Here is a 144179-nt window from a genome sequence, read left to right as displayed (position 1 = left end):
GCATTGTCTTGTTGGATAAATATTGGATGACCTCTATCCTCTATTGGCCATTTTTCCATCATGGCGGGTAAAACATTACCAAGCAAACATTTCTTTATAACTTGTCTATTAACTGAAGTTATTGGTTTGGTTTCTATTGTTCCTGCAACTCTATTAACACTAGACCTCTTAGCCGGCTCTTGTGTGACAAAGGGCCATATGCCGGTTTTTCCGGAGAAGAGTTCATTTTTTTGTGAATCAAACCTTGGATGAGCTATTGCAGCTAAGAACATGACTTTTCCAATGTAATTATTACTTCTACGACGGATCTTCTTCATCTGGTAGTAAGTAGTACTTCTCAGACTTCTTTGTCATATTAAACCACTTCTCATCGATATATACGATGTTATACATCACTGAAAAAATTTGGATCACGTGGTAAGCTAGCGCTATCAAGCATTGATATGCAAAAACGCAATCTAGCTCTTTTGTTATCTTCAGTTAGAGCAGGCTTTACAGGGTTTGAGTGCCTCCGTATAACTCCTAACTTTAGTAGCTGATGTATTGTGTTCTTACTCGTATTCAATGCAAAAAGAAAGATCTCTAACAGTTGTTCTTCGAGAAAAAGTAATGTCACGAATTCGATCAAGATCAAGTTGAATCCTTTTGCGGCCACAATTTTTTGTCATTTTATGGGATACATCGGTACATGCACCACTTTCTTTTTCTCGTTTCCAAATATGCTAAACAGTACACGTAGATACTAAAAATTGTGTTGCCACTGATTTAGTCACCCTTTTTTTAATCTTCCTTCAATACTTTTCTCTAATAGAGACTCATTAGACAAAAAAATTTAGGACGAATGCTTGTTGGTGCTTCCAGCAATTCCAAATTTGTCACTTCAATATCCATAAGACTGTCTTCTACAAGTTGGAAAAATAAACTCGTGTCACATTTCTAGATTGATGATATGTGAATGCAACCAAACTCAAATAAAATTGTCATCAACTATATGTTGGAAAATAAATTACGTGTCACATACCCGTGTCACTTGATAAAGTAATTTGGAGTGTTGAAGGAGCTTGATTTTGATTAGTGTTATCATTTCACTATAACTCTAATTGCCATGTCCCGTGAGCATAGCTCAGTTGGTAGGACAATGCATTATTCTATGCAGGGGCCGGGGTTCAAACCCCGGATACCCCATTTATTCACCTTATAAGGTGAATTCTAGCCACTAGGCTACCTGACCAAAAAAAAAAAACTCTAATTGCGATCAAAACATACCTGCGTCACTTGTAAAATAATTAAGGATATAACATAAACTAAAAATAAAAAACATAAAACGACAAAAAAAAAAAAAAAAATATACATACCTATATGTGTATCATCTTCCATGAACAACTTATCATTTAAGTCAAAAAGAAAGGAGCTTGATGAAGAAATTGGAGGTAATGAGGTAATGAAGCACTGGAACTTACAATGACATCACCATCTATATATGTATATAAATAAATAAACCAAGAATAAAAAATTAAAAATAGTCCACTGCTTCCCTAAAAAAAGAAAATAACGTAACATACCATACTTATTGTACCAAATTAAAAAAAAACACACACACACACACACACACATACCAGTATTTAAATTTGGTTCCGAAAAAATTTCTCCCATTTCTGTATCATTCTCCAATAATATATCATCATTTAAGTCAAAAGGAAAATTATTCGATGAAGAATTTTTAAGTAATGGAAGGGAAGAATTTTGATTGATGTCAATCTCAAATTCGGTAGGAATAGCATTTAGAACTATTTCTCTTAAATCCATTATCTGTTTTTTCCCTAGAGAAATTGTAGACACCATATTTTAATTTTTTATAAGCCTAAATTGGTGGGAAATTAAAAACAAATGGCGCTATAATTATGAAAAGTTGGCGGCTAATTTTTTGATTATGTAAACAAATTTGATAGATGAAAGAATTGACTCTTGGCAGATGAAAGAATTGGCTCGGGTGCATTTATACCAACTTTGTATTTAATGCCTTAATGTGACTTTTAATCTTTCCAATAATTTAACTTTAAGTGAATGTGACTTTAAATAATAATAAAAAAAATAGTGAGGTTAGTTTACTAAAATTAGTATGTATGTTGACTAATTTATTGCATTTCTTAATTTGTGTGTAAAAACCTTAAACGACAAATATTGTGAGACGGATGGAGTAACCTTTATTCAGTTAAAGTAGTATTTGATTATTTTAATAATCTTTATTTCAGTTTTTTATGTTTAGTTAAGTTTTAGGAACCTTTTATATTTTCTAGTGTTAGTTTGAATGACAGGTCGTGTGAAAATGTTCAAAGATATAGCGCTGGGAAGCATGCTAACAATGTAAGAAGTTGTAGTGCTGGAAAGGAGTCTGGATCTATAATGTTGAAGATCTCTTGGTACATGTTAGGTCGTGCAAGGGTATGGCCTTGGGTCCATTATTTGCAAGTATTAAGGACTAAGTTTACATGAGTTGACTCTAGGGAATGTAGTACAAGGAAGAAAAGATATGGTGATTCCTAAGAGATAAGGCTGACGGCTCATAAGAGAAAGTATTAAAGGACAGAGCATGGTGATGTAGAAAGCTATAACTTTGAGACGTATCATGAAGGTGAGAAAAACACAAGAAGGGGGGTTAAATAGTGTTGCCTTTTTCAAACTTTTTCTAGGTGTTTTAACCGGTTAGAGACTGATGGAGTTCAGAGTCTGACTCGAGTTCTGAATGCATCAGATTAAATCAACACACAAAGAGAGAAAGAGAGACATAAAACAATTATATTGGTTCCTCCCACAAACCGAGAGTAGTCCAGTCCTCTTGCACTTCCAAGGGATTTTCACTATAATCACTAACTAGTCGAGATATCTGTACTGAGCACGGGTAGCGCGGCTGCGCCACGCGGCGGAACGTGTTTTGTCGGATAAGTTGTGTATTGGCGAGAAATTAATCAATAGTATACAATGTTATAAAGTATTTATAATTATTATTAATTGAGTTCACTTGTAAAAAGCTACAATTAATTCGAAATAAAATTCACAGTATTAAAGTTTGCATTTCACAGTATTAATTCGAAAGAAACTGATATATGTACACCACCCATTAGAAATAGTAGTGTGTCATAAATAGTAAAAACATTTCACAGTATCAAAGTTTGCAGCAAAGAAGAAACCATATATTTTACATTGTTTTAACCATATTTCATAGTACTAATGAAATTATGATAAGGAGGTAATAACAATATTACAATATTAATTGATGAAGAGTCAAATTTAATAACGTCTAGAGACTTTGATAACAGAAACGATGTTTTTGGCCATGATAGAGTCACACTTAAACTCTAATAGACTTTCTGGATAAATTCGATTGGTCAAGCAGAATGCTTTCCATCCACGTCCAACGATCACAGTTGTTCCATGATTTTCAGTTTCCTTATTGAATATCAATTTGCAAATAGTTATTGTATTTGAGGTGCCACATAGTCGTAGGTAGTCATGGTTTATAACTTTAAGAAAATTACCAAGGTTAGTTGGTAGAATCTGAAATGAGAGAAAAGTAGTAAGTCATATTTAATTGATAAAAAGAAGTAACAAAAAATTATTTTAAAAGTAGAATGAAATAGAGAAGATTTATCAATTTTGAACTGATTGGATCTCTGTCTGGCATGTCTACTTCAAATGTAATATCTTTAATACTGGAAGTAGTCAACCTATGATAACGTGGATATTCATTTATTTGTGTAGAGACGTTGAAGATTTTGATTTGGAATGTACTATTTCCCAAATATGTGTAAGACATAAGTGGATTTAATGTTATATGATAAAAAAAAATTGAATTCGTGTAGATGTGTAAGCATTGGCATCAACATACTTTTGTTAAACTGAACTTGATGACTATTTCCATAACCATCTTGCAAGATCCACTGTTCTTGTAGTTCGTCGTAATGTTCAACAACAAAAAGGGGATCTATTTCACAAATTATTTGTGATATAAATAGAGCAATGTTAATAAAATGACAATAAATAATTAAAAAAAATTAAGAAATAGTAATATTACATCTGTGCAAACAGCTATGAAGAATGGTCTATTAGGCTCCGATGTCATCAACGGAGCTATGCTGCAATTGATCGATCTTTGATAGGTTGGTATTTCAGAAATTGATGAAGAACTGGATTCCATTGTGAATGAAAAATGTGATATGAATTATGAGTGATGATGTATTTATAGTATAAATGTTGTGTTATATTTTAGTATTTATTAAATTTTAATAATATTTTTTACTATTTGATGTCTAGTCTTGTTTGTATGCAGTTTAGCTTTTTTAGTTTTGATTGAAAAAGAACAAAATCATTTTGTTTTATGTAGAATTTTGGGAAGTGGAACTAGCAAGCATGTCTATTCAATTGAAGCTAGAAGCATGCATTTGAACAGTATTTTGTTTAACATGATTATATTTTGTTACTTACATATTTGTCGTTAGTCTTTGTTGCAATGAAAAATGATATAAAACCAATTAGTAGGTAGATAAAGCATATATAATAATATGATTTGGAAAATAAAATAATATACAGTAATTATTAGAAATACCATAGAAAAAATTGATAGAATACATATATATAGTGTTGAGTCAATGTATTGGTATATATTTATTATAGAGTAATTGTTCTGCAGGAAAATGCAGGAATCTATAGTGTTGAGTTGAAATTAGACTTGGTCAAAAAAAGTTATTGTAAAGGAAAAGCTACAGTATAACAGCGCTTATAGAGGTAGTCTATACCATTAAATGATTTTATTGATAAGTCATTTCAATTCATTTGTAGAGTTTATATGGTGAGTTGTTTGTCAGAAATGAAAAAGTGAATAAAAAAATGTAATAATTGAGTAATTGAAATATATGAAGTACCGTGAAAGCAAATTTAGGTTACAATAATAAAAAGTAGCTGCCTATTTAAAGGGATTTGAAAGGTAGAATTGGATACATTTTACCAAGCAAGTTGTACAAAATTAAATAGTTTTCTCAAACTAAAGTTGGTTCCTAAAGTTAAGATGAATCCAATGTTGTGGACTCAAGAGTTAACCAAGAAATGTGTCAATGGTGTAGGGGTTATGGTAAGATGAAATATCTTAAATAAATTGATTTATTGATATATCATTTCAATCTTTTAATGTAATTTTTATTTTATTTTGCAGCATTTTCCAAAACTCGTTTCGGAACAACTTAACAGCAATGATGAAAATAGCTTAACGCTCATAGATGAAGAAACGCAGAATGCTTATGAATGTAAAATTTACGTCGATCCGCGAAATGAAAGTTTAAAGTATCTTGGAAAATGATGGTTTGAATTTATGGTGTCGAAAAAATATTCAGTTGGATATGTTCTCCTGTTTAATTTTGAAATTCCAACACGAAGATTGTATGTCACTCCTCTGGAGTGATTTTAAAGATTATTGGAAAGTATGTTCCAATTAAAATTTCATGGAATAAGATGAATATGGTATGTGTTGAGTAGTTGATAATTGTTATAAATTATATCAGATGTATCACATTCAATTTTAATTTAATTAATAAGAAAAAGTAAGTTGTAATAACATGATTATTTTAAGAGTATTATTCTTTAACTGAATATAGTACACTATAAAATGAAAATTTTAAGAATACATTAGGAGTTTAAATTTGTAAATTTAATACACTATTAGGTATATCAAATACTATCTCTCTCAAAAAAAAGTATATAGAATATTTATAATGTAATATTATTTGTCATTGATATAAAATTATATAAATGACTATTATTTCCACTATCCTGTTTAAACCTAGTAAGACCAATATATAATAGTTAGTGTAAAACGTAGAAATGTGTTAACATAACATCAAATTTTAATTAATTAGTAAAACTTACTAATACAAACCTGACATAAAAGAGTAGGTAGTCTAACACAGAAATAAAAATATTACATATAATATAATAGAAACTTAACATGAAGAGTAGATTGACAATTGATAGTAGTCTAAGACAAGGTAGCAGCATTTATCACTGAAGTTGAAACACAAATAGAACTTATTAAACAGAGGCATTAGAAGAAGAAGCAGATGGACGAATTGTAACACCCCGTTTTCCCAACATAAAAATTTCATATAAATCAGAGTATTTATTTCATAAACGGAATGTCACATATTCTTAAAAATCATAAAATAGATAATAATAATTATCCTTCCAAGTTAATTCATCATAAAATCTGAAACTACGCAGCGGAAAATAGTTCAACGTGATAAAAGTCTTGGCACGCAGGCCTTATCAGAAAATCTCATAAATTAGTTCAATACTTAATCATAAAAAGGTTCATAAAAGACACGTAAGGAATAGATATGAAAGCAAGCCCCATCCCGTTACGTATCAGAGCACCTAGACACAAAGTGAGGAGTCCACTCACGAACGCCTCTAGTTTTTATTACCTGCAAGTTACCCATACGAAGGGCAACATTTTCAAGAGAAGGGGTGAGATTTCACAGTCAATAAATTAAGCATATAATTCATCAAAATGCATTTAACAACATAAACATCAGTAACATATTAAGCATTTATCATCTTAGCGTCGTATCAATCATAATCAATATCAGCATCAAATATTATCATTAAATCATATTCAACTCATCATCTTTTAAATCATCAACAAATATCATGTTCAACTTAACACTTAACTCGACAACACGACTCAACTTGACAATGCAACTCTTAACAACTTAACAACTTAAATCCTCGTGGAACTTCTTGATATGCAAATGCATGTGGTACCATTCAACAACATATATGAGCGTAATTAGACTCTTTAACAAGTGAGCATAAAGCTGCCGGGCCTAAAGCCCCCAACGTAATTTGAGCATAAAGCTGTCGGGCCTAAAGCCCCCATCTTTAATGAGTATGCAATGGACTCAATCTTCCTACAACTTAGACAAAACCGTGAACATCTTAAACAATTCCATAATCATGGACAACTTCTTAATTCTTGCAACTTAGACCGACTCATGCAACTTCAAAACTTTTAAATGATCAACAGCATTAAACAGTAGCAAAATACATCATGTAACCGTTTTTGAATATCTCAACATCATTTGAGGAATGAATTACATCAACATAAATATCATAAAACATCAAGATATCACTCATACAACATTACTAACAATCTCAGTCATATACCTTCTAACTAATTGATGACAGCCTGACAGCAAGGAAACTAGCAAAAAAAGGCTTGCTGAGCAAGCTTAAACCCATACAAAGGTGAAAACAAACATAATAATTATATTCTCATAGGGAAATAATGACTGTTGAACTCCTTCCAAGTATCAAAGATATTCTCATGTTATGAAACAACATTTTGGTGAAATTATAAAAGTTATTTCAGCAAAAATTAGGGAACGCTATAAAAGTATTATAAGACTCGACGTAAAAACCATTCTAGAATACGCCTAATCCATATGATAACTTGTTAAATGCTACCATGACAGATATAATAATTTGAAGTAACTAACTTGAATTCTAAACAAAATTCAAACAAAGAATCATATAATTGATTGAAAATAAAAAGCAAAAAGACGGCTACCCCTTATAAATACTAATAGCATATATAGACTAAGATTTTACACAATAGTATATAAGTATGTAAACAGCTTTTTCTTTTATTTTTGAAGTGCAACGTGCAAAGACCCCTTATCAGCTTCAACATCGAATAAATCAAACTTTACATACGTGGACTAATAACAAGACATGAGAAAGAAAGCTTATGCACCAATCTAACATCTTTTCATGGTTCAATTCTCAAATTGGTCATTAACCCTAATTCTCAATTCTCACCAAAACTCAACCTAATCATGCTAAATTCATTTTTCAGAATCATACCCTTAATAATATTGAGAGTTAGTCTCACCCTTACCTGGTTATTGCAGAAAATCGCAGCTCTCCTCTTGTTCTCCTCTCTTCTGACTTTTCTCCCTTTTTCTCCAAAAACGTACGTACTGTGTTTCTAACTTATGTCTGCCCTATTTATCTTTTCGTATTACTCTACTCACCTCTAAACTTACTCTTCTCACCAAACAGCCCCGCTTTTAATATTTTTATTTTACTTTTCATATCTTATTTTATTTAATAATAAAATAAGTCACACCAACGTAACAACTTCACAAAATCATATACTTCACATAATTTATTTATAAATCATATAAACCACTCAACTTCATGAATCATATAGTTCACACATATAAATCATGTAAATCACTTAAATCATAAATCATATAAGCATATATTTATAAATATATTCTAAACCTCATTGAATTAATTAAATAATTAAGACGGGCGTTACACGGACTTGATATACATGGCACTTTGTATTATCAGAAGGCATCAATTTGAAGCGAATTGTTTGGCCAATTTTGAAATGGTTAGCTTTGCAGAACCCATCCCAGTTAATTCCAAACAGAGTTGTTAAATTGTGATCATTAAGGAAGTAAACTTGAAATTTCTGATCCTCACCATAATCCCCACAAAGTGTTACACTCTGGAATGAGTACTGCTTCAGATACATTGCAAATTCATCATCTACTTGCTGCAAAATGAAGGAAATAGTTTAAATTTATAGTATAGAACTGAGTATATATGTATTGAATGAAAGCCACTAAATATTGATCTGAACCTTCATTGGACTCAAAAAGTCGGATTGAGAGAGAACAGTGTTAAAGTAGGCAGTATGGTTAGGGATTGTGCATCGACTGTGCCATATGGGAAGATCCTTATGATCATAGATTTCCTTGTACATATAAACACCAAACATATTCTTTCCATAATAACCAAATGCAATTTCAACGTTATTAGGAAATTCATGAAAATCCTTTACTGCAGTCCATCCATTAGTCAATAGAGGGATAACCATACTTTTTTTGAAAGATAAAAGGTTGCCCCTGTCAATGGTATTAAGAATCTGCCATGTAGGAATTAGCTCAGCGTAATACTTGTGCACAACTGATGGTTCTACCTCAACATACATCTAAAAAAGGTAAAATGTAAGATATGAGACTAACATAAATATAAGTAATTGCTAAATCATAGATATAGATTGAAATGAAAAAAAAAAGTAGATGAAAGAACCTTTTCTGAAACCTTAACAACTGAGAAATAATCTATTGGATCCCTTTCAAGTATTTCACTAAAATCCTCCATTGTATGATATTGTTTTTGTTAACAATGGAAATGTAAGCCAATGTAAGTGATATTCATTTGATAAGGTAGGAAGTATTTATAATGAAGTTATATTTTAAACTGAAAATAATAATAAAGAATTGTTTAAGTGGATTGGTAAGTATTTATGACAAATGATTAGCAATTGTAATGTTGTATAAGTATCACGGGTATACAGTAAATTTTTCCACATGTTATGGTTGAAGTATGTGCAGCTACTTTTGTTGAATAGGCAATTTATGCAGTGGTTATTGAATGGAAGTAGTTACATACTGCCACATGCTTTAGGAATCTCTTTACAACTATTGTAGTAGAATAATTGAATGGTAAAGAGTAAAGACAAAATATTGATATCATAAAATGATGCAAGAGTAAGCTGTGCTGAATTCAATTGATAAGATATAATTTTTCTTGTATTCAGCTACAATAATTCAATGTATAAGTTAAAAAGACTTAGAAAACGAAAACAATTTCCAACTTAGCAACTTTCACATTCAATGGCTTCAAGTAAAGTTGGTGTGTGTTCCCAAAAACAGTCAAACTTGAAGTTGAGGGTTGCCATAGGAATATCAGGAAAATCTTGAGACGTAATGAGGGTGACACCTGTTACAATGAGTCTGAAACGATGATCACAAGCCTCCACAACCAAGTCATTATTGGCTACCTTGAAGTTATCCATTTCATAAGTATTGTTCAAGTGCAGCACATCTTTAAATGGTGCAAGAAATTATTTTGAGATCGTAATATGAATGACGTCACCCTGTGAAAGGTATAAATGATGTGATTCAGGTTCATTTCAATATTGAAAACAACTCTTATTGGATCATTAAAAAATTATACCTGGGCATCCTTCACAATCATTTCAAGATGTTCACTATTGTATTTGTCAATGACTGGCCAAAGATCAACAATCCTCATAGCAAGAGTCCACACATCTTTAGTTTCATTAATTTCTTTGATCTCGTCAAATGGACGGGCGATCTCAACATGATATTCCATCTTCTGAAACAAACAACAGACACAACATAAGAACTTTATGAAAAATTCAAACCAAACAACATCATAACTTAAAATCAACAAATCAAACACATCATAACTTAAAACCAAGAAATTATTATCCATATCTATAACAATCAAGCATAACCTCAAGTACATAACTAAAGGACAATAAGAGATCCACAAAAGAATAAGATTATTTAAGTGATTGTGAGCACATTAGAATTACACGGCACACTTAAAATTATATATCAGTAAAAAAGGGTAGCATAACAATTCAATGATCTACAAACATCATAACAGATCCAAGATAAGCACTTCCTTTTAGTGAAGTTAAACAAATCAAAACTTAAAACAAACAAATGAAGAGGACGAGTTAATAAAGGTTCCATCTGATAACATGATCTGAACTAAAAATAAAAACACGATTTTGCTCCAGGCTGCGCAACATATGAATTAAAACACATGTTTTAAGGGAATCTAAACACATGAAAACTTCAAACCAACAAATATTGAAGACGAGGTTCCATATATAGCATAAACAAATGAAATCATCTAAAGCAAAATAACACATCCTTGTTCATGATTTGAAACACATCACAACCAAAAGTGATTTCAGCGCTTTCAGACTCCTCCAATATCTAGTTTACGTTCAAAGCAGTCTCTCTTGAGCCTTTCACCTTTCTATGCTTAAGGACAAATTCATATCTAACAAACATGTTCCTCTCCATACCGACTAAGGATCAGGAAGCTATAACATTAGAGTTAAAAGTGATTAATTCTCACTTCGAAAGAATACCGACTAAGGATCAGGAAGCTATAACGTTAGAGTTAAAAGTGATTAATTCTCACTTCGAAAGATTTTGAGTAAAATCAGTTTATTAGAGAAGCTCGACACTATAACTTTATATATCGCAAGTAAAGAATATCATAACCTCACCGTGTCTAAACCACTGGAAGGGGTTTAGCTCATGGTGATTTAAACCTAAACATAAACGAAAACATTCCAACTAAATTGATATATTAAATATAGTTAATACAAGATTACAATCCTTGAAGGAAAGTGGTGAGCTAAAAGCATCACCAAGTAATCTAACTCTAAACCTCTGGAATCTATAGCACTCATACTCACTTATGGTTAAGATGAGATGGAGTGAGAACTCTACAACAGCTAACCCTAGCTGAAACCTAACTTCTCCAATTCTTTTACAAATTTTCGGACGCTTGTCCTCAACACAAGGTTGTTATTTTATAGTACAAGACCAACCACTACAAGTTGTACCCTTTGGTCATTTTACAAACCTACTCCTGGCATATTCCTCTATTATTCATAGGATTCCAATCATTGGAACCAGCTCATATTCTTCCTCATTAAGCAATGGCCAGATGTGGTCCCCTAGGTTCGTACTAATTGTATGACTCGGTTAGCGATCCACGGAGTTGTATCTTTCCAAATCTTCAGCGGAACAATTCTGATCCAAGTCATAGCTTCATGTGTCTTTAGAGTGATTCCTTATCCAACATCATCAAACATCCACAATAAACATGACTAGTTCAAAATGAATAACTAAAACTAAAAATAACTTAAACTATAACATCCTAAATATGCATTGATTAGATGTCTTAGGCAATGCAATAACTCAATTTCTTGTTCAACATGGAAGCTAAGTGAAACGTGATAACCAACTATTTTGCTGGTTATTAACTATCAAATATTTAAGCACACAAACAAGAGAGGTGACGAGAACAAGATAGATTGTTGTGAACGAAAACTAGATCTTGGAAGAGCTAGAAAATGTTGAGATCAAACTAGGACTTTTGTCGTAGGCAAAGGCTCAGTAGCTACTACTAATGTGGAGCAGGTGATGACCTAATCTAAGAACGTTGCATGACCTAATCTACAGAAATATGTTCAAACCTCAACAATGAATAAACTACACATCTGCATTAATTCTAGACCACACAAAACAAACTTGGTCACCAAGTTTTTCAATAAAATAAATGTTTTGAATCCAAAAATCTTTTCGACAGAAAATTCATTTTATAACCTCGAAAAATATAATGATAACTTATTATAGTCAATATGTAAAACTTATTTTTAAAAATTTATGGCACTCGAGGTCCTTTGAAAATTTAAACAACGAGTATATGTTGTATGTTTTTCTCAAAAAAGTTAGTACAAAATCAGTTTTTAAATTTTTACATTGCCAGGACATTTCATAAAATTATCTACCATTAAAGAAAGTGGAAAAACATTTTTTTCTTAGACTTATTCACGATACAAGAACATTTATATTAAATTCTACAAGAAAAAAGTAGTCAAATGACAATCGTAAGTGCAGTTAAAAAACAAAGCCCTAGAATTAGCTATTGTCACTATAAGAAATTTGTTGCATACCATTGAACACCTTTAGTGTCTGCCAGTAAATATGTTGGTATATATAGCTTATAGCTATCAAAATTATTGGTTGTTGGTATAGGGTCGGTGGATAATATGAGACTGAAAGATAAAAATTTCCTAAGATCGAAAGAAGACGAGAATGAAATTGTTTGTTTAATATGAGTTACGTTTTTAATCTTGAAAAAAGATAAAAAACCTTGACAGATTGCTTGATTGTCCAGACTCAGAAATGAGTTTCAAATGTTTATCTAGGTTTTTTGTCAAAGGAATAAAACTCAACATTTCCAAGAAGGAAAGTGCTTCAGATCTGACCTTAATAGTGTTGCATTGTAAGCTTGTGAGTTATGATCTCAATAGAGTGTCGTGTCATGTTTACCATGATGGTTTGTACTATGTGTGGGTGGATATGTTTGTTAGAATGTTGCTAATCATAAAAAATATAAGTGAACATGTTTTATGGTTGGAGCTTTGTGAATAAATTTCATGTGTGGGAATATTCTAATTGATTTTTTGTTGTGACGACATATGAAAAATTAAGCATATAAAATATATTTATTGTTTGTGGTCTTAATTTAAGTTCGTCAAAATAGTAAGGATTATGGATCAAAATCTCAGTCGAAGAAAGTAAATTATCGCAGGATAGGGAAATTTATTTCACATAAAGTATATATTATTATTTTGACTTAAGAGAAAAATTATTTTTGTTTCGCGAGAGTTAGTTTAGAAGAGTTAGCGACACATAACAAGACACATTTGATTAGAGACTTGGGGACCAAGTTAGATCACAAACAAATATCTAGAATAATATGTATTAAGCTATTAACTTATACTTGGCCCAAGATCAGATACGTTATTACTACTAGAAATGGGTGGTTAAGAAACATTTGGCTTTGCTATAAGTAGATCATCTTACCTTAACTATCCTTTTTACGTTCTCTCACGCCGAAAAGCTTCTTTGTGTCTCGGATGTTTTGTTAGCAAAGAAGAGCAAGGATAGAATAGAAGTAACAATATTGTACCTTCTTTTATTATTTCCATAATAAAAGTTCCTACATTAGTTTAAGGTCAAGTTTTCTTCATTTTTTCTAGATCTAGTGTTGGATCTAAATGCATAAAAAAAATTTCCCCATTTTTTCCAAGTTGTTGGGCCGTATTAACCACACATAAGAAGAAAAGTTTTTTTAAAAAAAAACCTAACTAGTTGATACCCATGATATAGATGTTGTGATCCTTAATTTTTAAAAACAACAAATATGTTTTTTTTTGTTACTAGAGTTTATATTTTTAAATCGATGATTATTGCAGAGAGTGATAATTAATATTGATTTGTGGAAAACTTATATTTTGATCAAGTGGTTAAATAATGGAGGCTAAAATGTGGAATTCTATTTCGAAGGATAAAGTGTACTTCATGTTTTCATACATACCGAACCATTGCGGTGTGTTTAGATTTAAAAGGATTTGAACTTTCAATTTTTCTCCTTTAGGTGGCATGAGTTCGTGTGAGCACAGGATCCGTTGTTTTTTTTTTTTTAAAGGAAATGCATTTTCACTTTAGAGTCCAATGAGTTGTGAAATTTTATTCTGTTTGGGGAAAAAGGTCCTTAGTTAGGCACTATGAGTTATCTTATGAAATTAGTGGGTCTAGAGCTATTATTTATTTAAGCTCCTATGTTAAATAGGGCGCGTAGAATCAGGACGTAGAGAAGAATCAACTCTTGTGTTGGAAAACTGACAAGGTAAGGGCACTCTCTCAAAACACCATAGTTACTTAAATGCCTGAATGTTTTATGTGCTATTGTGTGAATTTGTGAATATGATATGTTGAGTAAACATTTTTACCCAATGAGAGATTGTATGTTGTCAATGTGATTACGATATGTTGATGTGCTTTGCTTTCATATGACTTGTGCATAAATATATGAAAAGCTTGTTGATTTGTGAAAAGTCGTAATTTACAATATTTTGCCTTTGTGGTGTGCATGCATGTGTGGCATTTGTCTCAGTATCATGACATGTTCAAAGCCTTTGTGGTGTGCATGCCTTTGTGGTGGCCTTTGTGGCGTTATTTAGCCTACGTGGCTTGATTATTCCAGAATCATCTGCATGTGACGACCCGTGATAGGTGTCACCCTCATATAGAGTATGCATTTGCTAGGCTAAGTGTGCATTATGTTATCCTGCATGTGGAATGTTTATCCTAATGCCATTTACCATGTCTGTATGTTTTACATATGCATTTTTGTAAATATTGTTGTTTTAGTTAGTGGCCCTCTACCTTTTTATGTGGAAAACCTTTCGGCTTCACCCTCAGACGATGGGAGATCACATGCTGAAGGTTGTGCACCAGGAGACGGTGACAGTTTGGGACTACCTTGATTGTTCAGTGCCTAGTGCTTGGAGCTTTGACCCCACTTCGAGCACGATTTTGTACGAGGGGCGTGAGGTGATTAATACTCACCGTTTTAGAGTTTTGATACATAATAGTACTTATTATAGGAGCATACCACATCTGATGTTAGGTGACCACATGCTGCAGACTGTGAACCGGGAGACGATGACAGTTTGAGATTATCCCGATCGTTCGATGTCTAGTGCTTGGAGTTTTTACCCTACCTCGAGCATAGCTTTGTATGAGGGACGTGAGGTGATTAATACGTATCTTTCTGGAGTGATAATTGTTTTATCTTGGTTTTCGGGTGTCAAACATTGTTTACGTTTGAACCTTTTTAACCGGTGATATCTTATTTTTTCTTGGGAAGGGAAAAAGTAAGCAAAACCCTTGAGAATCGAGGTCCGGGAGTTGTTTTCGCTACGGGAAGGTGTTAGGCACCCATAACGACTATAGTATCCTATAGGAACCGTCTTTAATTTCTACGCGCGCGCTTTATTTTTAAATGCTATTTTGAAAGTGTTTATTTAAACCTAAGAGTTTCTAAGTGAAGAATTGGAGGGAGAAGAATGTTTTTTGGATTTTTTATTTTAATTGAATTGAAGGAATTTTGTTCCTTGCCTACGTACCCGTTTAAGGGATCAAATCCACCGTAGTTCTCTTCCAAAAAGGTTTTTGTTTTTGTTGGTTGATTTTAAGTTTGAAAATGGGATTTTGAAGAATAGAAAGAGGCCTCAAGGGCATGAGAATATGAAATTGTGAGGTTGAATTAGTCATTTGCAAAATGTGGTCTAAACATGATTAGAGTTCATTGAAATTTGATTAAGAAAATGAAAAGGGAAAATTCAATGGGATTTTGATCCCAAGGTTTATTATGGAAAAGAGTTTGAATGAAGTTTATTCATATTTTTTTGGAAAATGATTTTTTCTAAGTATAAATCCTAGGCATACATCTAAACATGCATATTCTAACTATATAGTGATGTGTGTGCATGTGTCGGTGCTTGTGTCGGTGTACATCATTAGAGTCCATTGTCCTTATTACATCATGCCCTAGTTTACATTCTATGGTCTTGCAAGAATTTAAAATTGCAAAAAGAAAATATTACAAAACTCCTAAGGGTTACATTCTAAATCTTGGTAAAAATTTAAATGTACAAGAAATAAGAGATGAAAATAGGATGTGAAAAGCTATGGAAAGGAGACATGAAACAAGAACGGTTAGTAGCATGAGTGAAATTGAAACAACATACTAAAGGCATGACAAAGTAAATGTAACTTGAAAGTGAAGTAACAAGCCAAATTAACCAAAAGTGATAAAAGAAACTTTGACATTTTAACACAATTCTAAAGCAAGGTTAAAGGCCTAAATCCTCATGATATTAGAGAGGTTTTGAGTGGCTTAATTCAAAGAAAAAAAAGAATGAGGATTAAGGTCATTAACTATACCAAAGATCATGGAATTTTCAAGTTCTTCATGCACTTTATTTCACAAGACACTTCACATTATTTCACAAACACAAGATTCACAAAGACTAACTTGGAAACAACAAGTATACATCATATCTAGGAGTCATATTCACTCTAAAAATTTCAGATTCGAAGCCACATTTATGCACTAAAATCCAAGTTCACGATCACGTCACAAATTCACAAAAAACTTAACAAGATATGCACAAACTCGCAAAACACAAACACATACGCCTTGAAGTAAATTCTAACATGTAATTGTATTCAAGAACAACTAGAAATAACAAGAAAAGCTTTAACAATTTTTTTGGGAATTTTTTAGAGGGTTTTTGGTAAAGCAGTGGGTGTAAAAAGCACACATGGCGTAGGAAAATAGCAAAAAAACATAAGCAAAAATAAAAATCTGTACAAACAGAGGCCCAAGCCCATTGAGAAGCTTCAGGAGCCGCATGATTCATCACATAACCAGGACAGGGAGGGATCATGGGAGTATGGTGGTATGGCATGCATGGAATCACAAGAGAATGCAGTTCTTAAAAACGTGAACACGCAAACAAGCTCAAACACTCTTTCTTCTTCAATTTTCCGACGAGGATTCCGGTTAAGCTTTCAGTGCCATCGCCGGAATCTTTCAAGAAACACCTTCTCGGAAACCCTAACACATCCAACACTCTCCTCCCTTCCTAGTCCCGATTTTCACACTAATTTTTCAGCAAAGTTCCAAAAACTGAATTCTAATCCAAGATGCATAGATTCGAAATGGTGAAAGAGGGAAAGGGAGGAAAAAGCACCGACCTGAAGCTTCTTCTTCTGTGTGCGTGTTTGATTTGTCCTGTTGAGAATTGTTGTTGTGAGCCTGAGTCTTGAATCTCGCAGGAAGCACGGTGGTTATGGCGACGGCGAAACCTTCCTTCGACGTCTTCGATTTGAGATTTGCGAATCCCTGAGAGTTGGAAGTCGAAGTGGAATTAGGATTCAGGTTCGTTGAACTCGAATTCCCCTTGGTTGATTCTTTGCGTTCGTAGATGGAATTGCAATCCACACGTTTTCTTCATCTCTGGCTTGCGACTTCATTCTGGATTTGCTTGCGGTTCCGTTCACTTTTCTCCTTCGTTCTTGCTGTTCCTCCTTTGATCACGTTCTGAAAGTGTGTGCTTTGATGTTGTTGAACTCAGAAAATTAATCGATGATTTGGTTATGAGCAATTGAGGATGAATTGATGCGGCTTGTTGACGATTTCGAGAATGCGTCGATGAAAAATTGATGAAGTGTTCGTTGTGTTCGTGAGAAAAGATGGAGGAATATTGATGATGATAGTAGTGCTGGAATCTTGATTCATGGTGTCCTTGAGGAAATTGGTAGAAATCGGAGTGTTTGATCCGAGTCGATCTAGAAAATTGGTGGATTAGTGTTTGTATTCGAGGTTGATGGTGGAGGTTGTGAATTGGTTGGAGGCAATGAAAATGGAGTGGTGATGGTGGTTAAGGAGGTTGTTGTGGTGGTTTTGTGGTGGTTAGAGGTGGTTAGAGGTGGTTTTGGAAAGTTGTTAGAGTTGAGAGAGAAGGTTGTTAGGGATGAGAAAGTTAGTTAGAAGTGAGAAAATGGGAGGGAAAAATTGAGAGCAAAAGCTTTGTGATTTTTGTGGATGTGTAAAATAATTAATGGTTGAATGAGAAATTGTGAGGTGAGTTGAGTTTATAGGTGATGTGGTAAGCCTTGGACCAATAGGATAGAGACATGTGGCACTTGGACTCTAACAAACTCTTATGGACCAATAGCATTTGGACACATGGCACTTGGACTCTAACAAACTTAAAAGGGATTAAAATGTAAATAACAAAAGTGCGAGGACTAAAAATGAAAATTAAAACTAAAATTGAATTGGAAAAGTAAATTGAAAATTAGCGTAAAGCGAGATGATTAAAAACAACGAAGCAGACGAGAGTTTTTATGTGAAATGACCAAAACGCCCCTAGGGACTAAAACGACTAAAAACGACTCAAATGCAATTTTAAAATGATTTTTTAACAAGGGATTAAAACAAGGGATTAAAGCAAGAGTTTATACAAGGGAATTAAAAGACTCAGAGACAATTTTTAGAATTTTAAACAGGGTTTTCACACATGAAAAGACTAAAATGCCCCTAGGGGCAAAACTGACTCAAAATGACTTCAAATGCAAATTTTGAAATGGATTTTGACATAGAATGAAACAGAGACTCATTCAAATCAAATGAAAAGACTCAAACAATTTTTTAAAGGACTGAAAGAAATTTTAACATAGGAAATGACTAAAATGCCCCTAGGGGCTAAACTGACTAAAAAAAATGACTCAACTGATATTTTTTGAAATGAATTTTGACATGAGATTGAAACAGGGACTTATACAAACCAATTTAAAAAACTTAAACAATTTCCAAGGATTAAAATGAGTTGAATGCAGGAAATGACTAAAATACCCTTTTTCATGAATTTTGCAAACAATATTGAAATAAAATGCAGAGAAGGATGTAATTACTCAGAGGCATATCAAATGACTTGAAATGCAAGAAAAGAAGAATTGAACTAGTATTTTTAGGTCTAAAATTAGGGTATAACAGCTGCCCCTATTTAAGTTTCTTTGTCCGGAGAGTCAAGAGACGAAGTCTTTGATTTGACGGGACGAAGATACTTAAATATTAACATTTGCACTGCTTTTGGACATAAAAATACGTTTTCAAATTTTCAAAAATATGAATGTCGTGCAATAGTTTGATTATGAATGCAAGACAAGCAACTGGAGTCTATGGAGCCTGTCATGTCACTGGGGATTCAGGTGGACATTGACAGGGTAGACAAACCAGGGGATAGAAAATAAGGTACAAGCTGTTCTTTGGATCGAACCAGTCACTTGACCAAGGAATACAAAACAAGAGATAGGTGCAAGCTGTTCTTGGGATCGAACTTGGCACTTGACCGGAAACATAGACATATAGGCAGACACAAGCTGTTCTTTGGATCGAACTTGACACTTGGTTGGAGATACAAACAGATAGGCAGACACAAACTGTTCTTTGGATCGAACTGGCCGTTTGGCTGGAGATATAGACAAAAGGGTAGATACAAACTGTTCTTTGGATCGAACTTGCCGTTGGATTATCCCCCCATCATGTAGGAAGGTGCAAACTGTTCTTTTAAATCGAACTTGCCGTTTGACCGGTAACAGAGCATAATCTGGGTACAAACTGTTCTTTTAGATCGAACTTGCCGTTTGACCGATGACAAAGCATAAGCTGGGTACAAACTGTTCTTTTTAGATCGAACTTGCCGTTTGTCCGGAAGTATAAGTATATAAGCAGGTACAAGTGGTTCTTTTTGGATCGAACCTGGCACTTGACCAGTAACAAGGTTCATTGGAAGTCTGGTTTAACAAGATACCAATTGAGGGTAAATTGTCATTGACTTGATTTGAAGGTAGACATGACTATTTTTGTTGGCCCAAGAGTAAATTGAGAGTGGATTGACATTGATTTGAATTGAATTGAAAGTTGGCATGATTTGAGAGATTGGAAGTTGAGATCGAATAGAGACATAGACATAGACATTGGATTGGAGAGTTGCAATTGAAAGAGACATTGGAAATCGAAATTGGATTGAGACATAGACATTGACATTGGGTTGGGGAGTTGCAATTGACATTGACATTGACATTGACATTGACATTAGATATTGACATTGACATTGGATATTGACATTAGAGATTGTCATTGAAATTGGAATTGAAATTGGAGATTGGAAATTGCTTCGAATTGTCATTAAATTGAAATTGAAATTGAGATTGCTTCGAATTTGACAGTTGACATGATTTGGAATTGAGATTGGAGATTGCATCGAATTTGACAGTTGAATTGGAATTTGACAGTTGGAATTGAAATTGAAATTGAAATTGAGTTTGACAGTTGAAACTTGGATTGAATCTGACAGGATATGCAACATGTATGTATGCTATAACAAGATTATTGGATGTATGAGCACTTGAAATGCATGATTATGCATGTATGAATGCTTGAAATGCATGATTGGTTGGCAGTTTGACAGAGAAGTTTCACAAAGGCAGACAAAACATTGGAAGATTGGGCACGTAGTGGCTCGTGCTGCAACATATTCACAGGGGAAAACCTCTTTGGAGAGACCGTCGTTGAGAGACGTATCAAAACCATGGCTGAGGGAAAATATAAACTTGTAGAAGAGGGGAACCTTGGAAGATTCTTGGATACAGGTCGCCGTTGCTAGGCGTGTCAGTGCTGGGTAAACATCGGATGTTCGCATCTGTGGTCAATGCTTTTATATTCTTTTCATTTTTCATTTCCATACCCCATTTTTGCCTGAACCGCCCTTTCGGGTTTTCGATTCACCGGGGAGTAAAGATTCTTTTCATTGCCCCATTTTTGCCTGAATTGCCTTCATAGGTTGTCAATCAGCGGGGTGCTCATTTTTGCCTAAGCCGCCGGGTTTTCAACTTAGCGAGCTTTTCATTTTCATTTTTCAATTTTTCTTTTCATTTTCATTCTGTTTTTCATTCTTGCCATTGACCACAGATCATCCTGGGGGGTAACCTGCTTGTGACATGTATTGAAATAGACATTGACATTCATTTATTCATGCACGTTTCATTGAAATGTACCCTGTTGCTCAGGTTTGCTTTCAAAATAGACAGAAAAAGATTTTTAAGTTTTCAAAAGATGTTTGTTTCAGACATTAACATTATCAAATAGAAAGAAAATGTTTTATATACAGCATTGAAAGTAGAAAGAAAAATAGAGTTTCAAACACTAGCACAGGCTCAAATTGATGTAGAAGAGTGAGAGTCAGCCAAAGGCATGACTTCACGGATTTACAAAGCTTGGAAAATGGTAATTTTATTGGTTGGTGATACATTGAACACGATGACCGCTACATTTCATAGAAATTTTGAATTCACAAGTACAGAAGCTTCTGATGAAGACGATCATTGACAGTTGTAAATGCCCCAAGGGGTGATGGTGATTTGCCAGATATAGTTACTTGTCTTTTATTGACCTCATTTTTGCATGAACCGCCCTTTCGGGTTTTCGGCTCATCGAGGCGCTCATTCTTGCCTGAGTTGCGTACAATCTCAGCGAGCTCTTTCATATTCATTTTTTTGTCCCTAACTTTTGCCTGGATCGCCCTTTCGGGTTTTCGATCCACCGGGAAGCGCATTTTTGCCTAGGCCGCCCTTTCGGGTTTTCGACCTACCACGCTGTTCTTTTCTTTTTAGACAAAGTATTTCTTGACTATATCGGCATTAACAGGATTTGGGAGTTCAACACCATCCATGTATGTAAGAATCAAAGCACCACCAGAGAAAGCCTTCTTGACAACGTAAGGACCTTCATAGTTAGGTGTCCACTTGCCCCTTGGGTCGGGTTGCTGACTTATCCTTCTTTTCAATACAAGTTCGCCTTCCTTGAATTCTCGAGGTCGGACTTTCTTGTCAAAAGCATTCTTCATTCGCACTTGATACAACTGTCCATGAGCCATAGCATCCATACGTTTCTCTTCAATCAAATTCAATTGGTCATACCAACTTTGACACCATTCAGCCTCAGTTAATTTTGCTTCCATGATCACTCGAAGAGATGGAATCTCCACTTCCAGAGGGAGAACTGCTTCCATACCATATACCAAAGAGAAAGGAGTTGCCCCGGTTGAACTGCGCACTGTAGTACGGTAACCATGCAAGGCAAAAGGTAGCATTTCATGCCAGTCTTTGTAAGTAGTGACCATCTTCTGAACAATCTTCTTGATATTCTTGTTAGCGGCCTCAACTGCACCGTTCATCTGAGGTCTATAAGGAGAAGAGTTGTGATGTTCGATCTTGAATTCTTCACATAAAGCTTGCATCATGCTATTGTTCAGATTGGAACCATTGTCAGTAATGATCTTGTTGGGAACACCATATCGACAGATGATGTTATTCTTGATAAACTTGACAACCACTTGCTTGGTCACGTTTGCATAGGAAGCAGCTTCAACCCACTTGGTAAAATAGTCAATTGCCACTAGAATGAAACGGTGTCCGTTGGAAGCTTTTGGCTCAATTCTTCCGATCATGTCAATGCCCCACATAGAGAAAGGCCATGGGGAAGATATAACATTGAGGGCATGTGGAGGCACATGAATCTTGTCAGCATAAATTTGACACTTGTGGCATCTCTTGGCATGTTTGTGGCAGTCACGCTCCATAGTTATCCAGTAATAACCGGCTCTTAACAGTTTTCTTGACATGGTGTGACCCGAAGCATGGGTCCCAAAAGTACCGTCATGTACATCATGCATCAATTTCTCAGCTTCTTGCTTGTCAACACATCTCAACAAGACCATGTCATAGTTCCTCTTGTATAGGATTACTCCGTCCAGAAAGAATCGGCTAGCCCATCGTCTTAAAGTCTTTTTATCCCTGTTGGAAGCACCAGGTGGATATTCGCGATTCTGCAAGAATTGTTTGATGTTGTAATACCAAGGCTTTTTATCATTCACATCTTCATCAGCTTGATCTGGCATATTTTCAATAGTAAACACATGAGCAGGCCTATCAAGACGCTGCACTTTGATTACGGGCACATCATTCCAGTGATTGACACGATACATGGAAGACAGAGTAGCAAGAGCATTAGCCATCTGATTTTCATCCCGAGGGATGTGGTGCAGCTCAACCTTTGTAAAGTATGTCAACAGACGTCTTGCATAGTCACGATAAGGGATCAGCTTCTCATGGTGAGTCTCCCATTCACCCCTTATCTGATTAATAACAAGTGCAGAATCTCCATAGATATCAAGGTGCTTAATTCTCAGATCGAGGGCTTCTTCAATGCCCAAGATGCATGCTTCGTATTCGGCTATGTTGTTCGTGCATTCAAAGGTTATTCGTGCAGTGAAAGGAATGTGGTGCCCCTGCGGAGTTACAATGATGGCCCCAATTCCTTTACCATAAGCATTAACAGCACCATCAAACACTAATCCCCACTTGCTATTGGGATCCGGCCCTTCATTGATCAGTGGTTCTTCACAGTCTTTCGCTTTCAAATACATAACCTCTTCATCAGGGAAATCAAACTTAATCGGCTGGTAATCATCAAGAGGCTGACAAGCAAGATACTCAGCAAGGACACTTCCTTTGATTGCTTTCTGAGCTTTGTACACAATATCATATTCAGACAACAACATTTGCCAACGTGCAATCTTTCCAGTAACAGCAGGCTTCTCAAAGATGTACTTGATTGGATCCATTCGGGATATCAACCAAGTTGTATGATTTACCATATAATGACGCAGGCGTTTGGCAGCCCAAGCTAAAGCACAGCAAGTCTTTTCAAGCATCGTATACCGAGTCTCACAGTCGGTGAACTTCTTGCTCAGATAGTAGATAGCATGTTCTTTCTTTCCAGTCTCGTCTTGTTGACCGAGGACACAGCCCACGGAATCATCTAACACTGACAGATACATAATCAAAGGCCTTCCTTCCACTGGCGGGACAAGGATGGGTGGTTACAACAGGCTGATTCTTTCTGAGCAATTTGAAAATTGGTGCGCAGGTGGTAGTCATGTGAGATATAAATCTTGAAATGTAATTCAGACGTCCGAGGAAACCTCTGACTTGCTTCTCAGTTCGAGGGGCCGGCATCTCTCTGATGGCTCGGACTTTGTCAGGATCAACTTCAATGCCTCTTTGACTAACAATGAAGCCTAACAACTTTCCAGATCGTACACCTAATGTGCACTTGTTAGGATTCAACCGCAGCTTGTACTTTCTTAATCTTTCAAACATCTTTTTCAGATACACGACATGCTGCTCCTCATCACTTGATTTCACAATCATATCATCAACATATACTTCAATCTCCTTGTGAATCATATCATGAAACAGAGTTGTCATACCTCTTTGATAGGTAGCACCAGTATTTATCAAGCCGAACGGCATCACTTTATAACAGAACGTTCCCCACGGAGTGATGAAGGACGTCTTTTCTCTATCTTCAGGAGACATTCGTATCTGATTATAGCCAGAGAAACCATCCATAAAAGAGAACACTTTGGATTGAGCAGTACTGTCAACAAGAACATCGATATGAGGCAATGGGAAGTTATCTTTTGGACTGGCTTTGTTCAGATCTCTGTAATCAACACACATTCGAACTTTCCCATCTTTCTTTGGTACTGGTACGATGTTGGCAATCCACTCGGGATATTCAGCTGTCATGAGGAAACCCGCATCAATCTGCTTCTGCACCTCAGCCTTGATTTTAAGAGCCATGTCTGGACGAGACCTTCTCAATTTCTGTTTGACAGGAGGACATTCAGGTCTTGTCGGTATTCGGTGTTCCACAATCTTGGGATCTAAACCCGGCATATCTTCATAAGACCATGCAAAGACATCTGGATAATCATGGAGAAGCTGAGTAATCTTCTTTTTCACTTCTGGCTCAAGTGCAGCACCGATCTTGATCTCTCGCTTGTTCTCTTCAGTACCCAGGTTGATGAATTCAATCTCTTCCTGGTGAGGCTGAATGGCTCTTCTTTCTTGCTCAAGCAGTCGAGTGATCTCATACGGTATCTCTTCATCATCTCCCTTATCTTCAGCTTCATATACCGGGAATTCAAAATTTGGAGGAACCATAGGGTCACTGTGTTCAACGGGTTTATTATGGTTCAATCTGCATAATATGATTGGGATGATTTTAGAAAAAGTTTTTCATGCAGATTTTTGAAATTAATAAGAAAATACAGATGTTTTGGTTTTTTCTGGCATTACCATTATTTCCAAGAAAAAGGCACTAAAAAGTAAAAAACAAAGAGTCGCGGAAAAGACGACAACTTTTATTAATAACGACAATGCCGAAACAAACACGCCCTTACAATGATATCACTTTCGCCTTGGGCAGAGCGAAAGGATTGTTATTTTGAAAACAAAGAAAACATGAGCAACAAGACACATTACATGGAAGCATGCATGACTAAAGGAACATCAATGGCCTCCCAATTTCTCACAGTGCCTCCTGGTACAACAAATGTAGGCACATGACTACCTCCAGCAGCATCTTCAGTAATAGCGTTATTGAACCCAGCACTGTAGAAAATTCCAGTTGAAACTCTAGAGGTTGGGGAGAATCCCAGGCCCTCTTTACGCTTGTTTTCCAAGATCTGAATCACTTTGCCCCAGCCGGCAGCCTGCCCTTCTTGAACAGCCTTCTGAGCGTCTTTCAATGAAGCCATGCTAGTACCAGCCCTTCGGGGTTCTGCACCCTCAACAGTCAAACCTTGAAATGACGTCCCTTCAGCGGACCCTGCTTCAACACAAGAGAAAGATGATACTTGGCTAACCAAAAATGCCTCTTCACCATGTACAGTGACAATCTTACCGTTCCTCATGAACTTGAGCTTCTGATGCAAAGTAGAAGTGACTGCTCCAGCGTCGTGGATCCACGGTCTACCGAGAAGACAACTGTAGGAAGCATTGATGTCCATGACTTGGAAAGTAACCTGAAATGTCTCAGGACCAATGGTAATTGGCAAGTCTACCTCCCCGAGGACGTCCTTGCGGGATCCATCAAAAGCTTTAACCAGATAGCTGCTACCCCTCAGAGAAATTCCGTGATGGCTCAATTGCCTTAGTGTGGATTCAGGCATTACATTCAACGATGACCCAGTGTCTACCAACACGTTGGATATCATGTCAGATCTACAATGTACTGAGATATGCAGAGCCAAGTTGTGGTGTTTCCCCGCTTCGGGGAGTTCATCGTCACCAAATCCCAAGTTGTTGCAGGCAGTAATATTACTCACTATCCCATCGAACTGATCCACAGAGACTTCGTGATCAACATAAGCTTGCTCAAGTATCTTCAATAGCACTTTCCTGTGAGCCTCTGAGCTCAGGAGCAAAGATAAGATGGAGATTTTTGATGGAGTTTGCAGCAGCTGGTCAACAATCTTATAGTCACTCTTTTTAATAAGCCTCAGAATCTCGTCCAGATTAGACTCTTCAATGGGCTGGCCCGAGGGGCTGGCATTCTCTTCCTCAAGGTTAGCCATGTTTCTTCTCTTGTACAATCTTGTCTGATAAACTCTATCTGGTTGGTGAATCTTGCGAGCACGAGCCACCTTTCAGACTGCGGCAGAAGAACCAGGAGACAATGAGCACGGGAAGCCATTTGTGACCGATGAATGATGCATATGATGCATGATATGCAAATGCAAAAAGACTCTTTTTTGTCAGAGAACTTTGTCAAAGTGGTTGTGAACATCACGGAGAAACACGGTTTTATTTGAAAATCTTGAGCAAAACTAAAAGTTTTAGTTGAGATGGTATCACTTGGTGTTCACATCCGTGATGTTCAAAAGATGACTTGTCTAAGTCCTCCGATAAATGCATGGGAAAAAGTTTATGCATGTATGCATGTATGCATGATCACATTCAAGTACGGAGAAAACATGGTGGGTTGAAGTTCAAAGTCAAGGAGTCACGGGTGGACACGGTGTCCGGTGAATCTAGGGTTTTAGGAGATAGTAACCGGGTTCTAAAAAGGTTCCCAAGTTGCAACCTCTCCGACGTATATCACGGTGTCACGAGACAACACTCGCTCCAAGATTATCCGTAAGAAGGTCTAGCTTGAGTGTAGTATCGTGTGACGACTAAAACTCGAGACAACACTCGGTTTAGCCTCCGCACTACATCCTAGAAAAATGGCCATGGATGGGTTCGGTTATCTACGGTTCATAGCATCATAGAACAATTAGAAGTAAAGTGCCTAAACGCGACAACACGCGCCGACAACATCACCCCCAAAATGCCTCAGCTATGTGGGATTGATCGCATAATCCAAAACACGAGGCAACCCCCGGAATGAATTGTCGATTATATCCCTCCTAAATCCTAAGTTCACTCAGCCCGGGTGCAGGACTTTTGATACTCTCACCCCACACGTTTGCAAGAAATTAAACATTTATTCACATAGGAAAGCAAGTAAAAGAAACAAGTAAAAAGAGCGCAAGCATGGAAATAAAGACTAGGCGTAACTCTCGAATCTCCCCAGTGAAGTCGCCAGCTGTTTTATCTTGGTTTTCGGGTGTCAAACATTGATTACGTTTGAACCTTTTTAACCGGTGATATCTTATTTTTTCTTGGGAAGGGAAAAAGTAAGCAAAACCCTTGAGAATCGAGGTCCGGGAGTTGTTTTCGCTACGGGAAGGTGTTAGGCACCCATAACGACTATAGTATCCTATAGGAACCGTCTTTAATTTCTACGCGCGCGCTTTATTTTTAAATGCTATTTTGAAAGTGTTTATTTAAACCTAAGAGTTTCTAAGTGAAGAATTGGAGGGAGAAGAATGTTTTTGGATTTTTTATTTTAATTGAATTGAAGGAATTTTGTTCCTTGCCTACGTACCCGTTTAAGGGATCAAATCCACCGTAGTTCTCTTCCAAAAAGGTTTTTGTTTTTGTTGGTTGATTTTAAGTTTGAAAATGGGATTTTGAAGAATAGAAAGAGGCCTCAAGGGCATGAGAATATGAAATTGTGAGGTTGAATTAGTCATTTGCAAAATGTGGTCTAAACATGATTAGAGTTCATTGAAATTTGATTAAGAAAATGAAAAGGGAAAATTCAATGGGATTTTGATCCCAAGGTTTATTATGGAAAAGAGTTTGAATGAAGTTTATTCATATTTTTTTGGAAAATGATTTTTTCTAAGTATAAATCCTAGGCATACATCTAAACATGCATATTCTAACTATATAGTGATGTGTGTGCATGTGTCGGTGCTTGTGTCGGTGTACATCATTAGAGTCCATTGTCCTTATTACATCATGCCCTAGTTTACATTCTATGGTCTTGCAAGAATTTAAAATTGCATAAAGAAAATATTACAAAACTCCTAAGGGTTACATTCTAAATCTTGGTAAAAATTTAAATGTACAAGAAATAAGAGATGAAAATAGGATGTGAAAAGCTATGGAAAGGAGACATGAAACAAGAACGGTTAGTAGCATGAGTGAAATTGAAACAACATACTAAAGGCATAACAAAGTAAATGTAACTTGAAAGTGAAGTAACAAGCCAAATTAACCAAAAGTGATAAAAGAAACTTTGACATTTTAACACAATTCTAAAGCAAGGTTAAAGGCCTAAATCCTCATGATATTAGAGAGGTTTTGAGTGGCTTAATTCAAAGAAAAAAAAAGAATGAGGATTAAGGTCATTAACTATACCAAAGATCATGGAATTTTCAAGTTCTTCATGCACTTTATTTCACAAGACACTTCACATTATTTCACAAACACAAGATTCACATAGACTAACTTGGAAACAGCAAGTATACATCATATCTAGGAGTCATATTCACTCTAAAAATTTCAAATTCGAAGCCACATTTATGCACTAAAATCCAAGTTCACGATCACGTCACAAATTCACAAAAAACTTAACAAGATATGCACAAACTCGCAAAACACAAACACATACGCCTTGAAGTAAATTCTAACATGTAATTGTATTCAAGAACAACTAGAAATAACAAGAAAAGCTTTAACAATTTTTTTGGGAATTTTTTAGAGGGTTTTTGGTAAAGCAGTGGGTGTAAAAAGCACACATGGCGTAGGAAAATAGCAAAAAAACATAAGCAAAAATAAAAATCTGTACAAACAGAGGCCCAAGCCCATTGAGAAGCTTCAGGAGCCGCATGATTCATCACATAACCAGGACAGGGAGGGATCATGGGAGTATGGTGGTATGGCATGCATGGAATCACAAGAGAATGCAGTTCTTAAAAACGTGAACACGCAAACAAGCTCAAACACTCTTTCTTCTTCAATTTTCCGACGAGGATTCCGGTTAAGCTTTCAGTGCCATCGCCGGAATCTTTCAAGAAACACCTTCTCGGAAACCCTAACACATCCAACACTCTCCTCCCTTCCTAGTCCCGATTTTCACACTAATTTTTCAGCAAAGTTCCAAAAACTGAATTCTAATCCAAGATGCATAGATTCGAAATGGTGAAAGAGGGAAAGGGAGGAAAAAGCACCGACCTGAAGCTTCTTCTTCTGTGTTTGATTTGTCCTGTTGAGAATTGTTGTTGTGAGCCTGAGTCTTGAATCTCGCAGGAAGCACGGTGGTTATGGCGACGGTGAAACCTTCCTTCGACGTCTTCGATTTGAGATTTGCGAATCCCTGAGAGTTGGAAGTCGAAGTGGAATTAGGATTCAGGTTCGTTGAACTCGAATTCCCCTTGGTTGATTCTTTGCGTTCGTAGATGGAATTGCAATCCACACGTTTTCTTCATCTCTGGCTTGCGACTTCATTCTGGATTTGCTTGCGGTTCCGTTCACTTTTCTCCTTCGTTCTTGCTGTTCCTCCTTTGATCACGTTCTGAAAGTGTGTGCTTTGATGTTGTTGAACTCAGAAAATTAATCGATGATTTGGTTATGAGCAATTAAGGATGAATTGATGCGGCTTGTTGACGAATTCGAGAATGCTTCGATGAAAAATTGATGAAGTGTTCGTTGTGTTCGTGAGAAAAGATGGAGGAATATTGATGATGATAGTAGTGCTTGAATCTTGATTCATGGTGTCCTTGAGGAAATTGGTAGAAATCGGAGTGTTTGATCCGAGTCGATCTAGAAAATTGGTGGATTAGTGTTTGTATTCGAGGTTGATGGTGGAGGTTGTGAATTGGTTGGAGGCAATGAAAATGGAGTGGTGATGGTGGTTAAGGAGGTTGTTGTGGTGGTTTTGTGGTGGTTAGAGGTGGTTAGAGGTGGTTTTGGAAAGTTGTTAGAGTTGAGAGAGAAGGTTGTTAGGGATGAGAAAGTTAGTTAGAAGTGAGAAAATGGGAGGGAAAAATTGAGAGCAAAAGCTTTGTGATTTTTGTGGATGTGTAAAATAATTAATGGTTGAATGAGAAATTGTGAGGTGAGTTGAATTTATAGGTGATGTGGTAAGCCTTGGACCAATAGGATAGAGACATGTGGCACTTGGACTCTAACAAACTCTTATGGACCAATAGCATTTGGACACATGGCACTTGGACTCTAACAAACTTAAAAGGGATTAAAATGTAAATAACAAAAGTGCGAGGACTAAAAATGAAAATTAAAACTAAAATTGAATTGGAAAAGTAAATTGAAAATTAACGTAAAGCGAGATGATTAAAAACAACGAAGCAGACGAGAGTTTTTATGTGAAATGACCAAAACGCCCCTAGGGACTAAAACGACTAAAAACGACTCAAATGCAATTTTAAAATGATTTTTTAACAAGGGATTAAAACAAGGGATTAAAGCAAGAGTTTATACAAGGGAATTAAAAGACTCAGAGACAATTTTTAGAATTTTAAACAGGGTTTTCACACATGAAAAGACTAAAATGCCCCTAGGGGCAAAACTGACTCAAAATGACTTCAAATGCAAATTTTGAAATGGATTTTGACATAGAATGAAACAGAGACTCATTCAAATCAAATGAAAAGACTCAAACAATTTTTTAAAGGACTGAAAGAAATTTTAACATAGGAAATGACTAAAATGCCCCTAGGGGCTAAACTGACTAAAAAAAATGATTCAACTGATATTTTTTGAAATGAATTTTGACATGAGATTGAAACAGGGACTTATACAAACCAATTTAAAAAACTTAAACAATTTCCAAGGATTAAAATGAGTTGAATGCAGGAAATGACTAAAATACCCTTTTTCATGAATTTTGCAAACAATATTGAAATAAAATGCAGAGAAGGATGTAATTACTCAGAGGCATATCAAATGACTTGAAATGCAAGAAAAGAAGAATTGAACTAGTATTTTTAGGTCCAAAATTAGGGTATACCAATAATACATACTAACACATACCCTAGGGAGATGCCTCGTCTGATTCCATCACCAAATGTATTAGCTGCTTTGAGGGGTATGCTTGGAGGGAGTTCTGCTGGGGTCGATGTTGTTGCTGTTGAGGATCCAGATGCTGCTACTATAGGAGTATGACCCCTTGTGTTGTGGGAGATCACTTTCCCCGTGGTGAGCCGAAGTTAGGAGGACTGTTTGTGACAATATTGAATGATGTTATGGAGAAGGGCCCTAATGTACCTGTTGTGGCTTCCCCCACTAAAGAGTTTGGGGAGCGCTTTGCTGACATTGTTATGTCAGTCTCATATGATGTGAGTTTAGAGGAGATTCCACCTCCACCGAGGTCTCCTCCTTCGTTTGTAGACTTAGGGAGTTCACATTCTTAGTTGGAGATGTATGAGCCTGCAGCGTTAGAAGATCCTGAGGAGGACATTATGATGGTTATGTTGAGGAGTTTTCCCATATGGTTGAGGATTCTGCTAGAGGTAGCCAGGGAGTGGTTTGCTAGTAGGCGTCACAACTTCCCTTAGTACTTGATCATTCAGACACTAATGGGCTAGATTATATTTTGACTGGGTTACGACGTAGCTTTCTTTTGGGGCCTTGTATTTTTGGCCATCTTTTGGGTTATATTTCGTATACTCATAGGAAGTAGCTTGTTGATATGCTGACTGGGCAGGAAATCTCTTTTTGTATACTGCAGTAGGGCAGGTCTTTGAGCTAATGCTTGATGTCATGTTGGACGGACCATGCCTAACCTTCTTTTGAGATCACACTATCTTCGATATGGCTGTATAGCGGGCAGAACCCTTTAACATTGCTGCCACTGATGCACCTTTTATTATTATTATCAACCGGTATCAAGTCGTCAGAAATATTTTATCTCAGAAAATATTTACATCGATTTTTATTTGAAGAGATATGACGATATTGACATTTTCAATCCATTGGGTTGTGTTTTTTTAAAAATAAAATAAAATAAAATAATTACACACGCGTTGTTTATAAAAATTGGGGCATTACAAGATCTAAACCCAATCTTATTGTTTTGTTTATTATTACACTTTACTTTAATTGTTGAAAGCCTAAAATAATTTCTTTTATGTTTACTCAAACTAGTTTTCTGTTTGGAAAGATGTTGAAAGTACCAACACCATAATTCTTATAGGTAAGATACTTGCACTTATTTTTGTAATTAGAAAAACAAACCATTCTCACGTTTATCAGCCACATCAAAACCATGTCTCAGACAGACTTTCAAATCTACAAATATGCGAACTTGATTCCTAACCATAATTCTAGACCTTAACGACCATTACTAAGGTGAGGATCCACATTAAGTTTTAGGAAGTCCTTAGGAGGGTCTGGCCATTTACATTATACTACCTTGTTTTGATTCATTTAAGGTCAATTGGAATGACGAGGATGCAAATGATTATGAATCTAGGAAAATATTTGACAAAAGGAAAATATTGAGACTTAACAATACTCTTATCGTATGAAGTTAATTGAATTTCTCGATGAAAGAATCTTGAAATAGTCACATAGATACTTGAAAACATTTAAGTTCCTAATAAACCATATCCTATACATTAGAGCACAATCAACTTCTAAACCATCTTTGTTAGTTGTATTGAGAAAATTGGTAATACAATTTAAGAAATAAATATATATTTTTTTTACAAAGGAAATAATTATTCCTAATAAACCATATCCTTTACATTAGATAGAGCACAATCAACTTCTAAACCATCTTTGTTAGTTGTATTGGTAAAATTGGTAATACAATTTAAGAAATAGATATTGTTTTTTTTTTTTTTTTACAAAGGAAATAAATATTGTTATACTATTGAAATTATACTAAGGATAAAAACATACCATATTTAGTTTGCCCACAACACCAACAATATTTCTTTCTTAGATTGAATTACTTATTTGACTGGTCAAAATTCGTATGGTGAATCACATATAAAATTATAGATTTTGACCAATCTAAAATTCTCTAAAATAATGTTTAAAATGCATGTTAAAAAGTGTTTTATTATTTTTTTAGTGTTAACTTCTAACTTTTAGAATAAGCCTGTGTTTGGTGTACCGGTGGGATTGAAAAAAACTCGGTTTGCATAGAAGTTACAATTAGTAGAGTTTGGTTTTTGCTTTAAAATTTGCATTGGGAGATGTGTTTCACCGTGATTCTTGGATGCAAAAGCTATACCAAACACACAATAAGTAGATTTTTTTAATCCGGTGTTCAGTTGAAAATTAATTAAAACCTAAACAACATAATTGTTGTACTCATGATCAAACTCAAATTCTCTTTTAACAGTTTGTCGTTCGATAAAGTTCGTTAATCATTTACTCCCTCGGTTTTAAAATTGGTGTCGCTTTAGCCAATTACACACATATTAAGGAATGGAATAAAGTAGTCAAATGTCATAGCAATTTTACCAAATTATCCTAATCAACTATTGGTTTGCTTTTCATTAAAGGAAAAATAATACTTTGGAAGTAGTGTAACATAGTATTAATTGAAGAGTATAATTGAAAAGAAAAAGTTATTATTAAACTGGAAACTGAAAGTGACATTTATTTTGAAACAATTTTTTTTTGCTAAAACGACACTCATTTTAAAACGGAGGGGGTAATATTTAAATTGGTTAAATCACCACAAAAAAAATTTAAATTGGTTAAATGTATTATTATCTTTATCTTTATTCAATAATTACATGTGGAAGCGTGACATGCACAATGCCACTTGTACCCTCCAACAAACTAGACACCAAACCCAAATTTCTTCACCCACAAAATGACTAACATACCCCTCTCTCCCAATTTCACCAATGGCACACACCCGTAAATACCTCAAAACCCCAAGGACACGATCGTACATCCAAATCCCATCTCTATAACTTCACACATTCCTCACTCTCTCACTCACACTCTTTTCATTTCTCAAAATCACACCAATTTCATTTCTCCGAAACCCTTTCTTCAAGAGTTAGGGTTTTTCCATTTCGAGCAACAATGGCGAGAGTTCGAAAAAATCCTCAACCCGAAGATGATGAACAAGGTTCAAAAATCTTCACATTGCGTTTCTCTATCTTCACACATTTCAAAATTTTCAATTATTATCCATTTTTTTTGAGCTAATTTCATTTCTACGGTTTGATTTGTGTTTTTTTTTGGCTTTTCAGAGAGCATTCGAAGGAAAGGGAAGAGGAAATTAGCTTCTACTGTTGATGACGATGGTAACGCCATGAACTTTGACTCGATTAGCTTCGTTCACTGTTCTCACTGTGAAATTGTTTTCAATTTTTTCTTTTGATTTTGTTGTTTTTGTTGCATGTGTTGATGGTCGAGCTAAATTTTTGTGATTTTTTAAGCATAAGCGAAAAAATGTAGCTATATATTTTTTGATTTTTAAGTATAAGTGAAAAAATGTAACTATATTTTTTTGATTTTTAAGTATAAGTGAAAAATTTCGTCTAAAAAAGAAGTATGAGTGAAAAAATGTAACTATATTTTTTGATTTTTAGTATAAATGAAAAATGTAACGATGCTCTTAAAAAAATGTAATGATTTATTTCTATTTTAAATATGATCAAACAATTTTTGTTTATATTTTTGTGATTTTTTAAGTATACGTGAAAAATGTAATGATGCGATTTTTGACTCGAATAGCTTCATTCACTGTTCTCACTGTGAAGTAGCTGCACGTGTTAATGTTTGAGCTAATTTTTTTTTTTGTGATTAAGTGTAAGTGAAAAAAATGTAATTATATATTTTTGATTTTTAAGTGTAAGTAAAAAATGTAACGATGTTCTTATATGAAAGATGTGATGATGCGATTTCTATTTTAATTATGATCAAACAATTTTTCATTATATCTTTGTGATTTTGAAGTATAAGTGAAGAATTGAATGATGCAATTTTTATTTTGAATATGATTAAACAATTTTTATTTTAATGCCATGAACTTAGACTCGATTAGCTTTATTCACTGTTCTCACTGAAGTAGTTTTCATTTTTTATTTTATTTTGTAGTTATTGTTGCATGTGTTGATGTTTGAGCTTAGTTTTTGTGATTTTTTAAGTACAAATGAAAAATTTAGCGATGCTGTTATGAAAGAAATGCAATGATGCGATTTTTATTTCAAATATGATTAAACAATTTTTATTTAAATGCCATGAGCTTAGATTCAATCAGCTTTATTCACTGGTCACACTGTGAAGTAGCTCAATGAAGAGTTCATTCAGTAGAAGTTGTCATGTAATGATGCTATTTTTATTTTAAATATGATCAAACAATTTTTGGTGATATTTTTCTGATTTTTTAGTTTAAGTGAACAATGTAATGATGCAATTTTAATTAGAGAATATGATTAGACAATTTTTATTTAAACGCCATGAAATTATATTCGATCAGCTTTATTCACTGCTCTTACTGTGAAGTAGCTAGGCATGGCAATGGGGCGGGGTGGGGACGGGTTTTACATTCCCCATCCCCATACCCGATTCTCATATACTTACCCGTTACCCTACCCATACCCAACGGGGATGAAAAATTGAACCCCATCCCCGTCCCCAACGGGTTCGGGTATCCCCGCCCCATCCCCGTCCGCGCATTGAATAATATTTTTTAATAAAAAATATAAGTTTTTTTGCAACCCCTAGTGAAATATTGTATTGCATTATCCAACAATATGTTCACTTTAACATTTTTTAGACCGATTGATTTAGTTGCTCCTTTAAATATCAATGGTAGCTTTTATAACACGGCAATTATCAAACAAAATAACATGACATATCAACATAAAATAGTTTTCTGCATTTGGGACGGGTTTGGGTATGGGTTCGGGGTGGGTACCTATATACCCGTTACCCGTCCCATACCCGTGTTTTGAAATCGGGGAAAACCCAAACCCATACCCAAACCCAGTCAAAACGGGGAAAACCCGTCAAATTGGGTTTGGTTCGGGTGGGTAACCACAGGTATGGGTTTTGTTGCCATGCCTAGCTCAGTGAAGAGTTCAGTCTGTAGGATTTTTTCTTTTTTTTGTAGTTATTATTGCATGTGTCGATGTTTGAACTATGTTTTTGTGATTTTTTTAAATACAAGTTAAAAAAATGTAATGATGCTATTTTTGTTTTAAATATGATAAACAATTTTCGGCAATCTTTAGTATTAGTGAAAAATGTAATGATGCGATATATATATTTTTTATTGAAATGCGATTTTTATTTCGAATATGATAACAAACTTTGGTTTTATTTTTGTGATTTCTGAAGTACAAGTAAATAATTAAAAATGTAATAATGCTAATTTTTGTTTTAAATATGATAAAAAAACTTTTGTTAGTTGTTGTCAAGCACATGCATGGACATGAGAATAATTATCCAAATTAATTATCTGTATTATTAGAGTGATGGGTTTCATAAGTTTTTTAATTATACAGTATTCTTGTGTCTAGCTTGAGTAGTATGTATGATTTTTAGGTGGTGTAAGACTGTAGTATTGAGGATGTTGCTGGAACAATATTTGATGATTTATTTTTTGTTGACTTGGTGAAGCAGATGAAGACTTGGATGAGTTTGAGGTTGATGGGTTTTTAGTTGATAATGTTGAAGATGAAGAAGATGGCGGCGAAGAAGACAATCCTATGAAAGCACAAAAGAAGAAAAAGAGAACGTTGTTATATTTTCCTGCCCTTTAATGCATCAAGTTGACATTTCTGCATTGCTTAGCATTGACTCAAGATTGTGTTTTTATCACCCATTTTCAGGAGATCGTCAAAAAACATTGTTCTTGACGATGATGATCTTGAGTTAATCCGTGAGAACAAGCGCTTGAATCAAGGAAAAATGGTTAGCTTTTGCTTCTTTATAACTGGTACTTCGGTGATTTCTAATTAAGCACCAGAGTGATTGCTTTTTGTTATTATTTATCATGTTTCTTCATTCGGTTTTTGTAGAGTGATGGAAAGTTGAAAAGGCTTAAAAAGTCCGGCGTAGATGCTGAGCCGATGGAACATTCTTCTGACGAAGGTGACTAGTATCAGCTTGTGGTTTTATCATCCTTTATTTTGTTTCCCTTTTTTATGATTATTGAAGTATCATATGATGCCTGCTTGTTGGACAAGTTTGACATGATAATCATCAATTTGTTTGGAACAATTGTGCCTAACTTATCTTCAGTTTTCATCCAGTTATTTTCCTGTGCTATTGTTTGTAAATTGATTTAAATAATCCATGGTTTTCAGGATCTCTTTTTGATGATTTTTCTGAAGATGAAGATGATGATATGTCAGATTTTATCGTGGACGAAGAGCCTGTTGTCTATGGGAAGGGAGATTCTCTCAGGTATACTATTGTATCACGAGTAACAACATGAATGCTTGTGGATTACATACTGATATTTTTTATACTGGCTCTCTGTTCTAATGTCATAACTTTGACTGGTAAGTCAGTATCCTTTTAATATTGGATTTTGTTCTTGATTTATAGACAAAAAAAGTTTAAAGACATGAAGCATTCATCTTTGCTTTCAAAAGAAGCCAAACAAAGATCTGGCAAGTCAGGTCTGCCAAAAGAGCACACAGCGTCTGGTGATCCTAAAAATATGCACGTAGCTGGAGAGGGCAACTCTGTAGCTGATACAGACTTACCTGAGAGGATGCAGGTCATGCTTTCAAAGTTTTTGTTATTTACTAATATATCTGTTGTTAATCATAATTTTGATTCAAATAAATTTAATTCATCTTTAATTTCTACAGATAATTGAGGACACTGTAGGATCTTTTCCGGTTGACAGAATGAGTATCGAAGAAGAAAGTTCTTGGATACTACGTCAACTTGTGTCCAACATAAATCCACTGTTCAGCGAGGCCAAATCCTGTGGACTAGTTGATACAGTAAACAGGGAGGATATTGTTAGGTTCTTGGAATTGTATCATATAAAGAAATATGATGTAAGAATCACATTATTAAATTACTTTTTTGGTTTACATACACTAATCAAAATTCCTTTAGTTTTCTAATGTTTCTTTTCTACATTTTAGATTCCGTTTGTTGCAATGTACCGTAAGGAACAGTGCCCTACTCTTCTGAAAGATGGTAAACAGGATGATTCGGAAAATACATCAATGGATGATGGTGAGGGAAACCCTAAACTGAACTGGCACAAGGTAATTTTAAATTTTATGTTTTTATGGTTGGATGTTATGGATTAAACAAACAGTAGTCAACATTTCCTTTTTGAAGGATTTATGTATTGTATAAGAAGAAATATAAATAGTTAAAATTGCAAATTAAGTGAATGAAAGAACTTATAGGTATTCCAAAAATACGAACATGATGAAATGGGTTCGTTTTGGGTGTAGATACTCTGGATAATCAAGGAATTGGATATAAAATGGCTACATCTTCAGAAGCGGAAGAACATGCTCCAAAGATACTACAACAAGCATTTTGAGGATGAATGCCAAATGTCTTTCCTTGCTGAGGAATCCAGTTTCCATAAGCAGATTTTTGACTCGATCACCATTATGCTCGAGAAGGCTGAAACAGAGAGAGATATTGATGATGTTGATATGAAGTTTAATCTGTATTTTCCACCAGCTGATGAATTCTTAAGCAGTGGTTATAAAAGGCCTCTGATGAAGACATACTATTCGGATTGTAGAAAGGCAGGATTGTCTTCACTTGCTAGGAAAATTGGAAATCCCGAGAAATTTGGTTCTTTAGTTACTCTTAACGAAGCGGTAAATTTTGGCTTTTGTTCGCACATGCCTTAATATTTTCATAATTCCATTTGTTTTTTAATTGATAAATAACTGGAGAGTTTCTTGGACACTAGGGAATGGTTAGTGAAGAAGATCCAGAGGAATCTCCAGAGGAGATGGCTTCAATATATACGGGTGAAACTTTTCAAACTTTAGAAGCTGTACTTAAAGGCGCCAGACACATGGTATTCTGTTGATTTCATCAATTGGCCCTTCATAAGTTTATCAAATTAAATTGACTTAGCTTACGCTGTAGTTTTATTTTTCAGGCTTCCATGATGTTAAGCTGCGAGATACCTTTCAGGAAGTATGTCCGCAGCATATTTATGGATAAGGCTTTAGTATCAGCTAGCCCTACATTGAAAGGAAATACAGCAATAGATTCCTTTCATGAATTTGCTGGATTTAAGTGGCTGAAGGACAAACCTCTCTTGAAGTTCGAGGATTCTCAGTGGCTTCTCATTCAGAAGGCCGAAGAAGAGGAGCTTCTTAAAGTTGAAATAAAGTTGCCTGAAGATGCAGTAAAGGAGTTGATGACAGTCTGCAATGATGCTTATCTAAAAGACAGTGAAGGAACGTCTACTCAACTTTGGAATGAGCAGCGTAAATTAATCCTGCAGGATACCATTTCAAACCTTCTTTTGCCTTCTATGGAGAAGGAAGCACGTGCATTGTTAAATGCTAAGGCTAAAAACTGGTCACTAATGAAATATGGGATGCAATTTTGGAACAGAGTCTCTGTGGCACCGTATCAAAACAACGACAATGCTGCTGCAAAAGAGCGCGGAGTAGTGGCTTGTTGTTGGGGAAATGGTAAGCCAGGTACAACATTTGTGATGTTGGATTCGAAAGGCGAGTTGGTTGATGTGATGCATGCTGGGTCTCTGACATTGCGATCTCAGAATATCAATGACCAGCAGCGCAGAAAAAGGGATCAGAATTGTGTCCTCAAGTTCCTATCAATTCATCGACCAAAGGTTATTGTATTAGGAGCTGCCAATGCATCCTGTATAAGGTTGAAGGAGGACATCAATGAGGTAAGTTGCTCTTGCGTCTTACTGGATGGGCCTATTTATTTGTATTATTGATTTTATTCCCGCCTCTCCAATAAGTGATGACATTTTATGGCTAGAGTGAAACTGTTACTGTATCCTGAACTGATATGCGGGAACCTAAATGTACTCTTGTAGGTCCCAAATGAGACATTACAATGCGTAAATGTTCTTGTTGCTGTTTCTTTCTCTGTTTTTTCCCTTTCTATCTGCTTTGGTTAGGATGGCATATACTATTCATATTTTCTTCGGGTTTCATGCAGAAGGAAGCAAGGGCCTTGCTGAATGCTAAGGCTAAACTTCATTATTTGTATAATGTGATGCTAATGCTAAACCTTTGTGAAATTTAGTGGTACTAGGGTTATACATAGTAGTTTAGTGGTATTGGATTATAGGTTGTTCTTTATTATTAGAGTTAGAACTTTTTTTTTTGAAGACGCTAAATTAGCCCACCAAAATTGGAACTAGGGAGAACTTGAGACCTTGAGGAGAAGCACACTCCAAGCTCCCAAGCCAACACCGCAGGCCAACCCAAGCGGGTTATTAGAGTTGGAACTTATAAGTAGAGCCGTTGTTAGGGTTTAAAGTAGTAGTTTGGTGGCATGTGGGATAGAAGTAGTAATTTGGTGGTATCAGAGTTAGGAGTGTCCCGGGTGGCATGCCATATATTCTGATTTCTTTGGGTTTGCATGGGGAAGAAAGCAAGAGTCCTGCTGATGCTAAGGCTAATACTGGTTATTGATCTAGTGTGGGATGCATTGTGGAGTATAATCCCCGTTGCTCTGTGAGATACCCTTATTTTTTTTTTAACAATTTGTTTTATAACGTAATACATATTTTATATAGTCACACATGTCACATTTTTGAAAGCCATATTGTATTGAGATTTTACATTAGTATGAAAATGTGGCTTGGTTCGTTTACTTGAGTAAAACCTTAATGAATTGCAGTTCCTGTAATTTATACTATAATTTCTGCATTTTGCAATCATGCCTTCAGAGGTTATTAATGTTCTCCTTTATAATATCATTTTCAGGAACAACTATTTTGTTGATAAAAGTAATGCAATGCTGTATCTTAATTATCTTTGGTTCTTATTGTTACTTTGTTGATAAACGTAATGCAATGCTGTATCTTAATTATCTTTGGTTCTAAGTGTTACTTGTGCTATTTTAGTTGTATTATGCACACGAGTTGGTACCTTTATTTTGTTAGTTGACACGGCAATTTAGCAAGTTTTATTTGATTATTGTCAATCAGATTATTTCCGTGATGTCGGAGGACAATTTTCAAGACGCCAGTCAAGAGATGAATGGACTACCAACAGTTGTATTGGGGGATGAAGGTTTGCCTCGTCTCTATGAAGAGTCAGAGATTTCAACGAGCCAGTTTCCCAGACAATATGGTAATCAATTGATTTGTTTTTTTTCTTGCATCCATTTCCTTTTCCTAACATTTAAGAGTCTCTTTTTGGATAATTATATGGTGGTTCTGTTTTTTAAAATATTTAGGCATTGTCAAGAGAGCTGTGGCTCTTGGACGTTACCTTCTTAATCCACTGGCAATGGTTGCAACACTCTGTGGAGGCAATAAAGAGGTACTGTCTTGGAAATTGGACCCTCTGGAGAGATTCCTATCAAGTGATGAGAAGATGGAGATGATCGAATGGATCATGATAGATATTACAAACCAAGTAGGTATAGACATAAATTTGGGAAGTAGACATGATTGGCTGTTGGCACCTTTGCAGTTCATTTCTGGTCTTGGACCCACGAAAGCTGGTATGTTGCTCAGAGAATTACTTGGAGGTATAGATGTGAGAAATCGAAAGGACTTGGCTAAAGTTGGACTGAAAACAAAAAGGGTTTTCTGCAACGCTGTTGGTTTTTTACAGGTTTCTTGTGATGACCCAAATTTTGCTGATACTGCTGGCAATGTCCTTGACCGTACAAGAATTCATCCAGAGTCATATAGTCTTGCTGAGGAATTAGCTAGAGCTGTTGTTACCAGACATTATGCTGATGCCAATGATACGCAATTGAATGCAATTGAATGTATTCAAAATGATCCAAAACTGCTGGAGAGTTTTGATATAAATGAATATGCAGATGGGCTTGAAACAGAAACAGGTGAATGCAAAAAGGCCACTCTTTTGGACATAAGGATGGAACTACTCCATGGATTTAAAGATCCCAGGAGCCCTTTTCAGGAACCAACTCAAGATGATGAGTTCTATATGGTAACTGGAGAAAGGGGGGTTGCACTGGTTGAAGGAGAAAGAGTTCAGGCAACAGTTCGTCGTGTACTGGCTCGTCAGGCATTCTGTGAGCTTGAGTCTGGAATATCTGGAGTACTGTTTAAAGAGGATTTTTCAGATGATATTGGGGATATGCCGTTAACGGAAAAATTGCGCGAAGGTGTTGTGCTTAAATGCAAGGTCAAACTAATTGATAAGAGTAGATGCCAGGTTAATCTGACATCTAAAGTGAGTGAGTTTAAGAGTGTTGGCGATCAAAGTTTTCGTGACATGGATCCCTATTATTGTCAAGGAAATATCATCCTGCCAAGTCTACAAGAGTCAACAGATAAAAAGGATCTTGCTGAGAAAAATTTCTTGCCTAGAAAAATTTCTCATCCTCATTTTCAGAATATAACTGCAGATCAAGCAAAAGAGGTACTTATTTGTTGCTTGATATTTGTGTTCATTTAAGTTTCCATTTCCAGGAACATCATTGATATTTATTCCATCTTTTCTTTATTGAATAGTTCCTTGCAGATAAGGCTGTCGGGGAATATATTTTCCACCCAAGTTCAAGGGGTCTATGTTATTTGACCTTATCTCTTAAATTTTTTGATGCACTTTATGTACACAAAGACATTGTGGAAGGTGGGAAGAGTCATGATATGAATAGATTAGTTGAACTTGGGAGTACATTAAAAGTAGGAGACGAAATATTTGAGAACATAGATAAGGTCAGTGTCTTTAACTCATATATCAGATGGCTTTATCCTCTAGATGTTTCTGTTTTTTGTATGGTGCTTCACTGTTTGGGTTCATACAATCAGTTTATTACTCTTGAAATTTCTTTTCTCGGTATGTGTGTTTGTGCTCTGTCGTGCAATGAGTCATGATATGAAGGTCACTGTTTCTCAGGTTATGGTTTCCGATATCATGATTTGGTGCGTGCGCGTACAATCACACATCAAATACATATATTTTGCACTGTAAATATATAAGAGGAATGCTAGCAACACTCACTTTTCAACACTCTCTCTATCACTCACTATTTTATTGGATGAAACCAATGTATGTCCCACCACTTTGTGTGAGTTCTATTTCCAAAGTGTAGACCCACAATGATTTAAACTAATAAGAGAGTGAGTATTTGTGAGAGTGTTCAAAAGAGAGTGTTGCTTGCACTTCTCAAATAAATAAATAGCAATACATTCAGGACATGTTTGGTAATTAGTGTTTGATTATGATAGACTCTGGAACCATCAGTTAATTTTAAATTGGTCATTAGTGTTTGATTATGATAGACTCTGGAACCATCAGTTAATTTTAAATTGGTCATAAATAATTGATTACCTTGAGAAGATTTTTGATTTCTACTTGTTCATATAGAAATTCACTTCGTTTGTTCGGTCAATAATTTCTGCTGCTATGACAATAGGTTATTGAACTCTATCTCGATCCATTGGTAGTTCATCTGAAAGATTTAATTAATTTCCGAAAATTTAAGAAGGGCACAAAAGCTGAAGTTGACGAACTATTAAAACATGAGAAGGAGGAACATCCAAACAGGATACCATATGGCATTGGCATTTCATATGAGCATCCTGGCCTTTTCATATTGTCTTACATTAGAAGTACAAAACCACATCATGAGTTTATTGCTATCCATCCAAAAGGATTCAAGTTCAGGAAGCAAGTATTCAACAATATTGAGCAGGTGATGGGATATTTTCAAAATCATATCAATGATGTTCCACAAGCAAAGGACCAATCAAAAGGTAAAGCAAGATCTCTATCTATGTATCTACTTATTTGAACTAACATTCTATATTAACACTTTTTTTAACTAGTTAAATTTATGTCCAAGAGTGTTTTTTTTTTTTTTTTTTTTTTTTTTTTTTTTTTTAAATTTGGGGAGTTAGTCAAATTTATAGGTTTTCAAAGTTCATTTGATAGTAAAAGACTTTGCATTACTACAATCTCTTGCACTTGATATTTTTTGTTCGTACTAAAGCTTTCTTTCATTCCACAATATGTCTCACATGCATTATTCCTCTATTTTTCTTTTATAGCTTTATGAAATTAAAATTGTTTATGAACCTATAACTATCCGAATTCTTCTCTTTTCACTACTAAATAAACATAACGAGTCTTTCTTATTTTTCCAAGAAACCATGTCTTATATTCTATATTACTGGCTCTTATACGTGCATCATGAGATCATACTTCCATATAATGCGTATTTCCATATAATGCGTATTGAATGTAGTTTAGAAAATAAAATGAGTATGCTCCATTTAAGCTGTCTTCTTAACAGCAATCCTGTGCTAGTAATTGCTTATCTTTCGAAAATTGGATGGATGCCGAACATGAATATGGTGGTTGTCGATATATAAATAAATAGTAAATAATTATATTTACGTTGTAAATATATTTTAGCTTACTCTCTAAGTTACTTAGGATAGAATATTATGTTGAATATTCATTCTGTAAATATATCATAGCTTAGTCTCTAAGCTACTTTACTCCTATATAATAAATCTTTCGTTGAGCTATTCTGACACACGGTTTTCATCATACGTCTCTCTTTTCTCTCTTATTCAACAGTGGTCAATGGTGGATCAACTTCCCTACATGCTATAGTGGTTATTTTCATGACATGGCCTTTTCTTAAGAATGGCAGATTTAAACTACATACATGCACGAAACATTTGTGTCTATTTTGTTTTAGACATGTTAAACAAATTTCATCTTCATAAATATTGTTGCACGGTTATCAAATTTTAAGTTTTTATTTGTTTCTAACAGTTTTTCCACTGTCGTGCATTATTTGTTTTTTTTTTCTTTTTCAATACATTTATTTTTATCATATTGTCAAATGCGTTATCATTACTCATTCAAACATACCCGGTCGAAAGTGGCAAACCTTCATCTTTTATTTGGAGGATTTTAGATTCCATGAACATGTTATTTTCTAGGAGAATCCAATATTGTTAGTTTTACTCCATTTCTTGTTGTGTACTTTGGTTGGTCTGACTCATCTATTCTATGCCTTTCAGATTACAATGACAGTGGAGGTGGTCGCGGCCGCGGTCGTGGTGGTGGGGCATGCCACAAATGTGGTGAGTCGGGTCACATGGCTAGGGAGTGCACCCAAGAGGGTGGTGGAGGTGGAGGAAGGGGTGGTGGCGGATCATGCTACAAATGTGGTGAGTCTGGTCACATGGCTAGGGAATGCACCCAAGAGGGTGGTGGAGGTGGAGGGAGAGGCGGTGGCGGCACATGCTACAAATGTGGTGAGTCGGGTCACATGGCTAGGGAGTGCACCCAAGAGGGCGGTGGAGGTGGAGGTGGAGGAAGGGGTGGTGGTGGATCTTGCTACAAATGTGGTGAGTCTGGTCACATGGCTAGGGAATGCACCCAAGAGGGTGGTGGTGGAGGGAGGGGTGGTGGCGGTGGTGGCACATGCTACAAATGTGGTGAGTCGGGTCACATGGCTAGAGAGTGCACCCAAGAGGGCGGTGGAGGTGGAGGAAGGGGTGGTGGTGGATCTTGCTACAAATGTGGTGAGTCTGGTCACATGGCTAGGGAATGCACCCAAGAGGGTGGTGGTGGAGGGAGGGGAGGTGGCGGTGGTGGGACATGCTACAAATGTGGTGAGTCCGGTCATATGGCTAGGGAATGCACCCAAGAAGGTGGTGGAGGTGGAGGGAGGGGCAGCGGTGCGTGCTACAAATGTGGTGAGTCAGGTCACATGGCTAGGGAGTGCACCCAGGAGAGTGGTGGTGGAGGGTGGGGTGGCAGCGGTGGACGTGGAAGAGGTCGTGGCCGTGGACGTGGATCTAGTCATAGTTCTTTCTCTCATGATGATAACGTTGATGTCAACGATGGTGGTGGGGGTGGATGGGGAGTAACTGATGGTGGTAGTGGATGGGGAGGGACTGGTGGTAAAAGTTGGGGTGGAAATAATACAAATGAAGAAAGCAATACTGAAAAAAGTGGTTGGGGAGTCGCAGCTGCTGATAATAGTGGATCTGGAAATGAAAATTCTGGATGGGGTGCTGCTCCTGGGAAGAATGGAACTCCCTCTGGTGGCGGGAGTGGATGGGGAGCTACTGGTGGTAAAAGTTGGGGTGGAAACAGCTCAAACCAAGAAAGCAATACATCAAAAGGTGGTTGGGGGGCCACAGCTGCCAATAATGATGCACCTGAAAATGAAAAAGCTGGATGGAGTGCTTCTCATGGGAAGAATGAAACTCCCTCTGGCGGCGAGAGTGGATGGGGAGCGACTGGTGGTAAAAGTTGGGGTGGAAATAGCTCAAACAAAGAAAGCAATACAACTGAAGCTGGTTGGGGAGCCACAACTGCCAGCAATGGTGGGTCCGGAAATGAAAATTCTGGATGGGGTGCTGCTCCTGGGAAGAATGTAACTCCTCCTGGTGGCGAGAGTGGATGGGGAGGGACTGGTGGTAAAAGTTGGGGCGGCAACAGTACAAACCAAGAAAGCAATACGGAAAAAGGTGGTTGGGGAGTCACAGCTGCCAGCAACGGTGGAGCTGGAAATGAAAATTCTGGATGGGGTTCTACTCATGCGAAAAATGCAACTGCTTCTGGTGGTGAGAGTAAATGGGGAGAGACTGGTAGTGGGAGTGGATGGGGAGGGACTGGTGGTAAAAGTTGGGGTGGAAGTAGCACAAATGAAGAAAGCAATATAACAGAAAGTGGAGGCAGTGGCTACGGAGGTGGTGGTGGACGAGGAGGTGGTAGAGGTGGTGGTGGGGCGTGCTTCAAGTGTGGTGAGTCGGGTCACATGGCTAGGGAGTGCACCCAGGAGGGTGGTGGAGGAAGGGGAGGTGGTGGACGAGGAGGCGGAAGAGGTGGTGGGGCGTGCTACAAGTGTGGTGAGTCGGGTCACATGGCTAGGGAATGCACCCAAGAGGGTGGTGGAGGTGGTGGACGAGGAGGCGGAAGAGGTGGTGGGGCGTGCTACAAGTGTGGTGAATCTGGTCACATGGCTAGGGAATGCACTCAGGAGGGTGGTGGAGGCGGAGGGTGGGGAGGCAGTGGACGAGGAGGCGGAAGTGGTGGTGGGTCATGCTATAAATGTGGTGAATCAGGTCACATGGCTAGGGACTGCACTCAGGAGGGTGGTGGAGGCGGAGGGTGGGGAGGCGGCGGCGGTGGGGCGTGCTACAAGTGTGGTGAGTCGGGTCACATGGCTAGGGAGTGCACCCAGGAGGGTGGTGGAGGAAGGGGAGGTGGTGGACGAGGAGGCGGAAGTGGTGGTGGGGCTTGCTACAAGTGTGGTGAATCAGGTCACATGGCTAGGGAGTGCACCCAGGAGGGTGGTGGAGGCGGAGGGTGGGGAGGTGGTGGACGTGGAGGCGGCGGTGGTGGAAACTGTTACAAATGTGGGGAGTCCGGGCATTTTGCGAGAGAATGCCCAGCCAGCACTGCTTGAAGTTCGCTGCCTACTACCTATATGCTGGTTTATCTTTTGCAGGTGCATATTTTTTTATATTTTAATTTAAAGGTTCTGTTTTGCAATAGCTTTAAGGAGGTGTCTGTTGGACCTCATTATCTGTTCTTACTCTTTTTTTTTTGTTTTTTAATTAATAACAGGTTGGGTATTATTTTGTTAATGCGTCGTGATATGGTGGGATTGTGAAATTCTATTTTGGTTCCTCTCAAACAAAATCTGCTCTGACTTTCCCTGTTCTATGGTGAAACGTGTCATCTCACTTATCTTATGAAAATAAATATATCAGAAGGAAGTTTCGGGCTCAGTTGCCAGTAATCTTGGTTGGACATGGAAATTTAGAATTCAGGATGAACTGGTTCTCATGGTAAGATTGCTATTCCCTCTAGTCGTTAGAGTGGATGTGGAGAGACTATTGGTAAAAGTTGGTGATAATTTTTTGATGTTAATGCCTTTTAGTGGTTGGTATTTCCCTCTCTAGAAGTAAACTCTCTTGTTTAGTTTGCTGGTACTGTTATTTATGGCTTCGAATGTAGTTACAAAACATGGCTAATATTTGCAGTCTAGTTTGATTCCTCCATTATTGACATCCAGAGGGAACCTTTTCCGATTGCTCTTTACATAAATCTTTCTCCCTCTTGTCCACCCAAAGGAAAAAAGATTGTCCATAGCATTCTGTTTGATTGGAATTGTCTTTTATCTGAATTTATGTTACTTGAGTTATGTTGGGTCACTAGGGTAATGGGCAGTTAAAATAAGAATTGAGAAAAATAGTAATTCTTGGTCATTTGTGTAAAAGAGAAATTCTTAAAATGAGATAATTCTCTTTGAAAAATTGATCAGTCATATTGCTAGGCATGCGACCTTTAAATCTAGTAATTTGCATGAGAAGTATGCTGAGATTTATTTGTCTTTTTAATTTGATCTATTGGCATTACATTGGTTCGATTATTTTTCGTGTGAATCTTAAATGTAGTATTTGATTCTTAGGTCCTTGAATGAAAAATGCTCTCTGTTGCAGTATATCCAATATTCCTAAGTTTTGCTTTAAATCTAAATTGCTTCCATGCGTTTGAATTTAAAGAGCTTACTACTTTCAAGAAAAAAGAGCTTACTACCCCTCTTGCAATGAACATGGTTATCGTCTTGATCTTAAACTCAGCTGTGATTTGCATATAGACGAAGTTAACAAAAGGCACATCTATAGAGCTTTATTCGTTCCGGATTATTTTACTTATCTAAATAACTTTTATGTGAATTCACTTTGAGGAGCTGGATTGAGACACCAAATGACTGCATTGATGGTGTTAACTTTGGTGCTTAACAGGCCACGTGCTTGATGGTCACAATCAATTAAATTCAATGGTGGATTAGGTAGTCAAGTAATTCTACCTTGTTCATGAAAAAAGGAAATTGTTAGGCGATACGCTCTAAACAGGGTGCGAGTTTACAGTGAGTTTATAATGACAGGCATTTTTTTTTCCTTTTGACAAAATTTAATCACTCTATTTCATGTCTATTAACTTTAATAAATACAGTTTATTTTTTTCTTTTTATAAAATTTAATCACTATTTCATAAGATACTTGTGCATAATTTTTGTAATACATAAATTGTGTATAGTATCTAAACATCTAGTCTAAAAAAACGTATCTAATCATGACTTATCGTCTTGTAAGATAAATTTGTAATATTGTGTTTTAAAAAGTTAATGTATCTAATAATTTAAAATAAAATATATTTACTGAATTCATAATTTTTACAGAATTTTAATGAATAATTTAAAATAAAATTTGTACTCGGTGCATTCATATTTTTTAAAAGATAAAAATATAATTTGACAAACAATTTAGATGATTAGCGCAATCTTTTTTTTTTTGGTCAAGCTGATTATCGCAACTTTAATATGCAAACATTGAAAAAGTTGAAAGATCGGAGTTAACAATTGAATGAAAAATACTAATCAAACAATTACTTCATATTAAAAAAATTGATCACTACATTTGTATCTGAAAATAACAAACTAAGTTTTTAAGAGGTCCTTCAAAAAAAAAAAAAAAGTTTTTAAGAGGTATAACCCCTCAAAAAAAAGAAGAGTTATACCGTACATAGAATGTTTACGAGGTTACGCTCCATCAGCCATTACGTTAGCAATGAAGTTATCCTATTGATAAGTATCTGTCTTATTCATCATATTTGTGTTCAAACATCCAATGTTACTTTTCCATTTTTTAAGTTCATAAAAAAAAATCCAATCTTCACTGTCTTCGTTCATACAAAACACCACTTACTCACTTAATTTACCAGCAAGCATTGTCTTGTTACTCTTGTACTACCAGCTCCTCAATTATTCACTACTAGGAAATCTTCTCTTCCCATGTTGTTCAAATTGTTTATTTTTTCTTTAAGGAAACCCACGTGTATATCCTTGTTTTTTTGTTGAACCGAGGAATTAAGTTTAGGAGGACCAAATTGAAAATCTAATTTATGAAAGAAAAAATAAATTTTTAAATGCACAACATATGTAAAAATTAATATATTTTGAAGTAATTAAGATTGGTTTAAGGGGTATCTCAGTAAATGTTTTTCAATACACACATGTTAGATATTGAACATAGATCTTCACATGAAAGATTTATGTTTAATTGCTTTCTTTTAGTTTAGTTTTTAAAATGTCGAAATATTTTCTCATTGTGGTTGATATTTTATTATGTAATCAGTGAGATCCGGTAGTGTCTGACGTAAATAATATCATCATGTCATCACTGACCATGTGGAAGTTGTGACTATTCCTTGTCCAAATCATTTGTTATTTATATCTGTCAGTTAGCAACATTCTGAGATACTATGCCAGTGTATTTTCCACTATCCTTTTTGCTGCAGAAAAAATAGTAGTGGACTACTAGTGTTACTAGTGGATGGTCATAAAATAAAGGAAATAAAATAGTAATAGTGGAAGTAGAACAAAACAACCAAACAAGTCTTGTTTTCCTATGAAAATGGAAAAATCTAAGACTCATTCTTTTCCTACAAACTAAGACTTACCTTACTTTACAAGTAACTGAGTTCAGTGATTGTTTTCTTTTCTGAAGCAACAAGGTATGAATCACTCTCACATATTTCCACTGTGACATTTTACTTTCATGATGGTCTATGTAGCATTGGCACATGCAATTATTTAAAATTTTTCAAATTATCATCGGTGTCAATGTAACGTAGCCAGTGATATGTGTCAGCGCTTCATAGGCGGTGATGCCTCATTTATTTTATCCCTTTTTTCTTTCTCTCCATATTTTAACATGAGGAGTGTGTTTTTGGTTTAATGTTGCAGTTAGTTACTCTTCATTCTTGTGTTGGAGAAAGAGTTCCTAACATCATTGTGTTAACTGATTGAGCCAAAGATGAGTTTTGAACCATTGATTTGGTACTGCAAGCCAGAACCAGACAGTATTTGGGAAAGAGTACTAGATAGCGCTTTTGAGTCATATACACCATGTGCAATCAATACTCTTGTTATCTCAACCTCAAATTTGGTTCTTATGGGGTTGTGTTTATATAGACTATGGCTTATTATTTTCAATGCCAAAGCTCAAAGGTTTTGTTTGAAATCAAATTACTATAATTATATTCTTGCAATGTTGGCTAGTTATTGTGCTTTTCAGCCTTTGTTGAGATTGTGGACTGGAAATTCAGCCTTCAACCTGAACGAGGAGACTGATTTTGCTCCTTTTGAGGTGAGTTTGTCAACCATACTCCAATGAGATGCCTTTGCATGAATGCGCACTCAAAGTTGATATTTGACGTTGTTAGGTTTAGGCCCTGTTTGAATAAACGACTTAATTAAATGCTTATATCATAAATGTTTATTATATAAGTGCTTGTGAATAAGTTATTTCTATAACAAAAGATAAAATAAAATCAAGCTGTTTTCATATAAGCTAAAAGCTGTTTTCTTATGCTCACCTGCAGAGCTTATGAAAATAAGTTGAAAACAGCTTATGAGCATGTCATAAGTTGTTTTAGATACAGGATCTAGATTGTTCATCTAGTCATTGCTGTCAATTGCATACGGTTGGTTCAAATTCTGCTATGCAAGAGAGCTATAATGCCGCTATAACTGCTATTCGAAACATTTTATAATAAATAGCGTATTCCAGAACGATTACTGTTTGTTCAAATTTCGCTTCTATTAACTGTTTTCTGTTTCTTTGTTCTTGCAGGTAACAGGTCTGATCATTGAATCAGTTACTTGGTTCTCAATGATAATTCTCATCCTCTTGGAAACCAAGGTTTATATTAGGCAATTTAGGTGGTTGGTGAGGTTTGGAGTTATTTATGTTTTGGTGGGAGATATTGTAATGCTTGAACTTGTTCTGTCAGTGAAAGATTACTCTAGCAGGTTGGTTTTTAAATTTTCAATACATTTCATATTCTCGTATTACTTCCATTTTTAAAGCTGAAACAAATAGAGTAACCTATGATTGCTTTAGCAGAATAATGCACTCTATAAGTGTGTTTTTTTCTACAAGAATATATATCAGCATTGTGTGAATTGAATTTGAATGCATGAATTGAAATTATTAGTATTTTTCTTCATAATACAAGAAAATAAAAACTTATGACTTTTAACATGTTATGGCTAGGATAAACATTTAATTCCTGAGAAGAAGAATAGGAAAATTATGCTCCATTTTTGATGGTATGTAACTATGTATGTGCAGCACCACACTTATGCTTTCGTTTCAATCGTGCAGATCTGCCCTATATCTGTATATTAGCACTGTCACCTGTCAGGTACATTTCTGATTTTCCCCTCTTATAGTGAAGCATTGTATAATCTTCATTATACTTGTAATTTGTTTTCATTTATTACACCGCAATATTTAGTATAGTGTTGTTTTATCAAAGCTGGATACCGGTGTCCTATGTAGCACCGACATTTTAGATTGAAGATGCATCCGGTGTTCGATAATTGTCGGTGTCAGACACCAACATAACACTGACACATGTGGTTACATTCAATTACTTTCATTTTTTTAAATTTCTTTTACCGATGTCTACTTGTATTGTGTCTGGTGTCTGTGCTTCATAATGTCACATGCATTGTAAGGCACCAATGATTATTTCCCTTGGCCTTTAAACCCTTTAAAAATCTTGAATGAGTTCTTCCTTTATTTGACCTCATCATAATGAACTTATCGTGGCTACTTTATCTGATGTAGGTGTTGTTTGGCATCTTACTTCTAGTTTACATTCCAAATTTGGTTCCATATTCTGGCCTTACGACAATGCATGCTGAGGTACCTGACAATGGTGAATATGAACCACTTTGTGGAGATGATCAAGTTTGCCCTGAGATGCGCGCCAGTTTATTATCTAGTGAGTAATCCAATAAATGGATGAGTTAATGTTATGTTTTTGTAACAAGAAATGACATTTGGGGTCATTTCATGTCAATGAGACTTTACAATTACTATTATTTCTTCTCTTGTGTTTTTCCTGATTGTTGCAAGACAAAAAGGAACAACAACAAACCCTTTTTTGACTCATTGAAAAAGTAAGGGAAAAATAATAAAAAGTAACCATTTTGTTCTTTTGGTTGTTTTCCTTTAGCATGCAATTATGCAATCAATCTCAATCCTTGTAAATTAATTTACTATTAATGTTTTATTTATGCATTATGTGAAGGATTAAGTTTTGGATGGATAACTCCACTCATGAAACAAGGCTACAGAAAACCAATCACTGAAAAGGATGTTTGGAAGCTAGACAAATGGGACCAAACAGACACATTAAGTGAAAAGTATACCTTCTCTTTTCTTGTTGTATATGGTTCAGAATGAAATTCACATATAAAAATTTTGTGTTGGAAAATGGTATATTCAAACTTTTAGAAGTTTGAAAATTGTTGATTTCAATACAAAATTTATACTTTTGGCTTCCTTAACTAGTGCCCTTCGGACACTTGTTAGCATGACCCTATATTTTTTGAAGTGCTTTTTTTCTCTGCAGGTTCCAAAAGTGTTGGATGTCAGAATTTCAAAGCTCTAACCCTTGGCTTTTAAGAGCATTAAACAATAGCTTAGGGAAAAGGTGCATATTCATAATTTTTTCTTGATATTTTGGCTTCCCTTTATATTGTTAGATCATTAGTTGGTCTCTTCAAGATGACCTTAGTAATTCTTTTCTCTCAAATTTTATTTGATTTGGTTTATATTTTGTTAGGTTTTGGTTTGGAGGCATTTATAAGGTGAGGCCCCTATTTTTTATCTCTAAGTCCTTAAGAGAAATGATACTTGACACAAATTTGAAAACAAAAATTGACAACAATTTGGATGGTTAACACCGTTCACATATGTGGTTAATTACATTTAGTGGATGATTAATAAAATATAATAAGGTGTCACATACAACTCATTAACCATTCACTAAATGTAATTAGCCGCTATTTAAGCATCATCAACCACAATTTTGAAGTTCAAAGATACACGATATTCATCATAAGTTATAACCATCCAAATTCTATTCAAATATACATTATTTTGAGCTTTTCAAATGTACATGATATGTATTATGTAATAACCACAATTTGTGTTCAAATATACAAAACATAATTAACAATGGATTTGAACTGCAATTGTTGTCAAGTTTTGTTGTCCCATTTTGTGTGAAAATAACACATCTGTTAACTTAATTGCCTCAAATAAATTAGTAAACATTTTCATGTTGCAGGTTACTTATAATTTCATGTTGAGATCATTATTTTATCACTATAACGTACAAAGTTTACATTTTATAGTAACAAGTAATCTCATTAGAATATGCAAAAAATTGTATATTAAAAGGCATGCGATAACATTGTTGAACTAAGTGTGTGCTGACTCTTGTGGAACTTGGAATTTTTTGATGATCTTTGCAGATTGGTTATGATCTTTCTCAATTGGTTGCGCCGATTTTGCTGAACCGTCTCTTAGATGTATGTTCATTTCTCCCCAAAACCAAATTAGATTGATGCGAAGATACAAAAAAAAAAAAAAGAGTGCAAAGAAGCACAACGATACTATGATAGAAAAGATGAGAAAAAAATGGACACAGAAGGATGTTTATGGCTTGAACTAGATATATAATAGTTTGTGGCTGTTATTTTTAATGTGCAGTCAATGCAAAATGGAGATCCGTCTTGGATCGGTTACGTCTGTGCCTTCTCGATATTTGTTGGAGTGGTATGACTACTGTCTCTTATAACAAAATCTGCTTCTGGTGAAACTTGTACATTTGTTGGATCGGTTACATCTAGTCATATAGACAGAACATCATTATTGTGAAACAAAATGACAAGTTTTATTCTCTAGTTGAAGTGAATATAAAGTTAATGTCGTAAAGAGAAGCAGAGTGACCATGTGAAGGTTGAAATAGGGGTTTACATAGAAACTGTAAGGGCCTATTTGGTCTTACCTTATGCAATTCATCCAAAAATAAATTCTTCTGTACCCATAAATTTTCCCTGTTTAGGATTATCACCATCCCCGAATAGCTAACTTGCATGTATTCTTAACAAATGAAGAATTGTTGAGAATGATATTAACTGATAAGTAGGAAGACGTTCGAGTGTAGCAACTGGAGCTGAAATCACAACGAGTGCAGTGGAGCAAGAGTGCCTTCCCTTTGGGCTTGGCCTATTCGTATGTTGGGTTATGACTTATGACTTGGAGGTCAGGGGTGTAGAGGGTGAAGACCTCCATGATACAGTTCAGGGATAAAAACTTGTAGTTTGAAATGTAGTATTTAACTAAAGCTTGTAGTTTTTAATTTGAAACCCTAAGAATTGCATAGTAGAAATTACAATAATCACTCTGCTAGAGGAGACGTAGGTACAATTGGTTGAATTTCGTAATCAATCATTGCGTTCTTGTTTATTTATATATCTGTTTACTTTGAGCCATATTTTTTATTCTAACCTCAAAGATTTTCTATTCTGACCCTAAGGAAAGAACAATTAATAGATGTTTATACTCTTTTCAGTCATTTGGTATTCTATGTGAGACACAATATTTCCAGAATGTTATGCGTGTCGGTTTTCGACTTAGATCAACATTGGTAAGTCATCTCTTTTTCCTAAGACAAGCCAGTTTTTCCTAATGTATCTACACAGTTTATATGATGAAATTTGTCTAATTATAGGTGGCTGCTATATTTAGAAAATCTTTGAGGCTAACTCATGAAAGTAGAAAGAAGTTCTCATATGGGAAGCTAATGAATATGATAGCAACAGATGCCAATGCATTACAGGTTCATTTACTGCATAAACTATAACTATGCAAGTTTTTTCATTATGGCATACAATGTTGTCAAATAGCGGAGATAATAGCGCTATTGCTTTGCAGATTTTTATTGTTTTTTGTTGTCAAATAGCGGTATGAAAATCACTCCACTATTCTAGTTCTACAATGGATTTGGATTTCAAAAGTAACTGTGCGACACAGATACAGTTATACATTGTCTACACTCTAAAGTAATGTTAAAAAATATTATTTGAAGATGATTTGGTGAGCGTGTGATGCGAACCGACTTATCTCAAATTGATATACCAGATCAATTTCGGTGTATAACTGCGTTGTTTTTTTTCTTTTCAAAGCAGTGAATTCGGGTCCTTCTGCTATAAGGGCAATAACGGCCACTAAAGCATTAATTTCGAATCATTTTAGAGTGTAGACAATCTATAAATTTCATCTGTTAATATTATTCCTTTGCAATATTTCAGCAAATATGTCAACAACTTCATGGACTATGGTCAGCACCATTTCGCATCATCGTAGCTATGGTTCTCCTATATCAGCAACTAGGTGTTGCTTCGCTTGTTGGCTCACTAATGTTAGTTCTCATTATTCCATTACAGGCAAGTTTTGAAACCTCACAGCCACATGTGCATGTTGTTTTTACTTTTGAAAAACAAAAATAAGTGGTGATAAAGCCTAAATTCAATCTATTTTAATGAAGAGTGCAAAATGTTTGACGGTTTAAAATTTAGTATAAGTTGAATCTGATATATTTGGTATCTTGTTCATTTTCTAAATCATAACCAATCATACGTGTCACTTTAAAATTCAAATATTGTTATTGATCCGACTGTTACGACTGATTGACAATGTAAAACATCTTTTCATTGATAGTTGATAGTGTACGTGGGTTAAATAATTTCTTTAATTTTATAGATTTTTCTAACATTAATAAATTAAAAAAGTTTTTTTTTTGTTAGCAGACATTTGTGATTGGCAAAATGAAAAAATTGACAAAGGAAGGACTGCAACAGACAGATAAAAGAGTCGGTCTGATGAATGAAATTCTTTCTACTATGGATACAGTAAAGTATGAGCACAATAAATTATATATGTTCACTCTCAACATTAAAGTTCAAATTATGTCTCAACATTGTTTGTGGTATGCTTAATATGATGCAGATGTTATGCATGGGAAACAAGCTTTCAGTCTAGAATTCAAAGCATTCGACATGAAGAACTTTCATGGTTCCGCAAAGCATATCTTCTCTATGCTGTACGAATATGAACTTTAACGTGATTTTAGAATTCAAATCATCTTTCATGTGTTCTGAGAGCATTGAATTATTATCCTTCTTTTTTTATTTTTTATTTAATTAAAATTGAATAACTATATAAACTATGTGAAAGTAACATGAAGATATGTTCCACAATAAGATTTGATTCATTTATAAAAAATTAGGTCTTCTGATTCACAATTTGAATCTCGATTCGATAACCATGGTATGACACAAAACTTAATTAATTTTTTTTTTGTTACTTGAAGATATGTTCCTCTATCAATCAGCATATAATTACTTTTTCTGTATGCATGTTACGCACTAGTTTTATTGGAATGCTCGTAAAAAAATATCAATGACAAATGAAATTCTCCAAGACTACGAAAATTTGTAGTTCTTTTCCTAACTACTATTTTTTTCCATTGCAGTTAAACAGTTTTATATTGAACAGCATTCCAGTTCTTGTGACAGTAACTTCCTTTGGAATGTTTACTTTACTTGGTGGAGAATTAACACCTGCAAGAGCATTCACCTCACTATCTCTGTTTACGGTTTTGCGCTCTCCTTTAAATAGTCTTCCAAATTTACTAAATCAGGTTGTTGTTTGCTCTCATCTCATTCTGTTAATGCTCTATTAGTCTTTTTTCCTTAAATAAAATAGATATATTAACTACATAATTTTGCTCTATGGTTTGGAAAAGTTCTAAAGGGTTTAAAAATATGCTTAGTAGTTAGTCCTTATAAGACCAAAAATATGTTAGTTTTGGCTCCTATAAAATTTTTATGTGTTTTAATCTCTGCATCAAACACAAATAGTATATTTTTAGTCACTCGTAAAGGACTAAAAGCTCTCAAATTGTGCAATGTTTTAAGATGAAGAAAAGTATGAAATTTTGATAGGGACTAAAATCAACATATGTTTCATTTGACAGGAACCAAAATCATATTTAATCAAATTATAAGAAATAAATTTATGATAAAGAAACTCTTTATTAGAAAAGAAAAATAATTACTCAAAGTGGTTATATGCCAATAAACCAAAACATTAAACAAATAACAATCACTTCAAGCGGAAAATTTTCCTCCATAATAATTATTTTCTCCACTTTAAATTTTGATAAGCATATAGCTAAAGATATTAAGCCATTTCTTACTGTCTACTGATTGTATTTTCTGACAGGTAGCAAATGCAAATGTCTCATTGCAACGTTTGGAAGAACTGTTTCTGGCCGAGGAACGAAATTTAAAACAAAATCCACCAATTGTTCCAGGATTTCCAGCCATCTCAATAAAGAATGGATACTTTTCATGGGATCCTAAGGTCAATTTTCACTGATTCTTGTGAGCATTGCCGATATTTTGTTAAAGCGGTTTTAATTGTTTTTAAACTAATAGCAACATTATACCAAATGAATTATTTATATCTAACATCCTCTTTTAATTTTTTAGGAAGAGTATCATTTTACCATGTTATGAAGAATAATAATATTCTTAAACTAAGAGAATAAGAGACCAAACTGTTTCTTTTTGAGTAACGTGTTGCTAATGATAGGAAATATTCTTAAATCAAGACAATAAGATCATTTTTCATTTGTCTCAATCCATCTTATTTTTAATCTAGATATTAGTGTACATTTCAGTTGTATAAAAAAATTCAATTCAATTTGCAGGAAGAGAAGAAGCCCACATTATCAAATATCAATGTTGAAATACCGATTGGAAGCTTAGTTGCAATCATTGGAGGTACTGGAGAAGGGAAAACATCACTTATTTCCGCAATGCTTGGAGAGCTACCTCTTGTATCTGATGGAAATGCTACAATCAGAGGCACTGTTGCATATGTTCCTCAGATTTCGTGGATTTACAATGCTACGGTGAGTTGCAGCTTATTGTGAGCATCTAAGATTTATTATTTATTCATAAGTACCATTTAATTTATCATTCTAAATCAGATATTATTTTGCAGGTTCGTAAGAATATATTATTCGGTTCAAAATTTGACCATGGACGGTATTCGAAGGCTATCAATGTCACTTCTTTGGAGCATGATCTCAACTTTTTACCTGTAAGATTGTTTATAAGCTTTCATATTCTTTTCTGTTCCGATAAATCAATATGAAAGTTTTTTTCATCACCTACAAGATTGTTTAAAATATTTCATCCTATCTATCTATAGTTTTTCAAAATTAATACACAAGTTTTTATATTTTATTTATCTCATTTATTCAGGGCCGCGATTTTACAGAGATTGGAGAAAGAGGAATCAATATTAGTGGTGGACAAAAGCAAAGAGTTTCTTTAGCTAGGGCTGTATATTCAAATTCAGATGTATATATATTTGATGATCCTTTAAGTGCTCTTGATGCTCACATTGCTCAAGAGGTATTACTCTTATCAAGCTCTAAACACAAGTCCTTTTTATAATATACTCTCTTTTGGATAAATACTTTGTTTCTATTTATTAGTCGTTTTCAAAGTTCAATGCAACATTAACTATTGTTTTTCTTGGTATGTGTAAATAACCTTACGAAAAAAAAGAAAAGATGGTAGTATTTACTACAATACGTCAAACCTAATGTACTTCAGTTTAAATTAAAAGGTTTCTTCCTTGCTTTATAAGCTTCATTGATGTAAATTGTCGTAATCCAACTGATTATCATAGCCAGCTCATGTAATTCATCAGATTTTTCTTTCTCCTGCTGTATAAACATTGGAATTTCTAATGTCGATACCAATAATTTTTTTTTTGAAATTATCTATGATCATAGTTTATAGTTAATATAACCTGATTTGCAATGTATTTTAGGTTTTCAGGAACTGTATAAAGGAAGGGCTGCAAGGAAAAACCAGGGTTCTTGTCACCAACCAGCTTCATTTTCTCCCTCAGGTGGATAAAATTATTCTTGTTAGTGAAGGCATGATTAAGGAGCAAGGAACGTTTGAGGAGTTGTCGAAATGTGGGCCTCTATTTCAGAAACTAATGGAAAATGCCGGGAAAATGGAACAAGAAGTAGATAGTCATGACACAAATGATGTTTTGTCTTTGGATAATGGGGCAATTGTAGAGCTGCCAAATGATTTAAGCTATGAGAAGAAGGGGAAATTTCAAAAATCAGTACTTGTTAAGCAAGAAGAGCGGGAGACAGGTGTGGTTAGCTGGAAAGTTTTAATGAGGTAAGATTGACATTTTATTTAAAATTTGGGCCGTACATGAATCTTTTCCTTGAAGTTATTGTTATTAAGCTTCATGAAATTCACATAGAGGCGTAAGTGTCATGTCTTGCACAAACTATTTTAAAAGCTTAAGTTGTCAAGTGAAAACACATGAATTGTTTTATGTTAATTCTAGCATTAAGAAAGTATTAAAAAAATGAATTCAATTTCCACATAACCAATATTAGGAACATATGGTATTCTTTCATTAGAATGGAAAAATGTTGTTTTTCTCTCTTCTTTCTCATTTTTGTATCGTCCCTTCAAATCTCATGAAAGATTCTTGATCCCTTTATTTTGCACCATTTCCTCCATTACCAAAGAGAGCTTGGATGAGATAGTCCGGGTCTCTTCCAGCTTAACCAGAGGCCTCAAATCCATTTTTGGGAATGCAACAACTTTAAAACTCGAAGGAGAGTTTTTCCACCCATTGTCGTCCTATCTGGCTTGACGGATTAGTCTATGCAATTGCTCACAAAAGATACTTGGTTTACACAACAGCGAAAAAGTACATAAATAACATCTAGTTTCCTTTTAATTTTATTTTCTAATGGATGCTTTTCTGGTGTTTGTATACAGTAGTATTTCATTTCGTTTTGTCACCGCTAGCCCTTCTTATTCCTTTTATCTACTTGGCTTAATTTAGATGCTCTAGTTTATTTATTACTTATATTCCAAAATTACAGGTACACATCTGCTTTGGGAGGACTGTGGGTAGTTTCTATACTTCTTGCATGCTACACATTAACAGAAGCTCTTCGAATTTCGAGTAGTACATGGTTAAGTGTGTGGACATCTCAAGATTCAACTGCAGCTTCTCGTGCCGGATATTTTCTTTTCATCTATGCAATATTCTCATTTGGACAGGTAATAATTCTGCAATAACTATGAGTTTCTATTTAACAACTTTATCTTCTAAGTTCTCACATGCTTCCAAACTCCAATATTAAAATTTCTACTTTGTATTTAGTATCTTTTTCTTTACCTCTAAGGGATTAGTATAGTTCAAAAAAATATTCATCCTTCAACTAGCTATGAAATGAATATTTTTTTTGTCGGATTCAGGTAACTGTGGCACTTGGAAACTCTTATTGGTTGATCACTTCAAGTCTTCGTGCTGCAAAACGATTGCACGATGCAATGCTAGATAAAGTTCTACGTGCCCCAATGATATTCTTCCAGACTAATCCTGTCGGCCGCATGATTAATAGATTTGCAAAAGACACAGGGGACATCGATTGCAATGTTTATAATTTGGTGAACATTGTTCTAGGACAACTCTGGCAACTACTTTCAACATTTGTTCTTATAGGCACCGTGAGCACCATATCCCTGTGGGCCATAATGCCACTTCTGATATTTTTCTATGTTGCATATATATACTACCAGGTGTGTTCTATATCTTGCCCTTACTTTTAGGAAGTGACCATTTTATAAGGAATTGACACTAAGACTGTGTTTGGCTTGCCTCGTTTTTTTTAAAAATTATTACGTGAGTGTGTTGGCCTGACTTATTTTGACATTAAAAGCTACTTCGAAATTAAAGCTTAAAATAAGATCTTTAGAAATAAAGTTAAAGTTGTTTGATAATTATTCTTACCTTTTAGCTTCAAAGATATTTTTCAATAGAATGATAGAATTTGAGTTAAATAATAAAAATAGATAAAATTATTATCTCCTACTTGATTTGAAAATCTTCTCTCAATTACCTTTTGAGAAGTTCCTTATATCTACTTTTTATAAATAAAAGATAAACTCCTTTAATTAAGATCTTTTTAAAAAGCTTAACTTCTTTTAATAAGAAAATAAGTCAATCAAAAAGGACTAATCATGGTTGAAGGAATAAACTAATCTTTCCTATTAATGTCATGCCTAATAGAGCACATCTCGAGAAGTGAAGCGCATGGATTCCATTACAAGATCCCCAGTTTATGCACATTTTGGAGAATCAATGAATGGTGTGTCAAGCATTCGTGCTTACAAGGCATATGACAGGATATCACACGACAACGGAAAATTCATGGATAACAATATCAGATTTACTCTTGCAAATATTAGTACAAACCGTTGGTTAACAATAAGGTTAGAAAGTTTAGGAGGCCTCATGATTTGGTTGATAGCAACATTTGCTGTGTTACAAAATGCACGATCTGAAAACCCAACATTGGTTGCATCTACAATGGGTCTACTTCTCAGCTACACATTGAACATAACAAGTATTTTGAGTAGCACACTTAGACAAGCAAGTAAAGCTGAAAACAGTTTAAATTCGGTTGAGCGCGTTGGAACATATATAGATTTAGAAACTGAGGGTCAAAGTATAATTGAGACGAACCGTCCACCACCAGGATGGCCAACAAAAGGATCAATTGAGTTTGAGAATGTTGTTTTGAGTTATAGGCCGGAACTTCCTCCGGTCTTGCATGGATTGTCCTTTGTAGTGCCTTCAATGGAGAAAATAGGTGTAGTTGGAAGAACTGGTGCAGGAAAGTCTAGCATGCTTAATGCGTTATTTAGGATTGTGGAACTACAAAGTGGAAGAATCATTATTGATGGATGTGATATTTCTACGTTCGGACTAGCAGACTTGAGAAGAGTTCTTACTATCATACCACAGTCGCCCGTTCTTTTCTCCGGTATAAACTATGACCATAAATCTTGTTCTTTATTTAGTTAATCAAGCATGAGTTTAGTTTTGAATTTTGATACACAAAATTTTAAGTTGTGATTAAATTGCATTGTCGGCCAATTCGGACCACAATTGCAGGTGTTTGTAGTACCAAGATGCCACAAATACATCAAAAGTGACAAAGTTTTACACTTTCATCCAATCATGTATTTTAAGTATTCTTGTATTTTAAGTTTTCATTTAATTGTAAATCCGAAATGTAATATGAGCATATTACTTTGTCGTAGCAAGATGCTACAAGCACATCGAAAGTTATAAAGTTTTTACACTATTGTTCAATCATGTATTAGCATATTGAAATAAAACATATGACTTTTCTTGTATTTTAAGTTTTCATTAGTTGTGAAAAAACATCAACTATCACTTTCAATATAATGTTTTTGTTCTGAAAATTGTCAATCTATCTTTTAGGAACTGTTCGTTTCAATCTTGATCCATTTAATGAATACAATGATGCTGACGTATGGGAAGCTTTGGAAAGGGCACACATGAAGGATGTAATAAGAAGAAATCAATTTGGTCTAGATGCTCAGGTACATAGGTTCTGGTTAAATTTAGTCGATGAGGTTGCTCAAATCAATCGGCAATGTTATTTTAATTTAAGATAACAAAATTCGACAACTTTTTAAATGGTTAACGTAGTTCAGACACTTAATCAATGATTTATTACATTTGATTAATAGATATATGTGGTGCCGCAACTTTTTAACCATCTAATGAACTATATTAAACACAAATTTAAATGTAATTATCCTTGATTTTCTCTTAGTGAAATTGTATTACTGTTTTCTTAGTGTTTTTGAAATGAATGAAGGTTTCTGAAGGAGGAGACAATTTCAGTGTTGGGCAAAGGCAGCTATTAAGTTTAGCTAGAGCATTGCTAAGAAGATCGAAGGTTCTTGTCCTCGATGAAGCTACTGCTTCTGTAGATGTTAGAACCGATGCACTTATACAGAAAACTATCCGACAAGAATTTCATTCCTGCACAATGCTTATCATTGCACATAGATTGAATACTGTCGTCGACTGCAACCGAATTCTGTTGCTAGATGCTGGAAAGGTACATCCAAGTAGCATGAACTACAAATATTCAATTTTGTCCCTATAAAATTCCTGTGAAGTAGAAAATACTGACATAACAACTAATATACTAACATTTCCTGTCCGTTTTTTTTTTTTTAAATATTAAGATTCTTCTTCATGTATACTTTACAGGTTCTTGAATACAATTCACCTAAGGAACTCTTACAAAATGAAGAAACCGCATTCTACAAAATGGTTCAAAGTACTGGTCCTGCAAATGCTGAGTATTTATATAGCTTAGTATTTGGAAGGAAAGAGAACAATTCAAATGAATATAACAAGGAATCGGAAAACGGTATGAGACAGTTAGCATCTACAGATTGGACTGCTGCTACTCAGTTTGCAATAGCTTCTACACTTTCTTCGTTACATCAACACCTTCAAAGTCCAAATTCTAAAGACGATAAAGACATAGAACAAAGGATGCAGTAGTTGCACCGCAGGAAGGGATGATGAAACAATAGAAGAGGCATTCACTCAATATCATGTTCCTGCAGATAGATGGTGTTCTACTCTCTATAAAGTCATTGAAGGTAAACCTGATAACTATATATTGTAGAAAGTAACGGAATAATTAATACTTTCGTGTTATTTATTTTGTGTCTTAAACCTCCGGTCCTCAGAGGAAGGAGGTCCTGTTAAGTTATAGTCCGACCGAGACGTAAGTAAAGTCAGACTAATGATTGTTCTAGTCTCGATTCAAAATTCATTATCAATTCATCTTTCAGGATTTGCTGTCTTGGTCAGCAATTAGAATCTGATTTTGAAGGGAGATCCTTTGACTAATATAATACATACATTTTGATACAGAGAGTTACATGCAATCAATTCTCAGAGGGATATATATAGTTTCAATCACAAAATTCTTCTGATTGTTTTTAATGAATACGACGATGCATGATGTCCCTTATTAATACAAAAGTCACAACGTTTATTTGCTTCTATGTAAATATGGCATATAGAGATTCTCCAAAATAGAAAGTGAAGAAGAGCAACAATTTCTTGAAGGAAAGGTTGAATAACAACTAATTTTGAATCAATCTCAAACTCTACCCTTTTTATGACATTTTCTCAATTCATCCGCTATATATTCAAAGGAAATATTAACGAGTGTCTCTGGGACACTTTAAAGATGATAAAAAGTAATTATTTATGAAAATGTATGTAATCAATACATTGTAAATTGAAGGCTAAAACCCACTTTTTGCCCCCTAAGTTTGCAAAAGTTGCGATTTTGGCCCCCTATTAAAAAAAATAGCATTAGTGACCCCCTATGTTTAGGGAAATATGCTCTTTTGACCCTCTAACATAAGGGAAATATGCTTTTTAGACCCCTTATCTTTAGAAAAAATTGCAATTATGCCCCTTTTTTGGGACATGTGGCCTCTTCTCAGTAATTTTTGGACGAAGGGGGCCAAAAATGCTATTTTTTTTAATAGGGGGCCAAAATCGCAACTTTTGCAAACTTAGGGGGCAAAAAGTGGGTTTTAGCCTAAATTGAAATATTGATTTTTTTTTTTAAGAATAATTACTTAATTTGTAACGCTTAAAGAGTAGACCGAGAGCACTCGTTAACAAAACTCATTTAGTTTATTGTTACTTTATGATGACCAGATAAATTTTTTTTTTTAAATGAAGAATCTCTTGTTTTTGGTTGAATTTTATCAAGATTATCTCATTAATCAGTATCATCACGGCATACGATGTTGTTAGGAGAGCTACATATACTTCACTAGTATTTTTTTTTTTGAAGAGAGTATTTTTTTTTTTAACAACAGTGTGACGAAATAAAACTCTCTTGTTCTTGGTTGGAAAGTAGTGTGTTCTGAGCATCTCCATTGGGAGGCCCTTACTTAATAATGATCACTCCCTGTTAAGGACCGCCCATTGGAGGAAGAAAAAATGAGTCTCCGTTAAGGAACGTGTAACTATATAAGGACTCTCTCCCTCCTAGGCAACTAACGGGTCCACGTTTAAAATAAGTAATAAAATATGTACTATGTGGTCCCGCTTACAAAAGAAGTAATATTTTAAAAATTAATAATTGTTTTGATTTAAAAAAATAATTAATATTTGTTTTAAATATTATTTTATCTATTTGGCATAATTTTAAATAAAATGTAATTCATGCAAATTATTATTATTATTTTTTAACGAAGGAATGTAAAATTTGTAATGTTAATTTTTCCATTTTCAAATTATTAGCAAATGTGCAGAAATTTAAGTTCATATGAATAAATAAATATTTTATAATTTAATATTTTTTAAGGATTATAATTAAATATTATGAGGTAATTTATAATTTAATAAATAAATTATTTTTGTTTAATGATGTAAAGTTAGTGGGGCCTATTTAAGTACTTTTCATTTGAGTCCTTATTAGTGTACTCCCATTGGAGTCATTGAGTTTTTAATAAGTACTTTTATTAAAATATTATAAATAAGTGATGTGTAACGTGTGGTCCATTTAAAGAGTCCATATTAAGGAACTACCATTGTGGATGCTCTAGACTCTAAATGAAATAAACATCTTTTTTTTCTTCTAAACATTAACTACACAAACATGAATATTTTGTTGATAAAATTAACATTTATTTAATTCAAGTGAATTTTATTTTTTATTGGGAAAACTATAATTTTTTTATCATTTTTTTAAATAGACGAAACAACAATAACTATTGAAAGCTCATACATATAAGTAGATGAGTCGGAGTTGAACTTTTATTAGAATGTCCATCCTAACAATTAGTACATATTTTGTGAGTTGAGCTAGTTAGGAGTTTGCGGACAACTATAATATTCTTTTTTTTTGTTGGTGTAAACCATTATCATCAGCATGTACAGCTGTATAAATTAATCTCTCGAGCCTTGTGAGACTTAAATGATACGACAAACTCTCCCTAAAAGTTTTAACACCGCTGCATATTCAAAACTGAAGTCAAACTTAAGACTTTGTTTAAATTAGACGAGCCCCGTACCATTTTATATAGACGCTCTTGGATGACAACTATAATATTCATTTTCCTTCAAAAAAAAAAACTATAATATTCATTTATATATGGACAAATCAGACAAAATCTCATGCATTATTATCATTAATAACGGGGGTGCAGAAAATATATTATAATACGTATAAATCTCATTCAGAAAAAAACAAAAAAGAAATCAAAAGTATTTATTCATTTATTCTTTTGATAAAAAAAATGTTTAGGGGCAATACTAGCCATTGACTTTACAAAGCTCACGGGGGTGGTCTCACTTCCATGTTGCAAATCATTATTGAACACCTATTTTTTTTATTTTATTTTTGGTACAAATTGAACACTTAGTCCTTTTTACTTCATAAACTATTTTCAAATAATAATAATAATAATAATAATAATAATAATAATAATAATAATAATAATAATAATAATAATAAGAATAATTATTATAATAATAATTATTATTATAATGTAATACATTTTCCAGTAAAAAAATAATTTATTTGGCTTGTTATGACATCTGACCCTTATTATAATTTTTCGCTATTTTTTAGAGGAATATTTAGTTTTTTTGGGAAGTTAAGAGTATAACATACAATGAATAATATATTAAAAAAAATTAAAAAAAACTTGGGGGACATAAAACTTATAATCTAGTGAGTCCACACAAAGTGTAGGTTTAACCGAACATATATATAAACATTTAAAACAACACAAGTAGATCTAACCTCTAGTTAATTCTAATAAACACTAATCATAAGTCTACAAATAGGTGAATTACTAGACCGTCAACAAAAATTGAGTCTAAAAACCAACAACTTCCTACAACATCAACATGCAAAACGACTTTTTTTTTTTGTCAGGTAGCCTAGTGGTTAGAATTCACCTTTTTCAAGGTGAATAAGTGGGGTGTCCGGGGTTTGAACCCCGGTCTCTGCATTTAACAATGCTTGTCTCTGCCAACTGAGCTATAGGACACGACTCTTTTAAATGAATGTTTCCTAAAAAAGACTCTTTTAAATGAATGTGTAAAATTATTGTATATTAAATACACTCTATACCAATTAAATTCTTTGAAATACCAAACTCTTTCTTAGAGGGGTTTATAGAATGTTTGATATTACAATCCGTCAGCCGTGACGTCAGCAATGGAGTTATTATATTGATAAGTGTCTGTCTTATTCATATTTGGTCCAAACTTCTAATGTTAATTTCTGTCTTTGTTTCATACAAAATACAATACATCATGCGCTCACTCACTCAATTTAGCAGGAAGCATGTAATAGCGTCAAGTGTGATATCACATTTTTTGTCTTGTTACTCTTGTACTATACTACCTCATCAATTATTCACTTATTATTAGGAAATCATTTTCTCTTATCACTTCTTCCCATATTATTCATAATTCTTTAATTTTTTTAAGGACGTGCATATCCCTATTTTTGTTTTAAGTTCTTTAATGAATGTCCATAAAAACATTTCAGTTAGCTATAATGACAATCATATGTATGAGTTGGAGTTTAAATCCATATTTCTCACTTCTCCACATTTAAAATGTGTGAACCCGACCATTAAACAACTTGACAAAAAAAGTTCCTCATGAAGTACCCTTATGGTACATATTGACACGAACGATCGAATTATAAAAAAAAAAAAGGATCTTTATTCAAGATTTATGTTTAATTTTTTATTTTCAATTTTGGTACCTTATTTTTAAATCATCGATTTTGGTCCTCGTGATCATAACTCAGTTGGTAGGGCTATTGCAATACGCATGGACCTGAGTTTGAATCTATAGTTTCCATTAATTCATTTTAAATGAAGAATTTCTAGTCATTATATCACTTGAAAAAAAACAACAATTTAGGTCTTTTTGTCTTTTTGTTTAGTTTCTAAAATGTTTGACATTTTTTTTCATCCAAGTTATTGTGGTGGATTCTTTATGATGTGACAAGTGAGGTACTAATATGCTAATTGAACCGTGACACATGATATCTTCAAATTTATTTATTTTTGTAATTAGATTAATGTATATTTTGTTGAAATGAAAATTAGTTGTTAAGTGAGAATTCATTTAACCAGTGTTATGTTACCAACCAAGTTGATAAAATCTTCATTGCCACCCCATATACAAAGGTGAATTTTTTTTACCACAATCAAGCATTATTCCACAAAGTGAGATCATATACATTAATCAAACGACGTGTCAAAATGTTTTATCATATCTCAAACGTATTATGAAAAAAATGGAAGGCCGAAATTGTGCCTTGAAAAATAAGAGGATCAAAATCTTAAATGAAAAAATAAAAAATTGGGGTTGACCATGTGGAAATTGTGACCAGTGTATGTCTATATTTCTTGGCCAAATCATTGGTTATTTATATCTGTCAGTTAGCAACACTCTGCAAACTATGCCATTCTACTTTTCACTATCTTTATTTGCTACAGAAAAAGTAGAAAAAAAAAAAAAAAAACAACTAAACAAGTCTTGTTTTCAATTTGAATGGGAAAAATCTAAGACTCATTCTTTTCCTGCAAGTTCAAGGCCAACATAGTTTACCTGTAACTTGGTTCATGTTGGTTTTCTTCTGTGAAGCAACAAGGTATGTGACAATTTTACCACTCTCACATACTCCACTGTGACATTTTTCTTATATGATGTTCTATCGAGCACCGACACTTTAAATTGAAGGTGTGTCTTGTGTCCGATAGTTGACAAGTATCAATGTCCGGCACTGACATTTTAGAGTGAAGACGTGTCTTATGTCTGACAACTGACAAGTGTCTGTGTCTGACACCGACACATTGATTTCATTCGACTACTTTAGTTTTATCAAATTATGACTAGTGTCGACGTATCAGTGTCAGCGTTGTGTCTATATCCATGTCAGTGCTTCATAGATGACCGTGTTCCATTTATTTTATCCCTTTTTTCTTTCTCTCCATATTTTAACATGATGATGTTTTTGGTTTCATGTTGCAGTTACTCTTCATTCTTGTGTTGGAAGAAAAGCTCTTAATCGTCGTGTGAACTGATTGAAGCAGAGATGGGTTTTGAACCATTGATTTGGTATTGCAAGCCAGAACAAGACAGTGTTTGGGAAAGAGTAGTAGATAGTGCTTTTGGGTCATATACTCCATGTGCAATCAATACTCTTGTTATCTCAACCTCAAATTTGGTTCTTATGGGGATGTGTTTATATAGAATATGGCTTATTATTTTCAATGCCAAAGCTCAAAGGTTTTGTTTGAAATCAAATTACTATAATTATATTCTTGCAATGTTGGCTAGCTATTGTGCTTTTCAGCCTTTGTTGAGATTGTGGATTGGAAATTCAGTCTTCAACCTGAATGAGGAAGCTGATTTTGCTCCTTTTGAGGTGAGTCTGGCATATCATATTCCAATGAAATCACTTTGCATGAATGCACACTCAAATTTGATTTGGATAAACAACTTAATTAGTGCTTATAGCATAAACACTTATTATATAAGTGCTTAAGTATAAACTATTTCTATAACAAAGATAAAATGAAGTCAGAAGCCTATAAGGTATAAGCTGTTTTCAAAAGCTAATCAGGAGAGCTTATGAAAATAAGATGAAAACATCTTATTGATATGTCATAAGTTGTTTTCATAAGTTTTAATAAGCCAATCCAAACATGACAAGATAGTTCATCTAGTCAGAGTTGTTAAATGGAAATCGTAGAAAATAACTTTTTGTTCAAATTCCGTTACGCAAGTGTTATAGTCTGCTATAGCCGCTATTTGAAACATTATGCATTAAAAAGCATATCGCAGAACAATAGTGATTTGTTTGAATTCAAGTTTGCTACCACGTTGCTATGGTTGCATTTTAACAACACCGCATCTAGTGATACCTAAGAGTTATATGTCATGCTGTAAGAGAGAAACATGTAGAATTTGGGTGGAATGTGAAATTTAAACCCCTTTCTGTTTCTATGTTCTTGCAGATAACATCATTGATCATTGAATCACTTACTTGGTTCTCAATGATCGTTCTCATCCTCTTGGAAACCAAAATTTATATTAGGCAATTTAGATGGTTGGTGAGGTTGGGAGTTATTTATGTTTTGGTGGGAGATATTGTAATGTTTGACCTTCTTCTGTCAGTGAAAGATTACTCTAGCAGGTTTGATTTTAAACTTTTCAATGCATTGCATTTTCACTTTAAGATCAACAATAATGCACTCTATTTCATTTTAATGCTTTGCTTTCATTTTTGCAGATCTTCCCTATATCTGTATATTAGCACTATCATCTGCCAGGTACATTTCTGATTTCCCCTCATTTTACAATATTCAGTGTAATGCCGACACGACACTGACACACATTGTTACATTCAATCACTTTAATTTTTTAAAATTATTACAAGTGTCTACGTGTTAGTGTCATGTCTGGTGTTCATGTGTGTCAGTGTCTACGTGTTAGTGTCATGTTTGGCCTTTAAACCCTTTAAAAAACTTGATTCAGTTCTTCCTTTATTTGACCTCCTCATAATGAACTTATTGTGGCTTCTTTATCTGATGTAGGTGTTATTTGGTATCTTACTTCTAGTTTACATTCCTAATTTGGTTCCATATTCTGGTCAAACAACATCCCAAGCCGACATACCTGACAATGGTGAATATGAACCACTTTGTGGAGATGATCAAGTTTGCCCTGAGATGCGCGCCAATTTCTTATCTAGTGAGTGATCCAAGAAACGGATGATTTAATACTATGATGTTTTAAAAATTCTTTGCTAACTACAATTTCTAGTGTTAATGTTTTATTTATTCATTATGTGAAGGATTAAGTTATGGATGGATAACTCCGCTCATGAAACAAGGCTACCGAAAACCTATCACTGAAAAGGATGTTTGGAAGCTCGACAAATGGGACCAAACAGAAACGTTAAATGAAAAGTATACATTCTCTTTTTATATCGTAAAGTTCTTCATAACATCATATATCCTGTATATATATAATTTAAAGTACTTTTTCTTTCTGCAGCTTCCAAAAGTGCTGGACATCAGAATTTCAAAGCTCTAACCCTTGGCTTTTAAGAGCATTAAACAGTAGTCTAGGGAAAAGGTGCATATTAACAGCTTTTTCATGATAATTTGGCTTCCCTTTAAATTTTTTGATCTTTATTTGGACTCTTCAAAATGACCTTAGTAATGTTGTTCTCTCATTTTGTTATTTGATTTGGCCTAAATTTGGTTAGGTTTTGGTTTGGAGGCATCTTTAAGGTGAGTCCCCGTTTCTTATCTTTAATTTGATTGCCTCAAATGCATTTGTAAACATTTTCAAATTGCAAGATGTTTAACATTTCATTTTCAGATTAAGGGATTATTTTGTCCCTATAATGCATGATTTTAAACTGCGGTTATGTTGCAAACCTTTATATTGCGGGCAAATTGTGGTTGAAATTGCAGTTGTGATGTCATTGTGGTGACATCATGATCTGCTATATTGCAACCGCAATTTAAAATCATGCTATATCGTACAAGGTTTACATTTTATAGTAACTTGTAATCTCATTAGAGTATGAAAAATGTTGTACATTAACAGACGCGTGATAACATTGTTGAACTATGTGCGTGCTCATGCTGACTCCTGTGGAACTTTGAAATTTTTAACGATCTTTGCAGATTGGTAATGATCTTTCTCAATTTGTGGGGCCTATTTTGCTGAATCATCTCTTAAATGTAAGTTTATTTCTCTCAAAAACCAAATTGGATTGATGCGAAGGTACAAAATAAAGAATGCGAAGAAACACATTAGTACAATGATAGAAAGGATGAGAAAAAATGGACACAGAAGAATGTTTATGGCTTAAACTTGATATATTTTAGTGTATAACTGCTGTTTTTAACGTGCAGTCAATGCAAAATGGAGATCCGTCTTGGATCGGTTACATCTACGCCTTCTCCATATTTGTTGGAGTGGTAAGGATACTGTCTTTTATAAATTGAAGAGTTTTGGTTCAGTAAAATTAGCTTCTGGTGAACCTTGTACATTTTAAGTGTTGATGAAGTTTTTATTTTGTCTTTCTTTCCACTCTTTTCTATCCATATAGATATCATTAATACGAAACTATATATTCTCTGTCAAGTTTTCTTTTCTAGTTGAAGTTAATATAAAGATAAAGTAAATGTGACAGAAGAGAAGCACATTTATTTTGTGAAGGTTGTAACTGGATAGGTTTGTGTTTCTGACATATATCGACACATGTATAGAGGTTTACATAGAAACTGTAAGGGCCTATTTGGTTTACAATTAGGAAGGTAGAGGGTACGGAGGGAGAATGCCCTCCATGGTGCGGTTCAGGGAAAAACCTATAATTTGGACTATAGTATTTAAACAAAATTTGTACTTTGAAGTCTGTAGGGAACTGCAACAGCCACTCTGTCGTAGAAGATGTAGGCATGATTAGTCGAACTCCGTAATCAATCGTTGAAGTCTTGCATGTTTATTTATCTGGTTACTTAAGAGCTAGATTTTCTATTCTAACAAGAATGATAGGGGAATATACATTTTTTTACATTTCATAATGGATAGAGCTGGTCTTTGATATCATAATTATTGTATACTTTTCATAACATTCATAGTTGCTGGTCTTTGATATCAGTCAGCTGGTGTTGTATGTGAGGCACAATATTTCCAGAATGTTATGCGTGTTGGTTTCCGGCTTAGATCAACACTGGTACGTCATCTCTTTCTCCTAAAATAAACTGGTTTTTCCTAATATATATACACAGTTTTTATGATGTGACTTTGTCTAATTATAGGTAGCGGCTATATTCAGAAAATCTTTGAGGCTAACTCATGAAAGTAGAAAGAAGTTTTCAATGGGGAAGCTTATGAATATGATAACAACAGACGCCAACGCATTACAGGTTCGTTTCCTACTTAAAATAACTATTGAGTAACGGTGTTTTGTCAAATAGCCCTATGAAAAACGCTACGCTGTCTTAGTTCTGCTATAAGCGCAGTAGCGGCACTGCTATGCTATAGTATAAATTTCATCTGTTAATATTATTCCTTTGCAATATTTCAGCAAATATGTCAACAACTTCATGGACTATGGTCAGCACCATTCCGAATCTTCATAGCAATGGTTCTCCTATACCAGCAACTAGGTGTTGCTTCACTTATTGGATCACTATTGCTAGTTCTCATTATTCCACTGCAGGCATGTTTTGATATCTCACAAGCATATGTACATGTTATTTTTATAGATTTATCTACATTAATAAACTAATATTTTTTTTTTTTTTGAGGACAGACATTTGTGATTAGCAAAATGAGAAAACTGACAAAGGAAGGACTGCAACAGACAGACAAAAGGGTTGGTCTGATGAATGAAATTCTTTCTGCCATGGATACAGTAAAGTATGAGCACATTAAAATATTTCCACTTTCAATATTCAATTATAGATTTATCTTAACATTGTTTGTGATATGCTGAATAATGTTCAGATGTTATGCATGGGAAACAAGCTTTCAGTCTAGAATTAAAACCATTCGACATGACGAACTATCATGGTTCCGCAAAGCACAACTTCTATATGCTGTATGAATACGATCCTATGAAACTTGACATGGTTTTATAATTCAGAGTGTTTCCATATCATTTCTATTATTCAGTGAAATTTCTAATTCTAATATGCATGTGTTACACAACCATTTTTATGGCATGCTTGTTAACAATTTCAATGACATATGAAATTCTCATAGACTATGAAAATTTATAACATTTTTCCTAACTATCTTTCTTCCTATTGCAGCTAAATAGTTTTATACTGAACAGCATCCCAGTTCTTGTGACAGTAACTTCCTTTGGAGTGTTTACTTTACTTGGTGGAGAATTAACACCTGCAAGAGCATTCACCTCATTATCACTGTTTTCGGTTTTGCGCTTTCCTTTAAATATGCTTCCAAATCTACTGAGTCAGGTTGTTATTTTCCCTAATCTCATTCAGTTAATGTTCTATGATTTTGGAAAAATTCTAAACGGGTTAAAAATACATGTTTAATAATCCCTATAAAATCCCTTTTAGTCCTTTTTTACCTTTTAGTCTTTGCATCTATCAAAAATATTATATTCTTTGTCGTTCATAAGGGGCTAAATGCTTTAAAGAAAAAACGTATAAAATTTTGACAGGGAGATCCATTGCAATAAAGATATGAATCCATTTATTACTGTCTACTGATTGTATTTTCTAACAGGTAGCAAATGCAAATGTCTCTTTGCAACGTTTGGAGGAACTGTTTTCGGCCGAGGAACGAAATTTACAACAGAATCCACCTATTGTTCCAGGACTTCCCGCCATCTCAATAAAGAATGGATTCTTTTCATGGGATCCTAAGGTCAATTTTTTACTGATTCTTATAAGCATTGCCATTATTTCGGTCAGTTTTTATGAAGAGTAGCATTTTACATAAAAGCTGATCAACAATCAGTTTCAAAGTTACAACAATTTTACTTTTTAAAACTACTACCAAATAGAACCATATCAGAATAGCTGCATGTAATTTTGATTAGAATTCTCTCTTGCCTTGTTGAACAAACAGCTATGCAAAACGTATTTAATACGAAATATTAGCAAATCACGGCTATAAAAGAAATATAGCGCTATGACATAAGGATACCAAACTGTTACTTTTGAGTAATGTGATGCTAATGATAGGAAATTTTATTAAAGTGAGGCGCAAAAAAAATTCATTTTTCATCTGTTTCGGTCCATTTTACTTGTAATCTTGATGTTAGTAGTTTGCAATTCACTTGTATAAAAAATCTATTCAATTAACAGGAAGAGAAGGCCACATTATCAAATATCAATGTTGAAATACCAGTTGGAAGCTTAGTTGCAATCATTGGAGGTACGGGAGAAGGGAAAACATCACTTATTTCAGCAATGCTTGGAGAGCTACCTCTTGTATCTGATGGAAATGCTATAATCAGAGGCACTGTCGCTTATGTTCCTCAGATTTCATGGATTTACAATGCCACGGTGAGTTGCAGCTTATTGTAGGCATCTAAGATTTATGATTTATTCATAAGTACTATTTAATTTTTCATTCTAAATCAGATATTATTTTGCAGGTTCGTGAAAATATATTATTTGGTTCAAAATTTGACCATGCACGGTATTCTAAGGCTATCGATGTCACTTCTTTGGAGCATGATCTCAACTTTTTACCTGTAAGATTGATTATAAAATTTCATATTCTCTACAGTTTTCTAAAATTAATACAGAAGTTTCTTATTATTTACTTATCTTACTTATATATTTTCAGGGACGCGATTTTACGGAGATTGGAGAAAGAGGAGTCAATATTAGTGGTGGACAAAAGCAAAGAGTTTCTTTAGCTAGGGCTGTATATTCAAATTCAGATGTATATATATTTGATGATCCTTTGAGTGCTCTTGATGCTCATATTGCTCAAGAGGTATTGTTCTAGCCATCACATGTACTATATAGGATTTTTCTTTCTCCTGCAGTATAAATGTTGGAATTGTTGATGTCAACATTAATTGTTGACAATTTAATTTCTTTGTAAATTATCTATGATTGTATTTCATATAACCTGATTTGCTATGTACTTTAGGTTTTCAAGAACTGTATAAAGGAAGGGCTGCAAGGAAAAACTAGGGTTCTTGTCACCAACCAGCTTCATTTTCTTCCTCAGGTGGATAAAATCATTCTTGTTAGTGAAGGAATGATTAAGGAGCAAGGAACGTTCGAGGAGTTGTCGAAATGTGGGCCTCTATTTCAGAAACTAATGGAGAATGCAGGGAAAATGGAACAAGAAGTAGATAGTAATAAAGATAGTGATAGTCATGACAAGACTAATGTGACACCCTTGAATGGTGAGGGAATTGTAGAGTTACCAAATGATGCAAGCTATGAGAAGAAGGGAAAATTGCGAAAATCAGTACTTGTTAAGAAAGAAGAGCGGGAGACAGGTGTGGTTAGCTGGAAAGTTTTAACGAGGTAAGTTTGAAGAGTACATGAATCTTTTCCTTCAAGTTATTGTTATTAGGTTTCATTAGGTTAAGCTGATTAAGTAAAGGACAATACACTTGTCAACTTATGCTGTGATGAAATTCAATTTTATATTAGAAGAATGAGAAAGGCAAGGCTCAAAATGTTAAACACACCGTTTCAAATGTTTCGGACGTAAACGAATATAGATCCAATATTTTTCTCACCATTTTCGTTTACAATTTTTGAAAATAGATCCAGAATTTTCAGAAGTTTTGAAAATGTTAAACATTGTTTTGAATGTTTCGGAAATACATTCTTCCTATCTTGCCTTTCATCTTTTGTCTATTACAATTGTTCACTGCATTGATCTTCCTTATCCTTGTTAGCCATTTAAAATGAATAGAACTTTTAGAAAATGGAAACTGAAATGTTTTCAATAAATAAACGGGGCCTTAAGTTATTAAGTGAAGGCTCATGAGTAGTTTTTATGCTATTTCTAACATTAAGAAAGCATGAATAATATGAATTCAATTCCCTTCATTAAAATGAAAGATTTTCGATGCCTTTATTTTGTAATGTTTCTCTCTTTGGCCTTATCTCATTTCAATGCGGAATTTAGGTTTTTCGCAATACACCCTTCATGTCTAGCACCATTGGGCTTGATGCATGGATAATGTGGTGGATGACCGAATAGATAGGCTTGATACCATATTAAGTTTACGATTGAGCCTAAATCGTCCTCATCTAAATAAATAAGTAAATAACCACATCTAGTTACCATATAGTTTAATTTTCTTCTGGATACTGTTGTGGTGTTTGTATCCAGTTGTATTTCTTTTTATTAGCACTATCCCTTCTCTTCACTTTTTTCTACTTGGACTTGATTTAGATGATCTAGTTTCGTTATCACTTGTAAAGTTGTAATCATATATCCAAAATTACAGGTACACATCCGCTTTGGGAGGACTGTGGGTAGTTGCTATACTTTTTGCATGCTACACATTAACAGAAGCTCTTCGAATTTCGAGTAGTACATGGTTAAGTGTGTGGACATCTCAAGATTCAACAGCAGCTTCTCGTGCCGGATATTTCCTTTTCATCTATGCAATGTTCTCATTTGGACAGGTAATTCTTCAATGGCTATGAGTTTCTCTTTAACAACCATTTCTTCTCAGTTCTCACATGTTTCCAAACTCCAATATTAAAATTTCTATTTTGTATTTAGTATCTTTTGCTTTACTTGTAAGGAATTAATATAGTTCAAGAAAATGTTCATCCTTCGACAAGCTATGAAATGAATATTTTATTTTCTGCATTCAGGTATCCGTGGCACTTGCAAACTCTTATTGGTTGATCATTTCAAGTCTTCGTGCTGCGAAAAGATTGCACGATGCAATGCTAGATAAAATTTTACATGCTCCAATGGTATTCTTCCAGACTAATCCTGTCGGCCGCATAATTAATAGATTTGCGAAAGACACGGGAGACATCGATACCAATGTTTTTAACTTGATGAACATGTTTCTGGGGCAAGTCTGGCAACTACTTTCAACATTTGTTCTTATAGGCACTGTCAGCACCATATCCCTGTGGGCCATAATGCCGCTTCTGATATTTTTTTATGTTGCTTATATATACTACCAGGTGAGTTCCATATCTTGCCCTTACTTTAGGATTGAGTATTAAATGACCATTTTAGTCCTTTAAATTGTAAGGGCCGGTCAATTTAGTCCCCAAATTTGCAAAATAGCAATTTAGTCCTTCAAATTTCCAACATAGAAATTTAACCCCTTAAATTGTAAAAAAATATATCAATCAATATATCCTTTAAGCCCACTTTTCAAATTCTACACCATAATTTTTAAGGTTCTATGCTTGTTTCGATGCAGCAAAAGACTCTTTAAGTCAATATCTATATATCTTTTATTGGCTTTGTTGGACGTTTACAAAACAAATATTTCAATGGAGAGACTGAATTGATTGATATTAATTTAAAGGACTGATTTTCTATTCCAGAAATTTGAGAAACTAAATTGCTCGATCCTTATAATTTAGAGAACCCAAATACTGATTTATCCTTTAGGAATTGATCACTTTTTGAGTAATTGACTAATCTTTCCTATTAATATGCTGAATAGAGCACGGCTCGAGAGGTGAAGCGCATGGATTCCATTACAAGATCTCCTGTTTATGCACATTTTGGAGAATCATTGAACGGTTTGTCAAGCATTCGCGCTTACAAAGTGTACGACAGGATGTCAAATATCAATGGAAAATTCATGGATAACAATATCAGATTTACTCTTGTGAATATTAGTTCAAACCGTTGGCTGACCATAAGGTTAGAAAGCTTAGGAGGCCTCATGATTTGGTTGATAGCAACATTTGCTGTCTTACAAAATGCAAGATCTGAAAATCCTACACTGATTGCATCTACAATGGGTCTACTTCTCAGTTATACATTGAACATAACAAATCTCTTGAGTGGTGTACTTAGACAAGCAAGTAGAGCTGAAAACAGTTTGAATTCGGTCGAGCGCGTTGACACATATATAAATTTAGAAACCGAGGGTCAAAGTATAATTGAGACGAACCGTCCACCACCAGGATGGCCAACAAAAGGATCAATTGAGTTTGAGAATGTTGTTCTTAGTTACAGGCCGGAACTTCCTCCGGTCTTGCATGGATTGTCCTTTGTGGTGCCTTCAACTGAGAAGATAGGTGTAGTTGGAAGAACTGGTGCGGGAAAGTCTAGCATGCTTAATGCATTGTTCCGGATTGTGGAACTGCAAAGCGGAAGAATCATTATTGATGGTTGCGATATTTCTACATTCGGACTAGTAGATTTGCGAAGAGTTCTTACTATCATACCACAGTCGCCTGTTCTTTTCTCCGGTATGAACTATAATTTTGATCATGCATGCACGTTACTATAAAATACATGACTATTCACTATTCTTTTAGTTTAAGTTTTCATTAAATGTTCCTATGAATTTAATGTTCTGAAAATTGTCATTCTCTATTTTTAGGAACTGTTCGTTTCAATCTCGATCCATTTAATGAACACAGCGATGCTGATTTATGGGAAGCTTTGGAAAGGGCACACTTGAAAGATGTAATAAGAAGAAATTCTTTTGGTCTTGATGCTCAGGTACATAGATTATTGAATAAATTCTTTTGTGCATATGATAATAGTCATCAAAACTTGGTGAAGTGTATTTTTCAACTTAAAGGAAGAAATATGACAAGTTTATCTTTTGCACCGAATAAAGGTTTCCGAGGGAGGAGACAATTTCAGTGTTGGACAAAGGCAGCTGTTAAGTTTAGCTAGAGCATTGCTAAGAAGATCAAAGGTTCTTGTCCTCGATGAAGCTACTGCTGCTGTAGATGTTAGAACAGATGCTCTAATACAGAAAACCATCCGACAAGAATTTCATTCCTGCACAATGCTCATTATTGCACACAGATTGAATACAATTATCGACTGCAACCAAATTCTGTTGCTCGATGCTGGCAAGGTACATCCAAGTAGCATGAATGAACTATACATATTCACTTCTTGCATGTTTTACTTATCATGATTCTATGGAAATGAATTAATTGAATACCATCGCATGTGCTAGAGTTAATGATTCATCTTCTTGTTTGCTTTACAGGTTCTTGAATACAATTCACCTGAGAAACTCTTACGAAATGAAGAAACTGCATTCTACAAAATGGTTCAAAGTACTGGTCCTGCAAATGCCGAGTATTTGTGCAGCTTAGTATTTGGAAAGAAAGAGAACAATTCAAATGAATATAACAAGGAGTCGGAAAACCGTACAAGACAGTTAGCATCTACAAATTGGGCTGCTGCTACTCAGTTTGCAATAGCTTCTACACTTTCTTCTTTACATCAACACCTTCAAAGTCCAAATACTAAAGATGACAAAGACATCCTTAATAGAACAAAGGATGCAGTAGTTACACTTCAGGAAGTTCTAGAAGGAAAGCATGATGAAACCATAGAAGAGACACTCACAAAATATCATGTTCCTACAAATAGATGGTGGTCTACTCTCTATAAAGTTATTGAAGGTAAACATAAATATAAATTTGTAACTACATATTTTGAAGTACTATAAGTTATACTACATATTCCATTATAATGTTTCCATCTGCATTTGTTAATTTCTGGTCATATGTTCAATTATTCCTTCAGGTCTTGCTGTCTTGATCAGGTTACCTCAGGACAACAACTTTAACCAATTAGAACCTGATTTTGAAGGGAGATCTTTTGACTAATTATATAATACATACATCTTGAAAATGAGATACAAGAGTTACATGCAATCAAATATCAAAGGAATATCGAACGTGGTTGAATCTAGCATAAGAGATTAGTCTCACACAAAGCAAACCAAGGTTTGAAACTCGGCTGAGACTGAGAGAGCTGCCTACATTTTATGTCTGACCGTGCTTCGAATAGAATTACCTTTAGTAGAAGAAACCTATGGAAAACAAAATAAAATAAAAGAACTCAGAGGGATATAGTTCCAATCACAAGACTCTTCAGATTGTTTTTTCCTCTTATACTCTTTTCTTTTGTATTTTTATTTTATTTTTTCTTGTAACATTTTATATTTTTGTCTTGTATCAATATTTACTTTCCTTCTTGTCACACATAAAAATTAGGGTTAATTTCCTTTTAGAAAGAACTATTTCAAGGAAGATTGTACTCATTGTAATAAAATTAAGTTATTTTACCTCTTGTGCTGCTTGTTATTTTCAGTTTTACAAATGAGATGAAATTTGGTAAACACAATGAATTTAATTTTGATAATATGATAGTAGACTTCAATTTGACGGATCGTATCAAGTCATGTGGACTTCATGACGACTTTCAGGAACGTGTTTAATTGGAAAAAAAAAATTAAATAAGAACAATTATTATAGTTAGAACGAATAATAACGAGTGCATATCCAACAGTTGGGGTTAGTGCTCAGTTGAGATTGGATCATTTCATGGACATCTGTAGACGCACAAAAAGCATTAAGAACGAGTTATAAACAAATGAAAACAGGAATAGAGTAGTTATATTCAGATAGACCAATAGATTACATAGTTCATGTAACTACAAAGAGGTTTATCTACATGATATAACCCTAGGAGTTTAACTACTCATGTTATTCTAAACATAAATAAAAGTATATGAAAAGAAATACATGAATCATAATCATCGTTGGTCGATTCCTCACCTTCGGGATGTTTCCTATCGCTAACAACCTTCCTAAATCGCGGTTTCGCCTTTCTCTCGTCGTTAGAGTGCATTTTTCAAGTGAGGCTAGGACTCTGTATTTATAGGCGTGTAAAACCCTAACTCTCCGGAACAATAATCGTGTGATGCATTATAGCTTCTACACGCCACGTCTTAGGCAGTAGTAGTGCACTTCACAATTCATCGTTATGGATGGCACTATATGTGGATCAATACACGCATCGTGTCATGGACAATAGATATACATTCTGTTTTTCCATCTTACATGGAAGCAAACACCCAAAAAGACGAAGAAACAGAAGATTTCATGCGGGAAATTGCATTGATGCTCCCCAAGTGTGCTGCCATGCGCCCTAAGTGTATGCCATGCGCCCATAGCATGCTGCCATGCTCCAGGCGCATGAAAATTAACCAGGAAAGTGCCCCATGTGTGCTGGGAGCGGGCCAGATATGCTTTTTTTTTGGAGTTTTAAGTGGAAAAGCCCGGTTTTTAAGACCAACTTCAGGTGGAAACTCTCCATATAAATATCACTCATCTGATTCATAATTTTTCATTCAGAACGAAGCGGTTTAAGAGGAAGACAAACACTAGGAGCTTCATAGGAGGAGTATCTCTCCTCACTATAAGTCTCTAGGATATGTTTTATTTCTTTTATAATTTGTCTTTAGTTACCATGAGTAACTAAACCTTTTTAGGCTAGGGTTATAATATAAACCTATATTCTATTTCTTGCATTATTTAATTTAAGTTCTTTATTCGGTTATTTTTCGAATCCTATTTAATTTTACTATTGCATAAGATTTGTCTCCTCTGAAGCGAACCACCTAGAGATAACACTACTTAGGAAGGTGGCATACCTAATATTGGTGAAAACCTACCCGAATGAGGAAGTAACTAAGATAACGATTAATGGTAATTAGGGAAACACAATGACTTCATGACTTAAATCAACATAGTAACTTTATTCTTCTTTCATCCTTGGTAAGGTAGACGAGATAGGGCTTCCCGTTTGTAGAACTACCGAGAGGGAGAATATGTTGATGTCCTTCTAAGATTCAATAGACAAGGATACCATTAGGACACTGAGAATTTAAGAACCGTAATATCCATTGTTGATTCAAATACCTCTAAGAAAGTAAGAAACTACACATACCTTTGCGAGCGTAAGTGTATCTCAGTATAGGATTGACGAACCTAAATACTGAAACACGTAGAAAGTCCAGTGGAATGTTGCAACTGACAGCTGGAGAGCGATGAACTTAAACCTCTGAGTGTAAGACCCCACACATATAAACCCGTGTGACCAGTAGGTGCAACTTGACAGCTGGTGGGTAGTAAAATCCCATGAACTGATCACTTAGATAGAAGATGCTAAAAACTGAATAATGTTTGACCACTAATTAATTCCAACAAATGAATACAGGGATTCAAAGAATCCTAACCGCCGTTAACATTCTGCATTCAAAACCAGGTTATTTCTAAACTCTTGCTCCGCTGCAAACATACTAAATTGCAAAATCCCCTTTTATCTTTATTTTATTGCTTTTATTTATTTTAATTGTTCCCAAATAAGTAACGTGAATTGCCTAGTTGGAACAACAATCCCTTTAGATCCGATCCTCTACTTACACTTTATTATTTGGTAAACGATTTATTACACTTATCTAAATTCAACCATCAATTTGTCAGGTATATAACTTCTCCCATATATAATTTGTGACATATATATAATTTGCCCCCTGTGTCCCGTGTATAATTTCCCAAACATATTTATAATTTTATGCATCAATTGCAATTATTTGTCCCGTTTATTTAGCAAGTTATTCTATGAGCATTTGTTAAAAGACACCAACTAATTTTTATGAAGATGTCTTTTAGCAAAGTTATAACTAAAAAGTGGAAATCACACCTTAATGTGTGAATTGCTAAAAGACACCTTCATGGGGTGGCTTCTAACAAAACCCTTAATAAAATATCATAAGCAAATATATAAACAGTGATCTAAATATTTTAATATTGTTATATTATAAATTCAAATTCTTTAATAGAATAAATAACTTTTCTTTAATCTTCTTTAAGTAAAGTTGTATTTTTTTTTTATTGTTCGATTAGGTTTTTTTTTTTAAAGGGGCCTTCTTTTATTTATATTCTCCTTTATTGGGAGAATAATCTTTTATTTGGGATGTTCCTTGTTTTTGTTCTTGTTTTGAATGAACTTGGGATGCTAATTGCTACACCTTCTTCCTCATACATCACCTCCCATATTAATCCAATGGTGCAAAACAATTCATTTTATTTTGTTTTAACTTCAACCCTCCATTCCATTTTAACACTAGTTCTCACTTGAAATCTCACCTTTATCCCTAATGAGTAGCCACATTTGCCCATTTGTCTCTCATTTTATCTCTCCTCTCCAAACCCTAGTCGCCGCCACTAATACTGTTTGTGGCTGCCTCTAGTCGTGATTTGACATCCGTTGGCTACGAGTACCATACCAACTCCTCACGGTCTTCTCATCAAAACTCATCAAAATATAGAACCATATGGAAAAAATATTATCTTCTCTGCATCATCAGCTTCTATCTTTTAGATTATGTTAAAAAGGGAAAAATATCAAAAAAATCGTGGAAGAAAGAAGTTTCTCAAGAAAGAAGATTGATTTTATATCACACATGCATGTTTTAGGTATTTCACATCTATTTATTTGGTTTCTTTTATTTATACCATGCATGTTTTAGTCTTTCTCTAACTTCAATATGGGGGGAGGGGGATGTGGAATCTAGTTTTGAAATTTTGAACATTTGAAGTTCATTTATTCACACCCGATCTATTCTCGCCGTAAATGAGATGCTCTAATTTTTTAGACAAAGTTTTATTGTTTATGCATAAATTATACTTTTGGTCCTTTTTTCTTTCAATTTCATACGATGGTTAGCATAGTTTTTAAGCTGACTATCCCTATCTCAAATTCAATCTTTCTTTTAATACAGCTCAGATTATATAATCCAAATCAGTTTCTTTGAATTCTTGACACAAGAGGGATGTGTATGGAGTGTTTGAATTTTATAATAAAAAAATAAAAATACGCCCTGTTATAATGGGATTTTCTGATTGTATAATACGAACATGTGAAAAACTCATTTTCACCCAAAACTTTGAAAACGCGATTCAGATTCTATAAACTACAAAATCCCCATACATTGAAGATGCTCAAGCAACTAACTGAACTATAGGACATGGGGTCCATAAAAAGCACCCTTTTCCCTTCTCTTCATTTCTTTCCTTCATATTACTTTTTAACCAAACACATTCCTTAAAACGACGCCGTATAATCAGGGATTCTTTGACCTCAAAGCAGAGTAGACAGACAAGAACAACATCATCAAATTAAGGAGCATCCTTTCCCTCAAAAATAAAAATAAAAATTAAGGAGCATCCTCTTTTCTCTGTTCCTCAGATTGCATGGTAATAATTCCTCATCTTAAGATTATGTTAAGATTATTAAACTTGTGTCTGTGTTTAATATTTATGTTTATAAATTTGTTTTGATAATGATTTAATGGTTATTAAACTTGTTAATCCACTTTTTCAGCTACTTATTACAACACCCTTTTAAGTTTTAACTTCAAAAAAATCAGCTTTATTTTGATTTGGAAAATGCTAGATATTAAGAATGATTTTATCAAGATTCAAGAATGACATGACAGAATAATCACCCTTAGATTTCAGTCTTATTTATTAACCTTTAAAAAAAAAAATACATAACACTCACCACCCCATGATTTCTGGTCAGCTGAGATTTTATTGGCTAACATTAATTTCGGGACAATTTCTTGATAAAATCTTTCTTGATATATAACATTGCTCTTTTGATTTTATTCCATTTCAGTAGTTTTTTCAATTCTCAAGTGGGTTTCTTTATTTAGTTTTGAATAAATGTGTTTTGATTGCATTGACAAGATGTTTTGGAGTGGCCAGATTTGACAACACTTTGTACTAAATAGCATATCTCGGTATGAAGTACGGATATGGACACAGACACTGGACAAGACACAGACAATGCTAATAATTTGAGAATATCACATAATTCAGTGTTGTTATATGTGTCGGTGTCGTCTCGGTGTCGGACACAACACGTGTCTGACACCGGGGCGCCTAATCTGAGAAGTGTCCGTGCTTCATAACAATGCTGATTAGTCAAATTCTGCTACTATAGTGCTACAGCGCCGCTATTTGGCAACACTGACTAATTCTATAATTTTCTGTTCTACACTTATTTGGAGCTTGAAATATTCTGTTTGAAGTTTGATTTGTGCTGTATTCCTAGGTAGAAGTTACATTTTGCTGTTGAAAGATAAGAGGAGTTATAAACTTGGAGTTGAAGGTATTTCCTGGATGAATTCAGTGAGTTTCAAATTTAAAAGCCGGATTGAAATCGAGTTAAACTGACATGTCAAAAACAATGAGAAGCAAACCTGTTAATTTAAGCGCGGCTAAAGATATGTTTGTTTCAGCTATTCGGTTTGCAGTGTCAATTGAGGTACCATGTTTTCCGTTCGGTGATGAGCTAAGAACCTCTGCTCAAGAGCAAGTTGACTACATGCTAGGAGAAGATGAAGATATTTCACTCATTATTTCTGATGATGAAGTGGAATCTGTTGTAAGAATGGGTGTTCACAATGTCATTCATTCGTTCGAAACGGACTTGTCGTCATTGCTGTTGAATCCTACCCACGAGGTTGAGGCTGCGGATAACACAATAATGAGGAAAGTATCTGATCTTGAATGGATGTGTAATGTACTACCGAAGATGGATTTGATGAAAATCTTTGTTTCTAATTGGATTGCAATTTCTAGTAAAATCTTGGTGATAATCGAAGACAAAAAGTTTGAACATGTCAGGTGGGGCTTGAAAGTAAAGTTGATAGAAGTAACATGCAAAATTTTGGAAGCAGTTAGCTATGGAAGTGTGATTGTTCCGGCTCCGAGTCGGGTGCAATTGCTAAAAACGTGGTTTCCCTACATTCGCAAGATGAAGCCGTTGTTGGATTCAAAAGCCTCTGAGGAGAGTACTTTTGCATATAAAATGGATGAAGATTTGTGTCAGGCCATTGAGGGAGCAATTGTGTCGTTGGTATTGACATTGCCGTCAAACGATCAAGCGGGCATTCTAGCTGACTGGATCGGAAGTAGGGAAGTTGGATATCCCGACTTGAGTGAGGCTTTTGAGGTTTGGTCTTATAGAAGCAAATCTGCCAAGAGGAGATTAGTGGAAGGTTTACATGGACACAATGATGAAGCTATCAGCAGTTAAGTTTGTTGTCTCTATATCCTAAAACTTATCATTTACAGGACAGTTTTACTGCTCATACGGTCCTATTCAGCTTGAGAGGTTAGTCATTGTAGTTGTATTGTGTGGAGTGGATACCTGGTTTATACTCAAAAAAATTCACTTTTGTATACATTTAGTTTTATTACAGTGTTGTAAGATAATTAGTGTTGGATTGAGGTGTTGATTCTGTCCATGAGATTTCAGCTCAATGGTAACAGTCTGACCTTTTAACCTCCAGGGACGGAGTTCATATTCCGTCGGAGACGGCTGTAAGTCATTAGTGCCACACTAATTAATAACACCCTTCCCCAATTTTTTTAGAAAGGTGTTAGATTCCATATGACACTAGCTGAATGGGTTAGGGGTACTCAAATCCTCAACTTTTGATTCTTTGTATTGCTTTCTGATAACTTTCAGATGAAATTCTATGAATACCTGCATCTTTGAAACATGAAAGATTCCTTGTAAACTAGTTGACTCTCTGACCATTTTATATTGTTGTTCCACAGTGAAAATCTATACCAGTTCCTTTTTTGCACGTTAACATTGTTAGTTGTCTCACAATGAATAATATATTTCAAATTTGCTTGTATACTTTCACTATGCATCTTTGGTAAGAACTCCTATAGTACAAAATTTTGGTTTGTGTGAGAGAGAATTGAAGACTGAGGGAAATGAATTCTCTATCATAGAGTAAGTTTTGTTGGACTTTGTACACATTAGCGACATACAAGTACTGGTCTTTTCAATTAAATGGGTTCCTGGGGTGGATTATTCTCTGCATAATGACATGTCTCTTGCTGTCATAAACATCCCTGCGAGCCATTATTCCACCATGGCAACTTGAACTGGTCTGTCATTACAGATCTCCTCCCTGCTGTCATTTGTAATAAAATGCCTTCCTTCTGCTGGTCCTACCAGATTTCCCTGCTAGAATCTTACATCAGATGAATCCCTTTAGCTTAAATTCGGCCTATCGATTGCTGCAACGCCATGATTTGGACCAAGTAAAATATCTCCAATTAGAGAAACTGGACTGCTCGAGGTTTCTTAGAGACCCCTCTCCTCCATATTCTATTAAATTTGTTTGTAATAAAATTACAGTATTAAAGCCTCCTGCAGGTTCTAGCAGTTTTCCCTGTTAGAATCATACATCAGATGAAACCTTCAGCTTAAATTCGGCCTATCGATTGCTGCAATGGCATGATTTGGACCCTGTTGATCTTGATCCCCTATTTAACTCGGTTTGGAGCTGGCCTGGTTCAAACAAGTTCAAGTTGTTTGTCTGGAAATCAGAACATGCTAAATTTATGACGAATGAAGAGCGTAGATGATGTGGTATTGTTGCAGTAGAGAGCTATTTTGAATATGTCTCGTTTGCCCCACACATGCTGCAACATGAAAAAACAACTTTGTGCTATTTTTTGGTGTGCGTGCAAGAGAAAAAACTCAGTAATCCAAGGCAACCCCGGTGCAAAAAATGCCTAATTAAAGGCATATTTTCACCCAAAATAATTCATTCAGAAACTTGGCAGTTGAAAGGAAAAGACGGGCAACCGGAACATCAACGAGGTGTGTTTTTCATCTCCTTTCAATTGTTCTAGCATATGTTTTTTTCCTTATGTATCTAGTTACGATGAGTAATTAAACACAAAGATTAGGGTAGTAAAATGAATATCTATCTATTTGTTTGGTTTTTAGAATGCATAATTTATTTATGAATATCTATTTATTTGTTTGGTTTTGTTCTGGATCGGTCAGAAAACCAACCGAACGTCGACACGTGGCATAAGATACACCGCCTTAAGGCTCCGCACTCAAAGGAAGCACGCCAGCTTGCGTGCACCGTGCCACACAAGAGCGCGTCCTCGCGCGAGGATCACCCTACATGTGTCCTACTCCGTCCCTAATCATACTCCGCATAACCCAGAGACGGTTATGACCAACACGCGCCTATATAAGGGTGAACTTGCTTCACCCTCAAGGGATACATCACTTTCCACAACACTTCTTACAGACTCTTTCTCAGTTCCATTACTTATTTGAGCGTCGGAGGTGCCTGCAGACACCTTTCGTTCCACCTCTTACTCACAATCTCTATGGAGACGAGAAACTTACTTTCTACACCTCAAAAGGTGAAAACAATTCCTTTTATTTTAATCCCAACCCTTTATTCCAATTTAACCTTAATTCTCACTTAAACTCAAATATTTATCTCTGATGAGCAGCCACCTTTTCCAATTTTTCTCTCATTTTATATTTATACCCCCGACTCTCTCTCTCTCTCTCTCTCTCTCTCTCTCTCTCTCTCTCTCTCTCTCTCAAAATTGGATACAACTATTTTTCTCCAAACCCTAGCCATCGCCGCTAATACTGTTTGTGGCTACCTCTAGTTGAGATTCGATCTCGGTTGGCTGCAAGCATTGTACAACCTCCTCATGGTCTTCTATTCAAAACTCATCAAAATATAGAATCGTCTGGGTAAATATCATCTCCTAGCTTTCAAATTCTATTAAAAAAAAAAATATCAATAATCCGTGGATGAAAAGAAGTTCCACAAGAAAAAAAATTGTCACAAATATTTTAGGTATTTCAGATCTACTTATTTTGTTTCTTTCATCTACTTTCTAGATCCATAGCATTTGATTTTTTTATATCATGCATGTTTTTTTTTTTTTTTTTTTTTTTAACATTTGAAGTTCATTTTTTCAGACCCAATCTATTCTTGTCGTAAATGTGATGCTCTAATTTTTTAGACAGTTTATTTTGTTTGTGCATAAACTATTCTTTTTTGTCCTTTTTTCTTTCAATTTAATAAAATAATCCTGTTTTGTTTTTGTATATTAATTAGGTATTAATCATAATGTCAAATTCTGCTAGCGAGATAACAATAACTCCACCGACAACAAAGAAAGTGAAACTCAGCGAGAGTGAAATTAAAGACAGGCTCAGTGACTTAACTGATTGTGTTATCCTTCACATACTTTCATTTTTGAACACAAAAGACGCAGTTCAAACTTGCATTTTATCCCCAAGATATAAGGATTTATGGAAACGCGTTCCTGCTCTTGTATTGCATTCTACCGACTTTCGAACTTACAAGAAATTCACCAAATTTGTGTCTAAGGTTTTATCTCTTCGTGATTCCTCTATTTCATTGCAGACTCTCGATTTTAAGCGTGATGTTGGTCGCTTGCACCCTGACATACTCAAAATGATTGTGGAGTATGCAGTTTCACACAATGCCCAAAGGTTAGGACTTTTTGTTGTTGGTGGAATTGCACAAATTCCACCTATCATGTTTTCATGTCACACTATAACACATCTTAAGCTTTGTATTTACAATAAAGGAGGTCATGAAACAATGTTTCCAAAATCTTTCAATTTATCGGCATTGACTAGCTTGCAACTACAAAATTTTGAATTTTGTGTTAGCAATAATGATCGCGCCGAGCCATTTTCGACTTTTAACAAGTTGAATAGTTTGCTCATTTCCAATTGTACTGTGAGTGGTTCAAAAATCCTTTGCATATCAAATTCGACCCTTGTTAGTTTAACAATGTATAATAAGTTTATCGTTCACAAAAACTACACAATTGAGCTATGTACTCCAAGTATTTGTACGTTTGCTTTTACTGGAAATCCTATGAAACTCTATGGAAAAGATGTTTCTTCTCTTAAACATGTAGATATTTATGCAAATGCAAATCCATATCAAAAGGAGCCTCCATTGTTTCTATTCAGCTGGCTACTAGAGTTTCCTAATATAAAGTCATTGACGGTCTCTGGCTCTACTCTTCAGGTACCTTAAGCGTACATGTTAATAGGCTATTTTTATTTTCTTCTTAAGATCACTATTTGTTTATTTCAAAATTTGATCAACTTGTTGAACTTGTTGAACTTATTGCTTAGGTTCTCTACTTAGTTCCTGATTTGTTGAAGATTGATCTTCCTTCATTGGGTAACTTGAGCTCATTGAAAGTGAAAATGGAATCAAATTCAGATGGATTGATAGTGGGACATCTCCTCTATCAAAAATTCCACTCAAAGAAAGAAGCTGATAATTTACGAAGAGCATTTAAAGAAGGATTGGAACCATTTCCACTCATACCTGATGGAATAGTGAACTACTTGCTTCAAAAATCCCCCTTGGCAAAAGTTGACTTCATAGATTGCTCAAGGCAACCTCTAAGACTGACATATATATAATTTTCTATTTTATCTCTTTCTATGTTTCTGTTTTTTTGGTCAATTAGTTTAACGGTTAAAAGTCCATCTTTTTCAAGGTGAATAAATGGGGTGTCCGGGGTTCGAACCCCTGCTCCTGCATATAATAATACATGTCCCTGCCAACTGAGTTATGCTCACGGGAACAATTCTATGTTTCTGTTTTCCAATGTGTTTATGGTTATAACTATTTATTAGTGAATAAATTACAAGTCTTTTGGGTAAAATAAATGAATTGTGCATATATATGTATTGACATGATTGTGTTTAGTCTTAACTTCATGATATTATTGTGTGCATTGTTTCTTTAATCATCTAGGATTTGTTTGGGAGGTTGGAGTGGATGGCTTTGCGAGAAGGGAAATAGAAAAATCTTCATATGTTTTAAAAGAGTGGGTTGTAGAGAACGATACATGAATGTTTATGATTAATTTATTTTTAATTTTAAGATTATTATACCAACATAGATTGGATTTTAAGAATTCTTTCATGCTCTTCAAAACCTTCCGAAATCTTCCACTAATAGAATTTGAGTTCCTCTAAATTAAGAAGATTTTGTTTTATGAAAAAAAATATACCCTTCAAAGTCCTCCCCTCCGAAAACCCTTTATTCTTTCCACTTTCTCCTTGTTTTTTTTTACTTCCTTTTAAGATCGCATCCCCCTCCTAACTCCCAAACAGACCCTTATAGTATCAATTTGAATTAACTAGACTCTAGCAGTTCACAATCGTAGATAGCATTATCTGCCAACATGTAAATAAAAAGCTTGGGTGCAACTTGTATCCACATAGGACCATTTTTAATCAAATTAAGCTTATCGAAACTTCACAACTGATATAAATATTAGTTTTTTCAATAGTTCTTGTAAATTTATTGATATTCATAAAGAAAACTTATGAAATATTTAAGGTAAAATAATGCAGAAACTCATTTTATTTTGTGGATCATCTCAATAAGTGCTTGTTGAAATTTTTTACAAACCAACTTATAGTATGTACTCTTTTAAGTGCACACTAATTTTGCTGATAGTTTCAGTAACAATTGAATTGTTACTAGCTTGGAAATAAAAGGGAACAGAAAAGTAGGAAAAACTTTTGTAAGCTTCATTTGTCATGAGCGAAACTAGAACATCAAAAGAACTAACTTACCATACATTAGCCATTCATAATCAAACTTGACACAAACTCTAAAAAATTCACATATAGTTTTTTTGTTGATAAATGCACATAGCTATGTACACACAAAAGTAGCGTTCGAAGGACTAATAGTGTGTTTGTTTCTCTACCAAGAACCAATTGACCCACATCTATGCCAATGAATATTGCGTTTGAAAACGAGTGTCCAATTGCAGAGTGGTAAGCCAACACGCCAAAGTGTAGTTTTAGTTCAAACTCACAACTCCACGGCAAAAAAGTGTTTCCAAACACAACATTTTTCAGTGTCTCGCAATATTGGAACGTGTAAATAGCCTATAAGGCACTGACTCAAATAGTATCTAAAATACTCAATCACCACTACTTTGATCGTAAAGTCATCTGTGAAGATGATGGAAGGAGCTTATATACATGCACGAATGAACTACAATTTTGCAAAGGCGGTCATAAGTAACAAACACAAAACACAATTCAAGAACATGTTTTAGAGAAGAAATTTAGGGGATAATAGACATTTATACATTTGCATTGATGATGGAATTTGGATATCCTCTCAAATATGTAGAAAAATGGTATTCATGCCCAAAGTAGTGTGATGACCAAAAATACAATGAGGGCCAATCCAAAACAGAATCCAACTATTGCCATGAAAGCCTGAATATTGTCAAATTAAATAACTCAGAACAAAACATTAAAAAAGTGACAAATGTCAAAAATCAATATAAAAAAAGGTATTGCTATAAGTTACCTTCCCTTGTGATTGAAACTTAAACTTATCAGTAAACCAGGACAATCCTCTGTCAACAATAGGTGCAAGTGCCAATGCTCTGCATAAGAAGTAAGTCCATTGTTTGAAATGGTTGTCATTGTACAAAAGAGGTTTTTCTGATGCAGACAGATGCAAACAACAAACATAATGACAACTAGGAAAGTTAAAGGATAAAACTTAGGTGCAGTGAAACAAATACTGTTCCTCTCACAAACACTTTTTTTTATCAAAGAGACGGTTTCTTTTGCACCCCTTCAAATAATTTGCGACAGTTATTTTAAGTGAGGAACATAAAGATCGGTGTATAAAGAACTTTAACAGCATTGATCACATAGAAGCATAGCAATTTTAAAAGCTGTCATGATGTTATTCAGAAAGTTTATCAGAATGTTACAAACCAGTTGGAATGATGAAGGTACAATATTTCTAACTATATTAAAATAAAGGGTTAAACATGCATTTGATTCTTATAAATATTTATTCGTTTTTAATCTTATATTAGTAAAAATAGACTGTTTATAGTCCCTCGCCGCTTGGCAGTCCTTTTTAATCTTTGAGAGATTAAAAACAAATAAATTTTGTGGGGACCATAGTCAAAAAAAAAAAAAAAAATTCTTTCAGTTTTGCAGGAATCAAAATATAAAAAAATAAAGTTTCTACAATAAGGCTTACAGAATTTTAGGCTTGGGTCACAAAATAAAATCTAAGTGCATTACACAGTTAACACTGTAAACTGGTTCAGGCAGCTCACCCGGCGGCTCTTAGAAGCTTTGTGACTTGACTACCAGCCCAGACCATCGCCATCAATTTGAGAAATCTACATCACTGTTTTTTGTTAAACTTCAAACCAACAAGCCATAAGTGATGATGCTAACAGGAATATGTACTTACCTTTCTACAGCTGCAAGATAACCGATCTTTCCAGGTGCTGGAGCAATATAAAACCTAACAAACACAGCGTTGTTAAATAGGACGCTATGGCACTATACTATAGGTAAATTTGAACAAATTCCTTTTGTTCCACGATACACTATTTAGTACAAACTGTTGTCAAATAGCGGTCCTATATCACTGTTGCATAGCGGAATTTGAATGAACCTCTATTTTCTGCGATTTGGGATTGGCAAACACTGAATAAGCATACAGCATATTCCTAGGTTCAGTGACTTTGGAATAACTTGGAAAGTACCAAGAATAGTGAACAAGGCATGCTATCAAATGGTGCATAAAGGAAAGACAAAAAGCTCAATGCAACAGATTTAACAAAGAAAACAGAGAAAAAAAGGATAGGATTGCATAAAGGAAAACCAGATTGCTAAGTAAGAGGCACAATTGTTCACATACCACACAAAAAGAAATGTTGTGAGATAGTATGCGGTATTCAAAAGTCCATAGGATAGGATTCCAGAAACTCCATATCTCTTTAGTTTCTTCATGATCCTGACATATTAAACAAATCAAAGCAGGCTATAGTTTTTTTATTACAAATATATCAGCCAAATTGGATGCAAGAAACTTAATTTCCATCTTTTTTAGAATATTAATTATCTAGAATATCAATGATTTTGAGTTGACAACGAGATCAACTATCTACGAAGCCTAAATTCTCCAAATTAGGAAAAGTATAACGTATTTGCCACCAATACTCCTCAAGAACCTCCTGATACCTGTCTCGAAAGTCTTCAATTTTTTTCCTTAATTTCTAGTTTTTTTATGATACTTTGAGAAACTACTCGACACTCCTTGGACTCCATTTTTTTACAGTCCTTAACTCCTACAAGGAGGTTTTTGTTGACATCATGACATATAGAGTGCGAATATATTATGCTGTAGGCGAAACCTATAACTATTTTCACAATCACAAGTAATGATCCAAGGAGCCGTATTGTATCCTGAATTTCACAAAATTCCCAATATCGTCATATCTGTATCCTGTCATGCTGATACGTAATTATAATACACATTCAGCCTTCATGGTTTGTATTAATGCAATACAGTAAAGAGCATATCAACTCTACTATTTTTCTCCATGATGACAAAGTGAAAGTGGTAATATGAAAAATAAAAAGGTATCAAATGATTAGTCCCGTCACTCATCTCCATCCCAGTCAAGATAACGAAAGAAAAAATCATTTCCATGTTATGAAAAAAACTGAAAAAGTAATTAGTTTTTAAATTTAGATGATCTCAGTTAGGATAGTCAAAAACCAATTATTCTTCATAAACTTGCATCATATGTAAGGGGCAGGATAAAGTAAATGCACAAATATGCAAACATCACCATCATCATCAAATAATGAAAATCAACTATTTTAGTCTCTAGAAAATAATGAAAATATATTATAGGGAAAGTTGTGCATACTTGTTGATTGATAGTGAGTCTCCTTTCTTACTCTCTTCACTTTCTGCTGAACCTAAAAGTATCTTGCAGCTGTCAAGTATGATACTTAAAACTTTAATGTAAGAGCTAGACAACACCAGGGATCAATAAAAACATCCATAAATCAATTTAATGAACTTCCTGATTATTTTTCCCTTGTCAGTATAATTTAACATTTCACTCTATATTCACATTCAACCAATGGAAATTTAATCCTAATGAGACGGAAGTTTCTCCAAATAAATGCAATCTTAGAAAATTAAAACTTTTGAAAGAGAACAAAAACAATTGAAAATTGAAAGTCATTAGAATTGGAACAACTTAAGTAAACAGAACTCACACTCATTTACTTCACACTTCTAGAAAATAGAACAAATCACATACCTTCATGGTTGCTTGAATCTGATAGCTCATATGCCTGACCTTACACCAATGAGAAACAAAATAATAGTTCAATTAATAAAAATATAAACAATCAAAGGGAATACAGATAAATAATCATGGATTATATTAGTAATGTGGACGAAATTGTCAAAAAATAAAAGAAATTAAGGATTTTCATTCCCTAGTTTTCTCAACAAAAAATACATTTTCTTAAGGATCATACATATTTTGAATTCCGAGCTAAAACATTCGTCTAGAATACATCTTATCTATGTAGCTCTAATGTTTCAGATTGAAAGGGTGTCTCACATGTGCCATTGTCCACCATAGACATGAAACCGACACATGCGATTAAATTCATTTATTTTATTTTCTCAAATTATTACGGTGTTGACATGTGAGTGTCATGTTCAGTGTCCATGTCTATGTCAATGCGTCATAGCATCTATCTTATGGACTTCAATTTTTACCATTATATATAACTACTATATAACTGCTGAAGAAAGAAAAAAAAAATATAAAACTTTGCCAATTTTTTCAAACAAGATCACGTGTAAAACCAACTGTCATAACAACAACAATAACTAAGCCTTATCCAATTAGATGGAGTTGACTAATGGATTAGATGACTCCATAATTTCCTATCACACATTAGTTAAAAGATGCGTGCTTACCTTTAAATCTTTCTTAATGATTAGACTTTTAGTTTTCTTGGATTTTCTCTACCTCTAACTATAGGACTATTATTCTCAATGTCAACCCTCCTTACCTGTGGTTCTGTAGATCTTCCCCACACATCTAGACCCCCTAAGACGAGATTCTAACATCTTTTCTGGAGTGGGAGCTATCTCTAATAATTGCATTCCTAACTCTATTTGGTCTTGTGTGACAACGTATCCTACCTAACATTCTCATCTTTCTGATACTATGTTTACACTGTTGTTTAGTTTTTAATGCCTGACATTAGGTCTAATACAACATTTCATGTCTTATAGCGGTGTCGTAATTTTGTTTACACTTAAGTGATGCTTTTCTATTGCAAGTCACACTTGAAGCATTCCTCTATTTCGTCCACCCTGCTAGGGTCCTACGATAAACATTTCCCTCTATATCCTTGTCCTTTGTACGACAGAACCAAGGCATTTTAAATTGAGATTTGTGCTGTTGTATGTTCCAGTTTTCAATCCAAGATATGTTGTGTGTTTCATGCTAAATTTACATTCCACATAGACGGATCAGTAGTTCATTTTCCATAATAACTATTAGAATTTAGGATAGATAGACTTAATTCAACCTCACAAAACCGTCCTGTAAGGTGAGGGGATGGCATCCACTTATATAAACATATTTTCAGGTCAGACCAGATATCACCGAAATGAGACTCTCAAACAATAACTTTGTGTAATACATAGGAAACTTTCCCTGTTTTTCTGATATCTCAGTTAGTACCAAACAATTCTGTGATTGCTTTCATAGCTAAGGTTTAACTAAGCAACTATATCCAAAGTAAGTGCAGGGAACTTGAGCTTAAATGTGCCAAAGCAACCTTCTCTAATATTCCAATTTGTTAGCAACTAAAGATAGATAGGAAAGAAATCAACATAAAAATAAGGGTTCAATATTTTTCAAGTCCCTATAATTATCTTAAATTTTGTTTCTAGTTCCTGTATCGACTTTTCTGTCCTACAAATCACATATACCGCATGCTTTCAGTACTCTAGAGATTTTAGACTATAAATTGAGTACAAGGACTAAAAACAAAAATTAAAATTCATACAAACTAAAAACGGGCAAACCACCATTTTGGTCCCTACAATTGTAACTGGCAGTCACATTGGTTCCTGAATGTATCGAAATTGCAAACACATCCAAAAATGTCTCTTTCATTAGTCATTTTAGTCCGTAAACATGTTTTTAGACAGTCAATTTAGTCCTCAAATGTGTTTTTTGTTGGTCAATTTAGTCCATAAAATAAACAAGAGTGGTATCGCCTCACACATTCAGATTGACGAACAAAAAACAGATTTGAGACCAAAATGACTAACAAAAGACACGAATAAAATATGATTAACTAAAGAGACACACTTGCAATTTTGATATATTCAAAGACTGTAATAACGGTGCATCGCCTCACACATTCAGGAACCAAAATCACTATTTACTCTATTTAATTCTAAAAAAAATACAAAAACTAACACATTTAGTGCAAGAAAAAAGTATTATAACTACTTACATTGTCATTGGTGTTACTTGAGCAAGGTTTTGTATGAAGGCTGAGGAACAAATTGGTATTATTACTGTGGAGCTGAGGCAAGTGATTGTGCATGAAAAGGGTACTGCATTTTCTCGTTGAGAAGCAATTGAAGCGTTGTAACAGAAACTTGAGACATACCCAGATAGAAAAAAACGGAAAAGATTATAAATTTGTGATGGAATGAATGAAAAGAATGAAAATTGAAGGAGAAAAAAGGGATTGGGAATACCTGATGAGAGAGGGGTGTAGAATTGAAATGAGGTTGAAGTTTAGCAGAGAGAGGCATTGATGGATGGATAAAGGTTAATTCAAGGTATTGTGTGTGTAGAGAGATAATTTATGGAATTGGATTTACCTGTAGAGAGAGACTTCTCTTTTTTTGATTATCCACGGTAAATTCATTTTTTTATACTTTCATATTTTTAACGTGAGTTAAATATGTTTTTCGTCCTTATAAATTTGGTAACTTCTAAGTTTAGTCGTTACTTAATTTTAATTGTTTTTTTAGTCCTTACAAAAAAAAATTACTTATAATTTTAGTCCCTGCTAAAATAAAGTTTGTTTAATTATTCTTGCACTCTTAAATTTTTGAACGATTTTTTTGCGACAAATTTATAACACTTTGAAAGGTTCATTTACTAAAATTTAGAATTTTTTAACATGAAACGAATCAAATATGATTTTTTTTAAACGACAAAAATTAAAGATAAAAGTAACAAAATATGAATGTAGAAATCAAATTTTTCGATAATTTTTTGCGGAGGAACTTTTAGTATTGTTCTTAACACGTTTGCAAAAAATTATTCGAAAACTTAAGAGTTTAAGTATAAATTAAACAAATTTGAATTGAGTAGAGACTGATACTGATTTCAGAATTATCTTTTAGGGACTAAAAGAACTATTAAAATTAAGTAAGGATTAAACTTAAAAGGTCCCAATTTTATAGGTACCAGAAACATATTTAACCCTTTTAATATTAACGTATCAACATAGTCATAAAAAATATGTTTAATTAATAAAAATGTGTTTAGCCATACTACCAAAAAAAAATGTGTTTAGCCATAAATTTAAATATTTTTGGGGAAATTTTGATTTTTATCAACTTAAAAAAAGACAATCAAACATGGGAGAGACAATATTACTACTTTCAAAACAAAAATTAAAGAGTTAATTATGTTTTTAGTCCCTATAAAATAGCGACCTTGTAAGTTTAGTCCTTACTTAATTTTAATAGCATTTTTAGTCCCTATAAAAAAAATTTACTTATAATTTTAGTCCCTGCTAAAACAAAGTTTGATTAATTATCCTTAAACTCTTAAATTTTTGAACGATTTTTTTGAGACAAGATTAGAACACTATGAAAGGTTCGTTTACTAAAATTTAGAATTTTCAGACATGAAATGAATTAAATATGAATATTTTAAAACCACAAAAGTTAAAGATAAAAAGTAATAAAATCTGGATGTAGAAATCAAATTTTGCGGAGGAACTTTTAGTAATGTTCTAAACATGTCTGCAAAAAATTGTTCAAAAATTTAAGAGTTTAAGCATAAATTAAACAAATTTGAATTGAGTAGGGACTAATACTCAGGGCAAAAAAACAAAATTAGGGACTAAAAATGCTATTAAAATTAAGTAAGGATTAAACTTACAAGGTCGCTATTTTATAGGGACTAGAAACATAATTAACCCAAAATTAAATTAACTAATAAAAATTTGACTTCGATTAAAAGACAAGAAAAACAAACTAGTCAATCCGCTGCCTAAATACCTTAAAGGTATCCACAAGTGTAGGATGATATCCAATTGAGGAGGAGGAGAAGTCCAAATCTTCAAGAAGTCGATATTAGTTGCACCAAATTTTGACCACCAGTCAACACATTCATTCCTATCTCTCAAAGTATGACTAAATGAGACAGCCCATGGTAGAGAAGAAAGTTTCCTAATGAGAGAAAACAAAGTTGCATGGGTATGAAAATCATTTTGTTTAGTATGAACATTAAGATCCAAAGCTCCTTGAGAGTCAGATTCCATGATATTTGACCTGTAACCAAGATCCCACGTCAATTGAAGACCCTTCCAAATAGCTGAAAGTTCAGTTTTTGTTTGTTATCACACACATCTATTTCTATACTTTTAATCAAAATCATAATTTCATAAAATAAAATATAAAAAAAAACTGTTCATAAAGAAATTATAAAATGAGTGATATGTATGTACTAAATGTAACACCCCGTTTTCCCAAAGTAAAAATTTCATAACAATTATCGGAGTTTTTCATCACAAAACGGAATGTCACATTTCTTAAAAATCATAAATGGAATAAATTAATATTTATCCTTCGAAATTCAATCAACAATTAATTAATACTTTGCAGCGGAATTATTCATCATCTAAAATAGTCTTTGGCACGAAGGTCTCATCATAAAAGTCTCATAAATAGTCTAAAACATAATAATTAGTTCAAATCCAACAACTTCATTATAAATCTCTTAAAACAATACGTAAGGAATAGAAAACAGTGTCAAAATTCCCATCCCGTTACGTATCAGAGCACCTAAGGACACACTTGTGAGGAGTCCACTCACGACCACGCCTAATCTTGATTACCTGCAAGTTACCTATACGAAGAGCAACATTTATAAGCAGAAGGGGTGAGATTCACAAAACAATAATATTAAGCATATAATTTAATAATTATATCTAACATCTTAAACTTCATTAACTAGTATCATTACTCTCCCTACATTAGTCATAAACATCATCACATGTCATCAATAATATCACAAACATCATCACATATCATTGACATAATAATCATGAACATCTTCATATATCATCAAACATTAGTCATAAGCATCATCATAATAATCATAAACATCACACTAAAAGGCATCATACTAAAAGGCATCACAAAGTAATTCGTTAAAACATCACAACTTAACAACTTGACTTGACAATGCATCTAGACTCGACTATGCAACTCTTAACGTCTTAAACCATCTTTGATCATCATGAAAATGCAAATGCATGTGGTACCAATCTAGGGCATAAGACCTCATCGTCGTTGAGCATAAATATACTCCTAGGGCATAAGCCCTTGTCGTCGTTGAGAAAAAACTCCTAGGGTATGAGCCCTCGTCTTTGGTTGAGCAAATGCTCCAGGGCTTGAGCCCCCGTCGCTTTAAATGAGTATGCATGGACTCAACATCTTAGATCTTAGAAACATCATGAACATCTTATAACTTCTTAACATCTTAACATCTTGACAACATAACGTCTTAACAACTTGACGACTTCATAACGACTTGACGACTTAACAACTTCAACGACATCGACAAACAACTTACAACTTTGAAGACATTGACGACAACTGTGGTAACGACAACGAAAACGACTTCACATCATAATTTCATATTCATCAATCATAAACAACGTCATATAACATCGTGCTTAAACTTCAACAATTCATCATATAACATCATATTCAAACATCAACAATTCATCATATAACATCGTATTTAAACATCAACAATTCATCATATAACATCGTATTTAAACATCAACAATTCAACATGCATCTTTGTAAAAACATAATAAATTATCCACAACATATTTTCATGCCAAACCAAAGCTACTGGAAATATATCACAACTATCAACAACTTTCATGTTTATACCAAAGACTAATTCAGAACAGAAACATGTGAAACAGACGCAAAAACATGAAACAGAGAATGTTGTCACCGTACAATTTCGCTAAGACCTCCTTGGAGTATTTTCATCATAACTTAGAAACTAAAAGTCATTTTCACGTCAAACCAAAGCCATTGGAAAGCTAACAAAATTATCTAAAACTTTCATGTTTACACCAAAGGCCAATTCTGTACCGATCAATACCAGTTTTCGTTTTAAATTAGGAAAAGTTGTGCAGAAAGTCCATAAAAATTCACTGTGACCTACGTGCAGTAATTTGATCATAACTCAAGTTCTATAAATCATTTTGACACCAGACCAATGACATTAGAAAACTAACATCCATACCTACAACTTTCGTGTTTACACCTAAACCCAGTTCGGAACTTAAACTTGTCAAACTGAGACAATAAAAATGCGTTTTGCACACTGACAGCAAAATCGCAGTTCAGCTGCGATTTCGCCTTGGGGAAATCTTTTCGACTCCGTTTTCGATCCAATACTCTCCAAACTTGACCCTAATCATTACCCTATGATTACCCTATCATTAGAACACTAATCATTCATCAACCTACTGTATGCAAATTCAAAGGGTTCTCAAATCTATTAACAACCTATTACAATTGTTAAACCCTAATTCTTAAACTCACCGACATCTCACCCAATTCCATGGTTCTAACCTCAAAACTACATCCAATAATCATCCTATGGATTATCTAAGGTCTGTACACAGTTTCTACATCAATCTAACAACTTTTCATCGGTTAATCCTCAATTCTTCACTTAAAACCCTAATTCCTCAATCCTCACAAACTCTTCCTACAACTCGTTAAATCTAATCATTATAATCATACACATAATAGTATTCAATGCTAGTCTCACCCTTACCTTAACAATCGATGCAGCCCCTTCTCTCTTCTCTTTGTCTTCTCTTCTCTTCTCTCCTTGTTCTCCTTTTTTTCAAAAAACGGTTTAACATAAAAACTCTTTCTAACCAAAGCTTCCTTATTTATAATACTAAATACTCTTCCTAAATCTGTTTAGGCCCAATAACTCTTTCTTCTTTCTATTCTAACATCCAATTCTACTTACACTAATAATTCTCATATTCTAATAAATAATAGAATAATGTCACATAATAAAATACTAACACCTCATATATATAAATAAATCACATAAATAGATTCTAACTTAATAAAAATAATTAAATATCAAAGTGGGCGTTAGACTAAACCTATCACCTAAAATGTGGAACTCTGATGTGAATGATCTATGTTTTCATCATGGAAATATTTGATATTTTTGATTCCTTGGTATTGATAATTTATTTAAATAGATCAAGACTATACAACTGAAATTATCAATATAGTACAAAGGTATCGAATCCTTATTAGCAAAATAAAAGCATCAGATCCTCTACCAAAATAAGTAACAGATCCTTTTGATTCAATTTTTTTAACATTTTATAATTTATAAATCTAAAGTATTCATTGACCTTGTCAATATTGAAGAATTTGGGTGGTCATTTTAGTGAGTTTTTCCCTTTTAACTATATGTTTTTTCATCTATAAGACTAATTAAAATCTAAGAAATTCGAACCCAGCTTCATATGATCGATCAAATCAATGTTGAGACACTTTAATCAATGTTGTACTCAATAAACCTCCGTAATTTATCTGAAGAATGATTTAGGTCAACATATATATTATATAAGGTATCAGCATCTTATCCAACGATGTTTCCCATGGAAAACTGTGACATCACATGCTATATATATATATATATATATATATATATATATATATATATATATATATATATATATATATATATATATATATATATATATATATATATTCATAAGAAAATTGAAATGTGTGTTTCCATCCAGGTTGCAAATCACTTAAGAACAACGTCAACCAAATATTTTTTAGAGCCTGATTGATATGCTCTAGGCATCAACAATGACATCTATTTTATTTAAAAAAGCAATGACATAGGAGTATTTAATAACCAAGGAAGAAAAAAAACAATGACATATATTTAATATATAAATGATTAAACCCTAGATCCTTGAGTTTTGTGTTTAAGTTTTCAATTACTATTGTGATTTTGTCTATCTACAAAAAAGATAAAAAATAATTTCATATCACACCGATATTCGTTGGTGAGTCGTTAAGTTTAAATTATACGTCCTAAATGAGTTAACTAGTAATTAAAGACAATTTTTTGTTGAAGCAGACTCGCCCTTGTATGAATTATGAGATCCATATATAAATTCTTAGAGCATCTTCAACAAAGATTTCATCATTGAGTTTCAAGACACTATATACATGCAACCTTTCCACAATTTTTTTTTCCAATGGAGCACTTCTACGTGCCAATCCGAGTTACATAAAAAAAATTGCAAAATACCTTATTTAAGTAACTGTTCTAGACAAATATATAATTTATTATCCTTGCAATCAACCAAAAAAATAAATAAATAAGCTACCATACGTTATGAGTTGCTTAAAGTATGTACCATTGAAGTAAAAACATTGTGGATTATATAAATTTGACATGACACAATAGAGTCTGCCGTATGACAAATAAGCTACGTAAAGTGAGCTACTTAGATCATCTCCATTGGTGATTCTCTTAGAGCATGATTATCGGTAGTTACATTGTAGACATGGAGCAATGTTTGTCACAAACTCGGATATTTGGCTTAGTATATTGAAAATTAATATAACAATTAATATTAACGAAACATTTTAACGTAGAAGACTATTTTGATTATCATATTGCACAACCTAGGACTATTTGAAATTTCGATACATTGATGACTATTGTGGTTACTCATTATACATTCAGACACTAAAATGACTATTACCTAAAAGTATCTATTTGCTACCATGCATTCCGACAGAACCAGCTGCATTAAACAAAGACGTTATATTCATATAGATATTTCTTGAAGTATATAGGTATCATCGACATTCCCTAAATTCTTCCGGTCTTTCTTTTGTTAAGAGTCCAGCTATATGTTGACAAAAGTGTATTCCATGAAAAAACCAAAAAATAAATGGAAATAATATAGTATTACTAATTCACAAGATTATTGGCCAATAAATTCACTTTGCTTCTCATTGATTAGAGAAAATTTGAGGGCCCTTTCAAAGGATATACGAGAATATGCCATTTTCTAACAATCTCTTGTGCTCTAATGGATTCATCACTTTCCTACTAGATTTTATCACAACAAGTCTTCTTTGTTTATAAGTACAAGTGCATGCCAAAGAAATAATAAATGTGGATAGTTTTTTTGATAAATATTTTTGTGTTTGATTTCCACATTCCTCCATCATTTATGTTTTGATAGAATTACAACATAGAAACATTTTCTTTTATAGTTTTCCTTCAATTTTTTCCTTCTCTTGGTTATGCTTTGTTTAGAGATATCAATTAAACTCTCATTGTATATAATATGAAACCCTTTCATTTTCCAAACTCCACAAGTATATATTTGGTTTTAGCACTTCTTCATAGTTATAGTTATAAGGCCATATATCAAAAACAAATAGACATAAAGGAAACAAAATTAAGTTGCATGAAAAACTTAGAAAATTAGGTATGCATTTAGTATTTTAATTTTTTTTGAAGAGGTTTAAGTATTGAAAAGTTTCACATAAAATCTCTTTATACCCTTTTTGTCTTTTAAGAAAGAATAATTTTTTAGAAACTTGAAGAGCAAGTTTTTAAACAAGAAAGGGATGAGTACAGAAGCTCAAACAGTAGTGGTGATCCAAGATGCATCAAGAGATGTTGGTTTAAAGGCAATACAAAAGGCCCTCAAAAAGTTATCAGTTAAAGCTGGAGATCAGCTTATAATTATTGCCATTCTTAATTGGTTTAGCAGTCCTAGTATGTTTTCTTTCTTTGGAAGAAAGAGTTGTAAGGATTCATTTACTTCTTTTTTTCTTTGTCGACACACGGATCGCGCGACACAAGGGTTTCATTTTTGAATTTAATTTATATGTCCTGTCAATATAAAACTTTTGTATGCATACATCCAATCAAATCTTACCATTCAGATTTTCTCAAGGAAATGTTTTGAAAACTAACATAGTAAGTGGCATCATGGTGTGATTTGATTAGATGTATGCATGAGTTTTTTTTCATTGTTAGTATACACTAAAAATTATTCTCTTCATTTTAATTAATTACAAAATTTTCACAATGTTTTTGTTTTAAAGTTTGGTAGAAATAGTGACCACAGAAATTGAAAAGAAATTCAAAGTTAATTTTCAATATTTATACAAAACCTGAAAGCAAAAATAAAAAATAAGGTGACACTTTTGTAATTAGAATTGAACACAAAGTGAAAATAGAAAATGAAAACAATAATTATAATAAGTAGTTTGATTAAACTAGGTGATTTCTTGATAAATAAAAAACTAGGTGATTTTAATGGGTATTAACTAACTCTTCTTTTTTCTTTTTCTCGTTAGTGGGTTACATGGTCTCAGTTGATTCAAGTTATTTTGTTTCATCAAACAAGAAAATCATTGAAGAAAACTATTCCAAGAGAAAGAATGACTATCATATGAACCGGTACATCAACAAACTTTCTGATTACTGCCAGATGAATGAGGTTAGCACATCAATCTTTATCTATATACTTTCTTCACGGTGTCAATTTTGATGGATTCTTTTAGTTTCTTCAAAAAAAAAAAAATCCAAATACAATAATATATAGTTCGGGACAGATCTAAGTTGAACTGTCATCGTGAGCTTAGCTTAGTTGGTAGAGACAATGCATAATATATGCAAGGTCCGGAGTTCAAACTCCGGTCACCACCAAAAAAAAGATCTAAGTTGAACTACTTGGGACAAGCTACCCCACAACCTTATTTATTTTTGTTACGAATTTTGAATAATTTTATATAAAAATTAAGTATTGACCTCACAAAAGATTCTGAAATAAATTCCTTTAAAAAAAAAGGATTTTTAAACAATTTGATTTGTAAATAATCAGTTACCCAATATTTAGAGAGATAAATTATTGAAAGTTTGGCCACATAGATAGAAAAAATATGTTTGATCGTGTTGAAAATAAAATAAATCATACAACATTTTCAAATACAAAGATATACAATTTGTAGATATTTAAGTTTTTCAATTTTTTAGTAGAATTTTTTTTTTTGAATAAACTATAAAATTTATGTAGTCTCCAATATATATATATATATATATATATATATATATATATATATATATATATATATATATATATATATAAAATCTTGCCCTAACGAATTGAATTTTTTTCATTTGTCATTGCATACAGCTAGATGTAATTCTACACCCCTGTAATAAGTGTAAAAAGAACCGACGGTGTATCAAAATTAATCTCATAGAAGATGATTTATCGTAAATTTTGCAAATTATGGAAAACAAACAACTTTTAATAAGTACCTGCATGAGATTTTTTTTTTTTTTTTTTATCAAGAAGAAATGATAAAAACAAAACCAAACTACAATCTCAATCGAGCAACTCCAAGAGCATCATCCAGAAGGAAACGATGCAGTTGAGGAGGGCAAAAAATCCAAGACTTTAGAGCATCAGAAGAAGAAGCAACATGCTTAGCAAGCCAATCCGCACCCTCGTTACCTTGACGGAGGGTATGATGAAAATGAACAATCCAATCTCGATGTTGCAGTTGGACAATCTGACTAATCAGAGGAGCATGAGATGATGAGTACCTGCATGAGATTAAGTGCACATGATTGACATCATAATTTAAATTGTTTAAACCGTAAATACATGAATTAAATCCATCTTCTATAATAATGCACTGTTTTTTATGTTCTAAATTCAAGTAATTGGGATGCTACTCTTACATTCATGAGATTATATGACAATCTAGAAGTGATAATTTTAAAAATCAAGTCAAAGTAGTGACAAAAGGGTTGTCAAAAAGAAAATTCAAAAGCATTTAACAAAAGAATAAAAAATTCTAAAAGTAACTTATGTACAATATTTTTTATTTTTTATAAAGAAGCTTGGTTCAAAAGACAATTTATGAGCAATGAATTCAAGGTATTGAAACTAGTATGTAAGTGTTGTTTTAAAGAAAATTATTATTTATAAAGGAAACTGAATAAAAATATTATTGTGAGTTGTGACTGGAAGATAAGGGTTCATAATAACTCTTGCAGATGAACTAAAATTATTCTCTTGGAAATGATAATTTTCAGATTGAGTTCCAACTAGAAGTGCGTGTAGGAGCAGCTTCACAGGTTACTTCTGAGGCTGTAAGACAATTTCAGCCTACAACTTTGATACTTGATAGGTCAGTTTCTGACTTCCAAATCTTTTTGCCCTAGACTAAAATATTCTTTCATTTTTTTATCACTCTTATACATATACTACACCAAGAAAATTATATCTAACTTGATTATGATGTACTTTGCTTTGTAAATTTCATTGCATAATCATGTGTGTGTGTGTGTATGTACAAGATCATATCTTGACTATCAAGACGATAGTATCTTGACTATCAAGATGTTACCAAATTGTAACGGTAATCTGGTAATCTCTCAACATAAAAAACTGCTATGTCGCGACCAGATTGCGGCCGCAGACCTTTATTTAAAACCCTAGTCTCCATCAAACATACAAACTAGTTACATTTAACAAGTTACAATATCAAATTATCCATAGAATTATAACTAAAGACTAATTGTTGGTGACATAAATTGTACTCTTACCTGCAGACAGATCCACAGAAACATGACGAAATTCATGGACAGGATCCCTTGTGGTATGTATAGAATAACGAGTGACAACTCAATTGAAAAGTTGAAAGATCCAAAATCATTAGCTTCCAAACTCTCCGAAAGGCACGAAAATATAAGCTATTCGGAAATGATACCAGGAAGTGAAGAGGATGGAGTTTCTCTTCAAAGTAAGTATTTGTTATGTTAGTGTTCTCGCATTTTTTATGTGACATACTATTAACAAATTGGAAAGAATAAAAAAACCTTATAGCAATATTTGCATATTTGGAAAAGTGAAAACATATATACTTGATTTTGAGCAAGATAAGATGAACTGCAATAATATTTTTCCATTTTAGAATTCATTGAACAACTAAGCATCACTAATCAAAAGGTGGATAAGAGTCATAAGACATGAATGTTTTGATCATATATGTCAAATTTTTATGTCAAGATATCATGATGTTTCATTATACACCTATGTTGAGGAAATTGTGCACACATTAAGGTTCTTATATAGAAACATACAAACACATGAAGAAAGCAATAAAATAAACACAAATTTACGTGGCTCGGCACCTATTGCTCACGTGCGCAAAATCTTCTCAACAATTATGTTTGGTATCTTAAATCTATCTATGCATTTGGGATGATTAAGTACTAAAACTGATGATGCTAATGATTCATCAAGCAGTGTCCAAGTCTTCTTCATCTACCGATCTATTCACATCCGGAGTTTCAAGTCAGTGGAGTACTGATGCAGCTATTTCTGGCCTTGGAAGTTCACAGTATGTCCTTCAAAAATGTCAAGTAGGGGAGTTTTTTCCAGAACAGGAAAAACAAGGGAGACAATCGCTATTTCATATTTCTGGAAGTCAAGAAACAAGCCAAACAGAAGTAAATCAAAAGGGGATACAAATTGAGAATGAAATACTTCATATGGAGGAAGACTTTACATTTCCTGTTTGTTCTGTATGCAACAATAAGAGACTGAAAATTGGATCCAAGAGAGACTTTAGTTATATAGAACTCTATACTGCTACACAAGGATTTTCTGCGAAGAACTTTCTGTCCGAAGGTGGGTTTGGATCTGTCTACAAAGGACAAGTTAATGGAATGACAATTGCTGTTAAGCAACATAAAAGTGCAAGCTTCCAAGGAGAGAAGGAATTTAGGTCTGAAGTCAATGTACTTAGAAAAGCAAGACATGAAAATGTTGTCATGCTTTTAGGTTCATGTTCAGAAGGAAATAATAGGCTTCTTGTTTATGAATATGTCTGCAATGGCTCACTTGATCAACATCTCTCAGGTACGCAAACAAAGCTTTTATCGAGTAATTTGTATATTACTAAACGAAGGGTGGGTTCTATGGTGGCTGGACAATCTTGATAGGTGGTCCATAGTTGATCAGTACTTAAAAATCCCTTGAAATTCTAACGATGATTGACAGCGTCTTTTGGGAATAGAAGTTCACAGTCCTTCTTGTCCTTACTGCTGAGACCCTGACCTCATCTGCGTCAGTTTGACAAAAGCAAGAAAAAATGAACATGAGTTGAGTTTTGTGACACGCATAGTCATTTTTCCTTATAATTGTTGAACTGACTCCGATCAAATCACCGTCCCAGTTGGGATAACTAAGAGAACTGTGAGCAAAGCCAATGACTCTCGTCTTTGGAGTTTCAAACGATTTCAAGTATCGGTCCACGGTGGACCACCTATCAAAGTGGTCCACTGTAGAATATTTCCTCGATAAATAATATGAGCGAGACTTACTTCTTGATTATTGATGCAGAACACTCTAGATCACCTCTTACCTGGGAAGATAGGATCAAAGTAGCTATTGGAGCTGCCAGAGGCTTACTATACCTGCACAAGAATAACATAATACACAGAGACGTCAGACCAAACAATATCCTTGTAACACATGATAATCAACCATTGGTAATACATTAACTTTTGAATATATACTACTAGTGATAAAAAGTAACTTCTGCATTAAGTTGAAAATTTACATTAAGTTTTACATCAAGATTACTTTCAGAATGAAGACATCCAAACAAAGAACAGTTGAATTTTGTCACGACTAATACTTTTCCTTCGTGATGAAATTATTAGATTGGAGATTTTGGACTAGCACGAACTCACAACAAAGACTTGACACACTCAACTGAAGTTGTTGGTACCTGGGGCTATTTAGCACCAGAATATGCAGAATATGGCAAAGTGTCAAGTAGAACAGATGTATATTCTTTTGGAGTGGTCCTATTACAGCTTATCACTGGAATGAGAACTACAGACAAAAGACTTGGAGGAAGAAGTCTTGTTGGATGGGTAACAAACAATCTTAATACCATATGAAATATTTAATTTACCTGTAAACGGAAGGTGTGTCCGGTGTTTGACATGTGTTGGACATCAACACATATTACCGGTGTCCACGCGTCAAAACAACAAATTTCTAAGTGCAACATTATTCTTACTTTGTATATTTAATATTTTTTTTTTTGCAGGCAAGGCCACTTTTAAGAGAGAGAAATTATCCAGATCTAATCGATGAAAGGATCATTGATACTCATGATTACCATCAATTATTTTGGATGATACGATTAGCTGAGAAATGTCTAAGCAGGGATCCTAAGAAAAGACTAAGTATGGTTGCGGTAAGTAAACAAATATTAATGACTTAATTTTATAGCTAAGTGAACACACATTGTTCTTGTTAGCTTCTTGTCAAGAGAAGCCTCATAAAGAAGGATTTGGACTCGGAAACATGGAGATTTTATATTTCTTTTACCAAACATAAATTTGAGTCACCCGATCTCAATACAATGGAGTCTAATGTGTTGATTGCATGAATGTATGATTCCTCGACTGCGAGGAATCGGGGACCGAAAATGAATGTGTTAGTAGTCAGTAGTATTCCTTGTTTCTAGATTATATGAAAACAGATGATACGAGGCAAACTCTACCGTGGATTACTTTAATAGGTGGTCCACGGTGGAATGGTACTTAAAAATCGTTTGAAATTCCAATGACGATTGACATCTCATTCTAAAAGTGGAAGTTCACGGTTCTCCTCATCCACACCGATGAGACGGTAACTTAATTGGTGCCAGTTCGACAAAACCAAATATAAGAACCTTGAAACTCAACTCATATTCATTTTTCCTTGTTTTTGTTGAACCGACGTTGACTAGGTCATCGTCTCAACCATAAGAACGAGGAAGATCATGAGCTTGTACTTCTGAGGAGACCTGTTGATCGTCGATCTTTAGAGTTTTCGACTAATTTCTAAGTACTGGTCTACTGTTAACCACTCATAAAACCTGCCCTAAAGCAAAGCACCTACCAGTAGTACACGACATATATCATCTTTTCCTTACATATGACATTTATGATCAACAAAGTATGAAGCGATTTTTAAGTATTACTTTTTCGTGATCACAACAGGTTGTTAATGCTTTGACGGACATATCGGAAGGAAACACGTGTGACATTGGAACAGGAGATTACTCCCCAGCAAGATCAGATTCATCCTATAGTGAATCAGAATTTGATGAAAATGAAGATGAGAATGGACCCTTTGAGCAAAGTGAATTACTAAGCACTATTTCAGAATCCACAGAAAGCAATGAATACATAAGTCAGATGAGGCATATGACTGTGAGGCAGCCACCATCCCCTCCCATCAAAAGCATGTGTTCAAGTGGCTCAAGCTCATTTCAGGTTTCTGATGAATCTAGTGATTATGAAGCACATAATGAAAGTAACACAGAAATGCCAACATATAAAATGGGTTTACTCAACTCTTAGATTGTACAAAAAGGCTATAAAAGAAAAAACAAGAGAGTATTTCGGTTAAGGGCAGGGCAGTCTGGTGCACTAAAGCTCCCGCATACGCAGGATTCGGTGCACTTTGAAGTATTTCAGTTAAGATCACTAAAAAATAAACTTTCCACTTTAATGATAGTGTTGAAGTGGTTCCTTTGTGATAGAATGAGTTTAGGCAAACTTGTATTGTCTTAAGTGTTTCACACTATCAATAAAATATATTTGTGTGACATGTTGAAAGGCTTTTCTTGAAAATAATGATCAAATTTTCAACTTCTGATGTTGCCAAATGGGATGAAGCTATACTTGTTTCTTTCAGATTCAATGAAGAATAGATATAAAAACTATAGTTTCAGCTAAGTTTATTTTTATTACAACCCTTAAACTTAGAGAAAAAACAAAAGAGAGAAGGATTAAGATTGGACAATAGAAATGAAAATAGTTGCTAAATTTGCAGCAAGGATATTGGATGTATCCTGAAATCAGATTCCTTGTTGTAATGCAGTTACTGATCTCAACTGTCCTATCTAAATCAGTCTCGAAGATTATTCAATGTGTATTTGGTAAATGTATAATCTTAGTTGTCCGATCTTAAATTAACGACTGAAATTATTGATGAGTCAATAATTAGTTAGTTTTAATATAATGTTTAAGTCCTTTTTAATTATATTTGAGTTTATTTTATTTAAGTTTATTTCCTTTTTAGAACTCTTTTACTACAATTGCAAGTTATTATATTTCAGGAACAAATATTCTAAAGATTGAGTCTTGGAGCAAAAGAAAGGAGAATTGGAGTTGATTCATGCCAAAAATATGAAGATTTCATATAAAAATATCTTGTGCAAGAATTCATGCCAAAATATGAAGATCTCATACAAAAATATCTTGTGCAAAGAATTTGAAGATCCTTCACCAAAATATGAATATTTGATACAAGAATATGAAGCCAACCAATAGAAGCTTGACACACTCCCAATTTTCCTTTTGCTGCTTTTGCTTTAAAGACAAGCTACCTATTAGTTTCTTGTGGAACATTCTAGTTATTAGTTGCTTAAGTTTTAAGTCGACATAAGACTATAAATAGAGTAGATAGCTATCACAACAAATCATCTTTTGTTCTTGGAATAAAAGTTTACATTTACTTTATTGTTATTTTATTTTATTCTAGTTATTAGTTGCTTAAGTTTTAAGTCGACATAAGACTATAAATAGAGTAGATAGCTATCACAACAAATCATCTTTTGTTCTTGGAATAAAAGTTCACATTTACTTTATTGTTATTTTATTTTATGTTCTTCTTCTTCTTCTCTATGTCTACAATGATCGTTAGTGAGTAGAATTCTTTGTCTTGGGATTGTTGGATAAGTCTAATGACGTCGTAATCCGAATCAAATCAAGCCTTAAACCTTAATTCTATGTAACCCTAATTTCTAATCTAAATTCATTGTTTTAACATGAATTAACCATTATCAAATTGTGGAAGCGAATGCGGAGGGTTTGATAATTGTTAATTCATCATCTCAAATATCAATTCATAAAGCGAACGCGGAGCTTTGATTTTGGAACAAGTGAATTTAGATAAGGATTGTGAAACATGAGAATAGTCTAGCAAACCTTGAGACATAAAGTTTCGAGCTTCAAGGATTCCAAAGGCAATCACCCATGAGAATAGGTGTGGTTGTTGGAGGAACACACTCACTGACTTCGAGAGAAGCTTTGATACGCTAAAGAGAAACCTGTCTTTAGAAATTAGGACTAACGTAAAGTTATAAGTTTAAGGGTTTGTTTGTGAAGGATCGTCATTATGATGAACCAATAATCCCAAGGCTCCTTTTTATTTTTATTATTTTCTTTTAGTTAAAAATCACAACTTTATAATTTAATCTCCTTCTAATCCTTATTGAAAGTTAATTGAATTCATAACTCCCTGTCGGAACGATACTCTTTTTATTACTACATTGGTAGAACTGTGCACTTGCGGTTTGTCCCATCAATTATCTCTTGTGTAACTGCGTAATGCAGTACAACAAATGCATGTATCATATGCATTATTCGGTAAGGGACCATTAGTCCATTATCACAACACCCAAGAGTTATCGCACTAAGTAGGTCGTTTACATGATCAAATGTTGCCTTAATATTCTATCATGTATCATACTCCTGTTCAACTCATTTATCTCTTAGATTTCTCTTGATAGTATTTTTGGGTAATCCTCGGCCTCTAGTGATTTGATTCCTCTCCATCCGATCAACTCTCCTTTTTACAGAATCTACGGATATTCTCTCTACATGCCCAAATAACCTAAGCCGAATTCCTACAATTTTTTCTATGATAGATGCTACTTCAACTCTTTCTAATATTGTCATTTATAGAGTCTAGACTCTCCACCAAATCTCCACTTCTTATTAAGATTAGTAAAATTTTGTCATACCAGCTAGCAATAGTAAGACTCGGAAGTCAGAGTAACATTCTATTGAATTGCTCAGCTTTTACCTTCCAAAACCTTAATTATTGTCTAATATCTAGATTTGTGGAAAATGTAATTGCTTTGACATTTAGGTTGAGTTAACAAATGCTGATTGGTGTCTCCGAGGCACTGATTAAGGATACTAAAAAAGAAAATAATATACCCCCTCCGGTCACTAATATAAGCAAAAGTTTGATTTTTAGATACATTCATTAAATGATGTATGTAGTCTTTATTATAGACTACATACGTCATTTAATGAATGAATCTAAAAATCAAACTTTTGCTTATATTAGTGACCGGAGGGTGTACTAGTTATTGTATTGAAAATTGTGCAATCAATCCATAAAAATCGAAAAAATTTCATTTTTTAGTAAGGGTTAATTAAGTAAATGGTCCCTATAAATATTCAGAATTTTGTTTTTAGTCCCTACAAAATAAAATCATACTTTTTAGTCCCTGTAAAATTTTCCGTAATTATTTTTTGTCCCTGTAAAATTTTCCATCAACATTTTTAGTCCCTATAAAAATTTTACGTCAGCATTTTTGCTCCCTAAAATACTAAAGGAAAACATATCAAGGACTAAAAAGTGTGATTTATTTTTATAGGGACTAAAAACAAAACTGAAGATATTTATAGGGACCAAAAACTTAATTAACCCTTTTAGTAATAACTTCCTTTTTTGGTTCCTTCAAAAAAAACTTCATTTTTTTTATATTCTTAACAAATTTTCAGGGAACCGGTTAGCATGACCCTTATCATAATAAGGTCAAAGATCAAAGATAATTAATTTATTTTTAAAAGAAAATGTGAGGTGAAGAACAAAGTCAACTCAATATGTTATAGCATATACTAGCTTATAAGTTTAATGTCATTGTGAATTTAGCTCAGTTGGTATGGACAATGCATAAAATATGCAAGGTCCGGGGTTCAAACCCCGACCACCACCAAAAAAACTTATAAGTTTAATCAAAGTAAAAATTTTGAGAAGATAAATAATTACTCTATTACTTTATAACTTTGAGAAGATAAATTATTATTAAATACGGTGATACAACACAACTAGTTTGAACTAGTAAAATATAAGAAGTTGGAGGTTCTGAGTTCAACTCAGACAAAGGGAAGGAAAAAAAAAATAATCTAACAACGAATCACTAACATTTGTCATTAAAAAAATAGTGATATTAACAGTCAATCAAGAGCATATGTTAAATTTATTTTCATCAAAACTATTAATTAAATTAAACTCCCTCCGTATTATAAAAAGTATTCTATTTATGTTGTGTGCAGTTCTTTACAAAGTGGTTAATTTGTGTCCGGAAGAAGGGTTCAAATTGGTGACTGAGAAAGAAAAGAAAGTAGTAAAGCTCGTCGGAGTAGTGGTGCCTGGTTGCTGAAATCTGATCGGACGGGAGTAAAATGCTTGACCGGCGCCGGAAAATGGAACGGTGAGGTCACGTGTGAGTGTGACAGTGCCATTGTTGAGATGAGCGTCGCCGATGAGTTTGAGGCTTGTTAGTGTTAAGGTTCCGAAGTCGAATTCGATGGAAGCGATTATTGAGAAGCTGAAGCTGAAAAATGAAAGAGCCAAGAAGAAGAGTTACAAAGTGGTTAATTTGATTAATTTTATGGCAATATAATGGGTTATGACTAAAACACTCTTATTAATTTTCGTAGAATAAAAAACATAAATTTTCATATGGTAAAGAAACTGCAAAAATTCAAGGGTTAATACATTTTTACCCCCCAGTAATATAGGCGAGTTCTGGTTTTCCCCCCTGTAAAAAAGATTCTTTCGATTCCAACCCTGAAATATGAAGATTCCGTCGAAAACACCCCTGGTCAAATCTGGCACACGCCAGGTGCTGATGTGGCGCGCCACGTCACCTTTTTTGATGACGTGGCACGCTGACTGTATAATTATTTTTATTTTTTATTTTTTTAATAGGGACACGTGGTATTTCTTATTTTTTAATAAAAAAAATATTTTTTTAATAAAAAAAATATTTTTTTAATAATTACAGGGGGGTAAAAATGTATTAACCCAAAATTCAATGCATATTAATTTTTTGGGTAAACAGTGCTTTTAGCCCCTGTAATATAGGACACTTTTGGGTTTAGCCCCTGTAAAAAAAAATTTTTAGATTCCACCCTCATAAAATTTTTTTGTTTTGGTTTTGGCCCCTGACCCCTATGACTCAGCAGAATCTATGAGGTGGCACTGACGTGGCATTTTTTTTTTATTTTTCAATTTTTTTTTGAATGCCACGTGTGTAAATGAATGTCCACGTGGCATTTCTGATTTTTTTAATTAAAAAAATTTTAAAAATATTTTTTTAAATTTTTTTTTTAAAAATTTTTTTATTTAAAAAAAATAAAAAAACGAAAAAATTCTTAAAAAATAAAAAAAATTCTGAAATCTGAAATTTGTTTAAAAAATTGGAAAAACTAATAAAAATGAAAACAAAAATCTGGAAAATTTTAAAAATAAAAAATAAAATATGGTAAAATTAAAAAAATGAAAAAATTCTGGAAAAAATTAATAAATTTCAAAAAACTCATATTTCCAAATTTTTTTCAATACCGGAAAAATGAAAGAAATTCATATTTTTTTTTCGGAAAGTACTTGTCATTCAACCGTATAACGGAAAAAAATTCATATTTTTTTTCGGAAAGTACTTGTCATTCAACCTAAGCTCGGAATACACAAAAATTCCCGGAAAAAATACTAATGAAAATTTTGAAATTTCGAAAAATACACAAAAAACCTAAGCTCGGTTTATAAATACACATATTTTTTCCCTTATTCTCGGTTTATAAATACACAAAAATTCCCTAAAAAATTTTTGGAAATAAATACACTGAAAAAACCTAAGCTCGACATATATACTAATGAAAATTTTGGAAATAAATATTGAAAATTTTTGCATATTGTTAACTTCGGAAGCTGCTAATTTGTTGCACAAAAAATCTTTTGGGGGAAACTTGGCAATGAAAATAGACATATCAAAGGCATTTGATACTTTGGATTGGTCTTTTCTTCTTAAAGTGCTGCAACATTTTGGTTTCAATGGTAAGTTTTGTCATTGGATCAAAAGCATTCTCCAGTCAGCTTCTTTGTCTGTTTCAATAAATGGAGCTCAAAAAGGTTATTTTCAATGTAAAAGGGGGGTTAGACAAGGTGACCCCCTATCTCCTCTTTTATTTTGTATTGCTGAAGATGTTCTGAGTAGGGGAATATCTAAGCTTGTTCATGAAGGCAAGATTGATTTGATTAAAGCTTCTAACAATTGCAAGATTCCTTCACATGTCCTATATGCTGATGATATCATGTTGTTTTGTAAAGGGAAGTTATCTTGTATCAAACATCTTCAAAAACTTTTCACTGAATATGCCTTGTGTTCAGGACAAACAATCAATGCTCACAAATCCACCATTTATTCAGACTCAATATCACAAGCTAGATTAAATTCTTACATTCGGCTTCTTGGTTTTCAACAAGGTTCCCTTCCTTTCAATTATCTTGGAGCCCCTATTTTCAAAGGTAAACCTAAAACTCATTATTTCCTTCCAATTGCTGATAAAATTAAGAGTAAATTAGCATCTTGGAAAGCTTCTCTTCTCTCAATTGCTGGTAGAGTCCAGATTGTCAAGTCAGTCATTCATGGGATGCTCATTCACACTATTACTATCTATGACTGGCCGGTTAGTTTAATCAAAGACATTGAGAAATGTATTAGAAACTTCATATGGAGTGGGGATATTTCTAAGAGGAAGTTGATTACAGTTGCTTGGAAAAAAGTTTGTAAGCCTACCTCAGAAGGAGGACTTGGTATCCGGTCAATCTCAGCTATCAACCAAGCAGCTAACCTGAAGTTGTGTTGGGGCATGCTAACCTATCAGGAATCTTGGGCAAAAATTCTTCACAGTAGAGTTATAAAGAAAAATAAGGTCATTCAATATCATATTTTCTCTTCAGTGTGGAGTAGCATCAAAAATGAGTATCAACACCTTATTGAAAACACTAAATGGCTTCTAGGAGATGGAGAATCAATCAACTTCTGGACTGATCACTGGTGCAACACTCCTTTATTTGAGCTCTTGAATATTTCCCCATCAGCATCTAGTGCTTTATCAGCTAAGGTTAGTGATTTTCTTCATAATTTTCAATGGAGGATTCCAGCATCTGTTTCTCTTGCTTTCCCAAACATTGCCTCCATTGTGCAACAAGTTGTTATCCCTCTTCAAAAGAAACCGGATAAGTTGATATGGCTGAAGTCTAGCAAAGGTGATCTTACTTTCAAAGAAGCTTTTCAACATAAAGCACCTCACGGCCAGAACTTGCATTGGGCCAAGAGTATTTGGTCCACTGATGTTCCACCCTCAAAATCTTTAACTGTCTGGAGGTTTATGCACGGAAAACTCCCCACTGATGATAACCTTTCTCTTAGAGGCTGCCACCTTCCCTCCATGTGAAACTGTTGCTCAAATCACATAGAAACTTCCTCACACCTCTTTTTTGATTGTACATATGCGAAGGAGATTTGGAAATGGTTCTCTTCAGTTGTCAATATCAGCATGCATTTCAACTCATCTGAAGAAGTGTGGAAGCTAGTTGATAGAAACTGGTCACCTCAGTGTAAGGTTGTCATCAAGGCCAGCCTCATCAACATTTTTAGTACAATTTGGTTTGTCAGAAATCAGGCCAGATTTAATGATAAGCTCATTCCTTGGAGGACTGCTATCAACTTTTCATTTCTAGTGTAGCTTTATCTGGTAATCTTTCTAGGGTTTCTGGTCACTGCCCTATTCAAGATTTCTCCATTTTGAAACATTTTAATATCAAAGTTCATCCTCCTAATGCTCCTACGATCAAGGAGGTGCTTTGGTCTCCCCCACCCTTCAGCTGGATTAAATGCAATACTGACGGTTCCTCCATCTCAAATCAAATGCAATCATCTTGTGGAGGCATTTTCAGAAACAATATGGCTGACTGTTTGGGTTGTTTTGCTACAAACCTAGGGCAAGGTTCAGCTCTTATGGCAGAATTTATTGCTGCTATGACTGCGATTGAAACTGCTTTTGATAAAAGCTGGAGAAATTTATGGTTAGAAACAGATTCAAAAGTTGTAATGCTGGCTTTTTCCTCCTCTTTTTTGGTCCCTTGGCGTATTCGAAACAGATGGGCTAACTGCTTGCTCAAAACTAGACAAATGAATTTCATAGTTAGTCATATTTATAGGGAAGGCAACACATGTGCTGACCTGCTTGCCGAAATTGGTTTAGGTATCAATGGTTCTTTGTGGTGGGACAATGTTCCTGGTGTTATTAGGCAAGAAGTGATTAGAAACAAGTTAGGTCTTCCTAACTATAGGTTTGTCAATTTCTAATGGGTTGGCTTTGGTATAGTCCTCCAATCCTTTTCTGTTTCCTTTTCTCTTTTATATAATATTTTGGTGGTGCTTTGCATCACTTGTATAAAAAAAAAATAATGAAAATTTTGAAATTTCAAGAAATACTAATGAAGATTTCAAAAATTTCATTTTTTTAAAAATGATTAATCTTCAAGAAAATTTTGAAATTTTTTTAAATATTTTCTAGAATTTTTTCACAATTTTTATTTTTCATTAAAATTTAATTAGAATTTTTCCAGAATTTTAATTAAAATTTCGAAAATTTTAATTAAGATTTTTCATTAAAATTTCGAAAATTTCATTTTTCCAGAATTTTAATTTTATTTTTTCAGAATTTTTCATTATTTTTCATTTTATTAGATTATTTTATTTTTTTAATCATTTTTTATTTTTATTAATTTTTTCAGAATTTTTAAACTTTTTTCCGTATTTTTTAAATTTTTTTCATTTTTATTAAGTTTTCAATTTTCCAGAATTTTTTAATATTTTTTTCAATTTTTTTATTAATTTTTCATTTTTCCAGAATTTTTTAATATTTTCAGAATTTTTTATTATTTTTCAGAATTTTTTTTCAATTTTTTAATTATTTTTAATTTTTCCAGAATTTTTAAATTTTTTTTAAAAAAATAATAAAAAATGCCACGTGTACCCCAAAAAAGAAATATAAAATAAAATTAATTATACAGTCAGCGTGACACGTCATCAAAAAAGGTGACGCAACATGTCACGTCAGCGCCACGTCAAAGATTCTGCTGACTCAAGGGGTTCAGGGGCCAAAACCAAAACAAAAAATTTTTATGAGGGTGGAATCTAAAAAAAAAAATTTACAGGGGCTAAACCCAAAAGTGGCCTATATTACAGGGGTTAAAAGCACTGTTTACCCTAATTTTTTTTTATATAAGGCCAAGAGAAAGGTTGGGCATCCGGGAGAAACTGCAGCATCCCAATTAGGTTGGCACCCCACAGAAACTTCCATCCTCTACCGCCTTTTCAGGGCCGGACCTTGGGGAGTGCAAGAAGCGCTACCGAACCGAGACTCTAAAAACTATGGGCCTAAAAAAAAATTATAATACCCACCCCCATTGAAAGAATCACAACAATTATTTCTTTTTCGCATAAACCATTCGTTTTCCCCTTTCCTACGACATAGGAGTGACATTCCAAACGACACCGTTAGGTAAATTTCACCTCTCTTTCACTTAATTTTATTTTGTTTTGTTTCGTGTTTAAAAGTTCTTCTGATTCTGATTTTTTAATGAAGCTTAGCTACAAAAAAAGAATTGCGTTTTGATTCTACTGTGGCCTATTTTAAAAATAGAATTGAGCCTCCTATTTCAGAGGAACGACCCTGCGCCTTTCCAATACGTAATATTATTAAAAAAAGGGAAATATATTTACAAAAGAGGGGGGACTAGGCCAAAACCCTCAAAATGAAGAAAAAAGACAAAAATAAAAGGAACAGAAAAAGCTATGGAAATCTATAGTTCAGTAGCCCATTCATGTCCCGTGCAAAGTCCGCCAACAACGTAGAAGGCAAAATGGTGAACCGATTAGTGTCATCTATGTCATGTCCCAGGGATGCTAGGCCATCCGCACAGCAATTTCCTTCACGGAAAATATGAGAACAAATAATCATCAAACCTCTGTGAGTACAATTGCGCCAACGGTTCCGAAGACAAACCGGAATAAGAGAGGGTGTATGAAATGCTTGAACAGCACTAGAAGAGTCACTTTCAAGCCATAACCGAGACCTATTATTCGAGACCGCATACTCCATAGCCATTAAGAGACCCAATATTTCCGCCTCAAAAACATAATAATGACCAAGATTACAAGCAAATCCACAAAGAAAACTACCTCTAAAGTCACGAAATAAACCACGGCAAGCAGCCATGGAGTTCCTTACTGACCCATCCGTGTTTGCCTTTACCCAAGAAATGGTGGGAGCTTTCCAAACAACCGGAATGATATCCCTAACGCGCCTATGGAGAGGAGTAATAAACAGATTATCCAAAATAACAGCATCCGAAGTTAAATAGTTACCTTTTGAAATGGTACCCGACATGGAAATCAATGAAGTAATTTTAGCCAAAGTAGAATGAATGGAAACCGAAGCTGAATTGAATCTAATTTCATTCCGAGCTAGCCAAATAGAATAGACGGTGTGAACAATTGCAGCCACCACAACATCGCGCAATTGTGAACTACATCTTTGGGGAACACAATCAAGGAGCGTGCCAATTAAGGTTAAGGAAATAGTGCGATGAAGCTTCATACCTAGTCAATTCCAGATGCTTTGCACAAACTCACAATCAAGGAATAAGTGTGCTGAATTTTCTGCATACTTGTAACATAATAAACAAATAGAAACCAAAGTGCAGCCCTGTAATTGTAAATTTTCATCCGTTGGCATCTTGGACAACATGAGCCTCCAAAAGACAAAGGAATGCAGGGACGCCATATAGAAGAGGCCCAATCTAGCTTAAGCGGAGGAGGATTCCAAAATTGAAAAGCAAGCTTAGCAGAAAGAATTCCATCAGAAGCATGAATCCAGACAAGCTTATCCGGCAAAGGTGTCACCGGAGGGTAATCTGCATAGTTTATTCCGCAACCTGAGGATAACCATGGATGAAATGAGGAATATGCCAATTACCATCTACAATAACCGATGCAAGCCTGGCTTTTAATGAGGGAAACATTTGCGGAGGCAATTCAAGAAAAGAAACCAGAGACACTCCCATCCAATTATCTAACCACAAATGAATGCTATCTCCATTTCCAATAATCCAACGAGAGTTAGCAGCCACCATATAAAATTTATCCTTAACGCCTGGCCAAACAGAGGATTTAAAATAACTGTTTCGAGGGAAAGAGAGGTACCCTGAAAAAAATTGGAGCACTCCGATGTCTGAGTAAAAAGTTTCCAACTCAGATGAAGGAGCAAGGAATCATTGATGGCACGTATGGACTTAAGGTCGAGACCACCGACATCCCATGGAAGGAAAAGCTAAGCCCGACCATTGTTGTGATGAAACAAGAGTAATCCGTTGCATGTGTTAGTAAGTTTGTTAGGTCCGACTCTGCTACACATTACTCGTGAACACCAATGGAAGAGTTGTTGCAATTTCATATGAAGAAATTCGATTGGAAACAAGCTCACCAAAGATTGTTGTGATCCGTCTTTCGGTACGTAATATTGAATATAGGATGAGATCACGCCATGAGTGCGAGATACACATAGCTTTTGATTGATCCTTCACACAACCTATCAAAAATATTTGATTGAAGCTCTCTGGGAAGGTGTATGGGGATATTTGATTGAAGTTATGTGGGAAGATGAATGGGGATAGTTTTGAAAAAAAAATCTTGGGTTTCCTTTTATCCATGGTTCTATTCTTTCTTACAACCCAACAATCGATTGAAAAAGTCATGGTGCACTTTATAAAACTTATATTTGAGAGAGGTGAGAAATGACTGTGAGTAAGGTGTCATTGTTCAAATATTTCGTCTTTATAGAATCATATGACAAGTCTAAAGAACAATTTGAATTCAAGATAAGCTCTATTTAGATTTAACTCACAAATAATTAAAATATTCAAAAAATACTTCTTTTATTTCTCATTCAGGAACACACAAAGCAGGATGCATGCACCATCATTTTTTTAAGCGAACTATTATATATTTTTTTAAATATAAAAAAATACTTCTTTTAAAATATTATATTTTATATTCAAATAATTAATGTTATTAATTAACCTTATGGTTTTATTTTTTTAATTACAAGATCAGATTCATCCAATAGTGAATCAGAATTTGATGAAAATGAAGATGAGAATGGACCCTTTGAGGAAGGTGAATTAATAAGCTCTAAGCAATGACCACATAAGTCATATGAGGCATATGACTGGGAGGCAGCCACCATCCCCTCCCATTAAAAGCATTTGTTCAAGTGGCTCAAGCTCAGTTCAGTTTTCTGATGAATCTAGTGATTTTGAAGCACATAATGAAAGTAACACAAAAGCAAACTTACAAAATGGGTTTACTCAACTCTTAGATGTTAGAGTTAATGGTGCTTTACCCCCCTATAATATAGGTCATTTCCAGGTTTACCCCCTATAAAATATTTTTTTTGATTTACCCCCTTGTAAAATTTTTTTTCCAGAATACCCCCTAATAGGCCATACAAAAACCAAAATTTTTGTAAAAAAAAAAAAATTCGTTTTTGTATGGTCTATTAGGGGTTATTCTGAAAAAAAAAAATATTTTACAGGGGGTAAATCAAAAAAAATATTTTACATAGGGTAAACCCGGAAATGACCTATATTACAGAGGGTAAAACACTATTAACCCTAGATGTTACTAGACAAGAAAAAATAAGACAGAATATCAGTGTAGATGATACAAACAAATAAACTTTCCACTTTAATCATAGTGTTGAAGTGGTTCCTTTGTGATAGAACGAGTTTAGGTAAACTCGTTGAACCTTGTATTGTCTTAAGTTTTCTTGTAATTAAAAAAATAAAATCATAATGTTAATAATTAATAACATTAAATTATTTTAATATAAAATATAATATTTTAAAAGAAGTATTTTTTGAATATTTTAAAAGAACTATAATAGTTCCCTTAAAAAAAATGATGGTGCACACATCCTGCTTTGTGTGTTCATGAATGAGAAATAAAAGAAGTATTTCGATTTATTTGTGAGTCAAACCTAAATAGAGTTTATCTTAAATTCAAATTGCTCTTTAGACGTGTCATATGTTTTTATAAGAACGAAATTTTTGAACAACGACACTTCACTCACATTTATTTCTCCCCTCTTTTGAATATCAGTTCTCTATAAGGAGCACAATGACTTTCAATCCATTGTTGGGTTGTGAGAAAGAAGAGAACCACGGGGAGAAGGAAACCAAGGGTTTTTTTTTCTTCTAATAAATATCTTATAGACCTTCCCACAGATCTTCAATCAAATATCTCCAATGACCTTCCCACATATCTTCAATCAAATATCTACATTGACCTTTCCATAAAGCTTCAATCAAATATCTTTGATTGATTGTGTGTGAAGGATAAATCAAAAGTTATGTGTATCTCACACTCATGGCGTGATCTCATCCTATATTCAATATTACCGAAAGACGAATCACAACAATCTTTGGTGAGCTTGTTTCCAATCGAATTTCTAGATCTGAAATTGCAGCAACTCTTCTATTGGTGTTCACGAATAATAATAATAATAATAATAATAATAATAATAATAATAATAATAATAATAATAATAATAATAATAATAATAATAAACACCTTGTGTGAGGTTCTGAGCCCGACCACTATTGTGATAAATCTAGAGTAATCTGTTGCATGTGTCAATAAGTTTGTTGGGTCCGACTCTGCAGCATATTATTTGTGAACATAAATGGAAGAGTTGCTGCAATTTCAGATCTAGAAATTCGATTGGAAACAAGCTCGCCAAAGATTGCTGTGATTCGTCTTTAGGTAATATTATGGGATGAGATCATGCCATGAGTGTGAGACACACATAACTTTTGGTTGATCCTTCACACACAACCTATGAAAGATATTTGAATGAAGCTTTATCGGAAGGTCTATGAGGATATTTGATTGAAGTTATGTGGGAAGGTCTGTGGAGATATTTGATTGAAGTTCTGTGGGAAGATCTACGGGGATATTTTTTGAAAAAAAATTGGGTTTCCTTCTCTCCATGGTTCTCTTCTTTCTCACAACCCAATAATCGATTGAAAATGTCATTGTGCCCTTTTATAGAAAACTATTATTTTATAGAGGGGAGAAATGATTGTTAGTGAGGTGTCATTGTTCAAAGATTTCGTTCTTATAAAATCATATGACACGTCTAAAGAACAATTTGAATGCGTCCTTCAGTTTTGAACTGAAATCCTAAAAGCTAAAACAATTCATGGAAGGGAGAAAACTCATTGGTGTCAAAGCCAACAAGAACAAATCATCTTTCATGAATGAGTAAATTCACAAATAAGGAAAACATTCAGAAAACACAAACAACGACAACTACCTTTCAACCATATAGAACAAAGACTAGGAAAGAAAAATCTAGCAGTAGGCCTCCAATTGATAAAAAAAAGGCCTAAATAAATCATAACGATGCAAATTCACGTCATAAATCACAACTCAAAGAGGCTTGTAAACTTTGGGTAATGTTTTATGAAGACCAACATATGATTTCTCCATAAGCTTCAAATAAAGATGACTTCTAACTTCTTAATTGGTTAGAATCTAATGTAGCAGAAATGAAAGAAATGTTGAGGATAAAATTGTTTTATGAAGACCAACATATGATTTCTCCATAAGCTTCAAATAAAGATGACTTCTAACTTCTTAATTGGTTAGAATCTAATGTAGAAATGAAAGAAATGTTGAGGATAAAATGCACCTCCATACGACAATTTTCGACTCACTCTCTTTTGTATATTATAGCTCGAACTATCCACCGTTCGTGCCAACTCAACAACTTTGTATCGTGATCTCAAACATGTAAATGTAATCCATCATAGAAACTGCCATAGTCGAACATGGAATCTTGGCATTCATAAAATTCTATAACATATGTTTTGTGAAACTCTATGGTAGAATTTATGGAACCAGCTTATGACAATTTTCCTGAGTTTTTTTTGAAGAAGCTAAATTAGCCCACCCAAATTAGCACCGGAGAGAATCGAACCTGAGACCTCAAGGAGGAGACAATTTTGTTTTGTGAAATTCTATGGCAGAATTTATGGAACCAGCTTATGACAATTTTCCTGAGTTTTTTTTGAAGAAGCTAAATTAGCCCACCCAAATTAGCACCGGAGAGAATCGAACCTGAGACCTCAAGGAGGAGACAATTTTCATGAGTTGTTTTCAACTTATATTCATAAGTTCTTAGTTCTTCAATATAGCTTATAAAAACAACTTATAACAATTAGAAAAACAATTTAACGTTATTTTCTCTTTTGCTATAAAAATAGCTTATGCAAGCTTATGCATAAGTGCTCATTATGATAAGCGCATATGCTATAAGTTGCAAATAAGTTTTTTTTTTATCTAAATAAGCACTTAATTCAGATCTACTTAACCAAAACAACAACATCAAAATCATAAACAACAACATCAAAATCATAATCAAAAGTCATAAGAACACAACATCAAAATTATAAACAGCAACATCAAAACTATAATCAAAAGTCATAACAACACACATGACAAGGAAGAAATCCAATGAAAAACGCAATAAATCTAAGTAGTAAAATCCAGATCGAAGAAGATTACAAACGAAATTCAAAAATTGAAAACCAAATCTAGTATGAGGTGTAACCTGACAAGGAACCGTAAATAAGAGAGGAAAAAATTGTGGAATGGATGAAAAATCGAAGAGCCGCCGAAGAAGAAGGGCATCAAACCCTAGATCGCCATTTTGGGAGCTCTGGTTCATGTTCTCTCGCGTTTCTTCCAAATGAGACAAAAAAATCAACTCTGATTTTTTATAACAATATAGTTATAAACTCCTGCTTCACACGGGTTGAATACTTAGAAATCCAAATAAATTGTTATATGTTTACATAGGTTCAAATGTCGTAAAATAATTAAGTTGGAAGTTGTTACATAAATACCAGGGCCGTTCCTAGAGTTTAGGGGCCTTAGACATAATATGAGAAAATGGCCCCTTACATAATACATCATAAAATTTGTTATCTCATTGTTGTGATTTTATTAACTCTTCATTTTATTTTTTTTCTCGCTTTCCACTACCAAATAATTTTTTTTAGGCAACATCTGAAAATAAATCAAATACTCCATTGACACCAAAACAAAACAAAATATCGTAGAAGTATAGAAAAATAAACATGCGAAGTAGACTGAAATTTTAGCACCTAAGAATAATAACACCAAAAAGTAAAAGTATATAAACACGTAATTAACTAAATTTTAAACTTTTGGATACCAAATTCTCCAATGCTAAACTCATAACAACAATAATACATGATACAAAATTAGTCTTAGACTTTTTCAAGGAATCATAGATACGACAACTCCTTTGTATACTAGAAGTATATCATTCCTCCTTTTATATGCTATAAGTATCTCTAGCAAATTCATTATGATGATACATGAATGTGTCTCGCATGATCTTGCATTATCAAATTTAATTATGCAATCCTTTCAATCAATTCAAGAAAGTTGACATTACTATATTGATGTAATTTATTTATTTTGGAACTTTTGAAAGACAAGATTAAGATTAATTTCTCTAGTAGGTACATTTTCAACTAAAATATAATTTGTTTTGTTATGAAAATTATCCCAATTTATTGGATAATAAATATCACCAATATTTTTAATATTAGTGAAACACATTATTAGAAACAAAAGACCCAAAAAAATATCACAAATTTCTTCGATAATAATTTTTAGGCACATTATTAAGAACAACCAATTTTTTTATAGGGAGGGTGTTTATAGAAATCATTGTGCTATACAGGGTAACATATAGAAAATCGTGTCAAAAGGGCCAAAAACCTTAACAGACTTCAGCGCAGCCCTTCATCATGTCAATTTTTAGGGCCTTTATATGAACTTTGCTATATATATCCCTAATAAACGAAATATTTATAAACACACCCCCTCAAAAAAAAAGGGCCCCCTACCGGCAAGGGCCCTAGGCCGTGTAACCTCCAGCCTATGGCCTAGGGACGGCCCGGATGAATATGTAAGCAACTTTGCATATAAATTTGATATAGATGTTATGAAATGTATCATATGATACTTTATATTTGTAATCATTAGAGATGAATAATTGCCTCATAAAAACATCTTTTGTCAGTTTATTCAATTATTAACTTATGGCTATGAAGTTTACCTGACCAATGAATTGGTTTAATCGTAAATTTGTGAAATAATTATTTATTTTGTAAAAGTCAGTATAGTGCAAAACATATCTCTATAGAAACTCAAGTTTCTATTCTTTTAAACAATCTTTATGGAATAATCATGCAAAATTTTCTGTGGACATATATCAGATTGACTAGACCTTATGCAACATAGTTATTTTGGTTTCATCCCAATAAGAATGGTATAAATGCAACTTTGTACATAAGAATGTAGATATATTTTTCTTAGAACTCTCAAATTTTTTGAAGTAACTGTTCATAGTATTATTTATGAAGTAGTTGTTCATATTTTGCTTAAATAACAACTTGATATTTTTTGTCAAAAAAAACTTGATATTTATCTGTAAACCAGACTAAATGTGATATATTTATTCTTTGCAATTTATTTTCAAGCAATTTAATTCCAAGTCCTTTAAACTTTCATGCATTTCTTTTTAGAGTCACTTTTTACTCCAAAAATAATCTTATATATATATATATATATATATTATTAAATTCTTTACTTAATTGATTATTAAAGTAAAAAATAAAAGTGAAAATTCAATGAATTAACACACAAATATTAAAGTAATATGCTCTAAAAAAAAATATAAAAGTAATATAAAATTATAATTACTCATTTTGTTACTTATAATTTTAAAGATCGAATATATAAATATCTATAATCATAACGTACATAGTTTATTTAAAATTGCTTTCTTCGCCCTTTTAGTTTGAGACGTTTGTACGAAAATATTTACATTTTTTTTGTGCTAGGAATTATTTAAACATATTAAAAATATTATTTATAAGAAGTTTTACAAGAGTATTTTATAGTACTTTTTTATTTTTTTTTAAAAAGTAATTTTTAATACGGGCCAGCCCGTGGTTGGTGTAGGGCCGGGCTCCAGTAGTATTTTTCAAGTTTGTATTTCTACCAGGCTTTTTGGCCCGACCCGATAAAGCCCGAAGCTCGTTAGGGCCGGCCCTAAACGGGTCGGATAGCCCATTTTGACAACTGTAATTGCTCTCTCTCTCTCTTGTTTTTTTTTTTTTTTTTTTATAGACAAAGTTGTAATTTTATCTAATATGTGTCAAACATTAAATATAATAATAAATTCGTGTTGGGATTCTACTCTCACTTAGTATGGATATTATGTCTAGGTAGTGTGTGCAACTTTTTCATTTAATAATAATATGGAAAATGTTAACTTGTGCCCTCAAGGCACAAGTTAAGAAACCAAAGATAGAATCATTTTGTTGGAAATTGTACATTCAATAGTCTAGATATTTAAAATCTTATATTTTCAAGACATAATTTATGATTTAATTCTATTTTTATATTCTTAACTTGTGCCCTTAGGGCACAAGTTAACACTACCCTAATAATATATAGGAATCCCGTGGATACATAGTCAAGACATATATTGGGATTAGGGGTGGAAATAGGCTAGGCCGGGCCGGGCTTTGTAAGGCCTAAGCCTGGCCTACTTCAAAAATTATAGGCCTGAGCCTGACCTATTACCCGTCATAGGCTCATTTTTGAGGCCTGACCTGGCCTATTTAAAGGCCCGATGAAGCCTGAAAGCCTATTTAAAAGCCTATTTTACACTAAAGTCTAACAACACATGTAAACCTACTACTAAATAGGCCAAAATTTACGAAGGCCTAAAGCACATGAATATATTTGCTACTAAAATAATGAAATCTTATGAAGGTCTAATCACACCAATATATGTGCTACTAAATAAACAATCATACGAAGGCTTGAGTTTATGAGAAAAAACTTCATCGATATCAATAATGAAAGATATATTATACTACCTCCGTCCCTAATTATAAGACCCTTTTGAAAAAATAACGCATATTAAGAAAATTGATAAGTGTAATAAATTTGTTAGTAATTAGTATTGTTTTTACAATTTTATCCTTTAAAAGAGAGAGTTAGTTTATGTTTTCAATGTAATATTTAATGTTGATTGAAGAAAAAGATATAAATAAATAGGGGTATGTTGGTAAAGAATTAATTAATGTACTTGGAAATACCAAAAGGGTCTTATAAAAAGAGACAAAAAATTTTCTCAAAAGGGTCCTATAATTAGGGACGGAGGTAGTACATAAAAAGTTTAATAGGCCGGCCCGACAGGCTTAATAGGCTTTTCTGTAAGCCTTAGCCTGACCTATTTAATTAAATAAGCTTTATAAAAAGTTTGAGCCTGGCCTTGTTAATAAACGAGCTGGGCCGAGCTAGGCTTTAAATAGGCTAGGCCATAGGCCCCTGTCGGACGGCCTGGCCTGTTCCCACCCCTAATTGGGATACAACTGAAGCTCATTGATAGTCCTATCCTTAATGGGTTCACATATTGATGCATCCGCTCAAAGGTTTTAAGACTCTTGATTTTGCTACCTTTTATGGGGTAGACTACAAATTAACTATGTAGCATATTGGAAGATTCATTGTGCACTGCAATGAGGAAAATCCGAAAGAAATTCACATACTGCATTTGTTCCCTTAATCGTTGTTAGGAACAACGTTTACATGGTATTTTTATCTTCCACCAAACTCGATACAAACTAGGAACATTGTTAGGAAATGTTCAGTCCAGTTTCTCGACGCTAAATATACATCAATGGCCATCAATAAAAAGCACCCACAGCTAAAAGAGATATTGGTTGGGAAAACCTACCATGATTTTGAATGAATTAGCTTTTCAAGGAGCATCAGAATAACAATTCATTTAAGAGAAAGAAAATAGGCATGCTAGCCGAGGGAGAGGTCCACACCTAATCTCTGTCATACATATGGAGAATTATGATGATGACGACGACGATGATATGTGTCAGCCGGTCCAAACATATACTCCCTCCGTCCCTATATGTAACCACCGATTTGATTTTATATTTGTCCCTAAATGTAAACTCCTTTTCAAATTACTAGATGCATTTATTATTTTTTTAAACATGCCCCTAATTAATACTACTAACTTGTCTTGAAATATGTAAAGTCAAATTTAATACACATACAAACAAATGACAATTTAGTAATATTAACACACAAAATTGACACATTAATTACACTAACAACTTTTCTTAAAAAATGTGAAAAAGGTAAAGGGGGTTTACATATAGGGACGGAGGGAGTATGTTTTAACGGCTTGAACCATGAAAGGGAAAAAGCGATACTTATCTTTCCTTAAAGTTAATCAAAGGTAAGAATTAAGTTCATTATTAGACAAAATATTAGTATGCACATTTGACATCCACAGAGCTGACCAAATATTTGACCATCCATTTGAGAATTAGCAAATTCAATTATTAAATGGCCGTGATATTTTTATATTCGAGGAGAACAAAGACAAGAGGTATAGCAAATAGCATATAATCTATGACCAAGGTTTTACAACTTGAGAGTTTACCTCAACTCATTTTGCCCAGGTAAACTCAACTCGTAAACTCGACTCGAGAACTCGACTAGTTTACCTAAAATTAAAATTAAATAAAATTTATTATTTTATTTACATGTCATATGTAAATTAATATAATATTGTAAATATTTCAATAATGCAAAATATGACTAAATTATAAAGGTTTTCAACCACCATAATAAAGCATTATGTTCAACTAAACATCAAAATACAAAATAAACTTGCAAAATCATAAGTCTCTTAAGTCTTAACCATCCGAAAAGGCAAGTTTCACAAGTTCTTAAAGTTGTTAATAAAATTATAAAAAAAAAATAAAAACAGACTTACATTCTGATTTTACTCGAGTTTACCCGAGTTTACCGAGTTTGACTGAGTTAACTCGAGTCAAACTCGTCAAACATTCCGATTTTACCAGAAATCGAGTTTACCTTCGAGTTGACACGATTTTGGTACCTAAAAACGTAAACTCGGCGAGTTAACACTCGATTTGTGAAACATTGTCTACAACGATGTAATAATTAATTACACTGTATTTCAAAAAGTCATTCAAAAGACTATTAAGGATGTCATGTTTAAACTAACTGATATGAGGGTTGGAGAGATATGATCATTGATTCTTATAATAGGTTCGGCAGAGATGTTTTAATTAACTGATAAGTGGGTTAGAGAAACTATAAAGGGAAAGTAAGTGATCAAATATGTTTGGCATCCTAAGTCAGATAAGCAGGTGGATAAAATCTCACTGTTTGATAGGTTTGCCACCACCAAGATCCCAAGCTTTAGTGATGTTGGAACTAATAAACCTCCTAAGATGGGACCAATCATCTAAGACCTAGTGCAACGGTATATTACAAGGCAAAGTTCTGAACATCCTAGGGTCTCTCATATGAAAACATGGCAAGATCAAGTAGTGCATTTCTAACATCTTGGAGACAACCTTGCTTAAGATTGATGAGAAACTTGTTTCCAAGGTTAACAAAACAGATGAAACTTTGGACAAATATTTGTCACTAATGAGTATGTCAAAACATGGGAAAGTTACTTATCGCTTTTACATAAAAAAAAGTGTGGGATAAATATCTTTCCCGATTAATATAAAAAAATACAAGATAAAAATTTGATACCGATACATAAAATAATACATAACAAATATTTTTCGCGGATAAATATTTAGAAAGAACATGGGACACAAATTTGTCATTGAGACATAATAAAATACGAGACAAATATTTGTCATTGATTAATATAAAAAACACAAAACAAATTTATCCTCGATAAATATAAAAGAAATAGATAAATAAATACGAGAGACATTTGTCAAGATACATAAAAAATATGTGATAAATATTAAAAAAATATGTGACATAGATTTTTTACTATTACATATGTGATAAATATCTTTCCCGATTAATATAAAAAAATATCTTTCCTCAATTTATTTTAATCCTTTGACAAAAACATGCAAAATCGCAAACTTTTTTCGAGTAAGCATACATGAACCGAATTTCGGTCCCCAATTTCATAGACATGTTTATAACATCATGTTCACGTATATAAACACAAGTTACAATGGATGAGCTATTCAATGGATCTTCCTAGGAGGAGCTCCAAGAACACTCCAAAATCACTAAGGTGAAAATACAATGTTTTTGCCAGAATGAATGGATCCCCTTTTGCTTTCCATGTGTCATTTTTTATAGTCATCACTTTCTTAACCTAAAGGGTCTCTCCTTAGATGTCCAGGCCCACCAGTGGAGTTGGTTGTTCATTCTCTATGCAACTCCTCCGTACATGACACATAGAGCTGGAGCACGAGCATCTACATCACTCGTTTGTGCAGGACGCGTGGCATGCTATGAAACACTTATTACGAGGACCACAACTGTCACTTGGACATTAACATGAGGAAAAGGTAAATTTCTAGTTTCCCTAAATGGTCAAGCTGGGATAAGCATAACTTGAATGGTAATGTTGAGCCAACCATGACCTAAATGGTCAAGCTTAGCTACACATTTTGAAGGGTGGAGTTGAGCTAGGCATGGTGAATGGTGGAGTTAAGCTAGGTTTGCTTAATCATGGAGTTAAGCTAGGCATGCTCTGAATGGTTAAGTCGAGCTCAACATTGTGATGGGTGGAGTTAAGCTAACATGCTGAATGGTGGAGCTGAGCTAGGCATGCTAAATTGCGGAGCTCAGCTAGACATGACCTGTATGGTCATGTTGAGCTCAACATTATGAAGGGTTAAGTTGAGCTAGGCATGACATGAACGAGCAAGCTGAGCTAAGCGCACTGAAAGTGAAGTTCGCGTAACCTGAATGATCAACCAGAGATGGACATGTTGAATAGTCAAAGTATAATAAAGTCTATGTGATATGGTTTTCCATATCAGTCCATCATAAGAACCTTCATCATAAAATTTTATAGTTTTTAAACAAGTAATGAATTAATTATGATTATTCGTTCCTTAAAATTATAAATTTCTTGAAAAAATATCATAATTTGTTAGAAAAAATATTGCGAGGAAATTTTAAAAAATTCAACAACAAAAGTGAGGAATATTTTTAAAAAATATTGACATTGTGTTCTATGTGACTGGACTGTTTGAAGATAAACAAAAGGAAGAACTCAAATTGTAAGGATAGAATCTGTGCTTATTTTAACAAAGACATTTTTCAAATTTCACGTATATTTTAGGAACAATTTGAACAATTAATCATTCTTTAATCAATTAACCATGTATTTAGGTCATTAATCAAATATGTTTTTCATTCTATATTGCTAACATTTAACATAACAATGACTTATGGAGAAATAATTCATACATTGTGTTCCGGTGGAATGGAGAGATAATTCATACACAATAATATATTTTTAGTGAAAATATTTTAATACTCCTTCATGGCATTATATTTTTCGTGATTTACGATTTTCAATACCCCCTAAAACAACACATATTGAGAAATCATTTAATTGATACGTTTTTTAAATTGTAATATCCTCATTTTTATCATTGACGTTTTTCTTTGACATGATCATTGACTATTTTTATTTTTTGGGAACTTTCTTTAAGGGGGTATTTTTTTTACAAGAACGTTGACTTTTTTTTTTGAACTTATTCATTGACTATTAATAACTACTTTATAAATCTTATTCTTTTATTGTCTATGAGAAATTCTCGTTCTTTTCTAAAAGTATACATAAATAGTGCACAAAGAATCATATTATGAAAACAAATTATTGTAATTGCTGATAAAAAAAAATCATGCTAACTATGTGTAAGGGTAAATGGGTTTGTCTGGGATTAAACGGTTGAGCCTGGTTTTATTAAATTCAAAACCGGCCTAGCTGAAACTGACCGAAGATCAGCCTAAGCCCAATATTCTTTGTTACTTGCAGGCCCAAAACTAAAAGTCCAGTCCAACTGAATTATCCAACATATATAGCCCTAGAAACCCTAGAAAGTAGAAACATGAACTCACCACCACACCTCCATCGTCTTTCTCTACCACTCAACAGCCGCCACACTCAGCATTTCTAACACACAAAAAACTCAGCAAGACAACACTCACCACACCTTCGTCATCTCTGTCTGATTCTCTTCTCTGATCTTGTCCAAAAGATCTCAAATTTTTCTCATTTTTTTTTGTCTAAATTTCACTTTTTGGATTGTTCAACAAGAGAAGAAAAAACTCAATTTCAAGAACATTGGATCTAGATTCAAAAACATAAAAATCCATGACTTAAGTAAAGAGCTTGATATACTGCTTCTCACCATATCTACTACTTCCTTGGTTTATCGTCGATTTCTTTATCTTTTCTTTCAGAGTCTTCAAAACTCTCCATTCTCACCATCTTTCAGAGCCACCATTTTTGTGAATTGAGGTTCGATCTCCAGTGAGTTAGTTTTTTGTTTTTCCCCAACACAATTTTCTACCATATCTGTGTATTTAAATTTTTTATCATTTGCCTTTGTTAATTTACATATTTTATTGGTTGCAGATCTGGTGTTTGTGTGAATTTCAAATACCGTTCAAGCCTGAATATCTAAGTCTTCTTCAATGATGGAATGATATTGTGAGTATCTTACTTTTTTGATGCACGAATTATGTTTTTTTTTTTTGTGATTAGATTTGCTTCATTCAGTGTATTTTGAAAATATTTTTGTTGTTGTTATCCATTAATGTATTCAAAAATCTATTCTTCATATCTAGGTGAAAATTAATTTCAATCTAGATCATTAATTGTATAAATTGGTTTTCTTTGTTTAGGATTCGTTGCATTTTGTTTTTCAACTCATATTGAATTTAATTGTTTCTTTCCTTGGGGTTATAAAGTAGAGAATAAAAATTTATTTTACTTTTTTGAAATAGAAAAAGAATATTCTAAAAGGAAATAATGAAAATCATACCAAAACGCAGTTAGGTAAGAAATTATAAAGGATCGTAGAAGAATCATTCAAGTCTGTGAGTATGAAATTGAGTGATTGGTAGTTATGAATAATCCCTAGTTAAAAAATTGGAGTTACTCACAAATTCAGGAAGAGAAGAGTTTCTTCAACATGTCTCGTCGCTATTTTCCCCTCTAATAATAACATTGATGAATGAATGAAAGTGCAATTTTTTTTATATAACAATGAAAATAATGTTTTTCTTTCATTTTTATTTTATTTAATTAAATATGCTCTATTTATTTAAATGAATTTTTAACTAGGGATTATTCATAAGACCAAAGAGTAGTTCTAAAAGTAATAATTGATTGATAAAATATATATTAATGAGAACATAAGTCAGTATCTTCAGTCATAAAAGTGGCAACATCAAGATTCAAGATTTATTTACTTTTACTTATTATGACAGAGAAGTATGAGCCAATTCATGCAAAATGGTCGAAATAAAGATGTGTTATTTGTAGATGGGTTGAAAATTAGGAGGATAATAAAATTATCATCAGTAATATGTGTTTTATTATTGTTGATGATCTTTACCCATTAGTTGTAGAATTATTTTCAATTATTTACATTTTGTTTCAAACTTACGAGGTGTTAAAGGTAGTGACGTCATTCGTATAAGTTTTCTTGTTTATTATGCATATGTCAAATAACAATGCACCAAGAATGCTATGGTGCAAAGCATGTTTGGGATTTTACTTCTTGGGTTTGTAGAGTATGTGAAATTTCTAATGTTGAAAGAGATTGTTGCCTTTGTCCGGTAAAAGGCACGTCAATCTAGTATTTTGGGCAGTCTCAACTCTTTTTGTTCTTGCATATGTATACTATGATATGCCTTTTACTGGACAAAGGCATCACTCTCTTTCAACATCAGGAGTTTCACATACTCTACAAACCCAAGAAGTAAAATCCTGAACATGCTTTGCACCATAGCATTCTTGGTGCACTATTATTTGACTACTGCATAATAAACAAGAAAACGTATATAATTGACATCACTACCTTTAACACCTCGTAAATTTGAAAAAATGTAAATAATAAAAATTAAATAATTCTACAGCTAAAGGGTAAAGATTATCAACAATAATTGAAACGCCTGTTACTGATGATAATTTTATTATCCTCCCAATTTTTGACCCATCTACAAATAGCACATCTTTCTGTCGACCATTTTGCATGAACTGACTCATACTTCTCTGTCATAATAAGTAAAAGTAAATAAATCTCTGCCTTTGGATATATTCAAGGGAAAGCATGCAAGTGATGCACAACTGAATGTTTCATAAAACATGGTAAACTAGAAAAAAATTAAGGCTTTGGTATGTAAAAGTTACGTGAAATTACCTTACAAAAATGCAAGCACCTACTGCTGATCTAAATCTTGGGAAACTCCATCTTCTGGAATGTGCTATGTGATTTGTAGATTATGTGAGTTTAAAATGAGAAAGAAGCGCCTTTGTAATAACAAAGGCACAATAATAACCATGTCCCTCATAAATAACTATATACTTCCTGACCATTAATTCAAAACCAGCATACATATATTTGCCATGAATCTGATACAGAAAGAACTAATAAAAACCCATTTTTCAAGTGGTGGCACTTAAATGGGTTCTGATAAAGCTGGACAGAAGTTCTCAACTTCTAATTCTGTTTTCTCATCTCAATTTTATGGTATGAAGTTTTGGTTCTATGGTGATATTTGGTTATATAATGGTTTGTGATGCATCCCCTCTTGTTTAGAGTTTCTCATATGTAAATAGCGCACCACCTGTGCAAATATAATTCAGATCTTCCATCTTCTAAGTTTTAACAAGTTTTAAAATCGTCTATTTTTCAAATCTGAATCCATTGAAATGATTGGAATCCCTGATTTAATCTCTACCGCTACTCTTGAATGCAAATATGATATTTTTTTGGTTGATATGGAAATGGATATGACGGACGAAAGATCTATCGCCTTTCTTTTAAACCTCAATGATTTGATGAAATCGATTCAATTCAAACCGATTAAATTGGTTCGGTCCTTTAAAAAAAATTAAATTGGTTTGTTTTAATTTTATTTTTAGATCAATGTTTAACCAAACCAATCAAACTTGACCTCTATTGGTTCGGGTATTGATTTCATGTCATTCAAAATTCGTCACTCTAGACTAGAACCAAATACTTAAATTTTACAAAAATATTATGAATATTATTATTTTTTTCATTGCAATTTATATACTTATTTTAGGATGCGTATAATAAGGACCTCTAAAAACTGATTCAATGGTGGATCTACCATTTTTAGTAAAAAAAGTTATTTCATAATAATAAAAAATTGAGAACAAAAATAATAGTATTTTTTAAAAACTTACCAAAAATAGGAGCAGTCCACCGTTGGACCACGTCCATATTAGATATCTCAATATTTTAATCATGTAAAAAAAATTGTAGCCTTTAAAAATATTGATTTTTTTAATATATATTTCTTAATTCTATAAAAACACCAATACAATTGAAATAAAAAAATAAACCAACATGTTCTTCACCGGTTTATTTTTTTGGTGAATAAAGATCGTAAAAGTGGAAACAAAGCAAACTGTTAAATTTTTATTCGTTAATTTGAATTCATTTACTCCCAAATTCAAATTAATCTGACTCACGATATAATCATAAATTACACATACGAGAACTTATCTTTAACATTTTCTTTATAAATGAATAATGCTAACGCTCCTCCCCAATTGAAGGAAGTAAACAATCACCAAACTTGGCGGTTGATGAACTATCAAGTCTCAATCCATATTTATGTCCATCACTCTCAAAATTTAAAACAAACCATTAGATTAACAGATGGGGAAGTTTAAAAGCTCAAAATAGGAAAAGAAACAATCTACAAAATCATGCATGTCATGATGCTAACGTGAATAACACAAACGTGCCACCCTAGTCGAAGGGAGAAAATAAACACCAGACATGACGGTTGATGTTAACCTTGGGAACCAGATTCTCTCGAGATCAATCCACATTTTGTCATTCTCTCTCGAATATTAAAACAAACCATTAGAATAATCTAAGGGATGGAAGATCAAAAGCTCTAAAATTAAAAGAAACACTCTACAAAATCTCATCGCCATTTCTCACTCTAGATATATTCCTTTGTTTCAGTCGAAGTTATGCACCCATACTCCATTCTCTCTTCCAAGGTATCTGTTGTGTACTTTTAAAAAAAATGTGAAGATTAAATTTGATATCTAATACTTTCAGCACAATTCAGTCTAATCCTTGATTAAAAATAATATTCATATTAGTTCTGTAACATTTTTACATGTATCACAAATTTGTCACGATTCATTATAATAGATGGACGAATTTGTCTCTCATTTAAAAATGTCAAAGATTATTTTGATACTGCTTCTGTCGAGACTAAAATGCGCAATGAGAAACTTATCAAGGACCAAATTCGGTCTATTCGTAAGTTCTAACTCAAATGATAAATTCAAAATGATTAGACTAGATATTTGTGGTTTCTTGAGTTCGAACTCAAAATATGTCATATGTGTGTGTCTGTTTGTGAGTTTCTTGCAAGTACAAAAAATTGGGTCTACACTCCAAAAAGATATACCAAAAGTGACCTTCGCTATTGATCTTCTAAATTAAATTTCATCCAATCCCATCCACTCGGCTTTCAATGAATTACCTCGTCAATCCTTATTCCTTTTCTGAATTTTACCTTCTTTATATTTTTTCCTCCTTAGCGGCAATTATTCATGAATTACCTCATCAATCCTTATTCCTTTTCTGAATTTTTTGCTTCTTTTGATTTTCACCTCCCAACTGACGTTTTTTTTACTAGAATTTTCTACCTATCCAAGGTTTCAAAAAACGGACCTGTACCGGGATTGCGGCCGTTACAAATCGGTATCGGCAGCCACCGTGACCGTTTTTGGTCCTTTTCACGTTCAGAACAAAAATCACATGAAAATCGCCGTTACGGCCGTTACGGAACGCCGTTACGGGCGCGAAACGCCGTTACGGCCGCGAAACTCCGTTATACAGACTTGAAAAATTCAGAAATTTGAACAGAGAAGGAAAGAAATCGGCGTGCGTCGAAGGAAGAAAGATACTAGATTTCATGTTCTTCCTTCTAATATAGCAGAGATACATAATATAGCAGAGATACAAAAATTGAAAGAAGAAACATTGTTATTTCTTGTTTATTCTTTGATCTTTTGCTGACAAAAGTTAGAATGGAAGACACAGCAGTGCAGGCATAGTGAATGAGAGAGAGGCAGCCGCACAACAATATGGGATTAGGGTTATGTATTATGAATATGAAATATGAAAGATTTGGACTTGGGTATATTTGACCCGGTATAATAAGTTTTAATTATATGGGCTTGGGCTATTGTTATGTGTGTTGCATTTCATGAGTTCCGTGTCTTACTTATGCTTCATACCAAAAAAGAAAAAAAGTTTATGCATAGTTTTTTAATTTTTAAAGAGCTAATAAGAATCTAATAATTTATATAATTATTATTAAGTATCTTTTATATACTTATTTTTATAATTTTAAATATTAAATTATCTCTTAAACTTGAGTGATGTTTAAATTTTAGTAGTATAATATAGGAATATTATTTATTTTTTTGTCTATAATAGTTTGATATAAAAAAAAACATTTTGATTAAAGTAAAAAAATTGGGACTTTGATGCTAGAACTTTGAACTTTGATTTGTATATGTTGTTGACGATTAAAAGAAAAATAAAATGATAGAGGAGGTAGATTAGAGTATTTTTAATATGGTTCATCTAAGTTATTATACATTATATGATAATATAAATAGTTTTAATACGTTTTGTGAAACGTTTTGATTAATTCACACCGCGAAGACCGTTATTTGTATCGCAGCGTCCGTTACGGCCGAAATCGCGACAACCTTAACGCGACCGCGATCGCGACCGCGACCGTTATTTAGAACCTTGTACCTATCTTGATTCTAGGGGTTGGTTTGCCTCAAACTTATACATAGGTTCAAATCCCAACTCATAACATCATCAAGCTTTTTTTCCTGCTGCTGCAACACTTTCTCATCCACACCTTCAAATCGGGTTTACACTCTAAAAAAAATATTACTAACCCTGCTATACCAAAAATGACCTTTGTTATTAATATTCTAAATATCTTAAGTAACAAAATAGATTGTGGATTAGGGTTTATCATCGTGTTACTCGTGGAGTACAACTCCGTGCGGGTTTCATTTCAATTCTGCATATCGTGGATTAGGGTTTATCATTGTGCTACTCGTGGATTACAACTCCGGGTGGGTTTCATGCCGTATTGAATGCAAAAAGATTAAAGGTTGAATCTTTTCAGGATGCTTTTTAAGGTCATTTGATTTTTAAGGAGTATTAGCTTTGATTTACTTATAAAATATTTTTTTATAATAGATGATTATTAAACAAATTGCAACACTTCAAATAGGAATGCAACAGGGAAAAAAATAGGGAAACAAAACACCTTAAATGAAAAACATCTATTGATAAGAAGATTATCTTTCGTTGCAAATAAATTCTTTGTTCGGTCTACTTCTCATCCTCATCTAAATCACCAAAGTAATACCAATCTTTGATTATTACCTTACTTTTTTTCCGTTGTTTGTGGTGTTAGTATTGTTGGTTGCTGTTTTTTTCTTTTTTCTTTTCCCAATGCTAATGTGAACTTCCTCTCTTTTTCCTATTGATTTTTGAGATATTCTTGCATGAAAATATTAAAAATAATGAGAAAAAATTATGATATTAATTATTTTTATTATTTTAATGAGATGTTTGATTTTAATTGGTTGGGTGTAAGAATGATCTCTTAGGTAAGAGTTCATGTAAGAATTTCTCTTGATTTTTTTCTTCCAAAGCAACCTTCCAGTTTCCTCTTTTTTGTTTTCTTACAAAAAAAAAATAAATAAAGAAGAGAATACTATCAGATTAATTTCTATGCATTTATATTTTCGTATTAAATTTGA

The 144179-nt window shown here is 33.7% G+C and overlaps 6 protein-coding genes, 1 long non-coding RNA gene and 2 pseudogenes across 16 annotated transcripts; 6 read left to right on the top strand and 3 right to left on the bottom strand.

Annotated features, from left to right (window-relative positions):
- Positions 1 to 1806, bottom strand: part of LOC146935479 (uncharacterized) — a 2092-nt pseudogene extending 286 nt beyond the window's left edge.
- A 32527-nt stretch (positions 1807 to 34333) lies between these two features.
- Positions 34334 to 48628, top strand: LOC146935478 (transcription elongation factor SPT6-like). Of its 2 annotated transcripts, none has more exons than XM_085750671.1 (18): positions 34334 to 34467; positions 34592 to 34645; positions 36972 to 37086; positions 37181 to 37262; positions 37370 to 37442; positions 37658 to 37757; positions 37902 to 38076; positions 38171 to 38365; positions 38456 to 38581; positions 38777 to 39157; positions 39253 to 39363; positions 39448 to 40215; positions 41491 to 41635; positions 41742 to 42904; positions 42997 to 43203; positions 43905 to 44244; positions 45526 to 47969; positions 48089 to 48628. In XM_085750671.1, exons 1-17 carry the CDS (start codon positions 34422 to 34424, stop codon positions 47925 to 47927), a joined length of 6483 nt encoding a protein of 2160 aa, XP_085606797.1. In that variant the 5' UTR covers positions 34334 to 34421; the 3' UTR covers positions 47928 to 47969; positions 48089 to 48628. The 2 variants fall into 2 exon arrangements, with proteins under 2 accessions (XP_085606797.1, XP_085606796.1); XM_085750670.1 differs by having other exon boundaries at positions 36969 to 37086.
- A 1514-nt stretch (positions 48629 to 50142) lies between these two features.
- On the top strand, positions 50143 to 65236 carry LOC146935477 (ABC transporter C family member 12-like; annotated as a pseudogene). Its single transcript, XR_015030253.1, has 27 exons — positions 50143 to 51043; positions 51276 to 51678; positions 52165 to 52343; positions 52699 to 52738; positions 53167 to 53323; positions 53633 to 53747; positions 53957 to 54037; positions 54170 to 54194; positions 54864 to 54920; positions 55102 to 55167; positions 55967 to 56041; positions 56126 to 56233; positions 56706 to 56840; positions 57204 to 57310; positions 57403 to 57496; positions 57929 to 58096; positions 58681 to 58821; positions 59171 to 59374; positions 59467 to 59565; positions 59730 to 59882; positions 60307 to 60674; positions 61400 to 61580; positions 61779 to 62102; positions 62593 to 63349; positions 63814 to 63935; positions 64217 to 64462; positions 64618 to 65236. The product of XR_015030253.1 is annotated as an ABC transporter C family member 12-like (transcript).
- Positions 65237 to 69875: 4639 nt separating this feature from the next.
- LOC146935476 (ABC transporter C family member 12-like) lies at positions 69876 to 82213 on the top strand. The gene is made up of 28 exons (XM_085750669.1): positions 69876 to 70072; positions 70453 to 70849; positions 71442 to 71620; positions 71717 to 71756; positions 72021 to 72177; positions 72281 to 72395; positions 72484 to 72564; positions 72698 to 72722; positions 73125 to 73181; positions 73356 to 73421; positions 74105 to 74179; positions 74265 to 74372; positions 74534 to 74668; positions 74762 to 74868; positions 74956 to 75049; positions 75264 to 75431; positions 75706 to 75846; positions 76290 to 76490; positions 76583 to 76681; positions 76777 to 76929; positions 77089 to 77474; positions 78413 to 78593; positions 78789 to 79112; positions 79607 to 80363; positions 80498 to 80619; positions 80741 to 80986; positions 81125 to 81545; positions 81670 to 82213. Exons 2-28 carry the CDS (start codon positions 70517 to 70519, stop codon positions 81750 to 81752), a joined length of 4854 nt encoding a protein of 1617 aa, XP_085606795.1. The 5' UTR covers positions 69876 to 70072; positions 70453 to 70516; the 3' UTR covers positions 81753 to 82213.
- A 3875-nt stretch (positions 82214 to 86088) lies between these two features.
- Positions 86089 to 88515, top strand: LOC146935475 (BTB/POZ domain protein). 2 transcript variants are annotated; one of them, XM_085750667.1, is made up of 2 exons: positions 86089 to 86192; positions 87059 to 88515. In XM_085750667.1, exon 2 carries the CDS (start codon positions 87178 to 87180, stop codon positions 88039 to 88041), a length of 864 nt encoding a protein of 287 aa, XP_085606793.1. In that variant the 5' UTR covers positions 86089 to 86192; positions 87059 to 87177; the 3' UTR covers positions 88042 to 88515. The 2 variants fall into 2 exon arrangements, with proteins under 2 accessions (XP_085606793.1, XP_085606792.1); XM_085750666.1 differs by having other exon boundaries at positions 87055 to 88515.
- On the top strand, positions 86089 to 92557 carry LOC146935474 (putative F-box/FBD/LRR-repeat protein At1g78760). Of its 6 annotated transcripts, none has more exons than XM_085750663.1 (4): positions 86089 to 86192; positions 87059 to 89631; positions 90911 to 91861; positions 91972 to 92557. In XM_085750663.1, the coding sequence occupies exons 3-4, from the start codon at positions 90923 to 90925 to the stop codon at positions 92266 to 92268; spliced, it is 1236 nt and encodes a 411-aa protein (XP_085606789.1). In that variant the 5' UTR covers positions 86089 to 86192; positions 87059 to 89631; positions 90911 to 90922; the 3' UTR covers positions 92269 to 92557. The 6 variants fall into 6 exon arrangements, with proteins under 6 accessions (XP_085606789.1, XP_085606787.1, XP_085606788.1 ...); XM_085750661.1 differs by having other exon boundaries at positions 87055 to 89631; XM_085750662.1 differs by having other exon boundaries at positions 87059 to 91861.
- Positions 92558 to 93805: 1248 nt separating this feature from the next.
- On the bottom strand, positions 93806 to 99619 carry LOC146935473 (Gag-Pol polyprotein/retrotransposon). Of its 2 annotated transcripts, none has more exons than XM_085750658.1 (9): positions 99458 to 99619; positions 99208 to 99354; positions 96975 to 97008; positions 96573 to 96624; positions 95555 to 95650; positions 95102 to 95155; positions 94962 to 95027; positions 94190 to 94268; positions 93806 to 94095 (listed from the first exon to the last, which is right to left on the bottom strand). In XM_085750658.1, exons 1-9 carry the CDS (start codon positions 99512 to 99514, stop codon positions 94018 to 94020), a joined length of 663 nt encoding a protein of 220 aa, XP_085606784.1. In that variant the 5' UTR covers positions 99515 to 99619; the 3' UTR covers positions 93806 to 94017. The 2 variants fall into 2 exon arrangements, with proteins under 2 accessions (XP_085606784.1, XP_085606785.1); XM_085750659.1 differs by having other exon boundaries at positions 96573 to 96615.
- A 7797-nt stretch (positions 99620 to 107416) lies between these two features.
- On the top strand, positions 107417 to 113755 carry LOC146935472 (uncharacterized). The gene is made up of 8 exons (XM_085750657.1): positions 107417 to 107559; positions 109167 to 109261; positions 109686 to 109876; positions 110383 to 110997; positions 111481 to 111629; positions 111804 to 112019; positions 112199 to 112348; positions 113139 to 113755. Exons 1-8 carry the CDS (start codon positions 107425 to 107427, stop codon positions 113499 to 113501), a joined length of 1914 nt encoding a protein of 637 aa, XP_085606783.1. The 5' UTR covers positions 107417 to 107424; the 3' UTR covers positions 113502 to 113755.
- On the bottom strand, positions 108218 to 128897 carry LOC146935471 (uncharacterized). The gene is made up of 3 exons (XR_015030252.1): positions 128754 to 128897; positions 109680 to 111554; positions 108218 to 108671 (listed from the first exon to the last, which is right to left on the bottom strand). It is a non-coding gene; the product is annotated as an uncharacterized LOC146935471 (long non-coding RNA).
- Positions 128898 to 144179: the final 15282 nt, after the last annotated feature.

This window comes from Medicago sativa, chromosome 3 (genome assembly GCF_051527215.1).
Source record: "Medicago sativa cultivar Bolivia chromosome 3, Bolivia_mono, whole genome shotgun sequence".
Lineage (NCBI taxonomy): Eukaryota > Viridiplantae > Streptophyta > Magnoliopsida > Fabales > Fabaceae > Medicago > Medicago sativa.
Note: the sequence above shows the minus strand (reverse complement) of the source record. Positions and strands in the feature narration are given on the sequence as shown.

Excerpts from the sequence above, each read along its gene's own strand:
- LOC146935478 (XM_085750670.1), top strand. The coding sequence starts at position 34,422 with ATGGCGAGAGTTCGAAAAAATCCTCAACCCGAAGATGATGAACAAG. Across the intron at positions 41,636-41,741 it reads CCAGTTTCCCAGACAATATG|GCATTGTCAAGAGAGCTGTG; the intron begins GTAATCAATTGA and ends TAAAATATTTAG. Across the intron at positions 43,204-43,904 it reads TATTTGAGAACATAGATAAG|GTTATTGAACTCTATCTCGA; the intron begins GTCAGTGTCTTT and ends CTATGACAATAG.
- LOC146935475 (XM_085750667.1), top strand. The coding sequence starts at position 87,178 with ATGTCAAAAACAATGAGAAGCAAACCTGTTAATTTAAGCGCGGCTAAA.
- LOC146935474 (XM_085750663.1), top strand. The coding sequence starts at position 90,923 with ATGTCAAATTCTGCTAGCGAGATAACAATAACTCCACCGACAACAAAG. Across the intron at positions 91,862-91,971 it reads TCTCTGGCTCTACTCTTCAG|GTTCTCTACTTAGTTCCTGA; the intron begins GTACCTTAAGCG and ends CTTATTGCTTAG.
- LOC146935473 (XM_085750658.1), bottom strand. The coding sequence starts at position 99,514 with ATGCCTCTCTCTGCTAAACTTCAACCTCATTTCAATTCTACACCCCTC. Across the intron at positions 96,625-96,974 it reads AGATTCAAGCAACCATGAAG|GTTCAGCAGAAAGTGAAGAG; the intron begins GTATGTGATTTG and ends AGATACTTTTAG. Across the intron at positions 94,269-94,961 it reads AAGCTTCTAAGAGCCGCCGG|AGCATTGGCACTTGCACCTA; the intron begins GTGAGCTGCCTG and ends CTTCTTATGCAG.
- LOC146935472 (XM_085750657.1), top strand. The coding sequence starts at position 107,425 with ATGGTCTCAGTTGATTCAAGTTATTTTGTTTCATCAAACAAGAAAATC. Across the intron at positions 107,560-109,166 it reads ATTACTGCCAGATGAATGAG|ATTGAGTTCCAACTAGAAGT; the intron begins GTTAGCACATCA and ends GATAATTTTCAG. Across the intron at positions 109,877-110,382 it reads GGATGGAGTTTCTCTTCAAA|TGTCCAAGTCTTCTTCATCT; the intron begins GTAAGTATTTGT and ends TTCATCAAGCAG.
- LOC146935476 (XM_085750669.1), top strand. The coding sequence starts at position 70,517 with ATGGGTTTTGAACCATTGATTTGGTATTGCAAGCCAGAACAAGACAGT. Across the intron at positions 75,847-76,289 it reads TCTTTTCATGGGATCCTAAG|GAAGAGAAGGCCACATTATC; the intron begins GTCAATTTTTTA and ends TTCAATTAACAG. Across the intron at positions 76,682-76,776 it reads ATGATCTCAACTTTTTACCT|GGACGCGATTTTACGGAGAT; the intron begins GTAAGATTGATT and ends ATATATTTTCAG.